The sequence below is a fragment of the Haliotis rubra genome, unplaced genomic scaffold (genome assembly GCF_003918875.1).
Source record: "Haliotis rubra isolate DU_JTF1 unplaced genomic scaffold, ASM391887v1 Scf1, whole genome shotgun sequence".
Classification (NCBI taxonomy): domain Eukaryota; kingdom Metazoa; phylum Mollusca; class Gastropoda; order Lepetellida; family Haliotidae; genus Haliotis; species Haliotis rubra.
The window spans coordinates 6,883,406-7,001,875 of record NW_025764891.1 but is presented as its reverse complement, the minus strand read 5'-3'; the positions used below and the strand labels follow the sequence as shown (position 1 = coordinate 7,001,875).

Here is a 118,470-nt window from a genome sequence, read left to right as displayed (position 1 = left end):
TCCCACTGGTATGCTGAAATTGACAAGAGGAACTGGAAGGTTTTGACAGGACACCTTTGTAGCAATCCACCTTGTAGACAGATGAGAGTATTTTGGTCGGCAATCCATTTGTACCATTCTCTTAACACCTATTCACTTCAATTATGTTTCCTAAATTTCTGCTGGGAATTATTTTCTTTCCTCTCTCAAATACTAGACAGACAAGTTAATCTCTCTGGGCAAGGAGGGCAGTTATACAGGGACTTACACTGTTACATTGGCCATCTTGTTCAACATTATATGTACAGTTTTATTATTCCAGAGTGTCTGTTACAAATACTGAACTTAGACCTGTGTATTTGTACAAAACTATGAAGGAGTTTCATGAATGTTACCAGATCTAAGTATCACATACAAAATATATTATGTTGCAAACTGTGTCATGTGTTTATGATCTAAACCAGGGCACTGGGATTGTGTAGGAATAAGAACATTGTGATATTCATGAAATTGACCATTTTGTCATTTCCCTATCAATTATCATTGATAGAAATGAATAGAATATGCCAATCAAAAGAATTATATGAACATCTATTTTCTTAAATTGTTTTTAAAAGAATAGAAACATGTTGAAATTCTTTCTTAATACATGTATCACTAGGCCAGTTCTTAAGGATAACGCATATTTCTGTCACAGGAAGTGAACAAAGGACAAAAATTCAAGCTAGATTTGCGGTATGATCACATGCACATGCACACACACACACACAAGTTGTAATATTGCCATGACAGTGCAAGAGGTGTTGGCCAAATTGTTCAGCATGTCCTACTCTATAGTTCCCATGAAGATCTGGGTAAGAATTGGTCTTCAGCAACCCATGCTTGTCGTAAGAGCCGATTAACAGGATCGGGTGGTAAGGCTCACTGACTTGGTTGACACGTCATTGTATCCCAGTTGCATAGGTCGATGTTCATACTGTTGATCACTGGATTGTCTGGTCCAGACTCAGTTATTTACAGACCGCCGCCATATAGCTGGAATATTGCTGAGTGCAGTGCTAAGCAACAAGCTGAGTAAGGCAGACAAAGAAACAACCAAAGTGGACTAGCATAACTGCCTGATACAAGGTTAATCTTCTTCCAGCTATTGATGGATACCCGAGCGTATGTGGAAGTAAATGATTTGGGCACCTGAACCCTGTGAGGAATCTGAAATAAAGTACGAGTGCTTGCAATAAAAAGATGTATTGCTTGTCAAAACAGCATAATATATATATGCTTCTGGTCCCAATGGCATTGATCTCAATATGAATCACTGGATTATGTGGTCCAGACTCAGCTGCCATCATGTGGTCAGACAACCTGACAATGTTGTTTAATGCCACACTATTGACCAATGGCTAATGGGTTCTGTCTTTCACATTGTCTTCTTTGATTATATTCGGCAATGTTCCAACTATCATGGCATCCTGTAAATAATTGATGACATTCAAGTAACCAAACCCCCCAGTCTGACCACCGATCCATATAGTGTCCTTGTATGTGACCAGGACCTGTAGTAACCTGGAATCTTCACATTGCAGACTGCCTTTGTGTAGCTGTAATGAACCTGCATTTGCATCCTACATGGCTACCGTGTAATTACCGCCTGAGCAGTGGGGTAGAATGGTGGAAGTGGTGGCTCATCATGCCAAAAGCCTGGGTTTGATTTCCCAAAAGGGTACAATGTTGGAGGCCAAGCCCAAACATGTAGAATATTGAAAGACTATCCTCAAATGGGTAGAGTGTGGGAAGTGGAATCCCAGATGTGTACAATGTTGGAATCCCATCATCATTTGGGTTCAGTGTTGCATTCCAATCCACAAATTTGCATAATGTTGGATGCCAATTTGAAAATATGTACAACTTTAGAGACCGATCAGCATTCGGGGCTGTTGCCCATTCCTGGCCTCTAACCACCCACATACTGCAGAAATAATTCTAAAAACGATGTATTATCCAATTCATTATAATTATTGAAAATGATTAAATTCTGTCAGACCAAACAATCTAAAAGCAATAAAAGTAAATCAAAGCAGTATAAAACACAAAACGTGTTGGAATTTATACTTCAGACGACAATTTTGATTTTAACTATGGAGTTGGGCTTTAAATTTACGACTGTTTTAGGTAAACATGTTTTTGATTATAATGATTTTTGATATTCATTATAATGATTTTTGCATGAATATTCCCAAGTTAAGTGAACACAGCAATTGGAGGGAAATAATTTTGATACATTGCAATTGCGATTTACTTTGGCAGCGCCACCTTCAGTACATTATGTAACTTCAATCTATCATTTAAGCTCAAGTGGCTTGATCAATAGGAGGACAATAAACCTTCATTTGCCATAACAGACTTTACTAAAAATTAGGAGAAATGGCTGTTGCTCAACTTGGTGACATTGGAAATCAATACACAAATTTGAGTTGTTGCTCGTAAATGCCAGCAGTGTATCTGAGGGACAACGACTCGAGCTTAATTGAAGAACGAAATGTCCCAGACTTGACTTGGGTTCTGTCAAGTTTTTGAAAACTTTAACCATACTTGAATATGACAAGTGAAGATTGGCTGCCTTTCTTTTCAACGATTTCATCACAGTTTTGGCATGTCAATTCCATGTATGGACCATGTCGAGATGTTTGTCACAAATCGAAGTTATAAAATCAATATGAAGTAGATAAGACATTCCGGTTTGGCTTACAACCCCTGAGTGGCCTTTTATTGATTGCGGGTTTCAAACAAATTTAATTTTGTATCTCAAAATAATTATTTAAGAGTTTCAGCAGGGTGATTTCTGTAGAAGATCGATGGAAAGGGCAGAAGAAGTGTCCACAAGTACCTTGATACTGTGGTGAAGTGATGAACTTATGCCCTGATCGCTGTATAAGTGGTAGAATAGCCGTTTCTAACCCTTTCACTTTGTGACCACAATATTAATGGCCGAGTCCTGAAATGGGGCAATGCTGTTATCATGACAGGCCCCTTTTCAGCATAGAGAGGAAGAAATGGACACTTTCTTTGAAAGAGCATATTGCACCAGATCCTCATTCAGGGCTCTTGCAACAATGCAGGCCCTCAATGGGCATACTGAATTTTAACATGATGGACATGCTTAGGATGTGGGAAGCTTTTGATCAAGAAAACTGTGATCACAGCCGGGTTGAAAAAAGATTTAAATGCCTTTGGCAAAAAAGGGAAGAAATTTGACAGGATGGGGATGGTTTAGATGAAAGAAGTGTATTACAAATGACAGTGTGACTCAGATTTAATGAAATATAATCTTGATGGAGTTAACCACTGTCAGAGCTGCTGTCGGCAACGTTGTCACCACAATTACATTTGGGTGCAGGAATATATGCTAGCTGTAGTTCAACCTTTTCCTCATTAGAACGCAGCGTGTTCTTTTTCAACACTTTCTTTAAGTTCTGAGCCAAGACAGTTGACTTTTTGTCACAGGGAACTATGAATACTGAAAGATGCATGGAAAACAAATATGGCAACAACTGTTGATTGCAGGTAATTACATGTTCACACCTCATAACAAATATGTCTGTAATAATGATTTTATAACAACTTGTAGATTTTCAGAGTATGGTAAATGTGAGTTTAGTTTTATGCCACAGCAATATTCCCGCTATATGGCGGCGGTCTGTAAATAATCGAATCTGGACCACACAATCCAGTGATCAACAGCATGAGCATCGATCTGCGCAACTGGGAAACGATGACATGTGTCAACCAAGTCAGCGAGCCTGACCACCCGATCCCGTTATTCGCCTCTTACGACAAGCATAGTCACCTTTTGTGGCATCATGGGTTGCTGAAGACCTATTCTACCCCGGATCTTCACGGGTAGTAAATAGTTTGTTTAGGTATCAACACTGCTATATGGCAGTTGAGAACCTGATTGGTAATGTATGATTTTCAGATGTGCTATCAACAGTTTTGATGGCCAATATGGGATTTGACAAGGACAGGAAATTACCATACTTTTTGACGAGTGCCGACACATTGAAGAATAAACCTTTCATGGCTGTCAGTCAGAATTAAATGTCTATCAATCACCCTCAAATGCACCAATTTGGAGAACTGGGATGCGCTTAGAATTTTTTTAAAAGAGAACCGATTCAGGAAACAATTTGCATTCATTTAGCCCAAAATAGTCAATCAATATATTAAATTTACTCATCAATGATTTAAAAGAGTGGGGAGACACCACTCCCCCCAACCCCTCATTTCTGTACCTCCTAATCAGGGCCTGCATTGGTCAGTTCCTGGTCAAAACATATTATTCCTAAGGTTTTGCAGAAGATTACATGACTAAAAATACCATGCTGAATATATTCAGAGCACATGAAGGAAAATACAAAGGATGAAAGAATGCCATCTGGGTTATAATTTCATCACTTCCGTCAAAACATGAAAGGATTCAATTACTACCATTGCCCCATACGATTACTTATGTATCAGGTAACTCAAGGAGATGCTGTTTACTGTGCCTTGCTTTGCCTCTAATCAACAAAGTGGCAGTGGGGTAGCCTAGTGGTTAAAGCGTTCACTCATCTTGTGCGAAGCCCTGATTTGATTCCCCACATGGGTACAATGTGTGAAGCCCATTTCTGGTGTCCCCATCCATGATGTTGCTGGAATATTGCTAAGGGTGGTGTAAAACCGTACTCACTCACTCACTATAATCAACACATGCTGATATTAAAACATATCATAATTGTTATGTTTTGGGATTCAAAACACATGATACATAAGACATGTGATAGATAGATAGATAGATAGATTGGGCTTTATTTCCTCCAGATATGAAGATTACAAGCATTTAAACATCACATGATATTTACAGACAAGTGAATATATGAATGCATCAGAAGGTTAATGAAACAGGAAATTGCATTTACTGACAAAATCAGCCACAATTAACATTATTTGGCACCAGGTATCAAAGTGAATCTCTTCTGTACAGTCTGGGAATCCACCGAGGAAGAATGAGATGATGGAGTCATCATCTTTTGACCATAAGTCAGCAACGCATTTGACATCCATCAGGTCAAATACTTTTTCATACAGTTCATCTCTCTCTGACATGTTCTTGGAACATGAACTGAAAACATGGTTCACAAGGTCATAAACAACTGTACCACATGCACATTCTCTCGATTCTAGGGGTCTACATGCAATCTGGACAATTTTAGATATAGCATTAAATTTCAGGGGAAGTCTCTTGCACATAAGCCAGAGTCTATTAGTGTTCTCATGTTGTACAGTCATGTATCTGGACAGATCTAATCTGCTTGCTATTCCGTGCATTCGAGTAGATATGTCGAGGCTTCTAACTCTATCTGTGACCAGCTGGTTCCACTGAGGCTTGCTGAGAGGATTACAGGCATAGAAGTAGTCCCTGACCTCCGTTTCAAGACTGTATTTTTGTAAAAGTCTGAACATGTTGAAAGCGGGTGAGCAGAAGCATGGTATTTCGTTGTTAAGGTCACATTTATACTGACCAAATCGACCAATGAAGACACGTTTAAAGTAGTATTTACTACTCACCCTGCAGAGCTTGCCCATGAGTAGGAGTGATTGATGCTCAATGTAAGATTGTATTGTGGAAAGGGGTAGGCTGTCCAGGGCAATATTAGAAGGAGTATGCTTACGACCAGACAATGCAGTGATCAACAGCATGAGCATCGATCTACGCAACTGGCAACGATGGCATGTGTCAACCAAGTCAGTGAGCCTGACCACCCGATCCCGTTAATTGCCTCTTACGACAAGCATGGGTTACTGAAGATCAATATTCTAACCCGGATCTTCACGGGTGGCTCTACCTTTGAAGGATTAGAAATAGGAAGATTAATTAACTTAATATTTAAAATCATAATTGATTAAATGCATTGTATGTATATTCTTTCCAATGAAACACCTCTTAAACAGAAGCCTACTCTTACAGCTGTGTTAAATAAACAGTGACAATAGAAAAGAAAGAAATCTCTACATAAAGTACAGTCTATTGCATGGTTCTGACTGTCTCATAACTGTGTATTTATGAAGCACTGCTAAATAATTATGATACCAGGTGTTTTGTTTCCATGAACACCCATCATAAACACATGCAAGGCTAGTCAATAGTTCATCTGACAAATTCAGGAAAGTATGATACAAGTCAAAATAAGGAATTGCATTGGACATAATTTTGTCACTGATAAAAGGTGAGCATATCCAGCCATACCTTGTGGCATAAAACTAAACTCACTCACTCACTCAGGGACACCTGTCACAAACACATGCAAAGGCAAGTCAATTGCTGCCTGAGAAATGACAGGAACAATAATAAAAATAGGGAATTGCATTGGACACTTTCTTTATCAGGGATGAGTAAAATTTGGATATGTTCTCCACATGTCTTAAGGATTAGGCACCAATAATTTTGTACTTTTAGTTTTGATTTGTATTCATGTTTTTTTCAATATACTTACCAGCCAAGCTGACAACTTATCCAAATACAAAGAATATTGAGACAAATATATTTATATTTTAACTCACCCAAGGCATGAATACGTACTGCCATTAAGAAAGAAGTCAAATGTAACATGTATTTTGGACCTTCATCTGAGTAAAATATAAATTCAAGCACTGTTGGGTGTTGAATTCCTTCTTTCATTTGAACCCACTCTCTCAGAGTGAGGTACCTAATTGCAAGCACAAAAAATGGAAGTCTGACAACTGGTAGGCAAGATCACATACTTTCTGTATCCCTCTGACAAGTGTAACTTGGCAAGTATAATCCCAAATACAACATACATTACATTTACCCAAAGTAATCAGTAAGCAAAACATCTAGTCTCCACAAATAATTTGGCCAAAGCATTCTGTGTGAGTGACTATTATTGAGACAAAGAGTAATAGCTTTATTGACAAGAAATACTGATATTTATTCACAGTCTAAAGCATTACCTGATAATGTTAGGGACAGACTCTGTTCTCAAGAAGTTGTTTGTTTATTAATGAATGAGTATATTTTTATGCCGCTTTATACAGCATTCCAATAATATGGCCATGAGCTTTACCCATTGTACCATTTTGAATATCAAACTAAACGCTCCACCATGATAACCAGCATGTTCTGCTACCCAACTGTCTCTGTAGGGGGCGGTGGGGTAGCCTAGTGGTTAAAGTGTTCACTAGTTACTAGTCGGTGGGAATACCGAAGACCCCGGTTCATTTCCCCCCCTGGGGTACAATGTGTGAAGATCATTTCTGGTGTCCCCAGCTGTGATATTACTGGAATGTTACTATAAGCAGGATAAAACTCACTCACTCACTCATGTTCAGAGACATTTAGACGTAAGGTGACATGCTGGTTTTTACCACAGTTTGGCATACAGGAAGTCTTGTCTTCACAAGGAACTGATTTCGCATACAGGGAAATGAACCCATGGTACTGTGTTCTGGTTCTGATTGGGTACATTTACAAAAGTACCTGGAGTATGTATCTGTTGTATCCCCGCTGACAACAACTCCTTCACCCCGAGTACAAGGCTACGCGTGTGATGAACCGAGGACTGAATCTCACGCCATGAAACAAAGACCATGTTTGTGCAGTTAGATTGCATACAATAGTGAATAGAAATGAAAAACAAATAATCAGACATCGAGCCCCAGACACTTTATTTCCTTCCTTGATAAACTTGTCAGTCAAAGGTTTCCAAAGTCAAAGAAAAAAACATAATCAGGGATAAACCCCCAAAACCCCAGAGAGAGCCTGAGCGAGATGAGTATGAGTTTTGTGTGAAGTGTTTTTGCCCAGGTTAGAACTTTTTTCTGGTTTTTAATTAATATATTATGTTCAAAACATACCTGTGGGATCCTGCCCAGGGTGTCCGGAGTCTCATGTATACAATAACAACATAAGTACAGTTTGTTTTTGGTTATATTTTACTTTAACAAGTCACACAAGTACAAACACAAAAGAATCTGCTCACCAACTCATGCTTTGTATGTTGGTATAAAGTTAATTCTGTTTTACTCTCCCACCGTGACCCCATCAGGTTTTACTCTCCCACCCTGACCCCATCAGGTTTTACTCTTCCACATTAACCCCATCAGGTTTTACTTGCTCACCCTGACCCCATGAGGTTTTACTCTCCCACATTGACCTCATCAGGTTTTACTTGCCCACCCTGACCCCATCAGGTTTTACTCTCCCACACAGACCCCATCAGGTTTTACTTGCCCACCCTGACCCCATCAGGTTTTACTCTCCCACACAGACCCCATCAGGTTTTACTCACCCACCCTGACCCCATCAGGTTTTACTCTCCCACCCTGACCCCATCAGGTTTTACTCGCCCACACTGACCCCATCAGGTTTTACTCTCCCACACAGACCCCATCAGGTTTTACTCTCCCACACAGACCCCATCAGGTTTTACTCTCCCACACTGACCCATCAGGTTTTACTCTCCCCACACTGACCCCATCATCAGGTTTTACTCTCCCACACTGACCCCATCAGGTTTTACTCTCCCACACTGACCCCATCAGGTTTTACTCTCCCACACTGACCCCATCAGGTTTTACTCACCCACACTGACCCCATCAGATTTTACTCTCCCACACAGACTCCATCAGGTTTTACTCTCCCACCCTGACCCCATCAGGTTTTACTTGCCCACACTGACCCCATCAGGTTTTACTCTCCCACACAGACCCCATCAGGTTTTACTTGCCCACTCACACTGACCCCATCAGGACTTTACTTTTACCCACCCACACTGACCCCATCAGGTTTTACTTCCCACACTGACCCCATCAGGTTTTACTCTCCCACACTGACCCCATCAGGTTTTACTTGCCCACCCTGACCCCATCAGATTTTACTCTCCCACACAGACTCCATCAGGTTTTACTCTCCCACACTGACCTCATCAGGTTTTACTTGCCCCATCAGGTTTTACTCTCCCCACAGACCCATCAGATTTTTACTTCCCACACAGACCCCATCAGGTTTTACTCTCCCACACCTGACCCTATCAGGGTTTTACTCTCCCACACCTGACCCCATCAGGTTTTACTTGCCCACACTGACCCCATCAGGTTTTACTCTCCCACACTGACCCCATCAGGTTTTACTCTCCCACCCTGACCCCATCAGGTTTTACTCTCCCACACTGACCCCATCAGGTTTTACTCTCCCACACTGACCCCATCAGGTTTTACTTCTCCCACAGGTTTTACTGACCCCATCAGGTTTTACTTGCCCACACTGACCTGACCACAGACCATCAGGTTTTACTCTCCCACACAGACCCATCAGGTTTTACTCTCCCACACTGACCCCATCAGGTTTTACTTGCCACACTGACCCCATGAGGTTTTACTCCTTCCTGACACCATCAGGTTTTACTGACCCCATCAGGTTTTACTCTGACCCCACACTTTTACTCTCCTTCCCATCCCCATTTTTACTCTCCCACCCTGACCCCATCAGGTTTTACTCTCCCACACTGACCCCATCAGGTTTTACTCGCCCACCCTGACCCCATCAGGCCTTACTCTCCTACCCTGACCCCATCAAATTTTACTCTCAAACCAATGTACCCATCAGGTTTTACCCTCCTTCCCTGACCCCATCAGGTTTTACTCTCCCATACTGACCCCATCAGGTTTTACTCTCCTATATTGACCCCATCAGATTTTACTCTCCCACACTGACACCATCAGATTTTACTCTCCCATCCCAACTCCCAGGTTTTTCCCTCTGTTCCAACTCCCTCAAGTTTCACTATGTCCCTATGCTCCTTAGATTATACTCCCCCACTACAACCTACTAAGAATGGTTCTTTGGACTAGTAGATTATCATGAAAAAATGCCTTTTGAAAAGAAATTAAGTGTTCAGCTCCTTCAGACAGAAAGGTGTGTCTTTTGAAGCAGTGACTGATAAAAAACATATACTATCTATCACTAAATTCCCAGACCCCACTAAGAATACTAAATGGTGCGTCCCTTCCATATAAAAAGACTTAACATCTGATGACAGTTTTCTTATCAAAGAATGCTAGCCTGAATGGCAGACAATGGACATTTCAAATTTCTTAACATTTCCATTACAAAAACAAGAAGAAAATGAAATTGAATAAACCTAATCCAATAATAAAAATGATTGGCACATATGTTCACAGAATTGGCACATGTTCATCTCCATTGTCCATAGGGCAGAATCACTTCTTTCCCGTGAGAATACCGTCACCAAACTGCATGTCAAACTTTCAAAGTATTGTACTATTGTCATGACAACCATTCGAGACTTGTACCAAAAATTAAATTTTCGTTGACAGGTGTAGTTGAGGTTTGATATACGATCCCCGCACAAATCGCCATTCTTTTGTTCTTGTAATTTGCCAAAGCATGCAATATGTGAAAGTGATCACAATTTTTGGATTATTTTTGTAATGATCCATGAGACATGGAAGCATGGCTGACTGACTTTCAACCAGTTGTGCAAGTTCAGGATGACATTTTGAAAACTTGAAAGGAAAAAATAGACTTGTTTTAAGATGTACATTTTCTTTGCTCTAAATGTCAGCCCTTTTTCATAATTGGTGCCACTTAGGATTAGTCTTGCTGAAACTTTTATTTCAGATTTACAAGAATTAATCAACTTAAGGGATTTTCAGGAATCGAGTCATTGTGCCCCTTGTCATAAGGTGAGACGACGTGTCATAAGGTGAGAGAATGTTGTAATAGTCTTGAGTAAGACTCTTTAGACAATTATCCCCAGTTGCGTTATACCAAAAGGGGGCGGTGGGGTAGCCTAATGGTTAAAGCGTTGGTTCGTCACGCCGAAGACCCGGGTTCGAATCCCCACATGGGTACAATGTGTCAAGCCCATTTCTGGTGTCCCCCGCCGTGATGTTGCTGGAATATTGCTAAAAGCGGCGTAAAACCAAACTCAGTCAGTCAGTCAGTTATACCAAAAGACATTAAAATATGGTATTTGTTGGTCCCTGCCTGGCACTCAGCAATAATGGGTACAACAAGGACTGGTCGGCTCAGAGTCAGTATAATGTGTCTGAGAGGGGTATTCATGCTTAACTGCGGTATGGTACCTCAGTGAGCTAGCACTATAAAACCAGCTTAAGTCTGGACAGGTACAAGAAGCCACACATACACAAGCATGCACGTCGTCATATGAGCGAAATATTCTTATGTATGACGCTAAACCCCATTTCACCTCACCTCACCTTTACACAATTGCCAACTATGCTTCATATAAACAAAAAATAATTCCGCCTGCCCACTTTCTAAAGATGGTTTTAATAAATGAAAGGAAAATCTTGTTTTGTAATCCATTTGATAATGAAACTTCGACTACAACAGCAGTTAGAATATCACCATTATTTCTTAACAGGACAAGGAGTAGTGCATACAAACACACAAACTGTTCCTTAAGAAACTCTTCTCCCTTCACCTTGTTAAAACTGAATTTTTTGCAAGGACTGCCTCTATTTCTTGTACAGGTTCATATGTGGCCCTAAGTTTAAAAAATCGTTGGAAACCAAAAGTAATTCATTATATTTTTTTGGCTTGACATTTTCAAAAATTGAAGCAGGTGGATTCATGTTTTGAGGGATTTGAGGGTTTCGTCCAGGAACACACACCCATGTGGTGTGGGTAATATGATAAAACAAAATGTCAGCAACGGTATGTCAATGTTTATAACTCAAAAATACACCCCAACCCATGCAAAAGCAAGGATGAGATTTTATAGTAAAAAACTCTTACCAATGACTAAAATCCATGCATGTGAAAGCTGACCAGTCTGAATGGTGCAATTGTTAGGTTGAAGCTAGATTCTGCCAGAAATTTGAAAAATACCCTAGTCTGATTTGCCAGTCAGGGGACTTGAAGTTGGGTATTTTTCTAAACCTAACTTTAGAGATTATTAGCCGAGTCTGTCTCTGTGATATAAATATGATGAACATTCTATTTTTGAAAACCTTTCCTGAGTATAATGCATATTATTTCTTCCCAATATTTTATATTTAGGATACAGAAACATGTGAGGGTAATAACCTCTTTAAATAACATTTGTTTAATAGGTAATTTTGGATAATCTAGAAGCTTTTATAACTGTGCATAGGTTTTGTCTGAATCTCCCAAATTATCATGTAGTGCCAATTATTGTTAGCCTTCCTTGTCACCATTACTTGAGTGACCCTTTAGGAAACACCTATCTGAGCGTATTTGGAGTGTTGGTCAATAATGTAATGAGAAGGGATGCATTCCATTGATGTATGGAACTTGAAAGTAGTTCCTCAATCTCATTTGCATATTTATTGGATAATCATTCAAGTTTATGGTAATTGATCCTTACATCAATAACACAAGTTTATATATGATCAGACTGACAAAGTTACATTGAGTGTAAAGTGACAGTTTGCATTGTAGAACTAAATGTTGCAAGACTTGCATATTTCTTCTTAAGACCTACCAATGAAGATTTGGGTTAGAATTGGTCTTTAGCAGCCCATGTTTGTCGTACTTACTGGGATTGGGTAGTCAGGCTTGCTGACTTGGTTGACACATGTCATAATATCCCAATTGTGTAGATTGATGCTCATGCTGTTGATCACTGGCTTGCCTGGTCCAGACTCAATTATTTACAGACTGATGCCCTTACACCAGTAGCTGGAATATTGCTGAGTTTATTGTTAAACACTTAACAAGGCTAGCTGTTAAAGTATAATGAAAGTGGGAAACAATGTTTGAGCATGTACAGCAGCATGCCCATCAGAAGGTATTATTGATATTTCTTACCAAATTTCCAACACATCAAACAGAAAATAACCATCTCCTACTACATGGACCAAAGTATATCATATTCCATATGTAAATCTACAAAGGTCATGTCTTTCTGGTCACTTTGTCACTATTTAGTAACCCACAGTCATATACAGTTCTATCATGTTCATAGCATCCTGAGATAAGTTTTGTTTGTTGGTATTCACAGACATAAATACATAATGCCATTTAGAAAGTGGTCATATTTAACAATTTGGTGGCTGAGTGGGTTAGATGGCTGACTTTGTGTGCGGAAGATTAGGTGCCTGACTCTGAGAGTGTGGGTTCGAATCCCAGATGGGACTCAACCTAACCAAACTATGAATCTGTATTTGAGTGAGAAACTGCAATCCTAATATAACATATGTTCCAGGCTCCAATTGTATGCAAACTATATTCTAAAGTATTGTCAGTGTATTCCAAAAGCAAAATAAGATTTAAAAGGATTTTTTTCCTAAATTCAGGGGGACAACACATTCAAATGTTTCATTAAAACCATGCTCCACTGCTCAATATGATGTTTTAAAGTCAATATGATGCATTGTGTTGATTTTGCCATACTAGAATGATGAACAAAATGTGTTTTCTATGTAAATACATTACCTTAGATTTAAGTGGCTGAATTCAGATTTTGAAACCTGGCACTGAGTGTTTAGCTCCAAATAGGACTAAATCTGCAGGAATGGTAATCTAGCTCTATTTTGAAAACACCCTACCCTTATCTCCTAATTACTTGGAAGCTTTGTATATATCTAAATGTCAGAGTGTTCATGCTGTATCTCTGTTATCTGATAACATAATGAAAGTGGAATCACTAGACTTGTATAGGTGTTGAAATAGAGACATCAGTATTTTACATTTTTAGGTATGGCATTCAAGTGGCATTCAATTTATCAATAAGTTTAGCAGCAATTTGACAATAAAATATCATGTTCATGTAGATCTAGAACTGAGATTGGCTTTCTGTTCTGTCCTTGGATGCACTATATGAGATGAAATTGGGTTGCTGCATCCAAGACTATAGTACCTATGTAGCGATGTGCATGCATTTGTCTGTCTGACTGTCTGTGTGTCTTTATATGTACATGTTCATCCATCCATCTGTCTGTCTGTCTTCCTGCATATGTCTGTCAATCTGTCCATCCATCCATTGGTCCATCCATCTGTACATCTCTCTTTCTGCATATATGTGTCTGGCTGTATGTGTTCCTGTGACTGTGAGGGGCGGTGGTTAAAGCGTTGGCTTGTCCCGCCGAAGACCCGGGTTCGATTCCCCACATGGGCACAATGTGTTAAGCCCATTTCTGGTGTCCCCTGCCTCGATATTGCTGGAATATTGCTAAAAGTGGTGTAAAACTAAACTCAGTCAGTCAGTCAGTCAGTCAGTCCTGTGACTGTGACCCGTGAAGGTCTGGGTTAGAATATTGAGCTTCAGTAACCCATGCTTGTCATAAGAGGTGACTAACGGGGTTGGGTGGTCAGACTTGCTGACTTGGTTGACACATGTCATTGGTTCCCAATTGCGCAGATCGATGCTCATGCTGTTGATCACTGGATTGTGTGGTCCAGACTCGATTATTTACAGACCGCCACCATATAGCTGGAATATTGCTGAGTGCAGCGTAAAACTCAACTCATTCACTCCTGTGACTGTTTGATTCTGTTTATCTGTCAGTCTGTCTGAGTGTTTATATTATGCCACATGCCATGCCATGCCATTATTTGGCACAGATACCCCATTCTGATTCATATGGGTGGTGGGGTAGCCTAGCAGTGAAAGTGTGTGAAGCTCATTTCTCGTGTCCCCCACCATGATATTGCTGGAATATTGCAAAAAGCACCATAAAACTAAACTCACTCACTCACTCACCCATACCCAGTCAGGGTCCTTATATAATCTGTATAGCTATCCAAAGGTGAGGAGGGGTGTGGTGGCCAAGCCTAATGCCACAGAATACTGTGTAGAGTTTAGATGTGCCAGAAACCATTAGATCATATCCCTGTTTGTCCTGATTTATTGTCCTTGGTAAATATAGGTTTATATTACCTCAGGCTTTCCTCAGAGGAAGTGCTGAACCTTATATGTTTTTGCTCATTAAAAATTCCAGGTATATAACTGCAGGTGTAAATAATTAAGCTTGGTCCAGACAAACCAATGATTGGCATCAATGGCACACTATTAACAAAGTCTCTGAACCAGAATAACCGATCTATTTACTTGCCGTCAGACTAATGCTTAGTTTCTGAATGTATACAGTTTTGACGAAAACAGTAAACTCCATTCAAATTGAAAAGGAGCTCCAGTTAGCTGGAAGATTGAGGAACATCTAGAATCAATCAGCTACAGGCTTCCATGATGCAGCTGTGTCTTTGTTGTTTGAGGCCACCCAAATGGGCCACAATGTCTCCTGAAGATATATATACTTGGGTAGATTTCTGCCTTGGGAGAACAGATGTTTGACTGGTTTAAGGTGAGGTGAGGTGAAATGGGGTTTAACGTCGCACTTAAGAATATTTCGCTCATGTGACGACATGCATGTATGTACATGTGTATGTGTGGCTGCTTGTACTAGCCCAGACTGAAACTGGTTTTATAGTGCCCCAGACTGAAGCTGGTTTTATAGTGCTAGCCCACTGAGATACCATGCTGCAGTGAAGCATGAATACCCCACTCAGACACATTATACTGACTCCGAGCTGACCAGTCCTTGTTGTACTCATTAATGCTGAGTGCCAGGCAGGGACCAACAAGTACCATATTTTAACGTCTTTTTGGACTTGCTTCATTAATGCTTTTGCAGTGCAGAAAGGCTTGATGGAAGGGAAAATATTGTAGTTTAGGGAATGTGACTCAGACCAACTTGCCCTACTCAACACACCAATGTTTCTGGGGCCTATTCTTACCTGGAATTTAATCAGGACTTCATCAGCATGTAACGAGAAAAAACAGGACAAGTAATAGGATAATATGGATAATAGGATGGAATGGTATATTGAGATAAAGAACATTAATATAAAGCCATTATACTGTGTTTTTAGAGGGGAACAGTTAATCATGTCATGACCAACAACGATATGCAATTAGAACATTACAGCAGAAAGTTGGGCTTCGTGATTAAGCAGTGATGTGTAGGGTAGTCCTTGTGATCTGAATCAATTTGCTATCCACAACTAATATGTCCCACAGGCTCATTTAGACTTTCTCAGGGGTGGTGGGGTAGCCTAATGGTTAAAGTGTTGGCTCGTCACGCCGAGACCTGGGTTCGAATCCCCACATTGGCACAATTTGTGAAGCCCATTTCTGGTGTCCCCGCCGTGATGTTGCTGGAATATTGCTAAAAGCGGCATAAAACCAAAGTCAGTCAGTCAGTCAGTTAGACTTTCTCAGATTTGTGTATTTGGTCTAGTATACAGCAATTGTCAATGAATGTTCCCAAACTGAGATGAAATGGTTATTATTTAAGCTGTCTTAGGTGATTTGTATTGATATATTTAACAACATTTAAAATCAGTTTAATCTTTAATCTTAAATATAGAGCATCAATTCAAAAGAATACCCAGTATTGACTATCAAATCACTTGACCCGTGAAAATCCGGGTTAGAATATTGAGCTTCAGTAACCCATGCTTTTCGTAAGAGGCGACTAACGCGATCGGGTGGTCAGGCTCGCTGACTTGGTTGACACATGTCATCGGTTCCCAGTTGCGCAGAATGATGCTCATGCTGTTGATCACTGGATTGTGTGGTCCAGCCTTGATCATTTACAGACTGCCACCATATAGCTGGAATATTGCTGAGAGCAGCGTAAAACTAAACTCACTCACTCAATAAGTCACTTCTGTTGATGTCACGAACCTGGCTATTATATCATCAGCATAAGTTTACAAATCACTCTCAAATAGTGATGACACCAGGTGTTCATGAGAAGGTGAGCAGATCCTGAACCTCTAGCAACACCCATCTCAAGCTATTATCATGCTTAAGTTTGTCAGCACCAGTGTGCCCAAGTATGCCTCAGTGGGGAAGAAAAGGGGGCACATTTCAACATGCTGCATACACTAGACTGTGCTGGTGGTACCGGTATGTGCCATCCATACAAAATTCTGACTACAGACAGTTTAAATCCAAAGATCCTTTAAATGGGTAGGGTTAAATTTTACTAGTTCTGCATACAACTTTTTAAATCCTTCCTTTGTAATTTTGTATCACTTATACCTGACAACACTTTTTATTTACAGTTCCAAGATGTTAGATAACATATTATATTTTATTTTACAGATTAAAAATCCCACAAAAAGGACTAAGAAATAATCTCAATGTATCTTGGTGTCGTGTGTTGTATGATACACCATTTGTACAGTATGGACTTAGTACAGACACCCCATCTTCTCTGACAGAGGTAAAGGGGCGGTGGGGTAGCCTAATGGTCAAAGCGTCAGCTCATCACACTGATGACCTGGTTTCAATTCCTCACATGGGTACAATATGTGAAGATTATTTTCTGGTTTCCCCAACTGTGCTATTGCTGGATTATTGCTAAAAACAGCATAAAACCCTTCTCACTCATCCAGGTAAATACGTGTCACTCCGTCTTGACCTTGGTTAGTGAGGCTCCATACCTTGTTGATGGTATGTCATCATATCGGGATCCCGAAAGATACATGTTAATAGATAACAGCTTCTTGCATATTTCATGGAACCATGTTTCAATGTAGACTCTTACACCATTTATGCAATAAACAATAAGTTGTTATCCATAAAGTTGTGTGAATTCTTATTCACTCACCAACTTCTAAAACACACATCTAATGATATCAGGATCATATTGGCAACAAACAGTCAGCTTGGACCAGAATCAATCAGTTACCGGCGTCCGTGGTGCAGCTGTGTCTTTGTTGGTTGAGGCAACCCAAATAGGGATCTACTGGCCACAATGTCTTCTGAAATACATGTACTTGGTTAGATTACTGCCTTGGAAGACCAGGTGTTTCCTTGGTTTAGGTACCACATAGCTGTAGGTTTATGCTCATCCTATTGACCACTGGTTTGTCTATTCCTGACTTACTCACTCACTCATCTCTCTATATGAATCACAACGGATTAATCTTTATCATACAGCTGTTATCTGCAGAAAATCTGCAAAGTTCTTTTGTTGTAGGCAAAGGATATGATGTGTAGTATTTAGATTTTGCTATATTATTTGAGATAATATACATACTGGAAATCTGCATAAAGATCAAAACAGGAATGTTAATACTCATCATGAATAAACTGCCAAGTTTGAACCCCAGCATCTTTGTCCCATTTCCAAAATTCCAAATAGATGATAGATGTAAAGCTGTGCTTGTTATAAGTGTGGGCTCAAATCAAGATCAGGTGAGGTGAGGTGAAATTGGGTTTAATGTCATGCTTGAGAATATTTCGCTCATATGATGCTCATATGCATGCGGGTATGTGTGGCTGCTTGTACCAGCCCAGACTTCAGCTGGTTTTATAGTGCTAGCTCACTGAGATACCATACCGCAGTGAAGCATGAATACCCCACTCAGACACATTATACTGACTCCAAGCCGACCAGTCCTTGTTGTACCCATTAATGCCGAGTGCCAGGCAGGGACCAACAAGTACCATATTTTAACGTCTTTTGGTATGACGCGGTCGGGGATCGAATCAAGATCAGGACATTAATCTGGCCTATTTGAACAATGTTAACCTGGCTTATTGTAACAATGTAAAGTGGGCTTATTGTAACAATGTAAACTGGCTTATTGTAACTATGTTAACCTGACTTATTGTAACAATGTAAACTGGGCTTATTGTAAAAAATTACAACATTGTTAACTGGACTTATTGTAACAGTTGTAATTGGGCTTATTGTAACAATTTTCAATTTTCCTATTGCAACAATTATACCTGACTTATTGTAATGATGTTATGCTTTGTATCAATGATAAGATGGCTTATACTAATGCCAACTGTAACAATTTTACTTGTCCTATTATAACAATGTTATTTTTGGTAAGAATATTAACACAGCTCATGCCAACACTGATAATTTGGCCTACTGTAATAAAACTATCTTTTCCAATTGTAACAATGAGGGAGTATGGCTTTTTAGCTGCGTTTAACAATATTCCAGCAACATAATGGCAGGGGACATCAGAAATGGGCTTCATTAGTTTCCATGTTGATAATGTTAAGCATGGCTTATTGTGTTTCACAGTACACAATTTGTCTGGATCTTGGCTCATGCTGTCAATCACTGGTTTGGCTGGCCCAACTCATATTTATACAGGTGATCTACTGTGACAATTACTGACTGGTAAGGTAGTGGGGTAGCCTTGTGGTTAAAGAGTTAGTTCATCATGTCAACGACCTGGGTTCAATTCTCCACATGGGTACAATGTGTGAAGCCCATTTCTGGTGTCCCCCCCTGATATTGCATGAATATTGCTAAAAGTGTCATAAAACTAAACTCACTCACTCACTCACTTTGACTGCAGTAAAAAGCAATGTGCACTCAGTGAATATGACATTAAGATTACCAACAACTGAAGTTTTTGACATTGTGGCTAATGTATAGTCAAAATACCAAAATGTGGGATACAATAGGCTGATTTTCTGATCCTTAGGTTTGGGTCTGTCTGGCACTGACATTGTGGTGCCAGAGGTTGATACCAAATTAGGCACCATTATACCATGCCTACAGTAGCATACTGCCCTATGTGTGATGATGTCCCGGGTAGACAAATTGGTGCCTGGATGCATCAACCCACAACATGGGGCCTGTACTGGTATGACATCCACTCCTTGTAGATGACAGTAAGATTACTGAACACACAAGTCCTACATATCTCTCGCTATTACCACCAAGCTTCTTGTACTTCCAAGACACCTAGAATTATTCTCGGTGAGAACAAACACAAATTTCTTCAAAGAAGTGAAAATGAGACCCTATTCAAGTTGTGTCAAAAGTGTTGAAATAGGATGAAGCAGAGAACCCACAGACCCCTCCCTCGGTACATAAATCTCCCCTCCACATCTAGGCATTTTAGTCTAAAAAAATGAAAATCAATGAAAAAACGGTTCCTGGCTTAGATGTCTGTTAGACAGACTATTGAGTGTATTTATAGGTGGGGTTTGGTTGGTGCATGGTAATACGACTGCATCAATATTTCAATAGACATGATAGGCCTGTGGAGATCCCTTTAGCTTCCAAATCGAGACAATGACTTGAACACACAATCAAAGCTTTAATTTTCCTGAGTCTGCTAATACCAGGTGTTGCTCCCCATAGGGTGGTGTGATTGGAATGTGCTTATTAAGAGAATTGGCATCGGTGGTTCCAGATATTACAAAGAGTAATGTAGAGATTATTTGTTGATAAAAGTTGCTAATCTGTTCATATTCAGATGAAATCTCTCTTATAAGAGTCAATGGTGCAATTCTGACTATATTATAAGCATGTGTTTATGAATCACTATCAAATAGTGATAATAGTAGGTGTTTGTGAAAAGATAGTGAATCCTGTATCACAAATACATGCAAAGGCAAGTCAACTATTTACCTGAATTAACACAGGATCATATGGCACAAGTTGAAATAGGGATTTGCATCTGGCATCATGTTCATCACTGATGTGTCAAAGTTTGATAGCCTTCCATATGTCTACAAAAAAACACACACAAAGAACATGGTTATTTCATGGACTGAAATAAGACCTTTTTAAGTCATCAGAATAGATTGACAGGACATGTTATTTGACAAGAAGAAAATATCTGCATATTATGTATTTCCATACTGATTGTCATGATCATACTCTAAAACTTCAGTATCACTGAGCCAAATTAAATGTAGTTATTTTTTTTAAATGAATAATTCATTTTTATCTTTTAGATAAATGTGGTATTTAAACCCTGAATAATGAATGCAAATAAATCAATTATAAAAAAACTATTCTACCCCCCAAGCAGTTTTAATTTCATGGTGTTGATGACATTTGCATTTATTTGCATTTTGTTTTTTTGTATGTCCTAATTTCTCCATTGTCACAGACAATTGACATATTTCATATAATACACACCACAGTACACTCTTCTGTTTGCACTCATTTCATGCACCATGGATCTTGAGGAGTTTACATATACCAATATCTAATTCCCACATGAGATAAAAATGTGACAAATATCTACAAGGACATTTGCTTTGAATCATCATGGAGTATTTTTCCAATATATTTACTTGGATTTGTTTGCAACCAACAGTTCAAAAAGGATTTTGTGTCTCTTATCAGACATAACAGTGCAGAGAAATACGATAAATGTCAGCTATTGGATCTGTTTTCTCCTGAGCGTTCTAATCTTATAGGAAAATGTCATTTGAAAAGAACACAGGCTGCCCATTTGTCTAAGGCTGCAATTTGCTTTGCAGAGTTACATCCCTTTGCAAGTTGCAATGCAGAGTTACATACATGGGACTGCAAGTTCAAAGTCACCTTTATTATGTTTTCGGGGGTTTCACAGGTGTGGACCTGTATCACTGAAACTTTCTTTAATATGGTCGAAGTACTGTTCAAAGCAGCATAAAGCCCATTCTCTCACTTCCTCAAAAACTTTCTCCTAGACCAAACTGGAATCTGATGTTATCCCTTTAATACTATGGCTAATGTGTTGTCAAAATACCAAAATGTGGGATACAATAAGTTGATTTTCCGATCCTTAGATTTGGGTTTATCTGGTATTGACATTGTGGTGCCAAAGGTTGATGCCAAATTAGACAGCATTATTCCATGCCCATGTAGGCAGACTGCAATATGTGTGATGATGTCCGGTATAGACAAATTGGTGCCTTGTCCCATCAACCCACACCATGGGGCTTGGACATATGGATAGGTCACGGCTGAGATTGGTATTCCCATAAGGTCACCAATCACAACATACTAAATCAAGGAGTCTACATATAGACTAGCCAACCAAACACAGTGTTGAGGACAATAGTATATTTGGTTCATCAGGTACTGGTGACAATTAAGGCATGTATGCCCCAGAGTGGATCAGAATCCATTGTTCAATCAGGGCTACTCAGGGCAAGACTTGATGTTGTATTTAAAGATTCATCATGGAATCAGTTGGGCCATTGAAGTACAAGTTAACTCCCAGAATGAATGTAATTGCTTACTGAGGAATAATTACTCTTGTTAAACTGATCCAAGCAAGGATGGTACCAAACCAGAGTGTTCTAAAAAAACACAATGTCAAGAAGTTTACAAATAATCAACGTTTTACAGCTATTTAATAAGATGAAAGTAATGAAATGGGTTTTGACAGTATACCACTGAAGTATAAATGGTAACATGACATTTTCAATGCAAAGGAATTTGATCAGTAATCCTAGTTGGAGATTTTTTCTGAATGCTCTAAATAAACTTCAACTGCTTTGAAGTGAATCTTACCTAATGTTCTGCAACTTTTTGCGTTAATCATTTCTAAAATTGTAGACAGCTTCCAACAAAGGCCATCACTGTTTTCTTCCAGAAAGGTCAAGTCAGACTTACCACACTCTCCAGACCTCTAATCAAATATAGCATGAATGCTTGGATACTTCAGTGACACATGATTACAAAAGTAATCATGAAACTCAAGTACAGCAATTAAACAGACAGTAAACACACATCAGGTATTTGTTTACTGTCGTATAACTCTGTCTGTAGATACTGCATCATATCCACAAGGGAATTAATCAAACATGCTATTAACGTTGTTCCTTGGATGCAGAGAGCTAGAGGCCATGGAGGTCAGTCAGAGCCAGATATGATGTTCCACTGAAGTCGTAATTGTGTTTGTATCATGGAAGATGATCTGTCAAATGTGATGTTCCGCTGAAGTCGTAATTGTGGTTGTATCATGGAGGATGATCTCTGTCAGATGTGATGTACCATTGAAGTCAGTCATGGTATGGGTGGTTGTATCATGGAAGATGATCTCTGTCAGTTGTGATGTACCATTGAAGTCAGTCATGGTAAGGATGGTTGTATCATGGGAGATAATCTGTCAGATGTGATGTAGCATTGAAGTCAGTCATGGTAAGGGTGGTTGTATCATGGAGGATAATCTCTGTCAGATGTGATGTACCATTGAAGTCAGTCATGGTAAGGGTGGTTGTATCATGGAGGATAATCTCTGTCAGATGTGATGTACCATTGAAGTCAGTCATGGTAAGGATGGTTGTATCATGGAAGATGATCTCTGTCAGATGTGATGTAGCATTGAAGTCAGTCATGGTATGGGTGGTTGTATCATGGAGGATGATCTCTGTCAGATGTGATTTAGCATTGAAGTCAGTCATGGTATGGGTGGTTGTATCATGGAGGATAATCTCTGTCAGATGTGATGTACCATTGAAGTCAGTCATGGTATGGGTGGTTGTATCATGGAAGATGATCTCTGTCAGATGTGATGTAGCATTGAAGTCAGTCATGGTATGGGTGGTTGTATCATGGAGGATCATCTCTGTCAGATGTGATGTACCATTGAAGTCAGTCATGGTATTGGTGGTTGTATCATGGAGGATAATCTCTCTCAGATGTCAGATGAAGTCATGTAGCATTGAAGTCAGTCATGGTATGGGTGGTTGTATCATGGAAGATAATCTCTGTCAGATGTGATGTAGCATTGAAGTCAGTCATGGTATGGGTGGTTGTATCATGGAGGATAATCTCTGTCAGATGTGATGTATCATTGAAGTCAGTCATGGTAAGGATGGTTGTATCATGGAAGATAATCTCTGTCAGATGTGATGTACCATTGAAGTCAGTCATAGTAAATGTGGTTGTAACATGGAAGATGATCTGTCAGATGTGATGTACCATTGAAGTCAGTCATAGTAATTGTGGTTGTAACATGGAAGATAATCTGTCACATGTGATGTACCATTGAAGTCAGTCATAGTAATTGTGGTGGTATCATGGGAGATAATCTATGCCAGATGTGATGTACCATTGAAGTCAGTCATGGTATGGGTGGTTTGAATCATGGAAGATAATCTCTGTCACATGTGATGTACCATTGAAGTCAGTATTGGTAAGGATGGTTGTATCATGGAAGATAATCTCTGTCAGATGTAATGTACCATTGAAGTCAGTCATAGTAATTGTGGTTGTATCATGGGAGATATTATATGCCAGATGTGATGTACCATTGAACCATGTTATTGCTGGAAAGCTGGAATGTTACTAAAAGAAGCATAAAACCAAGTCACTCACTCACTATAATTGATGACAGTCATAGCAACATTGGTTGAATCACCAAAGTCAGTCATAGCAGGTTTGGTTGTATCACTGAACTCAATCATGGCGCTGAAAGCACAGAGATCAATCAAAAAGGAGTATAGTTCTTGTAAAGACTCTCCCAATATGGTCGGCTCATATCAACATCTCACATACAGGTTCTGATGTATCACTGGCTTCCAAGAAGACATGATTGGCTGTATCACGAAATCAATCATAGCAGAATGTAGCACTATAGACTCTCACAGCAAGGTGTACAAGGTCACCCCATGTAAGCATCACACGTTCCGATGTGTACTCAGAACCGTGGCAGAGCCTCCCATCACTCGGTGCACTTCAGGCAAGGCCCCATGTAGCATTGACACCACTCATCCTGAAACCTGAAGTGCCATACACGATCCATAACAGGATATGGTTTTCCATACAGCTATTCATAAAGACTATAGACAAAACAAGTAACCCTGATTTAAGAAAACCATTATCACTGGTGCAGACAAACCGATTCTGATGCTGTATATGATCAATATTATTTTAAAGAGACAAAATCTAAGCTTTTTATGTCAGAAACGTTCAGTGTTAAAGACTCTTCATCAACTCGAATCCTATTCTCCTCTAAACTATAAAAACACATAGGTTCAGTTTTTCTCGGTATAGTTTCGCCAGTTATGGAAGGTTGGAAACATTCATTGCTGCAAATTGCTCGCTTATTTAGACCCTCTATCAATATCAAATGGACTAAAAAAGCGTTCAGTGAATGGTTGCAATGAATCATTTCATCCAATTTAAATTCATCATAGATTTTCCTTCGCATCAGAGTCTTCAATGATTTGCTCAGTATGGTGGTTGAAGTGTTCTGCCGATTCACATATGTCTCTTTTTACCTTTCAGGACAATAATTGGAATTAGGTGTCTAAAATCAATGGAGCCTGTCTGAGGGCCAGGCGCCGATTCTAAAACCATTATGTTGATCAAGAAAATATGTATTTTTGAGTAGAAATTCTGAGCATAAAGTACGTCTTATATTTTTTCTTGCAATCAATCATTAAATCAATTTTTCTGCAATCATTTTAATCCTATAGTTTTTAAGTTTTGAAAATAAAAAAAATGAAATCATGGATAAGTGTTATGTCTGGGCATTTAAAGCTGCTTGAGGTTCAACCATTGATTCTTTTCTTTCATTATATGTTTTTTGCAGCTGACTTTTTTACAATAATTTTCTAAATAACGACAATGTCTTGCCGTATGTGTTTGTACAAAAGATAGAAATCATTACGTCTCACTCTACAGGCAGCATCCTCACTCGTAAACCCACATAACAGAAAACATCCTGCATTCTTTTGATGAGGAGAGCATTATGTGTGTATGATGTTCCTATCTACTCAACAGTTAACAGGGATTTTCATTCTAGCCCAGATCATACACATTTAATGATATGTGACAGAAATCTATTTTCTTTCAGGCCTATTTAAATATTCCTCCTTAACGCTGTGATGGTCACAACTCTCATTGGGGCATGGAATGCCCAGTCATGTAAAGTCATTTACTATGCAGAGTTGAGTCCCATGGAATGCCCAGTCATGTAAAGTCATTTACTATGCAGAGTTGAGTCCCATGGAATGCCCAGTCATGTAAAGTCATTTACTATGCAGAGTTGAGTCCCTTTGGAATGCCCAGTCATGTAAAGTCAGTTTACTATGCAGAGTTGAGTCCCATGGAATGCCCAGTCATGTAAAGTCATTTACTATGCAGAGTTGAGTCCCATGGAATGCCCAGTCATGTAAAGTCATTTACTATGCAGAGTTGAGTCCCATGGGATGCCCAGTCATGTAAAGTCATTTACTATGCAGAGTTGAGTCCCATGGAATGCCCAGTCATGTAAAGTCATTTACTATGCAGAGTTGAGTCCCTTGGAATGCCCAGTCATGTAAAGTCATTTACTATGCAGAGTTGAGTCCCATGGAATGCCCAGTCATGTAAAGTCATTTACTATGCAGAGTTGAGTCCCATGGGATGCCCAGTCATGTAAAGTCATTTGCTATGCAGAGTTGAGTCCCATGGAATGCCCATGCAGCAGAGTTGAGTCCCTTGGAATGCCCAGTCATGTAAAGTCATTTACTATGCAGAGTTGAGTCCCATGGAATGCCCAGTCATGTAAAGTCATTTGCTATGCAGAGTTGAGTCACTTGGAATGCCCAGTCACGTAAAGTCATTTACTATGCAGAGTTGAGTCCCTTGGGTACCATGAACTTGGGTTGTAATCCTGGATCACTCAGATTGTACATGTGCTTGTTGGTTTTACAAAACTGGTAAACATCTGAGATCCACATCACTTGGGTCTTTCCTCCACAAAAGGTGTCATGATACACTTGGAATACTGATGAAAGCCGTGTTAAACCCAACTCACTCACTCACTGACTCACTCACCCTGAAGACCCGAAGACCTGGGTTCGATTCCCCACATGGGTACAATGTGTGAAGCTCATTTCTGGTGTCCCCAGCCGTGATGTTGCTGGACTATTGCTAAAAGCGGTGTAAAAACTTACCCACTCACTCACTCACTCACTCACTCACTCACTCACTCACTCACTCACTCACTCACTCACTCACTCACTCACTCACTCACTCACTCACTCACTCACTCACTCACTCACCCTTTGTTGTTAAACACCACTCCATGTAATATTATATCAATAATTTATTTTGTTATCATTAAGTTATCAAGTGTGAACCAGGCAATCCAGTGATTAACATCATGACCCATCATGACTGGGATGCCATGCAAACACAGATATATGCTTCATAAGCATGCTAGTTCCTGCACTGAAGGGTTGAAACAAACAGTAAACACACATCCATACAGCTACTTGTTATCAATATACTGGATGCTCATACCAAATGTTGAATAGCATGTCCTATGTCAACTTAGGAAATATTTTGACATTGGCATGTTACCTTAAACTTGCTCATGAATCCCTTTCATGTCATTTTTAGAGAGTAGATATTTTACTGTTCCAATCTATCCTCAAACTCTATACCTTAAAGGTTCCATGTTACAGGATGCAACGTAAGAGCATATGGTCTTGTAAGCAGGTTAGCTGGCGATATGTTATCAACAATTACTGTCACTACAAAAGGTTTGACTAAACCAATGGCTTCTTCAGTGTCATTGAGAAAAACCTTATGTGTGGACCACCTTGGAGCCTTTGTTTTCAGTAAAGAATATGCACAAAAAATTCTCAACCCTCAAAAATTTAAAAACAAAATATGCTTGAGAAAACAGTAGTGAATTTCATGAATTCTGACATGGAATTTATTAATTATTTATTTTCTTCCAAATGTTGATGTAAAAGTTTCATTTTAGTTTATTAAAAACTGAATTATTCCCCTGTCCCCAGCCACTGTCCAAGGATGGGTCTCACGTGAAGCCTGGTTATGAGGTAGGACTGCCATTATGGTAACATGAAATAAAGAAAACATGGAACAAACAAACAGATTTCATCTGACTGAACTTAGGGATGATACAGTGATGCCAGCCAATCTGTTTGGCTGTGAGTGAACCGTAAGGGATGAACAAAGACCTAATAAATGTATATATAGGTATATATAAACCTTTTCACCCAAGTGGTAAATGTCTAGAACCTGCATAACGTTGATCTCTGCTCCCACACTAAGCTGATACTATGACACTGAAATACCTTTTAAAGGCACTATATCACACTACACTTCTCTAACAATACATAATGCAGTTCTCCCAATAATACTATCAGGGGGGCAGTGGGGTAGCCTAGTGGTTAAAGCGTGCGCTCGTCACGCCAGAAGATCCGGGTTCGATTCCCCACATGGGTACAATGTGAGAAACCCATTTCTGGTGTGCCCCACCATGATATTGCTGGAATTTTGCTAAAAGCGGCGTAAAACTAAATTCACTCACTCACTAACTAACTATCAGCCCTCAGGGAAGCTACCATATAATTTGTTAAAAACATATTACATATTTAGATTACAATCTTAGATTAAAATGTTTGAATGAATCAATGCAACATTGCATTAAATCAGCTCTTGTGCCCTCTACCGGCCAAACAGTACTTCAAGTGAACCCTATAGAGTTATGTCCCTTGGAGCACTCTTTACAAATATCCTATAACCCAACCTGTGGTTGAAACCAGTTCAGCAAACACTGCAACAGTCTTGTTTACATTCCATATATGGCAATTGTTCTCTGTTTGGAAGCTGTTAAAGTCGAAGTTTCAATTATCAATTTCAGGCAAGTCATGAGAGATCATAAGTGCTTTATTGCAGCAATAGGAAGCTAAAGTGAATGCATATGCCCCAATATATAATATAGGCCAAAATATTGTCGAAAATGTGTGAAATTGGGACTTTAAGCAAGCTTTAAACTTCTTTGTATGATAGCGTGTTCTTGTACCTCTTGTTCACTTGAAGGGTGAATCACTGGATTGTCTGGTCCAGACTTGACTTTTTGCAGCCACCATCATGTATTGGAGTATTATTGAAATTTTACCTTCAGCAATAAAACATATGTACAACCAATTTTACTTTTATATTGAACGATGCTGTTTTTTCCCACAAGCATTTCTTTCTTCTTATGAAGCTAAATAAAGCAATTATAGAAACATAAATAAAATATTATCCTGCTGCATGCATCTACATCTCAGTGGTATTTGTTGGGTTTTTTCAGTAAAAGCAGCAATCTGGTACTTCTTGGTAAAGAGGTTTTTTTATTCAATTAGGAAAATGGCACTGTAGATGCATTATTTTTGATCATGCAATGTATCTGCATGAGTGCTATAATCCAGTTTGCAATCCCTCGGATTAATCATTCATAAAACAGTTGTCGTGTTTTCTCTCCCCAGCAGCTAAGGTTATTATAAAATGGATTTTAAATAAATGTGGAAAAAAACGCTTTCCTCCCAAAATTCATGCTTTATTTAACCCCCATTCCAGCAGCTGGTGATAGCTGATTGTATTTTGTACTTAAAAATATTGTGAAATAAACACAAATCAATGTTTTTATCAGCGTCTGTGTAGTGTTCAGTCTCCAGTGTGGAGATATATGTTATAAAGTTGTACATGTAAATGCTATGTTTCACAGCATGTGTTATTGGTAATATCTATGTTTTATGTTGTGGACCTTTTCTTGGCTGAAAGTTAAGGGTTTCACTGTTTTTATTTCTTCATATGTCAAGGATGAAGAAAATTATCAGCAGTTAGTTTTTAATCAACAAAGATCCATGAATCTCCAGGTTAGAATTGATCTTCAGCAACTCATGCTTGTCGTAAGTGGCGACTAACGGGATCGGGTTGTCAGGCTCGCTGACTTGGTTGACACATCATCATATCCCAATTGTGTAGATCAATGCTCATGCTGTTGATCACTGGATTGTCTGGTCCAGAATCATATCTTATTTGCAGACCACCGCCATATAGCGGGAATATTGCTGAGTGCGGTTAAACTAAAGTCACTCACTTTAACCCACAAAGTTATCTGTAAAAGTTTCAGCTCTGAAATATTATACTGTTGTACCATTGGGGTATCATGGGAAGATCTCCCCAGGGGGAAGGAGAAAGGATGGGAATGGTTTCAAGCCCCTCCTTTAAAACTACTGGTGGGGGGTTTGAACCCCGTCTTTGACTATGCCTGGAACTGCCTATGATTCATAAAAACATGATATGAAACATGATATCAGTATATCCCATGCTGAAACAAGTTTAATATATTCATTATGACACACATCACAATGTTAAAATTTCCTTCATTTCAACCATAATGAAAGGGTACAGTTGAGTATATTGAGAGACTGAACTGGCCAAATGTCAGAGAATGCTGTAGAGAAGATGAAATATACCATGCTGTAGAGAAGATGAAATATACCATGCTGTAGAGAAGATGAAATATACCATGCTGTGGAGAAGATGAAATATACCATGCTGTAGAGAAGATGAAATATACCATGCTGTAGAGAAGATGAAATATACCATGCTGTAGAGAAGATGAAATATACCATGCTGTAGAGAAGATGAAATATACCATGCTGTGGAGAAGATGAAATATACCATGCTGTAGAGAAGATGAAATATACCATGCTGTGGAGATGAAATATACCATGATGAAATATACCATGCTGTGGAGAAGATGAAATATACCATGCTGTGGAGAAGATGAAATATACCATGCTGTGGAGAAGATGAAATATACCATGCTGTAGAGAAGATGAAATATACCATGCTGTAGAGAAGATGAAATATACCATGCTGTAGAGAAGATGAAATATACCATGCTGTGGAGAAGATGAAATATACCATGCTGTAGAGAAGATGAAATATACCATGCTGTAGAGAAGATGAAATATACCATGCTGTGGAGAAGATGAAATATACCATGCTGTAGAGATGAAATATACCATGCTGTGAAATATACCATGCTGTGGAAGATGAGATGAAATATACCATGCTGTAGAGAGAAGATGAAATATACCATGCTGTAGAGAAGATGAAATATACCATGCTGTAGAGAAGGTGAAATATACCATGCTGTAGAGAAGATGAAATATACCATGCTGTAGAGAAGATGAAATATACCATGCTGTGGAGAAGATGAAATCATTATTACTACCTACTGGTAGTATGTGTTTGTTGTGGGTTTTATAAACCAGTTTAAAATAGATCTTTGACCACATGGATAAAACTTAAGACTCATAGCATTTGACACAATATCTACCATTAACAAAGTTAAATACTCTAGCAAGAATGGTTGACTCAATATAAATCACTTGGATCTTGTACTTCTTACTGCATTAGATATCTTACATAAACCCGTGAAGATCCGGGTCAGAATCGGTCTTCAGCAACCCATGCTTGTCGTAAGAGGCCACTAATTGGATCAGGTGGTCAGGTTTGCTGGCTTGGTTGACAAATGTCATCGGTTCCCAATTGTGTAGATCAATGCTCGTGATGTTGATCACTAGATTGTCTGGTCTAGACTCGATTATTTACAGACTGCCACCATATAGCTGGAATATTGCTGAGTGTGGCGTTAAACAACGAACCAACCAACAAATGGCCACAGGAGGAATGAAGGGTGGAGTAAGTCCCCATCATCTCAACACCCTGCTGCAAGAGGCGCCTTAATGAGAGGGGTTGTCAGGGTGAGTAACTTGTAATTGCTTGCCATCGTACCCTGAAGTATGTTGTTCATAATATCAACCACTGGTTTGTCTGGTTCATCAAGTTGCTGGAATATTGCTGAGTAAGGGGTTAAGCAACAAACAAGGAAACCAAAAAAAACAGAAGCCAGGATAAATCCCTGATGACTGTTTGTAGTTTCACCATAGTGATGTTAATCTTCTTCCAGCCATTGATGGGTACCTGGGAGTATGTGAGGATATGTACTGACTCTGTGGATATTCTGAGGTAATGTATTGGTGCCTGCAACAAAAAAGTGCATTATTTGTCGAACCAGCTAAATACGAACATGCTAAATATAATATGTTCATCTATGTAATTTTCATCAGAAGAAATACAATATTTTGGAGTTCTATGAACTTACTTCAATCCAATTCAATGAAATATCTACTTTTTAATGTAAAGTTTGGAAGCAATTTGAAAATTGTCTTTCAACTATAAATGGAAAACTCAAATTTTTCAACAGTTGCAAAGCTTAATTTTTTCTCAATTTTGATAATAAAAGGTTGCACTTTAGTTAATGTATGGAGTTTGTGCTTCAGCACAGAGATATTGATGTGAGAATTTGTGGCTGTAGAAATCTTTCAGCTGTAAGATCCATTGTAATAACAGCGTGCTGCTGACAATGCACACACTGTCATATTCTATGTTATTTTGATAGTTCAGGTGATTTAATATGTGACCATTATTGCAAAAATTCTCTTGGCACACCTTCCACCATCAGACATGTATCGCATGTCATGCTTATGTCCATTCTCCATTTTCTCAGTCATGCTTATCTTCATGTCTCTATTTTCTCGTAGACGGTATTTTTCTTGTCATTAGTCCTTGAAATGACCTCTTTCCATTTCTCAAGTTCTCAAATTGTTATTTTCTTCTTCAGCTCTCTTATCATGGTATGGCTCATTCTGTAGCCATAGTCCTCGAGTTCTAATTGTCTGCAGTTCTTCTAGTCCCTTCCTCTCATATGGTATTGTCAGCGGTTTTTATACAATATAAAATACCTGTGACACTTGTAGTGCCATGTTGCAAGAACAGACTATTATAGGTTTGGCTCAGGCAGGCTTGTGGAATGGATTGCTGGAGCCTTGGAGCTAGGTGGGCTGACGTTTGGGTCTGAAGAAGGTCTTAGAAGGATATGGTGTTGAAAATGGTTGGGGGATGGTAGTGGAGGGCTAGGAGGAATAGAGAGATGGTGTTTGGTGGGCTAAGGTTTGGGGCTGAAAGGGGGCTGTTCTTAGAGGGATAGGGTCTTAGAGGGATATATGATGGGATGAAGGGGAGGGAGGGTTGAGGGCTAGGATGGTGAGATGGAGGGATGGATGGATAAGGTGGTTTGGGTAACTAAAGGCGGGGTGTACTCAGGTGGGTAGAGTGGTTGGGGTGGAGGGTTGTAGGGCTAGGGCGCTGGGTTTGAGGGATATAGGGGTGGAGGGATAGATGGTGCTTGGTGGGCTGAAGTTCTATTGTCCTGGGATGAGAGATAGGGAGTTTGGGCTAGGTGGTTTGGGTAACTAGGAGGCTGAGTTTACTTTTTGGGTAGGGTGGTTGGGGTGGGGGGTTGTAGAGCTAGGGTGATGGGATGAGGGACAGCCAGTTTGGGCTAGGTGGTTTGGGTAACTAGGAGGCTGTTTACTTTTTGGGTAGGGTGGTTGGGGTGGGGGTCTGTAGAGCTAGGGTGATGGGATGAGGGACAGCCAGTTTGGGCTAGGTGGTTTGGGTAACTAGGAGGCTAAGTTTACTTTTTGGGTAGGGTGGTTGGGGTGGGGGTCTGTAGGGCAAGGGTGATGGGATGAGGGACAGCCAGTTTGGGCTAGGTGGTTTGGGTAACTAGGAGGCTAAGTTTACTTTTTGGGTAGGGTGGCTGTAGGGCAAGGGTGATGGGATGAGGGACAGCCAGTTTGGGCTAGGTGGTTTGGGTAACTAGGAGGCTAAGTTTACTTTTTTGGTAGGGTGGTTGGGGTGGGGGGCTGTAGGGCAAGGGTGATGGGATGAGGGACAGCCAGTTTGTACTGGGTACCTCTGAGGCCTGGTTGTCTAAGTGTGAAGTGTGCGTGCGTATGTGCGTGCGTACGTGTGAGGGTAACGGGCTGATACTACGTGATCTTAGGTTGGGGGCTGGTGAGCTAGGAAGCTGAATGCTTTCAGCATGATGGGGTGTCTGGTGGTAGAATGCTACAGACCTGGAACCCGTTTCACAAAGCTATCGTAGCTCTATGACTGTCATAACTCCCATTCTTTAACATAGAGTTACGACAGTCGTAGCTCTACGATAGCTTTGTGAAACGGGGCCCTAGTGAGCGACAAGGATGGGTGGTCTTAGGGTGCTAGAGGTTGAGCGTTGGGGCCCGAGGATGAGTTGACTGAGGTGACTGAGAGCTAGGATGTTCTCTGGGTGCTGTGTTAAGGGGCTGAGAATGGTATTGTGTATTCATTAAAATGGCTTGGCAGAGGTTTGAGGGGTAGGGAATATGGGGTGTTTGTGTTTGGGGTAGGGGATGGAAGACTTGGGTTTTCCATGGAGGACAAGACCTTTTAAATGTATCCTTAACTTGTTTGCAACATCAGTGCAGACTATTTGGTTCAATCAATACTAGCTTCTGAACATTTGCTTATTAGGTCTGAAAGTGGCGAAAATAAAAAAGTCCCCATCCCCTTGCTGAAGATTAAAATCATCTGATGCACCTGGGAATTTTATGGCTGAAAGGACAGCTGATGCTCTGGAGAGAGTAATGGAGGTTTTATGCCGTGTCAGCTATATTTCAGCTGTACAAAGAATTTAATGTTCACATCGAGATCCTTGAGCTGTATCACAGGCCAGGTAATGTTCCGTCAGGGCTGAAACAGGCAATCATTAATCCACTGGGGTCGCAGCACGGTGCTTCATGGTAGTCATAGCACCTGCTCTGCCTCCTGCCATATTATGAGTGAGTGAGTTGACTTTGACCATATTCCAGTTATATATCATGTAACAACTCACTTGAAACCCTCTGTCCAATGCACACACACACATCTGGCACCCAACCATCCACCCACCTAAAACATTCATTCACTCACTTTGCATTACCATGTTTTGCATGAAAATCATACAAAGTTCAATTTCATGTCTTTCATGCTTTCTCAACTTACCTGGGTATGGGGTGTCTTTCTGTTTGCTATTCTTGTCAAACCCTTTCATCACTCACTCACTCACTCAACCACGCACTCATTCAACCACTTACTCACTCACTCAATCACCTACCAACCCACTCATCTATCAACCCACTCGTTCACCTAGCAACCCACTCACTCACTTACCAACCCACTGACTCACCTACCAACCCACTCACTCACTCACCAACCAACCAACCAACCCACTCACCTTCCAACCCACTCTCACCTACCAACCCACTCTCTCACCTACCAACCCACTCACTCACTCACTCACCAACCAACCCACTCACTCACCTTCCAACCCACTCTCACCTACCAACCCACCCACCTGGTGAATGTGGTGCAAGTTAAACTTTCAGTTCCATTTTAATCAAATTGTTGTTCTTTTCCATTTATAGAAACTGTTCCCAGCAGATGTCAACTGAAAACAGATGATCCTCCATCAGTAGTGGATATAACACCTTTGTTATCTATCTACAGATTCCATTCTTGTTTTGAGTTCTATCAAGTCTTGGCTTCAAAGACAGGAAGTGGTGTCAGCAGAGTGGAAGTGCATCCCCATCTTATGTTACTAACAAGTAGCGAAGGTATTCCTCTTTGAAGTGTTACAACTCCAGACTGGAGCTTCAAGAACTAGAAGTGAGGTCATCAGACCAGCATTGCATGAATCTTTCTAATGAAGTCCGCAATAGACATGGCACTTCCTACAGCCAATTTGTAGCACCAGCAAGTGTGATTCAAGTCAGTCAGTCATCACAGAATATATTGTATTCTAACACCTTATTGCATTAAATGCTGATCAGTCAGCAGAACCCATATTTCAAAGAGACAAGGTCTCAATTTGACAAGAGACACTAATTTTAACATCTAGAACAGGACCGGATAGTGGTTCCATCTTGAAAGTTTTATTGTGGTAAATGCAAGAGTTTTCCAAACTGAAGTGACTTCACCACTTGAAAATGACTTTAGTGCTTAAGTTCTGATCAAATTGAAACAAAATGACCAGTGAAGATCCGGATTAGAACTGATCTTCAGTAACCCATGCTTGTCATATGAGGTGACTAATGGGATGGGGTGGTCAGGCTCGCTGACTTGGTTGACACATGTCATCGTATCCCAGTTGTGCATATCGATGCTCATGTTGTTGATCACTGGATTGTCTGATCCAGACTTGATTATTTACAGACCGTTGCCATATAACTGGAATATTGCTGAGTGCAGTGTAAAACTAAACTCACTCACTGAAACAAAAACTTCAAAATGTACATTTTGGGATATGTAAACAATTAGTAATAAGGTGTTGTGTTGTTACAACAAGGTGTTTCATGAAGATTATATAGTAAGAAAACATCTGTCATTTTTCATATTTGGGCATTGGGGGAAAGCTACAGTTTCAGAAACAGTTTTATAATTTTAGTATCTAAGTAAATAAGATAGTAAACTATTAAAAATTATTTCAGTAAGTATAAGTCACAAAGGAAGTAACAGTTATCTGTAGCATGTCATTGGATGAAAAAGTTATGTAATACAATAAAAACAAGTATGGATGTATATGGTTGTGAGAACTGTGATGCAGTTCTCTTGATCCATGTCAAAATATTTTTTTTAACATGTGAAAATGACTTGAGATTATAGAGGGAGTTTGTTGCACTGGGGCCTCCCTTATGGCACTGGGGTAGCTTAGTTCCAGTTTCACACATACCTGACGTGTGGCAGGTGGTGGGGTAGCCTAGTGGTTAAAGTGTTCAACTCATCACGCTGAAGACCTGGGTTTGATTCCCCACATGGGTACCATGTGTGAAGCAGATTTCTGGCGTCCTCTGCAATTATATTGTTGTGATATTGCTAACAGTGGCGTAAAAATAAAAACTCACTACCTCATTGACCTGACGCTGGTTTTACAAAGATATGTCAGGTCACAACTATTGTGTTACAATATTTGTTGTGCTATGATCACATTCGGAAACAAGGCAGAGATCTATCAAAATATGTAATGTAGACACCAGTAAATAATCTGTCAGATATCCAGATTCAATTTTTTGTAAAAGGTAAAATAGTTGTGAGGTTTATTCAAATCAATCATTTAAAATTATGTCACCAGGCCTTTGCAAAAAGGGTAAGCATGTTTTGTTCAACCTGAAGCACCAGCCACTTAAATAATTTGCATTCAAATGTATGAGTTTATTTGTTGCCTGATGCTGCATAGCAATGTTCAGGCAACGAGTGACGAGTATATTGTTATGTTGCTCTTAGCAAACAACAGAAATGGTGGGGAACAACAGAAATGCTCATCACACTTTTTACCCATGTTGGGAATCGAACCCAAGTCTTCAGTATGACAAGCTGAACACTTTAACCACTGGGCCACCCTACCACCCGCCACAGGTCAGAAATGTGTCTGAAACTATGTATTTACTCATTAACTCCTCAAATAATCATCATAATAATAATTGAATTCTTGAATTAACAAAGATGAGTTTACATCACTTCAGTTAAAGTCCCCTTTAACATTTCAAATTTACAGTATCATCACTTATGTACACTTTTAGCCACAAAGACCTTGTACACCAGACATGAGACTAAGGCGATGATAAAGAGTATCTATAGGCTTAATGTTCAAAACATTTATTTAACCTTTGGCAAAATTAAGCATAAAATGAACATGAAGTATGATACCGTTTTGGTTGTTGATTACATGCACAACGCATTAACTGAATCTTTTACCGGCGATATTTAAAGTTCAAGGTAAATGTCTACTCAGAAAAGGGTATATTTGCTCCATCTATCTATATGTTCACAAACATATAATTAGATATGTATATGTTGTTTCAATAGGTGACAAAAAGAGATGTTTTCTTTTCGAAACAGAAGTGCATAGAAATTGTCGATCTGAGGAACTTTATCAAACCTACTGGAAAACATTTCATGTGTGAAAGTCATACTCTCTCCTTTACTTCTTTTCATCCCTTTCTCTTCTGTTTTTTGCCTGATCTTATTTTATCCTGCACATTATCCCTCTTCCAGGGGCGGTGGGGTAGCCTAGTGGTTAAAGTGTTAAATTCGTCATTAAGACCGGGTTCAATTCCCACATGGGTACAATGTTCAACCACTCTTCCATCATTCTTCATTCTCTCCCCTCTCTTTATTGCCATACTTATTGTTCTGTATCTTCTTCAATCCCTTCTACACATCTCCCTCTTATCCTACCCTTTACTCTCTTCTCTCTTCCTCTCCCTCTCTCTCTCTCACTCTCTGATCTATTCTCTCCTCTCTCTCTCTCTCTCTCTCTCCCTCTGGATTCTCCTCTCTCTCCCTCTCTCTTTATTGCCATACTTAGGTTTATTCTGTATCTTCTTCAATCCCTTCTACACATCTCCCTCTTATCCTCTACCCTTTACTCTCTTCTTTCTCCCTCTCTCTCTCTCTCTCTCTCTCTCTCTCTATTCTCCATTTCTCTCTCTCTCTCTCCTCTCTCTCCTCTCTATTCTCACTTTCTCTCTCTCCCTCTCTTCTTCTCTCCTCTTCTTCTTTCTTCTCTCCTCCCTTCTCTCTCTCCCTCTCTCTCTTCCTTCCTCCTTTTCTCCCTTCCTCCTCTATCCTCTCTCTCAGCTCTCTCTTCTCTCTTCACTCTCTCCTCTCTCTCTTCCATTCACTCTGTATTCCCCTCCCTTTCTGTGTCCTCTCTCCCTACTGGTTAATATTGCTCTCCTTGAAGACATATTTCCATGGAGGGCACAATCTCCCAGTCCTGGAATATTGCTAAAAGCAGCGTTAAACTAACCAGTCTCAGCCTACCCTCTCCCCTCTCTCTCTCCCTCCCCTTTGTCTCTCTCTCCTCTCTCTATTCTCCTCTCTCTCTCTCTCTCTCTATTCTCCCTCTCTCTCTCTCTCTCTCTCTTTATTTTCATACTTATTGTTCTGTATCTTCTTCAATCCCTTCTACATGGAGCATCTCTTATCCTACCTTAAACTCTCCTCCCCTCTACTCTCCTTCCTCTCCCTCCTCTCTCTCTTCTCTCTCTCCCTCTCTCCCCTCTCCTGTGTTCTCTCTCTTCTTCCTCTCCTTATCCACCTTTACTTTCTCTCCTTCTCTCTCCTCTCCCTCTTTCTCTCTCTCTCTCCCCTCTCTTCTCTCTCTCCTCTCTCTTTCCGTCTCTTCTTTTATACTTCTCTCTTCCTCCTCTTCCTCTCTCTCTTCCTCTCTCTCCTCCTCTCTTCTCTCTCTATTTTCTTTGTCTCTCCATTCCTTCTTTCTTATTCTTCCTTCCTTCTCATCCTCTCCTCCCATCTCCTCCTTTTCTCTGTCTTCCTCTCACCACCACCTTCCCTCATTCTCTTCCCATCCTTTTCTTTCTCTCCATTGTCTCTGCATTCTCTTCATCTCTCCTAACATTCTTCTCTCTCACCATCATCTCTCTCTCCGTCCTCTCTTGTTCCTCTCACTCCTTTGCTCTCAGCTCATCACTGATCAATACTCTCCTCCATTGTATGAATCACCCCCGTCTTGAGACCTGCTGACTCCTCTGGTGTCTGGCAGCCCACCCTCCTTTTATAGTCTCTCTGTCCTCTCTCTCAAATTCTACTGTTCTGTATCTTCTTCAATCCCTTCTTCCATCTCCTCTCTTTCTGTCACATCCCTTTCCTTTCTCTCTCTCTCTCCTCTCTCTCTCTCTCTCTCTCCCTCTCTCTCTCCCCTCTCTCTTTATTGCCATACTTACTGTTCTGTATCTTCTTCAATCCCTTCTACACATCTCCCTCTTATCCCTACCCTTTACTGTCTCTTCCTCTCCCCTCTTCTCTCTCTCTCCTCTCTCTCTCTCCTCTCTCTTTTATTGCCATACTTACTGTTCTGTATCTTCTTCAATCCCTTCTATATCTCCCTCTTATCCCTACCCTTTACTGTCTCTTCCTCTCCCTTCTCTCTCTCTCTCTCTCCCTCCCTCTCTCTCTCCCTCTCTCTTTATTGCCATACTTACTGTTCTGTATCTTCTTCAATCCCTTCTACACATCTCCCTCTTATCCCTACCCTTTACTGTCTCTTCCTCCTCCCTCTCTCTCTCTCTCTCTCCTCTCTCTATTCTCCTTTCTCTCTCTCTCTCTCTCCCTCCCTCCCTCTCTCTCTCTCCTCCCTCTCTCTCCCCTCCCTCTCTCTTGCCTTTCCGTACTTATTATTCTCTCTTCTCCAATCCCTTCTACACATCTCTCTTCCTCCCTTCTCTAGTTTCTTTGTCTCTCAATACCTTCTTCTTATTCTTCCCTTCCTCACTTCTCATTCTCTCACTTAGTCCTCCCTTTCTTAATCTACCATCTCTCAAACCTTCCCTCATTCCCTTACCCATCACTTTTCTTTCTCTCCTAATACCCATCTCTTCACCATTTCTAACATTCCTCTCTCTCACCATCATCTACCACCATACTCTCTCCGTCTCTCTTGTTCCTCACTCACTTGCTCTCTAGCTCATCACTGATCAATACGACTCCTCCATTGTATGAATCACCCCCGTCTTGAGACCTGCTGACAGAAGCTGGCCACTGGCAGCCCATCCTCATGTGTCTGGGGGTCAAATTCGTGTCACATAGCACTATACAGACATGACCAATAGAACACATCAACCAGAAGGAATGATTTCAATGACTACCAAATGTCCCCCTGAGTATAAAAATCCCAAAACGTGAAGTACAGCATGGTTCATTTGTCACTTTTTAAAGGAAATCGTTTATGACTCCTCCTAAAATGTTCGAAACATTTATAAACAATTAATTGATACATATTAATGGTTGTCCTGCAATTAGCATATCTGGATATTATTTTTGGTGAATGCCTTTGAATGTCAACTGTTTAGAAATGGAACGATTCTCGGACCTTCTGGTAATTATCTTCAATGGAATCCGCCACATGAGCATGTCAATTGTATTAATGACTCTTTGATGTGTCTCAGTCTGCTGGGACATTCAATAAAAAGCATGGGCTGAAATAAAAACCTGTAACACGTCTCCTCAGATATGCACAGTCTGGTCTCTGCATGACTCACAGTTTCAATAGATAATTACGTTACTAAAAAAGCATGATTACAAAAATAAATAATATATTAATACATAAGAAACTCAAGAAACAAAGAAATGGTGGGAAGGGCAGATGAGCAAGAAAGAATACACAATTACTGTTAGGAATCAGGAAAATAGTATTCGAAAAACACAAGGAAATGTATCAAACAAATGAGTGTGTCAGTTTAGTTTTGCACCATTTTAGCAATATTCCAGCAATATCATGGTGGGGGACACCAGAAATGGGCTTCACACATTGTACCCATGTACGGAATAAAAACTGCGTGACGAGTGAACGCTTTAACCACTAGGCTACCCCACCACCCCTCAAACAAATAAAATACATCCATTATGAAAAACAATAAATACAATGAACAAATTCATTTCTTGATGTGTGTTTTATGAATCGACCAAACAATTCAAAATTAATTCTTGAAAAAAAAGACTTTATTTAAAACATACAATTAAGAAACTACATGTGTTAATTGTAAATATGTAAAAAGAAGCATCTACATTGTGACTACTACCCATGAAGACCATTTGTAAACAAGTAGGCTAATGCTTAGTCTCTGAATATATATAATTTTGATAGTAACACACAAGCACATTTAAATTGAAAAGGAGCCCCAGGGAGACCAGAACCTGAGGAAATCTAGACTTGCTTTATTTAGGGCTTTAGCACTGCAGAGAGAGCTTGGCAGTGGGGAAAATAATGTGGTTCAGGGACTGTGAGACAGACTAGTAAACAAGCTGTGTGTGCTCTAGTGACAGCCTTACTCCTGTGTTCAAGTGCTGTACTCTGCTCGATCCCCATCTCTCCAAGCCAGCTCCTTCTGCAGATGCTCAGTTTGGCAGCTGATTTATTATGACTTCAGGGCTAAAGTGACAAACTGTTGATGAGATACATTCTAGAAGTTGTGAGCAATAGGAATGACAAGTCTGTATGGATGATCAGCTTCTTTATTGTACAACAGTGACATTTCGGTATAGATACTTATACAGTTTTCAAGATGGAAACGGTATATATATCTATACCGAAACATGGCTATTGTACAATACAGAAGTTGATCATCCATAAAGACCTGTCATTCCAAAAAGTGACAAATATGTTTCAATAAATTTAGGATCTGAACACAATATTTTCACAAAATATTTTTGTAGTAGGTTTTTCTTTACTTTGGGTAGATGTATAGATAGATAAATGCTGTTGAGGTTGAGGATATCATTGATGTTGTTTAAGATATTAGGGTGGGGCGTTACTTAGAGAATTTTTGGTAAGTTAGTAGTAATATATTGCCACACCATTGCAACAGTTCACACACGAATAGCATATTGCCATACTACAGGAGTAGTGAAATCACAAAGATGTAACAGTTAAAACTCTAATATTACATTGCCATACTACAATTGCTTGATGGGGCGGTGGGGTAGCCTAGTGGTTAAAGCGTTGGCTCGTCACGCCGAAGACCCGGGTTCGAATCCCCACATGGGTACAATGTGTGAAGCCCATTTCTGGTGTACCCCGCCGTGATGTTGCTGGAATATTGCTAAAAGCAGCGTAAAACCATACTCAGTCAGTCAGACAATTGCTTGATAATAGTGTTAAAAAACACCCCAAAATGTCACTCTCACTGTAATAAAGAAGTTGTTCAGCCATATATTGTTATCCTTCCTTACTGCTCCAACTGCTAAACGAAGTACAGTATTGAAATCACAATCATGCAATAGTTAAAACACTAATAATATATTGCCCTACTACAGCAGTGTTGAGTTTGTGATTTGGGATGAAATCCAAATTGAAAAACTCTTCTTTGCCTGGAAGTTTATATGGATGATGAGCTTTAAAATGTCATGGTAAATATAGTTATTTTACAACTTTTCAAACTACCACAAATTTATGTTTTCCTCACATTTATGCTCCATCATTCTAATGTCGCACACAAACCCTTTGAAGTTGATCAAGTTACCTGGAGCACACTGAACACTCTAGAGTGATTTTAAGGCACTTCATACACTTCTTTGCCAGTTATATCTATATAACAGCACACCTGGGTACTAAAACAATCCTTGCTACAAGTCATCAGGCTGATTGGTGGGAAAGGGGAGACAACTGCTTGTATGTACATCTGAGATTATATATCCTATAGTGTTTCAGTGAGTGTCGGGCTGTGCAGTGTTTTTAATGTTAGAGGTTGCATTTTCACCAAAGAAATCATGTAGACACACTTTTCTTTTATAATATGGAGTTTAAATAATTTTTGGTTCTCCATAGAGAAATAAAGATTTCATAAAAAGTCTTTATTTGACATGGTGTATTTTTCATGGTACCTAAGTTGAGGTGATAATTTAATTTTGGAACAGTTTAATCTTGTTTGAAACTGAAGTGAAATTTCATCAAATAAAGCGATAGATTTATTTTTATATCATTTTTAGCAAATCTTGAAAAATTTCATAATATTTTTGTCAGAAGTTTGGTTAGTATTTTAGACATGAGATATCTATATTAAAAGTTTGACATTTACACCTGAAAGTTCAGTTAACATTTCTTTTGCCTTATAGGAAGTTGTATAATTGTTATTATGTTTAGCACTTTCACAGAACATCATGATTCACCATTTTATCTGAATTACATCCAAATGACACCAATTTGTTACAAATCCCTTAATCACAGGTGATTAGACTCACCATAAGACCTATGAAATCCCAAAATAATTCTGCACCTATTCTAATCACAAATCTATCATTAAACTATCAAAATCTGCTTATCTACTATTCCCTAGCCATTTACCAAACAAAACATTTCTACTATTTTTCAATGAGGGAATGGAATTGAAAAACTGCCACTACTCGTTCTCAACAAATAACCACCATTTACGCCCATGTTTAGCCTCAGGTGTATCAACAGAAGTTGGAGTTTCTACCTGGTCGCTAATTACAATTTACATCTAACCTTTGAAAGGTCACATTACGCTGCACTCAGGCATGCTGCCCCCCCCAAACAAGACATCAAATGAGATTGAATAAACCTTTTATGGGCCAAATATCTAATGGGTCAGGTTTCTGTCTAGCTTGTGGGTGTGGGAGGGGTTTTAATGTGTTTGGGGCCTAAAAATTACAGCCCTTATTTGAAAAATGTTTCAGCCCAAGTTGACTCAGTCTCAAGAGAAAATATCGGAAACTTGTACTTAAAGTGTTGAGTTTGAGCCTTGTTTGTTTGTCTATTGTTCTACTGAGTGCTTGCTGTCACAAGTTAAGTGTGTTGCATATATGGTGGATTTGAATGTGTAAATAAATTAATTTAGTTGGATTAAAGATAACCCTTCTTTACAAATGTTGTTTTTGGAAGGAATTTAGTGTTTGCTTTGAGTGATTTTTATCTAAAGAAACAGAAAGTTATTTTTATAAGGGTGAAGTTAGAATAATGTTGTGTAAGTTGATCTAATGTTTGAGAGAACACTGGTGCAAGGTCTCTATACTTTAGAGCACAGGGAAATACTTGTGATCCAGGAAATATACATCACACAAACAACATCATTCACATTTATAGCAGACTTCATGATTTCTTCTATGCTTTTGGTTCTATGCAAAAATTCTGATTCTGTTTTACACTGGCCTGCCTGAATAGGAAGAATGTTCATCCGAATTATGACTAACACTATAGAATAATAGGCAGATCGTTGTTTGGAATATTGAAGAAATTCAATTACAACGATGAACATCATGACAAACATTTTGTACAATGCTCTTCTACAAAAATTATACAGGAGGAATTATACACTTGATTTAGTGTTCATTTAATAAAGGAATGAAACAATATGTGAGTCATGCTGTATATATAATTGTACCACAGATGAATAATTTAGACTTGTAAAATCAGGTAAATGGATTTCAGTTTTTGTTTTACAGATATTCCTGGCTAATATGCCCAGATTTGAGCCTAAATATTTATAAAAGTTAAATTTGAAATGAATATTAAAATCAAGTTGATAAGGATGCCTGCTTCTGTTCCTAATGGGTTTTTTAATGTGAGGATGAAACCTAGATACTATTAACCTGGCCTTTATGTTGTGAGATGGCCACATGATAAACAACGAACAATAAAGAACAAGGCATAGTCTATTTCACGATGAAATTATGTTCTATCATGACGCTGTTTATGAAGATTGGAACATACTCTTGCAGCTGGATGCCATCAAATTGTTTATTCTTTGTGGGAATATTCCAGAAATTCAAACTTAACCCCCCTGTCCATAAAATGTTTTTGTCCAACATTGCCAAGATTGGATTAGATTCAAGGAGTCATTGTTATTTAAATACGGATGAATATTTTCTGAAAACTGAGACTGAAAATAATAGCGATATCTCATATAAGAAATAAATTACTTGTGGTAGTTGTTTACCAGACATTAGAAAACTGCAGGCTTTGACGCTCATGGTTTATGCTTCCTACAGAGTTTTATTGTAAGATAAACCTCTACCTTCTCGATTGTTCCTTAACTTTAATATCCTTCTAATCAGGTTTTCAGGTTGGCTTATATTTCTTATGCATAGTTTTAGTTCTTATCAGACACTGTTAATGAAAAGTTAATGGCTGAGCCGGTGTTAAATAGCATCAGTTCACTTACATATATTTATATAAAGGGGTGGAAAACAGACAATTGTGATAGACTGATTTCTAGCTATGATAAAACAGCAATCATAAAGATATTTATAGACTCGTTCCTCAATTATACAGTAAATGTACATGTTCTTCTTTACTCAAAATCTTCATTCTGCCAAGAAATAACATTAGCTTAAATCATTCATTATATATACAGAGAAGCAGGTACTTTATCTGTGTTATCACAAAACCAACAGATTTTCTCTTAATGCTTGGATAGACACATGGACCTTTAAAACAGAATCCACTAAAATAGATGTTTAAATTATCTCAGGTGTTAGTTTGAGAGCCAAAGGGAAAGAATTAAGAAGCAAGGATCATTAATCGCTGCCTGCTGTGTTGGGGATCCGGTCCTCCCGGAGAACACTATTGTAGCCTTAAGTGGGGTATAGAAAGGTGAGGTGAGGTGAAATTGGGTTTTACGTCGTGCTTGAGAATATTTCGCTCATATGACTGACGTGCATGCTTGTCTATGTGTATGTGTGGCTGCTTGTACTAGTATTAGCATGACCTAACATTTAGCATTAAGGGAGATACACACCCAATTGCAGACAGAAGGGAAAAAGTGTGGGGAAAGTGTAAAGGAACATATGGAATGAGTGACTGAAAAGAAAGAGGGAAGAATGAAGGAAGTATAAAAGAGAGATATAAAAAGTGTGTGGAAGGAGAGAGGAAAGGAGGAATGAAGGAAGTATAAAAGAGAGATGTAATAAGAGTGAGTCGAAGGAGGGAGGAAAGGAAGAGTGAAGAGTATAAAGAGGAGTAAAGGAATGTGTGGAAGGAGAGAGGAAAGGAAGCATGAAGAAAGCATAAAAGAGGTGTAGAGGAATGTGTGGAAGGAGAGAGGAAAGGAAGCATGAAAAAAGCATAAAAGAGAGGTGTAGAGGAATGTGTGGAAGGAGAGAGGAAAGGAAGCATGAAAAAAGCATAAAAGAGAGGTGTAGAGGAATGTGTGGAAGGAGAGAGGAAATGAAGGAAGTATAAAAGAGAAGGGTAAAGGAGTGTGGAAGCAGAGAAGAAAGGATGAAGGAAGGACAAGATGAGTGTGAAGAAGTTAGACTAACACTTAGCCTCTGAATATATATAATTTTGATAGTAACAAAAAATCCCATTTAAATTGAAAAGGAGACCCAATGAGATGGGACACTTGTTTAGTACTTTAGCATTGCAGGGAGGGCTAGGCATGGGAAAATAATGTGGAACAGGGGCTGTGAGGCAGACTAAGAAGAACAGTTGTAAAGGAGTGTGTGGAAGGAGAGAAGAAAGGAAGGATGAAGGAAGCAAATGGAAAGATGATTATGAAGAAGCATGTAGACAAGGTAATGTAAGGAAAGAAGGTAGAATAAAATGATAAAATAGAAAGAAGGGTGTAAAGATATGTATGGAAAGTGTGAAGGAAGGAAAGATGGATGAATGAAGTAAGAAGTTTAAAGAAGGGTGTAAAGATGTGTATGGAAAGTGTGAAGGAAGGAAATAATGTAGATGGAAATAAAATGGAAAAAAGGGTGTAAAGATGTGTACAGAAAGTGTGAAGGAAGGAAAGATGGATGAGTGAAGTAAGAAGTTTAAAGAAGGGTGTAAAGATGTGTATGGAAAGTGAAGGAAGAAAAGAATGTAGATGGAAATAAAATGGAAAGAAGGGTGTAAAGATGTGTACGGAAAGTGTGAAGGAAGGAAAGAAATTAGAATTAAATATAAAGAAGTGGAAAGAAGGGTGTTAAAGGGGTGTTAGAAAGAACTGAGGTAAGGAAAGAGGAAAAAAGTGAGTGAGTGAGTATGGTTTTATGCTGCTTTTAACAATATTCCAGCAATGTCACAGCAGGGGACACCAGAAATGGGCTTCACACATTGTACAAATATGGGGAATCGAACCCTTGTCTTCGGCATTACGTGCCAACACTTGAACCACTAGGCTACACCACTGCCTCGAAAGAGGAAAGAAATGAAAATCAGTACATATGAATCCTCAATTCAAACAACATAAGCAATAGTTTTTTATTTATGAATTTCTTAATTCTTCTTGTTTTTGTCATGAACTATCAACTGCTTCATTGAACAATGTTCTTGGCATTCAGTTACAAGTCCACCAGCCCCCACAAACCTCCCTGTGACTGAAGTGAATGTCAAGAGCATTCCACTGATGATGGTGATACCTGCCAGTTACATCCTCCCTCCCCAGTTTTAACCTGAATATACAACAGACCTTGGCCAGGGTCAGGTGAAGGGATTCAGTCCTCATCCCCAGAATTTTTGTTTTACTCAGTGTCAATAATGAAGGGCCTCACAGCTTTCTAAGTTGCTGTTAGAATAGAAAAAAAGTTCTCACACATTAAAAGTAAAGCAGCCTAGCAGGAGAGCTTTATTTATTTTGCTAGAAAGCGCCTCACTCCAAATACCTGCTTAGTATGAAAATAACAGCTGAGAGACAGCTGATTCAGCTTTATGTTAAGTTTCCATCCACAGGTAGCTTCCTTTGTGGCCGACCAATCCACAATTTGAGTGAGTTTAGCTTTATGCCGCTTTTAGCATTATTCCAGCACTATCATGGCGGGGGACACCAGAAATGTGTTTCACGCATTGTACCCATGTGGGGAATCAAACCCGGGTCTTCGGCATGATGAGCGAATGCTTAACCACTAGGCTACCCCACCGCCCCTCAATTTATTAAAAGAATGACATACGGTGATTGCTTTTTTTGACAATCAATGGAATACTGAGGCCGTGTTTATAACAAGTATGGGGTACTGAGAAAACTTTTATGGTGAGATTGTCATAATGGAGATACTTTTATGAGAAACATTGGTTACTGAGAATGCTTTTATGACAAGCATATGGTGCTGGGAATGCTTTTATGACAAGCATATGGTGCTGGGAATGCTTTTATTACAAGCATGGTGTACTGAGAAAGCTTTTATGACAAGGTTACTGAGAATGCTTTTATGACAAGCATATGGTGCTGAGAATGCTTTTATGACAAGCATATGGTGCTGGGAATGCTCTTATGACAAGCATATGGTGCTGGGAATGATTTTATGCCAAGCATATGGTGCTGGGAGTGCTTTTATGACAAGCATATGGTGCTGAGAATAGTTTCATGACAAGCATGGTGTACTGAGAATGCTTTTATGACAAGGTTAGGGTACTGAGAATGCTTTTATGGCAAGCATATGGTGCTGAGAATGCTTTTATGACAAGCATATGGTGCTGGGAATGCTCTTATGACAAGTATATGGTGCTGGGAATGCTTTTATGACAAGCATATGGTGCTGAGAATGCTTTTATGACAAGCATGGTGTACTGAGAATGCTTTTATGACAAGGTTAGGGTACTGAGAATGCTTTCATGACAAGCATGGTGTACTGAGAATGCTTTTATGACAAGCATATGGTGCTGGGAATGCTTTTATGACAAGCATATGGTACTGAGAATGCCTTCATGACAAGCATAGGGTACTGATAATGCTTTTATGACAAGCATGGTCCACTCTGAGAATGCTTTTATGACAGGCATGGTTTACTGAGAATGTTTTTATGACAAGCATATGGTACTGAGAATACTTTCATGACAAGCATGGTGTACTGAGAATGCTTTTATGACAAGCATATGGTACTGAGAATACTTTCATGACAAGCATGGTGTACTGAGAATGCTTTTATGACAAGCATATGGTGCTGGGAGTGCTTTTATGACAAGCATAGGGTACTGAGAATGCTTTTATGGCAAGCATATGGTGCTGAGAATGCGCTTATGACAAGTATATGGTGCTGGGAATGCTTTTATGACAAGCATGGTGTACTGAGAATGCTTTTATGACAAGGTTAGGGTACTGAGAATGCTTTTATGACAAGCATAGGGTGCTGAGAATGCGTTCATGACAGGCATAGGGTACTGAGAATTGGGTACAAGCATAGTTTACTGGGGTTGTTTTAGTGACAATCAATGGAATATTGTGAATGCTTTTATGGCAAGTATGTAATATTTGGAGCAACAATTGTGAATACTGTGGACACTTTTTCTAACAAGCCTGGAGTACAGCAGCAACTGGTTAATGGATTGCTTTTAATATTTCATTTCAAAATTACATTGAACAGGGATCTAAACTATTTTACAGTGTATGAACTACATCGTGAAGCCATCAGTTCTGGATACAGCAATTCTAGTAACCCCATAATCCTGCACCCCATATTCTTTAACCCATACCCGTGAAGATCTGGGTTAGAATTGATCTTCAGTAACCCATGCTTGGACGTAAGAGGCGACTAACAGGATCGGGTGGTCAGGCTCGCTGACTTGGTTAACACATGTCATCATATCCCAATTAACAGGATCGGGTGCGTAAATCATGCTGTTGACCACTCGATTTTCTGATCCAGACTCAATTATTTACAGACCACCACCATATAGCTGGAATATTGCTGAGTGCCGCGTAAAATTAAACACTCACTCACTCACTTGAGCCGATATATCCCAGTATCTCATATCACTGTAACCCAGTCAATGGGGGGTGGTTACAATGGTTGGCATTATGCTCCATTGCAGCATGTTATATTTTGGAGGTTGAGTCCTATCTGGGATTTGAGCCCACACTCTCCAATGTACTAAAATATGTACCGGTAGTACAATGTCCTGAGAAAATGGGTGAGTGAGTGAGTGAGTGAGTGAGTGAGTGAGTGAGCCTAGTTTTTACGCTGCACTCAGCAATATTCCAGCTATATGGCGGCCTCTGAGAAAGTGTAATCCCAAATATAACATATTTGACCAAGGTATTGTTTATGTATTGTGCTCCATTGGTGTAAATTATTGCTGTCAACCATTGGCTTGCTTATCCAAAACATTAATCACAGGTAACAATGATATATCCAGCTTATAGCACACGTAACAGTCATCCACACAGTCATTCTGAGTTAAACAACAAAACCCAAATATCGTTTCATTATCAATTTTAATAATATTTACAACAACATATAAACTGTACACATCTGGTAATATATATTTTAGCTGGACATAATTTATTTTGCATATCATCTTGTCATTGTCTTTTAGCTGATTATAGCGTTCATGTCTCCATCATATCATAAGTCATAATAACTATGTACTGAAAGACATGGTATATCGTCAGTTCATTATTTCAATATTAGCACCATATGAAATATGTAAGTCTTCGCTGCACCATAATACTGATAGCACAAGTTAGCTGTCTGTTCCAGCAGAATCAGATTCCTCCCTTGAATTGTCAATTCACAACACTGTTGCAAAATATAAATATATAAGAGAGATAGAGGTTGGAACATGCCCTTCAACACGGAAACACTGGCCAGTTTGAATCAACACTGTAATCTTCAGAATTATCTCCCCTTCTTGATACAAGGACTCCACCGCTGTCTGAAGAAGAAAATATCAATATTCATAAGTAATTTCTTATGCTAAACGTTTTTTAATGAAGTATGTGAAAATATTTTGAAATCAGATACTTGGTAAAAATATTATTATACAGAAAGTATTATCATATTATGTCTTACACTTTGATGTGTTATTTATAAATATCTTCTCAAATTCTTTACAATCTGAAAACTTCAACCTTTTAGTAACTATTACCTTTAAATACTGGAGCCATCAACATCAGGTTCATCAACACTGAAGCGTACAGACTTATTTCTAGCTGATGATTTCCGGGTAGGGGGCACACGCTGTGACGTTGAAGGATGATGGAGAGGGTCTGTCTCTGTGGGGTGGGGCTCCCTAACAGGGGTATAACTCCTCTCTGAAGGGACATAGGTCACTGGCAGATTAACTCTACGAGGCGTTTCAACCATCCATTCTCGTAATGAAGAGGAACTAAGAATACTAGTTTCTGGACGGAAGTCAAAGGATTCACAGGGACTCAGTTGTTGTGATGTATCTGAAAATATAAAGAATTGTTGATTTCCATGCAAAAATACAAATGAAATGGTTATGATATTTTAAAATATAAAAAATGCTTTTTTGAACTGGAAGGTGCCAGTATGTAAGTTTGTCAGTCTATATAAAGGTCAATGATTTACTTGTTAAAGTTTAAAATATCATTTTGATATTGCAGTCGTAGTCATTAATGTTTGAATATAAACTCTCTTATCTGGTCATTAAAATTTCTATTTTCAAATCTAAGAATCTTATAGTAACATGATATCCATGTATAGATGAGAATCACACATATCACACATTTTATAGAAGAGAACATTATTAAATACAAATACAACACAGAAACCGATAGAGGTTTCAAGTTACACACTCACATGTTAAGCGGTATATCAGTTAGTAGTAGATCCTACAGATTTCACAAAGTTATTAGGAAGCTCAAGTTAAATTTAAAGTAATGTTAATTTACAACATCAAAGCCCCATTACGTGGCACTGTTTTAGAATCATTAAGATAGCATAATCGAGAAACATTCTAGCATATTGGCATGCTGACACAGTAGACGGCTAGACTATAACAACTACTATTAGACAAAGCTACAAGCTATTAACACATTAAACAAGCAACAGAAAGGTTAACAACATTGAGAATTATTTTCAAAATGTTTGTTTTAAAGTGAGTGAGTGAATTGGGTTTACGCTGCTTTTAGCAATATTCCAGCAATATCACGGCAGGGAACACCAGATTTGGTTTAAAGAATCAGTAGACAGAGAAAGACTATTCACAGCAAGTAGTGATGTTTTACGCCTGGAAGCTAAATGGTTAAAGGCACAAAGCTACAGCAGCACGGCAAATGGTGAACACTGACTTACCAAAGCTGACACTATCAGCTATACATAACTTGTGTTGTGTACAACTGTAGGTGAAAGATGAGGGCATGGTGAGAAGGGTGGAGAAACAGAAATATAGACACAGACTGAGAGAAGGATGAAAGTAAAGGAACAAATATATCAACATCCTCACTAATAATGAATTATATCTTCTATAACAAGAAATATCCAAAATCCAGTTTGTTCACAATTTTTCTTATACTTGAATGTAATTTTCATGTTTTTTTGTTGGGTCAAGTTGTTGTTTTTGATCTTGTAGTGGACCTTGGCAACAAATGCGTCCATGGCATTAATGCATATGGAATAGAGTACATAATATTGTGGACTTTCGAAGATGTGATACTTGGGATTCAGAGACAGACAGTCAACAAGGGAAACAGAACAGAAACTGAAGAAAGAATAAAGGAAAGGTTTGATGAACAGCATGATTCAATTAAATTGGAAACTCTTTCTTTTCCCATTTCTAGCTATTGCTTTCCTAAGCGAGAACAATAAAGTAGAATATCTAAAGTTGAAATTTGAAATGCAACTGACAGTAAAGTGATTCTAAGTTTAAGCATTTCTATAACTATGCCTTGGAGATAGGGATTTGAAATTTTTAAATAATGTGCTTGTTACATCTACATACCAGAATCAGTGTGCAGATATACAAATCTCCCGTTGCCATTAAAGTCTTCTTCACTCCCTCCATGACCGCTGTCAGCCTCTGCGGACAGATTGCTTATGTCATCCTCGACCTTTGTTGTCACAGGATGATCAGCAAACTGGACAATCTTCTTCGGAATACCAGGTTGTGACGTTATGTCCCCTGTTTCCTTCTGAAATTAAGTATAGAATATGTCAATCAAAGTATGAAAGGATAGTTTTGTAAAAGGTCAATGCATTTTAACTCTTGTTCATTTTGGGAATTTGATCGTTGGTTGTATTTCACCTTGAAAAAGAACCAATAATCTTTTCGCCACATACATGTCCATATTTGAGGACTTCGAGTCTGACAAAGTGAAGCCCATGATAATTCTTTCACACTATTCTGCTTGACAGCGTATTATTTGTGGCCTTCCACGAATCCTTTTCTTCCTGCTAGCTCGCTTCGGAGGCAAGAATACATTCTCAGGTGTTTGCACAAGTTTTATCTTCAAACTTTGCCTGTCTCCCAAACACAGTCATGAAATTGACATTCACCCCTCTACAAATAATGGTAAAGTAAAATGCCAACACGCACACGACTTAAAACTTAGAGCCAATTAGATTTGGTTAAATGACTTAAAGAACAAAACAAGATTGTAAATATTGAGTTGTGTTGTAGGATGGCGGCCATTTCTGATGAATTTCCTAAGCTAATAAAAGGGGTGGGTATGGATTAGAGTCTCACTGTTGCAACAAGCTTGAAAGATGCCGTAAAATCTTTCAATGATTTCCCTGCATCTTTTTTTCCTTCAAATAGTTTAACGCATATTTAAAGGTCCAGTGTCAGTTCATGGCCCTTTGGAAACGGTGTGGACATCATGTTTCAACTTATCCAGGATTAAATATTTAAACTTTTCATGTGCTTGAAATGCCTCAGCATGTTTGGTTCCAATCTTAAGGCTCAAGCATAGAAATTAAATCACAAGGCATAAATCAGAATTATGTAATACCCAGTATTTCTATCTCTTATCTATTTCCATAAAACAATATAGAATTTTGAATTTGAAGGAAAAACAACTCTTATTGAAGACTTCACAATATATTAAATTGTTCCAAATACATTTTTCTTCTTATCTAAATTAGCCACTTGATATCCTGTCACTTTTAACTCTTGATTCAATTTAAATCAGTTTTACTGAAACATAAAATTGATATCAAATATCCAGCTATCAAATAAAAGTTAGAGCTTGCAAATATTCTTTAGAAGACCACCAGGGCGAATATGGATTTTGTTAACATGACATTATGTCTCCGAACAAACATGGTGTGGCATGTGGCTGTAGTACCTTAACACCCTACAGTCATATCCTTAATCTCCTCAGCTGGACAAACAGGATAACAAGGAGAAGTGACCACTAGTGACCGACCCAACCCCCTAATATGAACCTACAGGACTTGATCCCAAACATCAATATTTCTCTCCCCCTTTCAGCCTCCTATACACGACCACTGTATACAGGTAGAGAATTAATGTCAACGTAAGTAATTTGGTGTAAATTAGCAGACTGGGTTTGGGCGGGGTTAAGATGAAAAATAAATATTTTTGAACTGCTCATTTTCAAACAGTTCTTGTAGGTACTTGTGAACATAGCTTGTCCTTGTTAATTAGTGTCAGTGAGTGGGCTTGAGTAGGTGTGGGATTGGAGGGTTATGGTAAGACGGTTGTGACATATGTGTAATTATGCTTATGTAATGATCTAACTGAATTTCCTTAACAAAACACTCTACTACATAAGCATAACTCTCACACGTATGTCATAACCTTTGTTTGTAAGTATATATAAGACCTTGTACAGAATAATGCCTTTACATTACATGTCACTAAACTATTATCAGTAATTAGTATGTAATGCTATATTAACTATTCAAATCAGCTCAATGCAAAATATCTAATGACGTGATCATCTGAACAACTTATTAAGAATTAATGAAAGTTCACTGACAATATAGACTGTTACAGTAGTATCACATATTTTCAAGGAATGACATTTCCCAGTAGTAAAAATGAGCTGAAGAAACGTTTACCTAATTCAAAATCAATAAAACGTTGATAAAGCCTTGAGCAAAGATGTTGCAACTTTCAGCATAAAAATGCCAGTCAAAGATGGAAAGTGACACTGAGGTTGAATTCTTTGAAATCTTTTTGTAGTTAAGATAAATAGTATTGATAGACATTAATTTGACTTTTCTTACCTGTAACTTTTTTTGTGAAAGTTTTTCATCTCTGAAGCTAAGTTGAGGCTTTACCATGACATGAACTTTGTCATCTGAAGGTCCTGCCAGTTTTTCAATGTTGTCAACATGATACACTTTTTCTATTTCTTCTTTCTTCCTTTTTTCAGTTTCTTTTCTCTCTCTGTCTACTCGCTTCATCATGCAGATAGCCAGCAGTATGGCACCAGCAAGTACAACAGTCACGCAGACAATGATGATGACAATGACAACGTAGCTGTTGCTGTCTTCTTTCTTAACATCAGAACCAGTGACAACTATATCTACGGTTACAAAAGACTTCTGTCCTGGATTATTTTCATAATATGTTGATATCAGCAGCTTGTATAGTCCAGCATCTTTAAGTCTCATTGCCTTAACTAGAGTCAGGTTGCCGAAATTTTCATCCAGTTTGAAGAAATTTTCTTCATTTCCATGTTCAATAAGAAATCTTGCTTGCCTTGTGTTTGGCTTGGTATCAGTCTTTACAGCAAGAATCTCTTGACCAATTTCCATATCAAATGGAATCCTTATAGAGTTATTTCCCTTCATGGGATAGAGTATTGTAGGTGGCACGGCTCTGTCCTCAATGACGTAAACTGTCACATTTGCTGTGTCATTGAAAGAAATGTTTCCGCTATCCATAACCATCACACTAAAGTCATATTTGTTCTTCACAAATCGGTCAAGTTTCTTACGAGTGATGATCTCACCAGTTGTGGCACTAATACTGAAAACATCAGATACTTCGTCACCGATCAGAGAAAACAGGAATCTTGGGAAGGCATCAGCATCTGTGGCGCTAAGTGTCCCAATTGACATACTGATTGGTCGACCTTCTGGAACATCAAACTCAAAGTGAGGCCTCGTAAATTCAGGTGCCTCATCATTAACGTCATCAACCATAACCGTAACAGTTGCAAAGGAACGCTGTGGTGGTGAACCGTTATCACGTGCTTCAACTCGAAAGCTGAATTTGTTGATTTGTTCGCGATTGATTCTCCGTTTTATTCTGATTTCCCCAGTAAGGATGTTAATTTCTGCCATATCCATTGAGTCCTCGATGACGGCATAATTAACGTCATTGTTGCCTTCGCCGTCCTTGTCGGTTGCGGTCAGGGTGGTTATGATTTCTCCAGGGTTATTATTTTCAGTGATATGCGCTGTAACATTTTCTCGAGGAAACACAGGGGCATTATCATTGAAGTCTAAAACTTTCACTGTAAAAGTTGTAGAGTTAACTTTAGGAATTAGTCCACTGTCAGTACATGTAATATTGACAGAATAAGTTTTAGTTTCTTCATAATCCAGCTTTTTAGCAAGGAAAATCTTGTAGTATTCAAAACTGAATTTGCTGATGTAGAAATGGTCATCATTGGTTGAACAGTTGACCTCACGGTTTTCATTGCTATCTCTGTCTGTGACCTTGAATGATGTAACAAAAGAGTCGACATCAGCATCTTCTGAGACATCAAAGCTGCTGCGCACTGTGATATAAGGTGCATTGTCATTAACATCACCAATATTGACAACGACTTCAGCTTGTGAAGAAAATGGGGATGTGCCATTATCCTTCACCATGACAACAAACCGATATTGGCTCTCTTCTTCATAATCCAGTTTCTTTATGACCTTGACATCTCCCGATTTTTGCTCAATGGAAAAGTACTTTTTGATATTTTCATTAGTCCTTGAACTGAAGTGGAATGACAATGCACTGTTACTACCAATATCAGAATCTTCTGCTTTCAACTTCAAGATGGATGAACCCAGAGGTAAATCCTCTGGCGACAGTCACTTCAAACGTATTATTGGTAAATACAGGACGGTTGTCATTTTCATCTAAGACCTGGATATTCACAGTCATAGAACCAGTCTTTTGAGGATTACCACCATCTTTGGCCACAATGACAAACTGATAAGTCTCTCGTTCTTCACGATCGATATTGGCTTTAATGAGAATCCCTAAATCCTTGTTTCCACCGTCAGTGACTTCTCTAAGTTCAAATATACCTTCATCAGGAGTCATGATGTAACTTTGTACAGCGTTACTAGCAGTGTCAAGGTCGTATGCAGGATTGGTTAAAATCATTTCACCAATCTGTGTATTCTCTCGCAATGACAAAGATACAAAGTTCCGGGGAAACTCAGGAGGATTGTCATTGATGTCCAGAAGCATCACGGTCAGTCTTACAATTGAGTGAAGGTCATAGACTCCAGATTTCAACTTGTACACTGTCACATCAAAATTAAGGTCACAGGTCTCTTTACTGGAACATTCTGTATCTCTGTCTAGAACCTCAGCAGTCCTCAGTATACTTGAATTAGCATCAAGTTTAAACTTCGTTACTGTTTTCCCTTGTTTTGACATCTCATATTTTAGTTGTTCAGCTTCCTCCGTTGTAACCAAAGTATGCAGATCTGTATCTTTCAGAAGATCACCAACTATTGTTCCACTTTGTTGTTCCTCATTAATAGTGAACACTTTACTGATATCGGCACAGAACACTCCCAGGCTGCTCACAAGAGTCACAAATATTGCCAAATTCTTCATCTTGAAATCTTCTCAATCCCCTTCTCTAAATCATATCAAACTTTGAAAAACACCAGCAAGTGTCTCAAGATCGTGTATTTTTTGCAGCTTCTGTTTTCAGAGTGGACAGTGAGTTACTGTGTCCACGCCTACATGGACACGGGCGCACTGTGTAACAAGCTAACACTGTCGTCTGCCTCCCCACGGTCCAATCAAGGTCTCTGATGGCCAAATCTGCAAATACAAAATACAATAGTAAACAACTCACTTGACTGTTGACGCTGGACTTATAGAGAGACATTTGGAAAGAGAGCCCCCAGTCTTATGTCCGGGTTTGCCATAGGTGGCGCCGTAATTGATTACGGCTGCTTGTCAAATTTATATGTCGACTTTTCAACCTCACTGTCCATGAGACAGGTAAATAAACATGAAAAGACACTTGTGTGCAGACAAGCTGGATTCATTGTAGGAATCATGCCGATACATAGTATATTTGTATGTGAAAATATATCCAGAATATACGCTTACATTGAAATGAGTTTTAAAAGTATGTATAAATGTCCGTGGGCATGTCAGAGGCTGGTCACACACCCCTATGTCAATATTTTCCGTCTTGTATGCAAACAATCTTCTATTCAATGTATCTGACTTCAAAACTTTGCTACAACAATAGAAATAACAATCTGAATCCTATTGCTTCCAGGGAAAGTCAATATTTTCACAGTGAATAAATGATTAATCATTTTGATAGTCTGTGTGGAAATATCAGCAAAACCACAGCCTACTCAACTTAATCTTCTAGCTTATTCGAATTATTTATCAAAGCATGAAACATTTTTAACTTTAAGAAAGTTCAGATGATTAGATATAGCTGAAAAATGAGGTTACAAAAGTCAAAATTAGCCTAAACATAAAAGAAACATTAATTATAACCATTAACTATAATGATTTTCTGGTAAACAATCATAGACAATAAGCTTAGTATCTGTTTTCTGGAGAGAAAAAACAACTGTCACTTCTAGCCATATATTTGTGCACAAAGTTAACCTAAAATTAAAGTAAATATTTTAAAATTCACCAAACAAGTTCTTGTTGACTTATTTTGAAATGAATGTGCTGAAAGAATACATTTTAAATGCATAAATGAACTCAGTTCTTTACACAGAACCACAGTGTCACATAAGTTCAGTCATGTGTACCATCAATATGTGTAACTCTTACCTAATTGTCACTCAGTCCTGGTCAAATAATTATACATCGCCAGCCTGTCACAACACATCATCCTCCTCCACAGTGTGCCCTTATCCCGGGGTACCACCACTAACCAAGCGTTACCCCACAGAGGCTGACAGTGGTAATGAATGGGGCCTTGACCAACAGCAGTGAGTGATAGAGAGTGATAGCCAGGAGTAACAGAGCATCCCCTACATGACCACACTGGTCATTATCAACTGAGCTGAATCCTCTAACTGACCACTGACTGCTACACACAATGACCGCCTCCGTCCCCTTTCGACCAATCACAGGGGGAAGCCTACGATTTCCCCCAAGGCTTTTCCCTCTTAGATGAGATGGTTACTCATGCATTAGGTTGTACATTGTGGAACATAGATGCCCTAGGTCATTAAATTAACATTAGTCAAATTAATCTTAAAACTTGTTTCAAGTTCAAGTACCCACCACTTCTATCCCCACCTCTGTTCAATAGAGGGCTTTTAGATTTAATCATAAAGAGAAACAGTGGTTGGAGAACAGTATCTGTTATCTTGACCTGTGTAATGTGAAGTAATTCTTTTATTTCCATTTTCAGGTCATTATTGCTGTATTTTGCTGTTATGTTGGTTTGTTGTTGTTGTGAATTTTCTTAATTGAAAGGCAGCAGGTGTTACAATGTTGCGTTTCATCACTTGAGTTCACAAGTTCACAATTTAGTGTAATTTTGTCACATTTTGTTCAGTTTGATCCAGGTGCAGTGACAAAATCCAGACTTTGTGTAATATTTTGATGGTCGCACTTTGAAGTACTAGCAAGATTAGTATATTGTGATTGTTAACCTTTGAAGTTGGTTAGTTTTAAGTATTTTCCTTGAAATCAATTAAAAACATGAAGAGATAAAGTTTGTAGTGACCAAGTATCACTTAATTGTGCCATTGAATATAAACTTTTTGAAGTAATTGTACCAATAATACTATCGACTCTTCAATTCAATATCTAAAAGCACATGTTTAGTCAATGAAATAATATTGTTTGATCAGATACTTCAGACTAATTTATATATCAATTACATTCAGTTATTCATTGATGTAAAATGTCCACAGTCTTCAAAACTATGGGATATGACAGAAATATGTTTGTCAATAACAGCATTAAACATCAACATAGTTAACACTGCAATTTATCATATAAGGAAAAGATGAAAAGTGAAATAGAACTGATGTTTACCTCACAACTTGTTCTGAAGTGTTAGGGGTAAATAGTTGTGGATTAACATTGAACATGCTGGGAGTAAATAGATTTGACCAACACTTCACTGAGCGAGTAATCTTGTTACAAAGTTTGGCTTGACATGCTCCCAAAGCCTACTAAGCACTGACCATTATATAATGCAGATTCTATTTCATAATATATGCTTGGGGATATTGTATTTGTAAATGATTATATCACTAACTATGTCTGGTCAGAAGAATAGTTGGGGCAGAGAACCTGGAATTGAATTTTGACTATGAGCAATTATGTTACCGCACAAATGAATCCATTGAAGCCCCAACAATATTGGGTAAAACCAATATCGGCTGAATCAACATTGATCAAAATGGCTACTGGTCTTTGTCTCGATCTAGTAACAGGCTGATAATTCTGTGATCTTTGATGAACGAAAACTTAACGCGTACTTCAGTGTCTACTTCTAACACATATTTTTCTTGATGATTACAAGCTTTTGATACCAAACACCAAAATAATTTTCAATAATGGTATTTTGACATCAACATAAAACATCCACCTAGTATGTCCGGCTCACTGAATGGATGTATCTTGTATTTTTGACAAACATCTGTAACTTGAACAGGAACCAATTATCTTGTAAAATTGTGACCCGAAGGCAAATATTGTTTTGTTCCTCACACAAGCAGCCACCATCTTCCTCGTGTGACTGTGTTTGTTGTTGCACAGTGGGCTGCCTCCTCTTGAATGATCAGCCTTAAGATATGTTCTTACAAAAACTGAATGTTTCATCTAACATCGTATTGAAAATCTTAATGATGGATGAGTCAAGATATAAGAGCTGACAAGTAGGTGTGGTTTACACTGACCTTACCTTCAAATTTGTTCACGCATCGGGAATGAGGTTGTTTCGGTCTATTTTGAACTGTTTTCCTCAATAATGCTTCATAACAAAACTGACTTTCCTCTATGGCTGGTTTATATTGATGCTGGTAACTTCTTGACCTGAGGTAATCCATAAATAGGTTTCTTGGGTTTAACAACTATTCTTTAAAAAGGTGTTTGATCTTTGAAGATATTATCCAATTAAGACCAGCGAAAGGCATTTTAGACAATATAAAATAAATCTGGTATTAGAGTTGCCTATTGTGCATTTGTTTTAACTAATTTATAAACATTTGACTGGATTAAAACACATTGCTACTGTTTGATCTTGGGATAAGTACACCATTAAACCACCATCATCTATTAGTAAGAATAATGACCTCTCACAAATTTAACAAGATTTGGAGGAAATCCTTCACATTTTGCATACACACCTCAATGCTTAGTGGACATATTTTCAAAGCAACGATCTTTATCCAATTAGAATTTCAACAGATTTCTGCAGGGGATTAAATCTGACATGTTAGTCGACCAGGTGGGATGTTTACCTGCCTACACCTGGGTACCCGTAACGAAGCTCATTTACAGGTAAGTGTAATTAGAGGTATTGGCACTAATCCGAACCTGGCCATTTGACCCGCTGCAGTCTTAGTCTTGTGGGCAGGATTAACTATAATTGCACCAGGAGCATGATCAAGTTGCTGCCTTGCATGACCCAGTACATTACTGGAAATGCAAGTCCAATGTTTAAACCAATTCTGAAAGTTGTGCTAACTTGATAAGACATAAAAATAAAAGATTGAATGACGATAACGTGATGCTATTCAGTTAACAAGCAACTGAATGACAATAACATGACAATATTCAGTTAACAAGCACCATTTATCCAACAACGGAACACATATTTAAAATCACATAGAGCAAACAGATATCTGTCAATCAACATTAGAGAGAGACACCATTGGTCATCAAACCCGTACACACGCTCAAGTGTTCCTCGTGTTGATTTTCATGAGTGTTAAGACCAACAGACATGTTGCTGTATCCATCCCCACCATATATTCAATACACAAAGGGAGAGACATGAAAAATAATAATTATAAATAACGAGCACTATTTTAATATTTTAAATTGACCAAAGATGACTATCGCTAACTTAGTTCATCAACCAAAGACGGACTCATTACCAAGATGTGCATACATGGAATATACAATTCTAATGTATCAATATGCAACTCTTATACATACATACATACATACATACAAATACTTCTATAGCGCCAGAATCCGATGTTATCGCCCAAAGGCACTCTGAGTCCACGCTGGAGCTAAAGGTAAGCTTTGGTAAAAAGATGAGTCTTTAACTGGCTTTTGAAAGATGCAAGTTCAGTTAGTGATCGAAGTTCTTGTGGTAGATTTTTCCAGAGTTTTGCACCATTTGAAGAGAATGCTCGGTCACCAAAAGACTTTGTTCTTGTACATTGAATTTGCAGAAGAGATTGGAGAAGATATGGAATAATGTCATAGCTGTTTACACCATATTGAACTGGTTTGGTTGATAATTGAGTTTAACTGTTCTCTGGTATTATGTGTTTGAATTCAGATGGAAACAAAAGTCTATGGTTGTTACAGCATTGGAACAGTCAATGTGCCTACTTACACCCTTGTGCCACATTCTGTAACACTTTGCTTATCTTCAGCACACTACTTCACCCTAATTTACTACTTACCATAAAGTTTCAAATGCGTTTACAACCCCAAATTGCAGGTAATGACTTAATTTCTTCTCCTCCTGTGTCCGAGTGTACTCTCCTCTGTGTTACCTGTCTACTGACTTTCAGTAGCTTCATCTGATTATATACCCAGTATATCACAGCAATACCTTTCATCATTATATTTACCTGTACCTGTTAACACACATCAAAGGGTCATCTCAGTAAACAATAGACTCAGGTGCTGATGGCCCATTGTTCTGTTAATTACAGGTATGTTTTATTGTACTTACTGGTGTTAATCCACAGGTAGGTGTCCGGCTACCTGTCTGAAGCTTGAGACAGAGAAGGATGTTGTTGTTTTAGCAATGGGTATGAGTCTGTTTTTGAGACTAGCAGACAGACCTTGTTGTTTTAAGAATTTCAGATTAATCCCATCAAGGTATATTGTTGTTTGGTTTACAATCGGGTTTGTGTTGTTGTTTAAACGATGTGTTGTTTCACTGATCAGATTAGTGTTGGAGTCTCTCCTGAATGTGATAGGATTTTACAATGTGATATTTAATGTGTTGATATTTGTTTTGATGTAGACTTTGTTGTTTTTACGATGTGATTTGTCGTGACTTTTTAATGATGTTAAGACTACTGTTTACAATGCAATAAATAATTGACTAAGTAAGTCTGCCCATAATCTGATAACTGATCATTCTATTTTTTAAACGTCTTTTAAAATATGTGTATTAAAGTTCCCTATCTTAACTATATGTGTGTTTAAACAGACCTAGTATGTCTTAAAAAGTTCAGAAAGATACAAAGCACAAAGTTAATGTTTAAATTTTAAAAATAAGAATTTAAGCATATATACTACCCATCAAAAGTTTAGACTCACTCACATATAGTGAGTGCTTTAAGTGAGTCTAAACTTTTGATGGGTAGTATATTTTCAATAGCCTTTTCAATAACTGCTATAATGTTCGTACAAAAATATATAAAACCAAAACTGCATTGCACCATAGTTCATTATCTGTGACAACATCTGTTATATCTGAGATTACACTTTCTCAGTAAAGTGCAGATTCTACTACTTTTGTGGGTTCAGTCCCACCTGGGATTAGAACCCATACTCTCAGAGACAGGGACCTAATCTGGTGTATTTTATGTGTAAATTCATTAACAAAATTGAATACAGTAACTTTACTATACTCCAAGGCAACTGAGTGCCTACTGGAAGATATAATGGTGTTTAAGCAGACAATCAGCATTTGTGGAAGGAGGGATATAATGGCGGACTTCTGTCTGGAACCTTCATAACCCTAAGACTATATTTTGGTAAAAATGTTAAAACCTGTCATCTGGAAATGTACCCCCCACGTGCGCAACACCTATTAGCATCACTAATGTGTTCCTTTAAGCTGTCTGAAAAATCTTGACATCTTTTATTGATATAATCCTTGGGGCATGGCAACAGGGGCAGGGCTATCATCAAGAGAATTTATAAAGAAAATCGGAATTTTTGGACTTCATAGATATGCGGTAAAGGTCTTGTCAGGCTGACATGAACCAACCACCCCTGTACACCATAGGGACACATTACACATCCTAGATCATTGCGTCTTAAGAAAATGAACAATGTATCTTTCAAACATGATTTTCTTAAACAGAAATGAATGATATTTGCCCCTTCTTAATAATGAAAGGCCACATTTAGCATTAGTCACCCAGGGATCCAAAGCCATGTTGTGAAGCATGGTCGATTTTCAAAAGCATCCTTCATCCTGGTCTTAGATTGCTTTTTAGATATTCTAGACAACAATTACAAAGCAAGAAATATTTGGAGATAATTTGTCAATTCTGTATGCACTTTGTCAAGTTCCAACATTATTCTATGGTGTTTATGAAAAGGTGGCGTTGTAATGTACTTTTTATGACTCAATGTTTGTTTAAAAGGGCTCCAGTAGTTTACCATTTACAAAAAAGTAGGTCACAATTTAAAAAGCTTTTATGAAATTATATACTTCTCAACATCAAGATATATAATTGAGATAACAGTAGAGTCTTTTACAAACATACTTTTTCTATTTTAGAACATAAAGTTATAGTTAAAGTATGTAGTTAATTTCTAAGCAAGCTACAAAGGTTTTAATGTAGTCTTCAATTCAATAAAAGAAAGTGTTTAGTCATGTTAGTGCCCAGTGATGTGATACAACATCGTCCTCAATTTAGGGCTTCCATCTTGCTGTAGTGCATATCATGCTTTGTGTCCTAAATGATGTTTGTTTGTAGTTTGATATTTTATTCAGCAAATTTCTTACATCAGTCAAGTCACAGTGTCTGACCACCCTATCCATTAAACCACCCTCAGTAACAAGAAAAGGTTGCTTTGGACCATTCTAACCCAGAATCACTTCATTTTTCTTCTAAATAAATAAATATTAATGCCATAAAGTAAAGTTCCAAAAAGTATTATTGTCAAATCTAGAACCTACATGTATTTTTAATTTCAATATCATTACAAATTGATGGATTTCCTTTTCCCAATGCCTACTGAAAGGCTTAATCATGCCCTAACCCAGAATCCCCACATTTTTTTAATTGAAAAGATATTAATGCTCTAATGGAAAGTTTAAAAAAGTATCATTGTCAAATCTAGAACCTACATATGTTTTTATTTTCATAACCACTACAAACTGATGGATTTCCTTGTTCCACACACCTACTAAAAAAGCTTAATCACGCCCTAGCTGTCAATGTCAATATCATACCAAGGGAGATAACTCAAGCAAGATTATAATATCCGTCTATCACAATAACTTAATCAGCTCAACAGGTTCAGCCATAAAACCTAGCAATTGTAGACACCTGTCTGTCACCTTCAACCTAGTAGCCAATAATGTTTACATGTTAAACACATATACCACCTATACCATATAGCAAATGCATTATCTATAAGGAATTATACACAGTTGGGGCAAATGTAAGCTATCAGTAAATCCTGGTTACCTAAAAAGATAATGATTACTATACATAGGTAAAATGCAGCTGCCAAATGTCTATATTATTGCCTAATCTACCTGAAAGGTTGTTAATTATGAAGATAATAAGAATAATGATAATGAAGGTGAAAAGAGATTATTTTGGAGGCTGTAGATCATTGATAATTCATGAAATTTCAAAGATACATAGGATGGGATAAAGTATTAATGCATATAAAGGCTGCAACAATAGGCTGAACCTTTTTCTGTAACACTGAACACTGAATAGCCTGGCTTATCAGGATAGTTAATCACCTGAGCTGCAGCAGCCATAAGATGAAATGAATTTTGTCTCTTCAAGATTGTGATCTTTTCTTTAATAGGTCTAAACTTCTACTGTTTATAGTAGGTATTTCAAAGTAATATTTCAATATTAGGTTGAAATAACTTATTATTTAGATTATTCTAACCAGATTTTGCTAACTTATTGAAATTTTCACACTCATTATTGAATAATTTCCCAAGGCATACAATGATAACATTGCTAAGGAAGGATTACAATATATGGATGAACATTGCATCTTATAACAATATATGGATATAACATTGCTATCTTATTAAATGATTTTATAAAACTTACACAGTTATTATATAGTAGGTATTTCAATGTCAATTTTTAATCAAATTCATTTGAGAAATAATGTTTCATGGGGGCATAAATATCTGAAACCTCAGGAAAAAAATCTAAACATTAATTTAGTTTTCTATTTTATGTTTCTCAGTGAGATATTTGAAACTTGTTAACCATTCTTTATAAAGTCACTCAGTACACTTTCAAGTAGGTGTATTTTCTGTTCACAGGCGCCCACAGTTAATGAAGCCATTTATTCAGTATGTCTCAAGGTCATGTTTTCCATGACTTACATTTCATTCATTCGATCAAGATTAAATTTCATAAACAATACAGTTTACCTTCTGTGGGGAGTTTTATAGTTTAATGGATTGGTAATTGTATAAAGAAATTTGGGAACAGAGTGGTATTGTATTTCACATGTTACTACATTCCTGTAGCAAGAGACCAATCTTGTAGACTTGAAGGAAACTTGATGCAAGTGGTTTATAATACCTTCTGTAATGGAAACTATTTAGGCTTGAATTACACAATGGGGTTTTACACGCTACATAACCGTTTTGTCCAAATAAACACATTACACTTTGCACAGGACATCTTTTGATAGTTTCGATTATATATTTCTGTTCCCATTTTATTTGTTACCTGGATGAATCAGATTTGATTTCTAAAAGGTAAACTGTATTTATTTGTCTGACCGTGTTTGTTTTTGTCCCATGTCAACAATTTGTCTGTTTGAATTTGTTTGTTTTTCTCAGTAACATGCAGCAATATTTAGAGTTTTAATCATGCTTAGCGATGTTAATCAACTTAATGGCAAGCACTCTTACTGTAACCTATTGAAATGACAAATGAATATTGTACCATAGTTGAATGTTTTTGTCCTCTTCATGGGTTATTCAATGAAACTCATAATGAACTTATTCGCTTTAAGACATCTTTGATGCCCTCCTACGAGATGAACTGGAGGATTTATTTTCCAAATCTCTGACCTATTCAGCTAAACTGTTACAATGACTGAATTAATTAAATCAATAGAATTAATCAATCAATCACAAGAGAGTTGTAAAAAGCAAATGTACCAATAAATAAATCAATTTAATCACTTTAGTCATATTTACATCCTCTATTTACGTAAGTGAATATAATTGATTTTCTAAAACCCAATGGTGCCACCCAGTGCTCATAAAAGAAAAAAGATGTGAATATACATGTATTTATCAATATCACAGCACTACCAGGCTTGAACTAGAATATCGTCATTTCTTCAAAGGGATAATGAAATCAATTACACATCTAATATATGTTTAGCAAAGACATTCTAATCAATAATTCACAAGATCAGTCTCTGCATGATTAATTATATAGGACATTTGATATGGACAAGCTGTTAATTGGAGCTGACACACAGTTTTCATTATGTCGACATATAAAGTATAACATTTAATTTAATATTTAAATAGATTCAGGATACTTTTGTAGACAGTTTGTTAATGCATCTCAGGTTTGGGCATTTTGTGTCCTCTTACAAATTTGTGTAATGTACTGTCCAATATTGACCGAAATGTACAATGATGATTTGGAAATTAATTAGCTATTGATTACTGCTTGGATATGCAAGTAAAAGAGATTGATTTGTCACATAAGACGAGATTTACTAATTTCTGAAGTTATTAAGACAACTGGGAGTTAGTTATTGGGAATGTAACATTACTTAGAGCTACCAGGTGAAGTCACCCTATAGAATCAATGAAAGACCATGAAAAATGCATATAAAATTAACGCTTGACAAATATTGAACTGTTCCACAAAGATGAACATAAGACAAAGAGGGTTATCCAGTACTTTAGGCATTGATACTCCAAGACTCTCTGAAATTAACATTCTTATTCATGAAAATGATTTGCAAATCTCATCTCGTATCCTAGCTAACAAATATAATGGATGTTTCTCTCATATAGGAATATTTTGAAAATTGTATGAAATATTGCTGCAAGTTGTAGGAGAATAGTATTGATTGCAATTCCCACATTTGTCCTTGGACAGCTGTCATTATTAAGTGAATTATGAAATTACACACTGACATGGATAAAATGGGGTTATGATATTAACGAGCTAATGATGAACAGCATGATGAGTTGATGAGCAATTGATATCATGCATGAAATGCAATCATTACTTCAAATGACCATCATGACCACGACATTGCTTATCTCAAAGGATTGTGACTATTTCAGGATAATAAATGACCAACAATCCTTTGCTTGTGTCCTTTGAGCATTCAGATAAACATATAATCAGTTATTGTTTGGTAATTATACAGATATTTGATAATTTTATTAACATGTCTAGAAGGTTATTGATAGAATAAAAGTGAATTTATCTATGAATAATGTTTACACATGTTTAAAATCTGCATGTTATTATTCATGTATTCATCTATGTCTTGTGTGACCTTCCACAATGTCCCCTCATGGATATAATGGGTAAGGACATTACTTGTGTCCCCTGTGGTGATACTGACGGAATATTGTTAAAAGCTGGGTAAAACCATACTCACTCACTGTAAAATGTCTCTCAGTCAAGCATGATAAATAATCACAATATAAACAAATATCTCTCTAATAATAAACACTTACCAAATCACCTGTTGCTGTGTCACAAGAACAACATCCAACTGTTGAATAATATATCCATTAAAGTCACAATAAATCCTTGCAGACAGTTGATTGAGTCTGGTTGAAACAATATTATCCTTCACAAAATAGTCTGCCCATTCCTCAACAAGACACCTATCTCTGGACATCAATGCCTCTCTTCATAACAATCACATGGCATGCTAATCCATTGCAGGACACACCCACTTTCCCATTCACTCATGCAAAACAATACCTTTCACCTGCCAATCACACCTTTCGGCCAATCAAAATGCAGGTCTTGCACCTGGCGGCAGTAAGCTGTTCTCTAAACATGTGGCTGGTAGAGGCTTAGGCAATTAAGACAGGACATAGAATGATTCGGACAATTAGTTTATCTGGAAAATAAACATTATGGGTTCCGTATAGTTTTTCTAGGCGCGTGACACCAGGGCATGCCATGTGCTAGAGGGAGGGTGATATGATCTTCGATACCATTTTCTCTGTTTGGTTTTGAAGTTTTAGAAATTCAGGTTCATTTGACTTAAGGATTTTTGGAAATGCCATGCTTTGTTCCTTGAAGGATGAACATAATCTCTACAAGAAGGTGGAGTCAAGTTGTAGTGTCAGAATGTTGGCAGATAGAGTTACAAGACTTGATGGCATTTGTGTTTCACATAGTTTTAATTTTGAATTACTTGTTCAGTTTCATGTCAGACAAATAAAGGCAATATTACAGCATTTCATTTGCAAGACATCATCTAGCTCAAGGCTACAGTATAATTTCCAACACAGTATTGTGTTATGATATTTCATTATGGACAGACTTCAAGCTAACAGTACAAGCAGTTCCATGTGTTAATAAGTAGTCATTTACCATATATGTATAATCCTGATGGTAGAATCATGCTGATGGTGTTTGAATTTGATTTCAAATGTCATTTATTGTGGTTTTGTGATGACGATGATGAACTAATATTAAACCAGAGACCATATATATCGGTATATGGTCTGTGTGTAAACCTTATTCAAATATCAATACATTTCAGTCATTTCCTTAAAAACCTGAAACCTGTACACTATCTATAGTTTTTAACTTACTTTCCACCATTCATATACTTGTCACCATTTGTTTTACTTTCATACTCTATGGAATCTGTTTTAAAGGATAATCAAGACTGGCTATTCCCAGGCATTGGCATTGTATGTATATATGTTTGTTCATTTTCTTTATTTTGAACACAGAGACAAAATTAAACTATTTCAATACCTATTAAATTTCTGGAATTGTCAAAAATCCTGAAATGTTCCCTTATAGTTTTATGGTCCGTGCAACATCATGGATGACAGAAATACAGGTTTGGCAGTTAACCTGCATACTACACAGATGGCCATTGTATATCATACTGTAGCATCCTTGAACTTCACCAACAGTAACAACAGGCAAACAACAACCCCAGCAATCATCCCTCCATCACATACTCCTCAATCTCTTCACAGCTTTATCAGTAGCAGGAGTGATATATGATCGCCTGGTCTGTGCCCACAAAGTGACTTGTGTTAATTAGTCTAATTAGTGTGCCCGTGGTCACATGGCCAATTACCCAGTATGTACAGCAGTCTGGTAGAGCACTAACCCTGACATGCTCCTATCTAAAGACAATAAACATGTCAGGGGCCACTGTGGTATATTGGGACCATATGCTTGAGTCAGAACAAGGAGGGAACATGGAGAATGGTCAGATAAAATGAACATAACTGGAATTGGAAGATCAGAAACAAATACGATGGCAGTTTAATTGTTCGATGAGTTTGGGATTTTGTGTAATTATGAATTTAGCAATTGTTTTCTAATAACAATAATAATAATAATTGGCTTGTATAGCGCCTAGTTTCCATCATAGATGCTCAACGTTTAATAGATATAGTTTGTAGAAACAAATGGGCATAACTGGAATTGAAAGACCAGGAACAAATGTATTGGCAGTTTAATCGCTGGCTGGGTCTTGGTATTTTGTGTTACTATGACATTAGTGATTGTGTTTTAATAATAGATGTGGGTTGTAGAACATATATTTAGGAAAAAGGAATTGTCAGTGGGTGACTTTATGACCCTACAGTACAATTTAGACAATGTCATGTATGCTGTAATTACAGCAGATAAGTCGATGACAACTGCTTGGTATCAGTATCTTGTATTCCACTAGATGTAAAGGGCAAAATAACAGGAAAAGTTGTTTGAATGGATCACTGACAATCAGCAATGACACCAGGTGTTGAATTCATGACACGTTTTATGGATATCAACTTCTTTTTATTCGTTATACAGTGTTTCAGAGCTAATACTTGCTCTTTCGTCAGGTGGACTAGTAAGAATTAGCTCTGAAACATCATATAAAGAAACATGTCATGTATTCATGTTCGTCCAACTTCTAAATGCCTTTCAAGAATGACACCAGGTGTTTGCAAACAAAATACAGAATGTGAATATGACATTTTGATATCCCTTTCTCTTCTATTTGGTTATCATTTCCCATGTAAACACCAATGACAAACCACATGTATCAACATATGAAACAACATATGTGTCCTTTGTATGAGAAATCAAGAATTCTACCAATAATTTATGTCATCATAAATGACAAACAACAGAAATTACTTAACACACACATATTATTTGATTGATAGGGAGGCAACAAGTTTGAATAATACAAAAGAAACTATGCTTTATATTCATGGAATAGATTGCAACATGAAATATACATAAAATACTAGTATGTCAAACTTGATGTACATGTTGAACTACTGAAATATACACAGTATGTATGACACCTTGAAGTTTATTGTCATAGTTTACTGGAAGCAGGACAAGTGCTACCACTTTAATTTCAATTAACCGTCACATGCCAGTCTCATATTTTTTGTGAATGAAGACATACACTCTCTCTAATGATGACAGGTAGAAGTCAATTAGACAGGCATCACCCTCCCTTCAGGGCTTCTGTTGGCCCTACCCAGGGGATTACTCCCTACCCCAGGGCATAGACATATATTTAATCATAACACCCTTGCCAGGCTGCTGATCCCAGACACAGGTAACAATTGACAGGTAAGATACTGGTTAATTACAGGTGTGCCTTAATCAGCCATTGTCATCTTGTCTATCTGGAAGATGTCACATTGTGGCATGTATGTACCAGAGGCACATTACTGGCTAACAGTAGTGCTTCAGCCTTCACCTTTTAATTCCAAATCTGTTAAAATCCTTTAACACTTCCAGCAGGATAAGGACCTCAAGTGGCCATCATGGGATTTGTAGTAATACTTTAACATGCCTATGACATGTAATAATTAATTTGATATTAATTGTAGCTTACAGGTCTTACAAAGACCAGCAATGGGTTATCATGTTGTGCAGGATGATTTCCAACATTGATCATTTGGGGGTTTTCACATTTCACCATTGTGTCATGTTTAATAATCAGTACAATTATATTGATAATAGAACACTCGACACTGGTATGTGGCCATGGAGGGAATGTAAGGTAGGTACTAGTTAGTACTAGCTGTAAATAATACATAAAGCAGTGGCACATACTTGATGGATATGTCATACAATCTTTTGTTAAATTAGATAAAAGTTTGGGTTAAAGTCTACAGGTGCTTATAATAAAACATGAGAATTATTTATTGTAGATTTTGTCTGACATAATATGGTATGAGCAACCAATTCAGTAGACTAATGCTTAGTCCGTGAATATATATCATTTTGAAATAAACCCATTTGAATTGAAAAGGAGCCCTAGGGAGACCAGAGATTCAGAACCTGAGGAAATCTAGGCTTGTTTCATGTAGGGCTTTAGCATTGCAGGGAGGGCAAGGTAGTAGAAGAAATAATGTGGCTCAGGGACTGTGAGACAGACTACCAATTCAGTATTATCCAGGGATTCAACTAGATCTGCTCAGAGGCTGGTATTCAGCCCCAATCTTCAGCAAATTTCAGTACAAATTCGTATATTGGAATTATAACCTTCTATTTTCTGTTAATAGCTGATTGTGTTATATCTGATGTGATGGCTTGGTATGCTTGACTTGTATCTCACCAGTATCAGGAGCAATACAGAGGAAGAGACTTTGAGTGAGTGAGTGAGTGAGTGAGTGAGTGAGTGAGTGAGTGAGTGAGTGAGTGAGTGAGTGAGTGAGTGAGTGAGTGAGTGAGTGAGTGAGTGAGTGAGTGAGTGAGTGAGTTGGGTTTTATGCCACTTTCAGCAATATTCCAGCAATAACACGGCAGGGGCCACCAGAAATGGGCTTCACATATTGTACCCTTGTGGGGAATCGAACATGGGTCTTCAGCATGACGAATGAACACTTTAACCACTAGGACACCCCACCACCCTAAGAGACTTTAAGACAAAGTTTTGCATTATTAAATGTAATGTTGATATAAAGTTAATAGGCTTCTGAAGAACTTGTAAATATCCAAATTTTGCCCAACAAAACATTCTTCTCCCAGTTTGCTTTGTAAGTGCTGTTAATTTGGAATCCTAGGTAAATCTTACATCATGGTACACTAGCAGAAGAGGGGTTTAGTGGAATATCAACAGGGTGAATATAAGTCTTCAGCAAAATCAAGGAATCAAACTCATCTTATCCATACGCATTGCCTTACAGAAACTGGTCATATGTAACATACTTATACTTATGATTAAAATTTCTTTGTGAAGTACAAATTCTATTACTATTGGGGATTTAGTCCCAGCTGGGTTTCTCAGTGTCAGGTGCCAGCACTCAGAACATGTGAGTGAGTGAGTTAAGTTTTACGCCAGTTTTAGCAATATTCCAGCAATATCACGGCGGGGGACACACATTGTACCCATGTGGGGAATCGAACCCGGGTCCTCGGCATGACGAGCGAATGCTTTTCACCACTAGGGTACCCCACTGCCCCCGGAACATGTGAGTTCGAGTCCCATTAAGGACTCAACCCCAAAAAGTGATAGAAATTGTACTTCAATGTGAATGAATGATCCTAAATATAACATATGTTACAAATTCCTCCTGTTTGACAGAACATCAATACATGTCTTCCACATGAAGCATATTTTATAAAAATACAACACATTTGTGAGGCAATAAATTTACCCATTCATCATTATTAAAAACATTATTTTCATAAGCTGTTTCCTGAATTTAATAATAATTATTCACAAATAATGTTTGATGTTTTATGACATGCACTGATGTTTGATAGAAATGACATTCAATAGGAGCACAGGAAGTATTTAATTTAGAGTTTTACACAGGGTTAGTTTTAACAAAAAGTCTGTGTAATAGAGGTCAGCTTGAAGCTTCTGGCGACATACGTGATAGGGTATCATACAAATATTGTAATAAAATATTCAACGAAACACCATTAACATGAAGAAGTTGAACTGACTCCAATTAGTGAAACCACTTCCCATGACAGCATCCAGCTTTCATTGCGACACAAATGCAGAGAGAGGGCAAACAGTGCACTTTCCATGCATGTGGTGTTTGTGCACATGACCCATGCCACTACACAACCCACCACCCCTTTGGCACCACATAAACTCTTCCTTAACACAATCACATTATTATATTATTCAAAATTAGGGGCTAAGTTTTGTCTTTTTATACGCCTCTTTCACCAGCCTCCTGTTTGAAGATATTGTCTAGATTTTATCAGTGGTAAAATAATTTCACCAATTCTAAGTGTCTTTGTATGTGCATACGTGATAATGGCCAGTGACTTCTAGGCTCATTTTCACCTCTAATGGCTTAAAGAAGTGAAAGGTGTTCCACATGAATACATAATTTTGCAGATAACTTTCCCGAAATGTTTTGACACATTCTCCCGATATAGCATTTCCCTGTTTCAAAAACTGTGCAGGGAGATGAGGCAGAGAATTTGATGACAGATAGTGTTTTATGTCTATTTTAATATTTTAAAATGTTCCTTACAAAAGCAACAGTAACCGAATAGCTTAGTGTCAAAGCTAATCTTATGAGCAGGAATCCTGCTGCTATCAAAAACTGACTTGATGAAATGGATACATTTTTACATGTCATATTTGAAATTGTATATTTAGATTAATATCAGTTCATTTTTGCAAAAATTGTAATAGATCATCTCAGTGTCAAAAATACCCTAGTGAGTAATAATGTTGCTTCAATCAAAAACAGACATTTTGAAAGGATCACTAGTATATTTTTAGCATGTCATATTTGAAACTGTTTGTGTTGACTGACAGCAATTGTTACAATTCCATTTTCAGTTGTATCTTTGTTGTACACGTATATTGAAGATGGCTACAGTCAACTATCTGATCACTCTGGTATAGAGCTTTGTCTCGGCTTGAGTTGAGTTGGTGTGAAACAGGGTTTAATTCTTTTCTATGATGATATGCATGATAATGTGTGAGTGAGTGAGTGAGTGAGTGGAGTTCCATTGAGTGAGCCCATTTCTGGCTGAGATCATGTATATCTAGGGATAAGTGAGTGAGAAGGTGAGTGAAGAGAAAGGAGAGAGAGAAAGGGAGAGAGAGTGGGGTGGGAAGGCAAAGAGAAGGAATAGGTGGGGACGAGAGAGAGAGAGAGGGAGAGAGAGAGAGAGACAGAGAGAAAGAGAGACAGAGAGAGAGAGGGAGAGAGAGAGAGATTACATGTATTTCCCATAGTTCCTTCCAGTGCTGCCTAGGAGTGTCATGATGATGGAACCTTGAGTTCAGAATCTGCATCACCTGGTTCATGTTACTATGTATTGTTACATTATGATATGTGAGGAACTTCATGGCTCTGTTTCAAGTTCATACCTGTGTGGAAGTGCCAATTAAAGATATGTTGTGGTGTATGTTAGCAAAAAATTTAGAAACTGTGATTCTGATCTTGTACCTTTACATAAAAATAGAATTTAACACCTCAAAATAAACACATTTTCTTCTCTAAACAAACACAGAAGATTCTCACCCAAGAAGCTAAATTTGTTATCATCTAACACATTGCAACTGTCCATACTGACACTACCTGTGTTGAGACCAGAATAGATCTTCCTTTGTTTATCTTACCAATCATAAGCTATGCACAACACTCAGCGGATGCCATATGTGATACTGTCCAATTCAATGATACTGTTTTTCTAAATGCTTACAAACTGTGTGAGTTCAATAGATTGTCTGTTGATAGGCGATATCCCCACTGGTCGGGGCCAGGATGATAAGACATAAAGCAAACATTCACTGGTCAGATTCATCCATTGATCTGGCTAATGAAGCTGGACAGGTGAAATAGACTTACCTGATGGCTGACCACGCCTGATGGACACAGACTGACAGTTAACGTTGTGGATACATTGGTGGGCGAGGTGTTTTACTAACATGTCACGTAAGGGGGTGGAAGGGAATACTGGGTCAGAAAGTGGGTAGGTCTGATGGAGGGCACGATGGTGGAAGTATGTTAGAGGGGTGTGGGTGGTGTCCTGACCCCCAAGCAAAGAGGGGATATGTTAGATGGGTGTGGGTGGTGTCCTGACCCCCAAGCAAAGAGGGGATACGTTAGATGGATGTGGGTGGTGTCCTGACCCCCAAGCAAAGAGGGGATATGTTAGATGGGTGTTGGTGGTGTCCTGACCCCCAAGCAAAGAGGGGATATGTTAGATGGGTGTGGGTGGTGTCCTGACCCCCAAGCAAAGAGGGGATACGTTAGATGGATGTGGGTGGTGTCCTGACCCCCAAGCAAAGAGGGGATATGTTAGATGGGTGTGGGTGGTGTCCTGACCCCCAAGCAAAGAGGGGATATGTTAGATGGATGTGGGTGGTGTCCTGACCCCCAAGCAAAGAGGGGATATGTTAGATGGGTGTGGGTGGTGTCCTGACCCCCAAGCAAATAGGGGATGAGGGTTGAGGGTTGGGGTGGGGATATTCTAGAGGGCTGGAGGCCTGACCCTCAAAGCAAAGTGGGAATGTGGGTGTGGGTGGGATGCTGACCCCCAAGCAAAGAAGGGATATTTTAGAGGGGTGTAGTGGGGTCCTGATCCCCAAAGAGGGGATATGTTAGATGTTAGAGAGTTGTGGGTGCTGTGCTAACCCCCAAGCAAATAGGTGATATGTTAGAGGGGTGTCAGTGGTGTCCTGACCCCCCAAGCAAAGAGATGATATGTGTGCTGTATGTAAGTCCTGACTCCCAGGGAAAGATGATGAATGCTGGCTAGTAGTGTATTTGTGATCTGATTCCCTAGGAAGGAAAGAATATGTTTAAGGAGATAGCATAGGTGTGGCCTGTCCCTTGGCACAGAGTGAATTTCTTGGAGTTGTATCTGATAGCCTGACCACTAATAAAATGATACCTGTTCTTGTGCTCTGATCCCCTGTGTACAGATTGATGATGTTGTCATGATATGTTGGGGGCCTGGCCCCTGGGGAAAGAGGGGTCAGTATAGTTACCTCACTCTACCTAGGTAAAGAGGGTGCTTATTACAGGGGTGTTAACCTAACCCCCTGGCAAACAGTGGGTATGTTGGGGTAGTGTGGTGTTTGTGTAAACACCATGGGGAAAGAAGGGTATGTTAGAGGGATGTGTGTGTGGTCTGATGGAGTAGGTATGCTGAAGACCTACAGGTGATTATCTGATGGGGTAAGAAGTGTTTATGTTGATGTAGGTATGATCTGGGCAACAAGACTCCATTTCTTGGAAGGATGACATTGTCAACTTTTCTGACCCCATAAGCAAAGAGTGCATGAATGTATGATCATAAGTATTTACATAATTGGAGAAACATCTGCCATGTACCCACAACCTGTATTATACAACCCTTGCAATGACAAGTTGTTAACAATCTGGACATGGGTCAATTAGTGAGTGGGTTTTACATCACAACCAGCAATACCACAGACATGACAACAAGCTACATGATCTGGACCAGACATTGCTCCTGGGAGTTGATCTGGACCAGACATTGCTCCTGGGAGTTGATCTGGACCAGACATTGCTCCTGGGAGTTGATCTGGACCAGACATTGCTCCTGGGAGTTGATGTGGACCAGACATTGCTCCTGGGAGTTGATGTGGACCAGACATTGCTCCTGGGAGTTGATCTGGACCAGACATTGCTCCTGGGAGGACCAGACATAGCTCCTGTTGATGTGGACCAGACATTGCTCCTGGGAGTTGATCTGGACCAGACATTGCTCCTGGGAGTTGATGTGGACCAGACAAAGACATTGCTCCTGGGAGTTGATCTGGACCAGACATTGCTCCTGGGAGTTGATCTGGACCAGACATTGCTCCTGGGAGTTGATCTGGACCAGACATAGCTCCTGGGAGTTGATGTGGACCAGACATAGCTCCTGGGAGTTGATCTGGACCAGACATTGCTCCTGGGAGTTGATGTGGACCAGACATAGCTCCTGGGAGTTGATCTGGACCAGACATTGCTCCTGGGAGTTGATCTGGACCAGACATTGCTCCTGGGAGTTGATGTGGACCAGACATAGCTCCTGGGAGTTGATCTGGACCAGACATTGCTCCTGGGAGTTGATCTGGACCAGACATAGCTCCTGGGAGTTGATCTGGACCAGACATGACATGATGACAGAGCCATGACAACTTCATCATCAAGATCCCTTGGAGTCATGTGTCCTTGTACTGTCCTAACTCAATGTGGCCACCTGGACCCCAGTTATGATCACATGTGTGACAACCATGATACACTGATGACTAATGGCCCCTAGAATCTCCAAGGACTACAACATATAGAGATGATATCTGCCGTGAGGACAGTGATCTGAGAGTGGTTTAGCATTGTTTAACACTAATCAGCAACATTCCGGTAGGTAACGAAGTGTGGACACAGCAAACCAGTGGCTGAAAGCATGAACAACAACCTATGCAGTCAGGGTCCAATGTCATGCAAACAGCCAAGTCACAGGCACTGACATTCAGATCTCAGATTGAAATAATGATTTGTTCTGGGTAGGTGAAATGGTGATTGAGGTTGGGTTCAAGATTATTGCACTTGTGTAGTGACATGTATGCATGTGCATGTGTTTGTGTGCCTTTTTTGTGTGTGTGTGTGTGTGTGCATGTTTATGTGTGTGTCTGTTGGTCCAGATCTGTCCAAATTAATATTGTTTTTATCATGCTAACCTACAGAAATAACAGGCCATAGTTTTAACATAAATACCCCACTCAGACACGGTCTTTGTTTTATCCCCTTAATGCTGAGGGTAAGGCAGGGTAACAACAAGCATCATCTTTAAACAGTTTAGGTAAAGTATGGCATGGCCGGGGTTGAACCACAGACATGATGCCCACTGTTCTATCCATGACACCAAGGAGGCGGTCTGCTCTGGTGACAAATAAGGTGTGTTGGGGGCTAGTCACACCTGGAATCCCAACAGGGACTGAGGACACTGATCTAAGAGCATCAAATGTTGTCCTCACATGATGTACAGGCGACAAGATGGATTGCCTGAACTACATGAAAGACTAGACACTGGCACTCCTTTCACTGGGGATTAGACTGCCATCCTACGATATCTACAATTTTTATAGATATTTGAGTAACTTGAGCTATATATCACACAAAGATGTTTTTCTTGTCCTTTAAATCATCATTGTTTTTTTTGTTTTTGAAATACTATACCTATTTGAAATACATGTATGAAAAGGAAGATCTGAGTTTAGATCACATACACAAAGAGTCTCGTCATCTTGATTAGATGTGGGTGGAGATTCAGGCTAAGGTTGCATGGAAGTTTGTGAGTTTATGAATAGTTGTGTAGAATGTAGTACGTTGAAATAACACATAGTGAAAGGATGAACCTGTTACGGTGGCCTACTGCTGTGAGATGGAAGGATGATGAAAGGAATATGAAAAGTTGTGATGAAAGACCATGGGGTAGTTAGCCAACCTACATGTGTGTGAGCAGGTATGGAGCATGTCAAGGATGACACGGGGTCGTGGGAGACCTGGGAAACAGGATGTTCAGATGAAAATATATTTGTATGTACCCCTTCTGTGTGTAGACGTATCCTGATGGATGAACGCACTTCAGGAATAAAGCCTTCAACATCATTAGGCTTGAGCTTGAGGTGTTTACTGACCATGATCATTCAAACTTTGGTGTTCCTTCCCAGATAGCATTCAGACGTTGGCCCAATGTTGGCAAAACCATTGCCAACATTAGGCCAACGTCTGAATGCTATCTGGGTTGTATTGTGGTGGTTTCACCACAGTATAACATACAGAGGATCAACAAACATAATTGTAACCTTAATGTGGTCTATTAGATAGAGTGTCTGTCTGACTACAGACCAAGGTCTTTGGTTTGATCTCTGGATGTGTCCTACCAATGATATTAAAAGATGGTACTTATTGTAACATTGTTTGCAGCTTAGCATTAAAGGGATAAAGAGTGACTTGGCTCAGACTGTGTCTGAGAGGCTTATGCATGTTAAACTGCAGTATGGTATCTCAGTGGACATTAGTGGTGACTAGTACAGTTACCCCACACACATATATACTAATGATACTATGGTTTAATCTGCAGCACCTGACTATATTGTAAGTGCACTGTCTACATCTTAGCTGAATAACTACTCTCCCCTAAGACCCTCAAGCACCTCCCTCCTCGCACACACCACACACACACACACACGCACACCGATGAATTTAACTATTCTAGGTTTGTATGTAGTAAAAAGTTATGTTATCACCTCAGACATCACTGTTCAGCACCTGTGAAGTTCCGGGTTAGAATTGATCTTCAGTAACCCATGCTTGTCATAAGAGGCGACTAACGGGATCAGGTGGTCAGGCTCGCTGACTTGGTTGACACATGTCATAGTATCCCAATTCCACAGAATGATGATCATGATGTTGATCACTGGATTGTCTGGTCCAGACTCGACTATTTACAGACAGCAGCACTGTGGCACTAAACACCAAACAAACTGTTCAGCTGAGTGTGATCAGTCCATATACCCAGGCAGTGCCAGCACATGTGTTACACATAGCACTCTGTGGATGGTATGTGGGAGTGAGTGAGTTTAGTTTTACACCACTTTTAGCAATATTCCAGCGATAACACAGCAGGGGACACTGGAAATCTGCTTCACATATTGTACCAATGTGGGGAATCAAACCCAGGTCTTCAGCGTGACGAATGAACACTTTAACCACTAGGCTACCCCACCACCCCACATAGTATGTGTCCCCATTGAGATGAGAGGTTATCAGGGCACTGATGGAGTGAGTCACCAGGTACTGGGACATGGGGGTACGAGTTTCAATACCTAAAAATGGGGAAACTCAATCCACAAACATAAACACAACTAGCGCTTATTGTATCACGATCATCTCAATGAGTCATCCACAATCACACAATGAAATGTTATTCTAAGACCAAATTTTGATTAGGAATTTTATTCATTGAATAAGAACCAATTATATTGCTGGTCAGACTGAATGGTATATTTCACAATAAGAGTCGCAGAGTACGGAGACCTACTGCTGGGTGTAAAAACGTGTCCATTAATTTCCTTCCTGCACTTGCTGTCTGGGTTCTACGCTCAGCCCAACCAGCTATGAATACAGTTCCTGGATCTGTACACAATATACACCTCAAAGATTTAGTATTGATTGTGTAGGATCATGGAGTAGATTTCAAGGAGACTTCACACAAAGGGAAGAATTTTAAGAGCAGGCTTTCAGCTTTCAAGAACTCTCGATCTGAATATTGCAATGGAGGATTATTCCTGAACAGCGTTCAAATATTTCACGCCCTCCAGCTATCACAAATTGAAATTGGACATACGTATGTGAGGCTCCAGATATGATGTGTTATCGGACTCTGTTTTCAAAGAGAGGATTATTTGTAAGAGTGAAATACATGACAGAGCAATCTGATATCTGATCTGGTAATACTTCACCAACATGATCTGCATTAAATTTGATTAACATCAGAACAATATACTGAAGTGTTTATGGAACATGTTTAGTGTGCTGTGGAATCAAACTGTTTACTTTAAGATATGAGGACAATGTTCAAACATACCCTAATTTATGAACACCTGGTGTTATCTATGAGTTTTAGTGTTTCTTACATTTAATTTTCACTGTTATTTTGCCTTTACACCCAGTGGAATCAACACTGTATTTCTCTGGCATAGGCATTTATGGCATTATAAACTGATTTGGCACAAAATACCAAAATGTATAGTTATTTTGCTGATATCAAACCATTGTGTGTTATACATTTAACTGATTTGACACCAAATCCTGATATCAAACCATTGTGTGTTATACATTTAACTGATTTGACACCAAATCCTGATATCACTCCATGGTTTGTTATAAAACTGATTTGACACATAATGCCAATATATTCAATTACATTGTTGATATCAGAATATAGTTGGTTATAAACCTGATTTGAAACATAATGCCAACATGTTCAGTTATGTTGTTTATTTTCAAACCATTGTTAGTTGTATTACTGATTTAACACATGCTCCCTATGTGTTAAATTTGTTGGTAACACAAAACCATTTTTGTTATAAAGCTAATCTGACACACAATGGTATGTCATAAAATCAATATGTTTTGTTATATCCATCATATTAATTAATCCTGTATGAAAAATACCAACAAAAAGTAATCAATATTCCACACAAAATCTTTCACGAAAATTAATCTCACTGAAAAGTGACTATAAACTTGACTAAAAAACATGTGAAACTGCATTCATTATTATCTAAATAGTAATCTTGCCAGTGAAAATAGGTGATGCATTAACTCATTAAATCAGAGTAACGCATAACTTTCCCATCCATCGACACCCTCTCAGTTTAGCATCATTGAAGAGTCAGTGTAATCGTAAACAAATCCCCCCTCTTCCAAACCCCCACCCTTCCATACAAATCACACAGGCATATTACTATCGTCTGCGGCAATGTAATTCCTTACAGGTGACAAGTCAGACTTGGGAAACTTTATTTTCAATAGGTACGTCTCTCGTGAATCAATGACTCGTACGACTCCTTTGTGGAGGAAGGTTTGTAAGGTACAAGTTACACTTGCAGGCCTTAGAGTAAGTGCCGTGGTATGTCTCATACACACGGACAAATTTACCATCTATACAACGTATCAATAAACCACTTCTGATTTCTATTATAATATTCAAATTTCCAGACAGTTATCTCCACGTTTTCACAATAGTGTATGAGAGTTTCAGTGTTTCCATTTACATAACACTGAACCCTGAAATGTTAATGGAACATTTTAACTGGATAAACCACCTTCCCAGGTGTATTTATCACAATCAAAGCATTCTTAAAGGGACATTGCTTTTCGTGTCTACAATGATACTTTCCCTGGCTTTGTGTTCTGGTCTTTGCTAGGTAAGCTCAGGGGTGGTATTTGGTGAGTGGGCAGAAAGTAGCATTCAAACATTCAAGTACAACTTATATCGAGTTACAAAACTACCTTTAGTTAGTTGGTACCATGTGTGGTTGTGTCATTTGACAGCCATTTTGAACCATATCTCATAATAGTAAATAGTTATATTATATATCACAAAATTATTATTATATTATTTTTCTGTATTTTTGAAATGGTAAAATGTAATTTGATGTAATATTCTTTCATGATAACAATAGTCGAAGGAACATACCATATCTGAGACATTTATGAGTTTAATACAATTTGGAATTATATAAGATAATATATAAAGATATAAGATATTTTCTGCTCAAATTACAATTTAATGTGGAGTTGATTGAATAGTCCAAACAAAGATGCTAGCATGTTAATTTATTTATCTTTCTTCTCATAGTATTACAGACTTGAAGGAATTATCTTAAACTAAATGTTCAATAGTTTTCACAAATTACATGCTTCCAGTTCATGACAAATATGATGGAAGCATATACAAATGTTAAACATATTTAGAACTTACCTGAAATGAAATAGCCGAGACCTCAGAACTAATTATCCACTTCGAACCACAGCCAATCTCTGAAAGCAAAACGACATAGGTAAACCAGCCTGAAATTTCACATTAAAGTCAAGCAAAATTAATTGTTGGTGCTCCATGTACACTATAACAGGTCTAATGGCCAGACCCTTCCCTCTTCATGCCTGACGTCCTAGGCTCTCAAGGCATTACTATAACTCATAATGAAAGGATTATATCACAAACGCTCCCTCACGGCCTTGCTACCTACTATAGCATTTGCTACTGAATTGTCACAAACAAAGCATGCTACATTAACACATTGGATTTATTATACTGGGAGAAAGCAGAGTCTTGTCTACTCTGTGGGGACATTGTAGGTATAAATAAGCTGGCTGCTTAATGTTCTAAGTAGACCTGTATTGTCATGTAAGTTACCTCTGTACACAAATGTTTGTAAGTATTTGCCGAAAGTCTTCATGGTCTGATTAACTGTATAGCATCACATGTAGTTTATCATGATGAATACACTGTAGTATTCAAAAGTTGCAGATACAGCCACATGATAATTAATAGGATTTGTGAACAGTCTGTATTTATTGATATTGACATTTAAGATGTCCCATCAGTAAAAGATAAATCAAGAATGACTTAAGTATCATACGATATCTATCTATATATATATATGATATAAATGTGATAATATAATATATTATGATCGCTCTTATCCTTTACTGACCAAATATCATTTAAATAGTTGTATTTTTTATAGTATATATTAAAAAATGAACATAATGTCAAACTTCATGAGGTAATGATCTATAGCCAATACTTGTTTAATGGATATTTTTAAAATGAATTTCTCAGATTAGGTTAAAAGTGAAATAGTTCAGTTATAACTTCCGATTGAAGTGGTTTGTAAATGCTTTTCATGCTGTTAAATCATTTTAAGTGCAACTCAGTATTTAGAGGAAGACATGCTCACCTTTCCACAAACACCTGATGTGTCATTATTATGGTCTATTTATGCTCAATGGAATCTGTTTCAGCTGATAATTGAGGCTGATTATTCTCTCATGAAGTTTTATTATTTTCTTTCAAGATTAGATTTTGTTAATGTGCCTGAATTAAATAGGCAAAAATGTATCAATTTTAATCAAATTTACTCCTAATTACCACAAAGTGTGTCTTCAAATACATTTTATAATGATTTCTCACCATAGTGTGAAAATTATGCTGTGAAAATGGTGATGTGTGAATATCATATTTCACAGTGGTTACGCCCTTACCTGTGTGAATGCTATATCCCTGTAAATACTGAATATGGAAAATATCATTCAGCGAATTCCAAAACCTCAGAATCTATGGCAGCAAGTTATCTGCTCCTTGTATCCTGATTGTATTGATGTGACAGTTAACAGAACTAATTAGGACATGACAGACACGTGGGTGATACAGCCCCACATGTACAGAAGTAGCCTGATACTTGCCGCTAATTTGAGAATATCAGGAATAATGTATCCTAGATATTTCTTTGTGTAAAACCTCAAATACAACACCCATGTTCAAACGTACTTCTATAAAGATACTGGATCATCAGCTATAAAGTCAGTCAATTATATCCTTTATGACAAGAAATAGCATCAATACGATAGGACCTAACAATGCTCCTTGCTGTACACCTTGCTCATTACCTGAAAGGTAAACTTAACACCTGTAATTAGCTGAACTCAGGTGTGGCTGAGATTTGTCAAATGAGATGAATAATTAAAGGGCAAGCGCAGAAATAACATTACAGATATCGATGCGGGAAGACATGAACCAATCGAACGATGGAGCCAGATAAAGCAGCCACGAAAGAATAGAAGTCAGCTAATATTTGCCTTTCTCAGATTTGCCATGCATTGATCAATATTTCAGTTTTTGCCAGGAAGCGAGTGTGACAGAGGCATGTCAATAAATTTCACAAAAGCCATGTTTGGTGTTTGCGGGAAGGTACAGAAGAGATTCATGCTTATGATGATAAGATATGAGAAGGCCGAGCCATAAAGGAAGCAGTCTATCTAACAGAAATGCTCACGCTTATCTTCGTTATATCCTGCGACTCCATAACTCAGCATAAAGTTGTCCGATAAACTTAAAAAATGTTCATGTTTGTATCTTGTCTGCATGTATTGATCACAAAATGGAAGACTATTGTAGTCTACACATATGCATCAGAATCCTGCATGCATCAATACAAGGCTGTATATTTTATTGTGAAATCTTCCAAAGTGCATATAAGGTTCAGATTCATTGTGGCCTGTTCTGGTGTCATGTTTTATGATTTAGATTCATCTGGGACATTCCAACACACATGAGGATTTACTGCTCAGCTTCTTTGGAGATATTCCATGTAGGAATGACGTCCCTGTGGATACAGGCTCCATTGCCTGGTCACAAAAGCTGCACTTACTTGAGTCGATTTCATATCTATCTCATTTCGGCAAGAGCTTTATTGCTTGCTTTCTGGATTTGCTGACCAAATATTGCACAAATGTCGATTAAAATCAAACTTAAAAAAATCTTTTTACCATTCTAATAAAATTTCAGTTCTGGTAATATGTATACTGACACCAAAAAGAAAGTGAACTGATGAAATGATAGCCGTATTGATGATAAATATCTGTAAAATTAGTTTCTGCCTTGAAGATCAATATATGGTGTGTCCACCATATTTGGAAATACATGCACAACACCTAATTGCATATGATTGTCCTTGGTAATGCCTGGCATTCTGTCAGAAGAGATACCCTAAGCTGGGCCACAGTTGTGCCTGCTTAGTCACTGATAAACACTCTCCTGCTCAGAAAATCCCACAGTCCAATGTCTGTATACCTTCTCATGAGAGATATTCATGATGATCTGGGCAAGATGTGGTCTGGCATTGTCATATAGCTATTCCCTGATAATTCTGGCGAATGAAACTATGACAGAAGGCAAATATTTTGGCAGCATATCTCTTGTGAGTCAAATGTCCATTCACTATAACTGTCCCTACACCATGACACTGCTACCCCAATACTGATCATGTTCAAGCATTGTTGCCTTCTCATACAACATGTCATTACATTGCCAACAATATTTTCGGTGTTCTGTTAATCAGAGGCAAAAACTTGATTCAGCTCTGAAAAATGTAAAATACCATTGGTTGTTGTCACTATGTCCTTTCCATCAGCGCCTATGGTAAGATGTAAGACTCATAGGGTACCTTGCTCTCCATTTTGGTAGGGCAGGACATGCTCACCCTTTCTGTGAACACCTGGTGTCATCACTGATTTTCAGTAATCAGTTCAATGCAGTGCCACCAAATCTGCACCTCCATGATAGTTACATTCAGTTTATTACCATTGTAGTTATGTTGTTGTTGGTAACATGTATACCTAAAATGTGAAGTGGGTCAATCTGAAAAGAATCTAATTCTTGAACTGATTACTAGCACATATATTTCATGAGTGCTTTACTTTCATTATACCAACGGGGCGGTGGGGTAGCCTAATGGTTAAAGCGTTGGCTCGTCACGCCGAAGACCCAGGTTCGAATCCCCACATGGGCACAATGTGTGAAGCCCATTTCTGGTGTCCCCCGCCGTGATGTTGCTGGAATATTGCTAAAAGCGGCGTAAAACCAAACTCAGTCAGTCAGTCAGTCATTATACCAACACATCTTAGAAGAATTTCAATAGTGTACAAAAAAAGTAAAATGAAATGCATTGTATTTCCTATAAAAAACAACAACCATGCAAATAGATTTGAACCCCAAAAAGATCTCTCCTTCATCTGCAGCGTACTTTCAAGGATCCAAACAAAATATTGTCTGCTTATTCACAAGAGATGAGATTTATATGTGTACATAGCATTTCTGCATGTCTAGCATCAGGTACAACACTGCTTGATTCAATAAATTCACTCTCTTTAAGAATGATGATATCAAATGAAATTAGTTGTTAGTCCAATATGACAAAAATTGTAAAGGTTTATTAATGAGTTAATGTTGGAGACTGGACGGTGGTCAGGAATGATGGTCAGTAATCTGTGGGACATTGAGAAAATCACATGGCAGTATTGATAGTCATGACGCATTCTCCAGGACTACAGGGTTATCCCTGAAACACAAGCTTGGCTCTATCTGTCCAACCACTACCAGCTGAATACCTCCAGTTATCATCTCTATTTGCTTTGGATGTTGCAAAATGAAGCAATTAATTCTGTTTCATATCATCTGATCAATAATAACATAAATATATTTAGGTAGACATTCTCTACAAATCTGCCAACATACTGGGACAGTGGCATGTCCTAATGGATAAAGTTCAAGTGTCCCACCTTGAACAAAGTCAGAGTTTGATAACACACATGGCTACAGTAGGTGAAACCATTTCTACATTTCAAATCATTCCTATGGCTGTGATATCCTTTAATCTAGCTAGCTCACTCACTCACTCACTCACAATATTAATTTTATCAGGGCTGTGTCTTGTCTTTTCAAAAGTTGCAAAGAAAATATAGAACATAAGATGTGAAAAATCCATATTTGTAAAAAGAGTAGAGCCTCTTTATCATTAACATTCAGGATAATGAATTTGAAGGATATTTAGGTCTATAATAACTGATCATAAGCAGGCAACCATTCAGCTACCTTTTTCTGTCTTACTTCATTCAAACAATAATGGAATGCCAAATTTGTGAAAATATAATCAATATATCAAACTCATTATTCACAAAATCCCTGTCTGTTTACTTGTGTTAGCTTTGGTTCCATTCTTATTTGTGATGAATCTAAGTTTGATTTAATGAGGTTTTACTCCATCTGTGCTTTTAGAAGACATGCAAGCCATTGTGGAACCCTAGACTGACTTTATCGGGTACAGGTCTGGGTTCATCATCATCAGTCTTCACATAAATCACAGTCAACAGGTGAGAAACTCACTGGTGAGAACATTATCTGAAGTTTAGAGAGTGTGACCATTTTCACTGCTTCAGAGGACAAGGCAGAGCAACAGCAACAGAAGGACACAGTAGCAAATGGCAACAAAATGACAGTGTTTGTACAATGAAAAGACCATTAAATAGCTCTTAGCTGGACTAAACAACAGTTACATTTTCAAGAGGAATAGGAAATTGAAACGTCTGACAATTCAAGAACAGCAGGTAAAGACCCACTGGTCAGTGACCCTGAACCTGAACTAAATATGGGGTGGACGGAGGGCTGGGTAGGTTGATGGGCATTGTGTCCACCCTGTCTAACCTGATTGGGACTCATCTAAGGATAACAATGATTGTCTACCATGTCAGGATTTTGACTAATGGCACTTTGATATGTATGTCCGTGAGTCTAATTAAAAAGGAGGGAGGAAACAATCAGCCTTGTAGTGACCCAGTAATGGCATGTATTCTCGTGTCAGGTTGCCACTAACATATGCTTCATTTTCTTTAAAGATTCGAAGGGTAGTTGTTACTTTCATGGTGGTCTGTGGAATAACTGGATGAAAGATGAATAAAAAATGTTTATGGCTTCTGTTAAAATATGAGGAAATTTCTCAAACATTCAATCTGTTTACCATAAATTAAAATTCTAAATCTTTAGGGTGGGCCAGGTGGAAAGGCATGGCTATATGACTATCCATATTTCAATAGCTGAAAACTTCACTAAGATGAAAATCTATTATTCTTACATAACCTGAGAAAACTGATGATTAGTCCTGATAAAACAGACAGTTTGTGAAAACATCTAAAAAATATAAGATATTCATCATTTTATATTTTTCTTCATTCACATTTTTTTCATTTTGTGTCTAATCCATTCCACCATATACCAATATTTTAAAATTGTCAGTACCAAAAACGACCAGCCTCCAATGTTGCATTACTTTTATCATTGAGTATAGTCACATCTGCCCTTCCTCAATCCTAATCCAATAACATGGCTGGCTGGTTATCTCTGTGATCTCATAGTTGGACAATGGTCATCATCATTACAGTATTGACTGACCAGTCCACCAGTGGACACAACAGCCCTGTGGTCATTAGGACATCAAAGATTGCTGCCTCCTATTCAGCAACCATGATGGATTCGCTCCCTTTCATACCAACATCACATAAAATGTTTTAAAAGGTTGTGAACTTGTTGCGAACTGGTTTTAATTGTCTGATTATTGGTGAAGAGGTTGTAGGACAAATTTGGTTCAGGTGCAAGCAGGGGTTATAAAATTGTTTCTTTTGTGATTTTTGTAATTTATGGACTGAAACTTTGTGAAAATGCTACTGATCAAGATAGGAGTTGAAAATCAAATTGTCAATGGCTTGACGGCAAAATATTTTACAATGGCATAATTACATAGTGTTAAATCCAGCTTTTGCACTCTTCCCACAATGTTTAACACCCAAATAGGATTTCTATTTATACATTTTTCAAATCTGTAATTTATAAGTAAAAAACAATTAATAAAAAGACATTTAATTGATTTGATCCTTGTCCAAAGAATTTTTTATTTATAAAAGTGCAAATGCAAGAACGAATCGCAACAACAACTCTTCACTTGATTAATGTGTTGCAGTGCATATACTGCCAAGAACCAGTCTGTGTAAGAAGGACTCCATGGCAGCGTGTGACACATTCATTAAGCTCCCTGTAAGGAATGATATATCACTGTAAGGAGTCTGGGAAATATTCTGCATACACACGCAATCGATGGAGTCACAATCAGAGCACTGCATCAATATATAGCATGTGTATTTAAGTGTTAGATTAAATGTTCATTGCAATTGTAATATGATGCAAAACAGTTGAGAGAACTGAGAGTCTTTTTCTCTTTAAGAAACAGTAAAACAAATAGCCCATAAAGAAGTAATAAAAATTGAAAGTTTCACCTTAATGACAAAACATGTGAAAATGTTTTAATTCACATACATTGCAATCATAATATTATCTAAAAGAATTGCAAGAACAGAGAAAATATTTCTCTTTAAGAAAATGTAACACAGGCCATAAAAAAACTACAAATTGGAAGTTGCATCTTTAAGGCATTAGAGACAAGTTATTCAATAACTCTGTCACACACAATATATAATGCTATCCATCTCTCTGATGTAAAAGCTTTAAGTGACAGTATTTGAATTTACATTCTGATAGATAGTACCTAGCCATTACATTTGACATGGATGTGTTTTATGTCCATACAGATGTAACAGTTCTTATTTGAATTCTCACTTTTACTATCAAATTTAATCAAATAAATGTGAAATCTAGATTCTCATGGGCTGACAAAATATGATTCCCTCTCCATCAAATATAAAAAATCTTTCAACTGAATGTGATGCAGTTCAGCCTAATATCCTGAAGTACAAACTTCCTTACACCCTTAAAGTTTTTCAGCAAGATTTCTTAAAGTAAATATTTACACAGCATTATATAAGGCTGACAACCATTATATGCTGGACCATGCTTTAACCTGGGTATTCCCACGGCCCATTTTATTCAATACATATATGTTTTTAGGTACATCTCTATTAATAATTTTTTCCAGAGGTCGTTAGTGCTTTCCTAACTGTTCAGAGTGATAGAATGTTTCCCACGCTATCACAATCAATAAACTGGTTAAGCATAACACAACCTATCAATTGATCATCACTTCAGCGTGATGTAAGTCTATTAACTCATATAGCTTCATATCTTTGGTATGTGTGGATTATCCTTGACATTTCAATGTGCAGACATATTTTCAAATTTTATACCTCTCACAGAAGACCTACTTCAAAACTGAATTTTGAAAAATAAAGAAAAATCTTTTGGTGAAGGATTTATGTGATAAATGTAAAGTAAATGTCCGAAATAGTAATAAAGTTACCAAGCCAAGGGAATTAAAAAATATTAAATAATAATTTACACATTTAGTGTCACAGTTGCAATGAAAAACCACTCAATCCAAATAGCTACATTCTATATATCTTAAAAAGCAAACGGTCTGAACAAATTTTCCCTCATATGACTTTGCTCCAGGAATGCTTGTATGATAAGTTTATGAATTTGCACCTTCAAGACACCAGCAACTAACAAATGGAAAACCAATATCGTCAATATTAATATCTTACCTTACACAATAAAAACAACTTTGATATTGTGCAGTTCAAATCTATATTATGAGATTCTTGTACAGGTGGGAGGGAAAAGACCTGCCTTAAAGGATCTTTATAAGAGATGTCTTTGCACTGGATGTCGCAGTAATAAAAGATGTAGAAATGCTGCATGACGTTACAAGATTTGAGTTTCCTAAATGGCATATTGTCTGGCATGATTGGTGCCATGTTTATGCCCCCCTTGACCTTTTGACCAATGTGTACAGAGGAACCTGCACCAAACACTAACCATCAAAACACCCATTGTATATGCCCTGCTTGTTTAACCACCGCCACTCAGTCACGACACTGTCTATTTAATAGTTTACTTTCTCTCCATCTACGTAATTTCACGGCACAAGAATGTCCTGGGTACATCTGACAACAAAAAAATCCTCACAAGTGCGTTCTTGAAAGTTTCCCTTGGTGTTGTCTCTGCGGTGAAAGTGTGACTCTTGTTTAAAGTATGTCCAAGCATTTGTCAAGGTGGTCACTTTAATGGCATCTTTGTGAGTCAAGTAGGTGGTTCAAGGGACAATATTTATAGTACTTAATCCTACTCTAAAACATGAATAGCTCACCTAGCTACATTGTTGGTCCAGAGTTTGCTCACATAAGTCAGTCATTTGCATGTCAACTGGTGCCTGAACGTTCATATTCCAGAATCACTGATTAACCAGCTTTGGCTGTAATTTATACGATATGTTTGATAATGGATATTTTACTGGTGTAAGTGAGGTAAAGCATCAATTCTGGATCACATAAGCAATACTCCCATGGGGATTAGCTAAGTTTGATTTCAAAAGGGATGGTTTTGGTGACATTATATGATCTTGGTGCTTAAGACATACGTCATTTTCTGTTATTGTTAATTCCAGAAAATGTTTAAAAATGACTATTGCCCTCTTTTATGTATTCTTGTATAGTTTTTTACTTATCAAATTTCTCAAATGATTAATAAATATTTTTTATGACTATTTCTTCTTTTGAAATTAATGATTTGACAATATATTCTTTGGATTGCTAATTTCATTGGGAACAGTATAATAAAGTCAAAAATAATTTGAATCATGTCAGTATAATATTTTGTATGAAACTTCACAAAATAATATGCTAATTACAAGTTAAATGTACCTAAATTCTACTTTAAACAAAACATAACACACTGCTGTCATGGCAACAGTTTATTAGTAAATGTATTTGAGCTAACATGTGAACTAAAATGCATTTCATTAGAAGAATTTGTTAGCATTATTAGTTAAAAAGGAGTTGACATAAGAAGAAAGAAGATAAATTTACGATTGTCTTTGTCTCGTTAAATTGTTCTTTTTATTTAATTATCTGTTTAGCAGACCTGGACCTCAAAATCCTTCTACAAATATTACTGTGTTACAGCTGAGACAATCATTAGCTGGGGATTATGTCGTAAGAAAATTGGTTCCATTATTCCTTCAGCCCACAGAAATGTCTTTGAAACTTTTTGTTCCCTATATCCTTTAATAATGTAGCATTACGCTGAAATGACACCAATATCCCCCAATTTATTCCAGTTAACTTTTTGGTCACATATTACAATCCCCATAAGTTTCAATTTCAAAGACCCCCATGATGCTAGTAAAAAAGTGTGTCACTTGTGAAAAAAATACATCAAAACGTCCAACAACAAAAACAGCAAGTCATTCCAGTCCCACAATGCATCATCATTGTGCCGATTTTGACAGAAAAGAATGGCAGGAAATAATTCTAGCTTATCGCCTACAGTGGAACTCAAGATAACCCAACAGGCTCGGGCATCCAGCCTGATCCCTTCCTTGATAACAAAACCCATAATCAGAGACAGTTATTTACTCAGCTTTGAGCTTCAATAATTGTTCCTGAATCAGAGCCGAGGTCCTGTTTCATGACTTGCATTTCAATTTTTCACACCCTAAAATTACAATATCTTTCAAATTTTGATTAAGGAGTCCTACTTTTGTGGCAACCATCTTGTCTACTGAGGTGATTATATACCCTTTAGTACTGTAAGGAATGTGATCATGGGGAAGGCTTGGTGCACGGCCATCTTGAAATTGTTACAGAAACATATTTAGATGATCATTTAGTCTTCATAACCAAATTTTCTAATAACAATCATCAAGACAATGATATATGAGCTGCATCATTGAGAGATCAAATAGATAATTTGAATACTTATTGTGATGTTTCATTCTTCATTTAATGTAGTTGTCAGTTTTTGGCATAGGGAGGTCAGATATGACTGATAGTTTCCTGAGAGTCGTGAAGACTATGTATTGTATTTTGTACAACTACTTCAACACTAAACCGACCACTGAGAGTTACAGCTGCAGTATCATGAATGATATATAATACTGAGACACACTGACTTAATAATAAGAAGGCTATCTGCAAGGAAACTGGTGTCCCTGTGGCTTGCTGTAAATGTTATAGATAAACTATCAGGAGCACTACCAGATCTAGTACACTACACTGAACACCACCCATGCCCAAGACACTACACTGAACATCGCCCATGCCAAGGATACTACCCTGAACACCACCCATGCCCAGGACACTACCCTGAACACCACCCATGCCCAGGACTCTACCCTGAACACCACCCATGCCCAGGACTCCACCCTGAACACCACACCATGCCCATGGATACTACCCTGAACCCATGCCCAGGACTCTAGGGACACTACCCTGAACACCACCCATGCCCAGGACTCTACCCTGAACACCACCCATGCCCAGGACTCTACCCTGAACACCACCCATGCCCAGGACACTACCCTGAACACCACCCATGCCCAGGACACTACCCCAAACTCTACCCACTACCCCAAACTTTCTACCCCGAACTTTGCCCATGCCCAAGACACAACCCTCAACACTACCAATGCCCAAGACTCTAACTTAAACACTATCAATACCCAAGACACTACTCTCAACACTACCACTGCCTAGGACACTACCCTTAACACTACCAAATATAGGAGTATGCTATCCTTATCTCTACCAAATGAAGAACACTACCCTGCACTCATGCCCACTAACTCAGGACACTCACTTGACTCTAACAGATCAAGGACACTATCCTGAATATCATCCATGGCAAGGTCGATATCCTGAGCAACACCATCCTGAACTAACATTTTGTATACTGTATTAGCATCCTGAACTGTTCAAGGTCAAGGAGACTACCCTGCACACCACCCACACCCAGGGCTGGGACCACAAGGCTAAAGGCACTACCCAGGACACTGCCATGAACACTACCAAGGGTACTACACTGGATACTACCCCAAACTTTACCCACATCACTACCCTGAACACTACCTAGCTGACTACCCTGAACACTTCCCAGGGGCAGAACACTGCCAAGGACATCCATCTATTCAGATTTGGTGTCATTCTACCCAAAGACATTGATCAGATAGCCTCTATCAGCTATTAGTTTGTGTTTTGCAATGGATGGTTAAATTCTAGCAAAGCCAGACACATCCATTTATATTCTCTTTAATACTTATAATCATAATGGAACATTAACTGTACAAATCAGAACACACACACACACACATATATATATATATATACCATGCTTATATTACCTTATTACTCATTGCTGTCAAATCTAAATCATAATCAGAATTACTGCAGAGTAATTTAGATAAGGTTTGTGGCAAATATTGTGGAGAAAATAACTATGAAAGATAACAAGTTTATACCGATAATTCTGTATACACCAGGAACACTTATGATAGTGAAACACACACATACAACAACAACACAAACACAACACATTTTTGGGGTGTGTGTTTTATTTTGTGAGAGAGAGAGAGAGAGAGAGAGAGAGGAAGCGAGGTGTAGTCACATGATGAACACATGCAATCACATTGTTAACACATGAAATCACATGATGAGAGAGAGATACATGAGAGAGGAAATCGAGGGCACAGATACATGAAGTCACATGATGAACACATGAAAGTCACATGATGAACATACATGAAGTCACATGATGAACACACATGAAGTCACATGATGAACACATACATGAATCACATGATGAACACATACATGAAGTCACATGATGAACAGATACATGAAGTACATGATGAACAAATCACATGATGAACAGATATCACATGAAGTCATGAAGTCACATGATGAACACATACATGCATTTGCATAATGAATGAACTAAGTCACATGATGAATGCATTAAGTCACATGATGAACACATGATGAACAGTCATGCGATGGACAGATACATGCTGTCACATGTTAGAGGAACACATGTGACCATGCATTCATGCAAATTATCTAACATACAGTCTCCTCTAAACTATTGTCACGATATGGCTGAAATATTGCCGATGTGACGTTAAATAATAACTCACTCACTCCTCTACACTATTACAGACTCCGTTGTAGATATTAGAGTGTCCTTTTAACACCTGGTATCAATGACCTGGTAATGACCTAACCCTCTCCTAATGTGACCATTCTTATTAGCTGGATAAAAGATCAGTGTAAGTAAAGGACAGAACGAATATAGAGTCTGAGCTTTTCATTTCTTGTGATGGAAAGTTCTTTCTAAATGTAAATGGTGTGAAAGCATGGTCAGGCTTATTTGAGTATTTGAAGAAATGTAGCTATCTACACTTGGCGCCGGATGAAGAAAGTCTTTTTCTGAAGGAATTTAATGTTTTTCTTAAGAATGCTCTCTGTCCAGACAGTAAACATTTGAATGTTTTCACATTTCAAGGACTTTTTTGATACATTCTCTATCTGGAGGATGGAATTGAACTGGTCCTAGTTTAAAAACACAAAATACAAAAATGTGGCTTAAAGATGATGCCAAGTTCTCACCTGTATCTTACACTTGTTGACAGTAACTATAAAATATAAATTTCTGGTGTCCCCATGCATTGATATGCAAATAACACAGAAAAAAACTAGTTTTCTTACTCATAAGAAATCGCTGTTCTAATTGAGTCATTCTATGATTATGGCTGTATTATGAGTTACACAAAAATTCACAAGAAAACATGGCCTTAACGTTATGCCAAGTTCTTGAGATTAAAACAGTTCCTATTCCTGTATTCTACATTAGCAGGCTTTAAGTATAGAATCTGTAAATAAAAGTAACAAAATCATTTCCATATTCATAAGAAATCTTTTTACAAGCAGAGATGATTGTACAATTCCAACTATACCATGAGTAAGTTAATAAAATGGAAAAACATGACTTAAAGATAGTGCCAAATTCTTGACAAGAAGACTGTTGCTACTTTTTCATACATTAGCTGACAATACTGTATGGAATCAGTAAACCCTAGATTATGAAAACATTACCCAAAGATGGTGCCAAGTTCTTGACAAGAAGAACGTTCTTACCTTTCTAGAGCAGTCAATATAATCCAGAGAGATGTTTACGCCCTGACAGTGTTCACAACATCTGTATGGGTGGTTCAGAACACAAACAAGACTTAATCTCTACCTGCTATTCAAGACTAAAACAGCCCCAATCCTCATAACACCAACTTTCACTTCTTTGTAATGGTGTTCGAGGTAATAAAGGATATCATTGCCAACTTAAAAATTTATGAAACATGATAGATGATAGAGATCCTGCTCTGCTGGAATTCATAACATTTAGGTTATTAAAATTTCCTGGTTGAATCTGCAATTTATACTTTAATTCCTCCAAAATGAACACAGTTGATGTGTTTTATATCCATTGATGTAACTATGGTGACATTAAAATGTAGAATGCTGGTACCCAAAACTCCAAAGTTCGGATACATGCTCTCATAACGATTTTATGGAAACGGGACATTCTAAATTCTGATCTTCTGATTATTATAAAATCAATATTTTTCATACAATATTTAGTATAACCGAGGAAGGAAATAATATATCAAATAAATTGTTTGACATTTTGACATTTTGTTTTTCTTATTTCTCCCGTTTTCTAGATATGAGCTGACAAAGGTTTGAGCATGGCCATAGATAACTTGTGGGGACACAGACCACACAAAACAGCTGAAATATGACATAGTTAAGAATCCAAAATGTATGTATATTAGGCACATAGTGCATTTGTTATACAAGCAAAAGAATGAGTATTACATTTTATTGTAACTTTTGTGGTGTCAACATCCAGAAATATGTCATTTAGATTTTCACTATTTCAGATAAAGAAATTCAAGTACCAGTATATTTTTGGAAAAACAACCCATTATAACAAGGCTAGATCTTTTCTGTAGTTATTTGTGTGTATAACACAGAGCAAAGAAGATTAAACATTATAAGGAGGAAATAAATTCTTAAAGAGCCAGGACACTGCCTTTTTCTTTTAAAGTTTAATGTATCCCCTCTGATATAACATTCCTTTTAAAGCCTACTTATGTCTCCTTTTAATAGTTTCATTGAACATATATCATGCTTATTACCTATAATGGATCTCACCATATCATTGTGTTCTTATCTTAAAAATCATACAGAAATACGACTGGTTCCCTTTAATGTGTGAAACATATAAACTTAGGATTTCAAGCTAAAAAATAAACTTTTGATAATGTTCCTATTTCACTGCGCTTGTATTTAGTTCCTTTTATCCCTGTGTTGGATTATTCATGTTATTTATTTTCTCATAGAAAGGCGACAAAGGCTGTCATTTCATTGCTTGCCAGGCATCCACAATAACACTTTAAGTTCATACATTTAAACTTTGAAATATTTCCAGAGTGAATCAGACTAGCTGTTGGTCAAGCATCAGTGCCTCTATGTGTAGATACCAACAATTATTTGATGTGTGAGTTGCTGAAGAGCTATTATCTGAGGACATATGACATAGTTTTCCCTGTCCTCATCTCACTGCAATGATACTTGTAAACTGAAGTTAACAGAGCATATGACATTTACATGATACTGCTTGTAATATTATGATGTTTGAACCTTGAATCATGCAAGAAGAATCACTGAGTGTACATTGTGTGAAATGGTATTAATCCATCTGTGGCAAGGATATACATCAAAGGGCATAATGGTAGAGTTATGTCCCTTAGTCCAGGCAGGATCTAAGGATTTCAATCCCTTCAGCCTGATTATAGTCCTTGGTCTGTCAATATCCATGTTTGAGTTTTAATCAAATTTGTAGACATTGTCAACTGTAACCACTACAGCTTTCCTCTCGTATTGACTGATCTGTGAAGATCCAGGTTAGAACTGATCTTCAGTAACCCATCTTTGTCGTAAGAGGCAACTAACGGGATCAGGTAGTCAGGCTCGCTGACTTGGTTGACACATGTCTACGTGTCCCAGTAACATAGATTGATGCTCATGCTGTTGATCACTGGATTGTCTGGTACAGACTTGATTATTTCCATATACCTGGAATATTGCTGAGTGCAGCATTAAACAACCAACCAACCGATCTTGTATCAACTGGAACACTGGGACATAACCTCTATACTTCACTGACAGCATTAAACAACCAACCAAACAATCTTGTATCAACTGGAACACTGGGACATAACCTCTATACTTCACTGACAGCATTAAACAACCAACCAAACAATCTTGTATCAACTGGAACACTGGGACATAACCTCTATACTTCACTGACAGCATTAAACAACCAACCAACCTATCTTGCATCAACTGGAACACCGGGACATAACCTCTATACTTCACTGACAGCATTAAACAACCAACCAAACAATCTTGCATCAACTGGAACACTGGGACATAACCTCTATACTTCACTGACAGCATTAAACTCAGTTCACTTACTATTCTATTAAACTGCAGGATACCATTATATTTGTTTAATATCTGATATCTGATAACTTTATATAATTGCATGTGAAATATGTATGAATTTATCTTTAATATACAATTTACATTTCACCTTGTTTTAACTTAGACCTGTGTAATCTGGAACTCTCTACCACACCTATCAGAGGGTCCAAAGCAGCACCTCTATAATCCTTCACTCTGTTTTAACCAGTAACCATTTTTGCTATATGCAAACTTCGCTTCCATAACAATGGCTTCTTGGCCTGGGTTTAAATATAGGAGGTGTTATTTCTTCAAAACAGATAATCTGAAAGTCATTATACATTCTATCAAAATCACCTTATGACACATGCTCACTCACTCACTCACTCACTCACGATGTATCATGATGTATATAGTGAGTTGTCTAATGGTTCAGACACGCCGAAGACCCGGGTTGGATTCCCCACATGGGTACATTGTGTGAAGCCCATTTCTGGTGTCCCCCGCCGTGATATTGCTGGAATATTGCTAAAAGCGGTGTAAAACCAAACTCACTCACTCACTCTAATGGTTCAGAAATACCTTATTTGATATGGTCTTAGACAAATTCGGAGTCAGTTTAAGATTTCAACCGATGATTTCCCTACATAATTGTACCTATATGTAGATATCAAAGCATGTGGATAATCAATACGTTACTGTGTTTTGAGGTGCTGTCGGGTTTATCTGATCAGGTATATCTAAGGGAGTAGATAACTTCAGGAGTGAGTGAGTGAGTGAGTGAGTCACCAGAAATGGGATTCACACATTGTACTCATGTTTGGAATGGAACCCGGGTCTTCAGCGTGACGAGCAAATGCTTTAACCACTAGGCCACTCCACCACCCTGATAACTGGGATCACAGCTGATATACCACAAGCCTAGGCAGCAATCAGTCATGGTTTAGATAATGGTTAGGCCTCAAATCGTTACAGCATCAGAAAGTGATGTTCCAAAGTATGGTTATAATACGAGAATTGATTTGTTACCTCGAACCATGGCAACAATCTGTATGTACGAGACTATAATTGATTGTGGAGATAAATGCTATATGATCTCAAATTTTAATATTCTAAATGTTCAACCTTTTCTTAGATGCACAAATATTTATGAAAAACATTAAAAAACATGAAACCCTTTCTGTATTCATAAGGAATCTCTGAAAAGTAGACTAAACTGTATGATTTCAAACACATAAATGTATTCATCTTCAATAGCCTCAATAGAAAGTATTTTCATTAAGGATAAAAAATCTCCAAATATCAAATCACGGAAGTTTTTTCGATTACAATTTTGTAAAAATACAGTGAAAAATGATCCTGTTTGTAATCCATGATTGATTGGTTGGGGCAAACCAATCATGATCAATGATCAATGATCACTGACAAAATTGCAACCATTTCCTATCACTAGCTTTAGATCATTCAAGGAATCACCTCACAGTGTAACTAGGAGTAGGACTGTTCAGGTCTACTGTACCCTGTATCTGATACAAGATGGATGTTGCCTAGACTTCTCTATTACCTTATCAATCATAACAATAGTTCATTACATAATACAGATACTGATATTATAATTTATAAATTTGCATATAACACGATATAACAGTAGCTGAAATATATGTTGCTGAATGCATGATGTAGACTTAGGCTGTCCCAACGACTCCTCTATTGGCAATAAGTGGTCAAGACCAACCTACTCAATCATGATGCTACTTTAGTAAGAATTAAATACCTTTTTGAAGAATTGAATTGGAGAAGAGGACAATTTACTTATGGAAATACGGTTTCTGAGATGAGGAGTGACATGGTATATAAAGAAATGAGGACACTGTCACTTTGAGGAAAGCTGAACCTAGTCAAACACTACAGCCTGTTCATGAAAGATAAACATGGACTATGATCAGTGATGCATTGGAATCCATGTGATCTAACTCCTGTGTCATCCCAGTGTATAGTCATTGTGTGTTTAAGTGAAATAAGGAAGTATTTCAATTTTTTGCTACATAAAGTGATCAAAGTTTAAAGTTTTGATATGCTGTATAGAAAAACTTCTTAGCAGACATGTTTATTGGTTAGTTTATCAATTCTGGGTATTGTTCTAGAAGCAGAGACCATATCGGTATGTGGTCTCTGAACAAAGAGTACATTATAATTATTGTTACTTCATCATTAAATATAGGCTTATGAATGCTTAAATGCTTGAAAATAAAGAACTCCATCTAGACTGAATAGGAGCCCCATTGTGATAGGATGTTCAGATGATGACAGACCCTGATAATGTGGACTTGTGCTTCAACTAGGACTAAAGCATTGCAGGGAGTAGAGGGCATGAGGGAAAATATTGTAGTTCAGAGACCGTTAGACAGACTTGATGGTTGTAGTGATAGTATTTCTCTGTAGGGGTGATCTGGGACGCGGTGGGCGAGCTGGCTAAGGCGCCAGGCTAGTGATCCAGCGAGGTTGAGGTGCCGGGATCGAGCCCACCTGTGACCAGGTGTAAAAACCTTGGAGTCAACTTTGTGTGCAGACTCTTTCCGTGTTGTCACAACCCCTAGTGTACAGTGTACAACTCTGTGCACTTAAAAGAACCCACGAATCCGTTGGTATATGGCCAGATGGTGGCCACATGAATACGTGCAAACACCTAGTTGCGGGTACAGCAACGTGCAGTGAAGTTGGACAAAGTGCTGTGACTATGTGTCCCAGTCCACCCAGCTGTGAATGGGTACCTCGTTAGGATGAGAAAGCCACAATAACTCGGTGCGCCTAGTGGCAGCAAGAGTTGTATACTCCCCAGGGAGTTGAGATTGCTAATACGATGTGCAGTTGATATTGACATCCAATGATCGAGGGAAAAACTACCAGCGCCTTGAGCATGCACTAGTGTGTGGATATGTGCACTATATAAATATCCTATAATAATAAATAAATACAAAAATATATTAGAGCAGAGTCCAAACTGACTAAGAACCCTGAATTTTTATGCAGAACAAGATTCAGATCTAGTATGGATCTTGAATTTCTTTGAGAAATGCATAGTCCCACTGACATATGTCATCATGACAGAGAGGACATTATAGAAAATCCTACTGGGATGCCCTGTCGATTCGATGCCATCAGAGGATGATGCACAGTTTATGCATGGTGGTGTTCTGTCTTGTATCTCCCTCTATATTCAAAGCATCAATAAGTTTGTTTGCATGTTTGTTGTTTGTTTAACGCTACATTCAGCAATATTCCAGCTATATTATGGCAATCTGTCAATAGAAAAAGTCTGGACCAGACAATCCAGTGACTGACATATTGAGCATCGATCTGTGTTGTTGGGATACAATGATATGCAACAACCAACATACACTGACATTCTTGTGAACACCTGATATCATTACTGTTTAATTGAAATTTATGAACACATACTTATCATATACTTGGAATTTCACAATTGTTACAGTTTCCTTTTAGTTATGGAAATGGTTTTTGGGGTGTTTTTTTTGCTTATCTTTAAAAGTACAACGTTTTAAAAATAATTGTTACATATGTATTCAAAATAATAATTATTAACTTAATCAGTGATGTATTAGTGTGTGAGTGAGTGGGTTTAGTATTACGTGCTTTTAGCAATATTTCAGCAACATCATGGCAGGGGAAACCAGAAATGGGCTTCACACATTGTACCCATGTGGGGAATCGAACCTGGGTCTTTGGCGTGACAAGCAAGTGCTTTAACCGCTAGGCTACCCCACTGCTGATGATACATTAGTGAAGCACACGAGCATGGGTATGGCACTAGTAACCCTAGAAACATAATCAGGGTAATCTGGGATTGGAACCTACTTTTATACATTCCTGGCACTCCTGAGCAAAGCTACTGGTAAATCACAGTGTCTTAGACCACAGGGCCATCTGTGTACCAAACAGGAACTTTGTCACAGATCTTTTACAGCATTGGTCTGAAGTCTGTTGTATCCAGACCACTTCACATATCCTGATGTCAAATGTCTTGATGGGGCTGTTGGTTGACATACCCTCTTGGTTAGTTTATAATCTCGGAGCCCAAAGGAAGAAGTGAACATAACCTAACGGGGAGAGTAAATCAACGCTTGTCACCTTAGGGACCAGTGGACAATGAATTTATCTTACCACTCACATAATTATTTTGATGGTATGCATGCTGATGTCTTGATCCGTAAAAATACCACAGTTAGGCATTTATATATTTCATTTGCAGATGCCAGAAGAAATACTTAGAGTTAGCCCCCCTGAATATAATTTGTTCAGAACATATTGTATGTATTTGGAGAACTACATCTTGTGTTATTAATTCAAGATACAAAATGGCAGTTGGTATGTTGCAAATGTAATGCCAACAGTTTGGCAAATTGGGCAGGGGATATAAAGAAGTTTCTTATATGGAGTGGGGATACATTGAAAATAATAGAATTGGTCTCAGTCAATCGAAATCTGACAAGTAACATGGTGCTCATTACATCAATCATTAGTTTATCCAATGTGAGGAATCAACATTCACTTGTTTATTATCCACTGAGTCCTGATCTTGATGACATAGTTAATAAAACATTTTCAATAATTTGGGAATCCTTTTTAAATTTTTAATGATAAGCATTATTTGTGCAAGACTCTTCATCGTAACTTTCAAAACAGAAAAATATAATGAGCTGTTATTAGATGCTTTACGACAATGTGGATAACATTGGACTCTTCATCCTAACTTTCAAAATCTGAATATCATAGTAAGCTGTTATTAGATGCTTTACGACAATGTGGATAACATTGGACTCTTCATCTTAACTTTCAAAATCCAAAAATATAATGAGCTGTTATTAGATCCTTTCTGACAATGTGGATTACATTTGACTCTTCATCTTAACTTTCAAAATATAAAAATACGATATGTTTTTAAAAGATGCTTTACGACAATGTGTATGACATTGCACTCTTGATCTTAACTTTCAAAATCCAAAAATATAATGAGCTGTTATTAGATACTTTCCGACAATGTGGATAACATTTGAATAAGATATGGTGCAGTCCCCAAACAATACCTAATCCAGCAGGCGGCCCTTGGAGCACATCCCACATTCGGTGGCTTCATATCATCATGTGTGACATTACATGAACGGCCATTACCACTGGCTGCAGCAGAGTATCACATACATCCTATCAAACTGCTTTGAAACTTGAGTCATGGAGACATCTTCCAAAAAGACTTGCTTCAAGTGGAAGAATGTTTTCTATAGCTAACTGCGTTCATTCTCAAGTTACAATATAACGCATCAACATTCAGTTATGGAAACCTTTTCAAGTGAAAACTACCATTTTCAGTAACATTTGAAAAAATATTGCAAAAAATGTCATGAAAAGATTTCTTCATGCCAGAAATTCCTTGACAAATTATTTCTGATCTTTCAAAATGGAAGATGACACTATGCATGCCTTGTGAGCATTTTCAATTAAAATGTAATTTTAAATGTCCTGACACACCTACACAGGTTTTACTCATAAACAATACAAATTGAATTTTTTTTTTAATAATAATGTAAAATGCTTATATGTCATGCAGTTGTCTTACCTCTGAAATGTAAACATTGTAATACATAATAACCAAAACCAGCCATGATGGTCCATTATTTTCACAACCTCTCAGGTAGGTTTTAATTTATAAACAATATAGATGGTATGTATAATCTTTATCACCAATAACCCTTTGAACACTGAGACTTGCATTCTCTTAAATTTCCTTCCACTCTATCCGCTTTCATACTATATTGTTCATTTCATATCAAATACAACCCTTTTTACATTGGTGACAGAGTTACATGAGTAGATACAAAATGAAAAACACCGAAAATTGAAAACTGAATATATTCAGAACACAATTTACAAGTGTGCTAACCAAATAATTTGAAATTATACTTTATACCTAAAAACTTACCTGAATATTTTATACACAAATAATATATGTGTTCTGACAACATACCTGTATTACAACACACTTCTGTACCTGTTTTATCCCAGCCTTCCTGGTGATACCTGACAGGTAACTAACACAGGTAACAACATCCCATATTAAAATATTCCATCTTACCTGTACACGAAACTTTTAGATAATCCCAATCCAATAAACATGTGCTCTGGAATGTTCACAAACACTTCTATCTTGTCCGAACTTCACATCACACCTGCAGCATCCTAACGACAGGTAGCACAGGTGAGACAGGTAAAGAAGCTTTCCGCAGGTAAAAGCGTTCAGTCACTCGGCCCCTTTAAGTGACAGTTATCTGTCTATGGTAGTAATGAGGCCACGGCTACACAATGCTGCACGCTACAATGGCTTCAATCCCCATGGGTTCTTAAACAAACCTTGTAAAATTGTGCGCATCCATCACTTAACACAACACTAATGCAACAGTATCGTCCTATTGTATTAGCATTAACTTGAAACTAATGATCAAGGGAGGTTATTAAACTCTCCCTTCACACAACATACAACGTGACATAATTTGGTCAGTTTGACTCGGAATTAACTCAGGCTAGCAGTTCCCATGCTACAACTGGCAAATTAGGTCTTGATGCTCATCACAATATTCGTATGCGTTGTACAATATGACGGAAATTGCAAATAGTTTTGACAAATGTGAAGCGTGACTGAACATGAAAAGGCGTAGATATTCATGTACGCTAACCCACATGGTCACAATCAAACTACTAGGCTTTATTATCACTCCAGCAAGAGCGTTCCCATCGCATGTGAAAGTCTTTTCGCTATTCAGGATTGCACATTGGTCTTGAAAGGTCCTTTATTGAACAATCGTTCCATTTGGGTGGTGTTTATCCAAGTAAAAATGGTGAGGGACAACAGAGTATAGTTGCGATCTATAACTTGTCTCGTGGAGCCGATTGCACGGTCACATGGTACGAGACAGCGATCGCGACATGGGAAAACGTGTATGGTCTTTCAGGCTGATTTACTTGACAGCAGGTACAAATGATGATGGCCATTTGACGATATTTATCAACAACACTTGTGACTGTTTGTAGTAAACATCTTCACATCATGTGGTCGTGACACGGTGAAGCCAAAAGCAGTTTTGTACAGGTTAATATTTGACCTGTTTAATGCATCAATAAAATCTTATTCCTCCTCAGAAATATTTACCATTTTTGCTGGACAGTTTCTAGTGACAAAGTTTGATGATGATTAGCCTTGCTCCAAGGCTGTACTGAATGCTAAGCCCATGCATTTATAGTAATTCTATCATTTAAAGAGGCAAGTCTAGATAAGGAGAACAGTCTGTTATTTATATATTTTTTTTAGAAATTATCATTAAAACTATTAATTATTACCTTAGAGACTTGTGCAAGTTTAGATGATGATAAACAAAGCAAATTGATGAAGAAACTGGGATGGGAAAATAGATTATGAAAATAATGTAAATGGATGGTTTTCCTGAAGGACTTTATTTCCTAATGGAGGATCCATCATGTACCAAATGCACTTTCAACTTTTGTGTACATCAATTGGTAAAAGATAGATGGCATATTTTACATTATTGATGACAGAGGTCAGTGAGGAGGGTGTATGATAAATGTGTATTTCAGCTGAGCTGCATGAAAAATGAGATAAATATCTAGATCGTATCACTCCATTCCAGAAAAACCATCATGCTGAACACTGACACGGACCTTAACAATAATGTTAACAGATAACTTTCATATCTTTTGATTTTTCAAACAAATGTCGAAACATTTAGCATTTTCAGCAAATTGTATTTTTTCTCACATGAAGAATAGCTTCAGTTTAAGGATATGGCTAATAAACCCTCAGATATGAGGTAAAAAGGGTTGCTGTTATGTATCCAGCCATGAAGCATTATTACTCAATTAAAATCTTCAAGAGATCATATTTCTCAAGGGAAAATGAGCTTTGAGTCACATCATCTGCCCCTAGGGTTCCCCTTGTTCAAATTTCTACAGAAATGTAAATACATTCAGTGTAGGAGAGATCATGTTTTATTCATTAACGTTCACAATTCATGCAGAAGAAGACGAAGATGTATAAATTCTTACAAATGTACACCAATAATTCAGACTTTCAAAAGATTATTTACTTCATATTTGCTAAATGTAGGCGTACATTGTGAATTAGACATATATGACTTTGTGCGAATGGTTCCACCTGACTGCTTATATGTTTGAAATTGAATTATTCACCTGTAACCTTACACAAGTTGTTGTAGCTGCATTTGGATAGGAGCACCAAAACAACATCTGTACACACAGGTATTTATGAGAAACAATCACAAAACACAGTGTGTGAAAATGAAAATCCAATTTCTGATTTAATTAGATCCAACATTTACATATTTATTACCTGTACTTAACCACTGGTATCCCCAACTTTAATCAGGCAGAAAGACGATAAAATTCTAGATGAAAGCACTTAGCACAACGCTATTACCATTACTGTAAGCGCCTTCGACCAACTTTTAATGCACTATTGAGCAGGTGGGGTACAACAATGTTCAGTAATATTTCAGCAACATTTCAGCCATGTGATGTCAGCCTGAAATATTCACTCCTTGGTCAGGGAAACCGATGACTGAAATTATGAGCAGTGATTCACTGTGAGCTGTTGAGGATATTCATACATTTAGCTCTTGTGATTTGTTTGTTTGTTGTTTAATGCAACACTCAGCAGTTTTCTAGCTATATCAAGGCTGTCTGTAGATAATCAAATCTTGACCAGACAGTGATCAATGTCATGAGCATCAATCTACACAATTGGGATGTGATGACACATGTCAACCAAGTCAGCGAGCCTGACCACCCAACCCTGTTAGTCACCTTTTATGCCAAGCATGGGTTGCTGAAGACCAATTCTTACCCAGATCTTCACGGGTTTGCTCTTATAAAAAACAGGTCCAGGGCAGGACAAACAACATACTGTAGTAATCATAGAGTAGTAATCATATTCCATTGGGCATAAAAGACAAGATAGCAGTGAAAAATATATGACCGAACCATTTAAATTGACTCCAGTTGTTCACAAAGAGCTATGAAAAAAAATAAAAAATATCAGTTATATATTATTTTGGATTTGGGAGAATGGTATTTGTATGTCAATGATGAGGGCTCTTTTATATATATAAAACAATGACATTTCAGCCTTTCATTGTTTGTAAGCCTCAATGAAAGTTGCAACTTTTCTTATCACAGATTCATTTTTTAAATTTTCATGCCTTTAAATAAAAAATGGAGTAGCAATCAATGTTTGAACACTGAGGTCACAGGCACAGCCTTGGGACATCATGGGACACCTTGTACACATGGCCCATACGTTGAGAAAGAAGGGACCACACATGTTAGCAAATAGCTACAATAAGTTGTTCTACTATCACATTATTTACATATTTACATAAGGACATACAGGTCATGACAGTATTGATACATCGAGTATCCTGTTATCACCGTGCCAATCTGTGACACTAGCATACACTATATGCTTGCATTAATCTTATTTTGAATTTTATTGTTTATTTTCTTAATGTCATCTGAATGTACATTCGGGTTTATTAGCATAATTTGTCAATACAAAAAATGAAACATGTTGTCTTGACTTGACATAGGCTCACTTGTAAAATAAATTCTTGAAAAAAAGTTTCAACAAAAATACAATGGCATATCTTATATAAAACACTTTTAAAGTTCCTTTAAGAAGAAAAAATTAGTCTGGCTTAATATCCTGTTAAGGAATAATTTGTAGCCTTTTTTGAGGTTATCAACATAAAACCTGAGGGCATGTTATTCAGAGTAGTTTTAATACATACCCTTGGATATTTTAGTAGAACTATGTTGATGATACAAACAGCACAATGGTCAGGGATGTATTTGTTTTTAGCAACATTCCATACCCAGATAAACACAAAAGGGACAATGAAGTGCCCCTGGATACCATTGTTTCATTTGTTTGTTTGTTTGTTTGTCTGTATGTGGCATCATTGATTGTGGGCATCATTTAGTTCTTACTTGATGGGGGCGGTGGGGTAGCCTTGTGGTTAAAGCGTTCGCTTGTCACACCAAAGATCCGGGTTCGATTCACCACATGGGTACAATGTGTGAAACCCATTTCTGGTGTCGCCCACCATGATATTGCTGGAATATTGCTAAAAGTGGTGTAAAACAAAAATCGCTCACTCACTCACTCACTCACTCACTCTTATTTGATGCATTTTTGTGTGAATAATAAGTCAGTTCATATTGCGCCATGTTTAATTCATCCAGTGAATGCTAAAAAAGTGAGCCCATTATTACCCTGGTCAAAAGGATCAGTATGCACTTGATAATCATTCTCAGCTCCCTGTGGAGTATACAGCCCAGTCTACCTGTAGGTTTATGTCACATTACCAACTCATCCACAGGATCCCACCCATTTCAATGCTGAGGAGACACAGAATGTAACATGTGCTTCAGTAAGGGAAAGGATTGAAGCCCCAGAAAATCTCAGTGATGCAGACAAACACGACATCCTTCTAATCCTGATTTGTGAATGTGATTGAATGAACAGATTCATTGGCTTGGTTGATGCATGTCATTATATTCCAAATGATCCATGCTCATGATATCAGCCCTTGGATTGCCTGGCTCTGACTGTCATATGGCTTCAATATGGCTGAGTGCAATGTTAAACAAAATGTGTCAAACAGTATGGTACGCCTACAGAATACCGGATACCTACCACCCATATTGTTTATTGTCATGTCACCCTAACCCTAACCCTAACCCCAATGCTAACCCTAAACCTTACCCTAACCCTAACCATAATGCTAACCCTAAACCTTACCCTAACCCTAACCCTAAACCTTACCCTTACCAATGCCCTAAACCTAACCCTAAACCTTACCCTAACCCTAACCAACAAAATCTTTAACTGAAACTCACAACCTGCAGATCCTGGCAGAACAAGGGCAACAACTCTGCACAATGATTTGCAGCACCCTATACAGCTTGGATGTCAGTCTCCAAGCATCCTCTACAACAAAACTAACATGTTTACATTATCCTAAGGATCACCTCACAAAATAATCAAACTAATCCTTTGAGATCCTCCAGGAATCAAGAAAATATATTTTATAGTAAGTAAAATGTCACATGTCTATCCAGTCTTATAGTGACATCTCTTTAGGTACATCAAGGATGAGCTTCACACTTATTACCCATATAGGAAATCAAACCTAGGACTTCAGCATGGTAAGCAGATAGTTTCACCACTCGGCCATCCCACTGCTCCTTGTGTTACCAAAATACTGGAATAGATTATTCTTGAAAAAAAATAGTTTAAGATATAATTTTCTGATCATTGCTTCAAAATAGCTATCACCAGTAGACTAGGAGGAAATATGTGCACAGCAGATTGCTATTCTTAATCTCTGCATATAAAACAACACCTAGAATCTAGGAGATATAATGTGAATGGCAAATCATTGTGTCTAGTGAATGTTTTATCTCAAATTTCAAATAATGACCAAGTTTGTTATATGTAATTGTTGATACCTGAATTCACAGAAGGGTGTTGAATATGCTTGTTAAAAAAATTTTCCTTTTTTTTTTACCTTTGTGACATATATATTCTGTGGATAATTTCATTTTATACATGGACTAAAAAATATACTGGAGCTTCCATACAAAATTAGATTAACTGTAATAGATGCACAATGTTATTTACAGAGTGAACAATATGTAATAAAATGGTAACACGGCAAGTGTAAATCCTGATCATGACCTTTCATACCATTTGCATATTTATAAGACAAGATTAAATCATCCAGGACACTGAATAATTAAAATGTTCTGTTGAAGATGACCGGAATGGCTCAAAGAGTTCTTTGGAATCAGTAAAATCAGGGAGGACCAAATATTCATTATGCATTCTTGAAACATGTGGATCCAATCTTTGCTAATATTCTTCAAGGTTCAACCTTTGACCTGAAGATAATACTCCCCTGGAGGCATAGACACTGGTATGGGTTGTAATTTTGTCAAATCATTGATGTGCACTCAAGAATGAAATTGACCATGCTTCACTAATTACAACAACAAAAATGAAAAACTTGACAGAAAACTTCAGGAACAATCGACAAATTATCTGCACTCCGATCCTCTGTGTGGCTGACATTTTCCGGCATTTCTTCAACCGATGTCGCCATCGAAGATTTTCAACCCGTACCTGTATTTACCTGTAACGAGATTTCTAGATCACCTGGTAAAGTAAACAGATGAAATTACACCTATGATCTTTTGATTATCAAATCTGGATGGCCCATATGTATTGCACGAACATCGTGAAAGTTAATGGAATTCTTGACCGCTTGAGGATTATTCACTTCATGCAAGGTAAATTGACCACTTTTTGTGAGATCAGGTAATTTTGGCCAGAGATCCCCTTACGAGGGCTGGACACCTCCTGGGGAGATGTCCCGTTCATGCTTTGTTTTCTTTACAACCTGTCACTATAAGAGACAGTTTATTGACATAGCATTCTCATTCACTGTGGATAAACATGTCATTGGATAGTTGATGAAGATGCACTGACAAGATGGCTAAAAATATCCATTTTTATTATATTATATTTGAGTGATGATCTCATCTGTCAGAAAACAGTCACTATTTTGGATTTTCTTCAAAACATTTTTTAGAATTTGAAACAATAATATCTTTGTATGCACATTTATACATCACAATAAATAAATGATATATAAAATCTGAAAAAAGTTATTATTATTAGAATAATTCATGATAGAATTTTATAGAAATATGTGTACTTTGAATCCATTTTTATTCCTGCTGTGTGATGGTTTCTGTATATAACTCAATGTCAAATTCCATAAATTCCATAACAAGCCTGGAAAATGTCATCGATCAAAGTGTTTTCCTGCTGATGAACAGAACACATCTCCAGGCACAAATATTCTTTGAGATAATGTGTGTTTGAAGAAATATTTTTGGAGCTTATCAATATATAATTACATTAAGTAATCTAACACATTGACAAAAGAGACAAAATCGTAAAATATTTAAGCAATGAGTATGTTCATTTAACATGGAAAATAAGGATAAAAAGAATCAGAACTGAAACTGTAAAGTTTGTTTATTGTTTAACGCCATACTCAACAATATTCCAGCTGTAGGAGAGCAGTCTGTAAATAATTTGATCTGGACCAGACAATCTAGTGATAGTCACTCATACTCACTCACCCACACTCACTCATACATCAATGTACTCACCTACACACCCACATACTCACCCACTCACTCATACATCCATGTACTCACCTACACACCCACATACTCACTCACCCACTCACTCATACATCCATGTACTCACCTACACACCCACATACTCACTCACCCACTCACTCATACATCCATGTTCTCACCTACACACCCACATACTCACACCCACTCTCACTACTACATCCATGTACCAACTCATACACCCACATACTCACCTCACACACACCCATACATACATGTACTCACCTACACACACTCATACTCATCCATGTACATCCATGTACTTCACCTCCACACGCACACACTACTCACTCACTATCACTCATACATCCATGTACTACTCACCCATCATACACACCCACATACTCACTCATCCCACTCACATACATGTATGTACTCTACCTACACACCCACATACTCACTCACCCACTCACTCATACATCCATGTACTCACCTACACACCCACATACTCACTCACCCACTCCACTCACTCATACATCCATGTACTCACCTACACACCCACATACTCACTCACCCACTCACTCATACATCCATGTACTCACCTACACACCCACATACTCACTCACCCACTCACTCATACATCCATGTACTCACCTACACACCCACATACTCACTCACCCACTCACTCATACATCCATGTACTCACCTACACACCCACATACTCACTCATACACTCACTCATACATCCATGTACCCTTACACACACATACTACTCACCCACTCACTCATACATCCATGTACTCACCCACATATACCCTCACCCATACACTCATGTACTCACCAACACAACTACCTTTGTACTCACCAATACACCACATACCACCCCACACACATACTCCCCATATACTCATGTACATATACCTCATGTACTCATACCCATGTACTCACACACCCCTGAACACACACACATACTAACCCATACACCCAATTATACTCAATTGACTACACTACTACAGTACACATACCCCATGTACTCACCACCATACTCACCACATACGCATATTTTATCACACACCCATGCACTCACCCCCAACACACATACCAGTACTCACCCATGTACTCTACCACCACCACCCCACACACCCATGTACTCACCCCTCCACACACACACTCTAAGTATTCACCCATACACTCATGTACTCACCCACACACCCACATATACTCACTTACACACCCATGTACTCACCCACACATCCACACATACTCACCCATACATTCATGTACTCACCCCCACACACATATACCCCCCCACATACTAGTATTCACCCATACACCATGTACTTTCCACTTACCCTCCCACACACATACTAGTACTCTCCACACTAGTACTCACCCATACATACACCCACCCATGTACTTCTCCACACATACTAGTACCCCCCACATACTAGTACTCACAAATACACCCACCCATGTACTCACCCCACACATACTAGTACTCACCCATACACCCACCCATGTACTCACCCCCACACATACTAGTACTCACCCATGTACTCACCCCACACACATACTAGTACTCACCCATACACCCATGTACTCACCCCCCACATACTTCTACTCACTCATACACCCATGTACTCACCCCACCCATACACATACTTGTACTCACCCATATGCCCATGTACTCACCCACACACCCACACATACTCACCCATACACTCATGTACTCACCCATATACCCATGTACTCACCCACACACACTAGTACTCACCCATGTACTCACCCCCCCACACACTAGTACTCACCCATGTACTCCCCCCACACACACACTAGTACTCACCCATACACCCATGTACTCACACACACACACATACTAGCACTTACCCATACACTCATGTACTCACCCACACACCCATGTACCCACTCCCCACAACACATAGACATACTAGTACTCACCTATACACCCACATGTACTCACCCATACACTCATGTACTCTAACATACACCCATGTACTCCACACACACACATACTAGTAATCACCACCCTTACACCCATCTACTCACCCACACACCCACATATACTCACCCACATACCCATGTACCCACCCTCCACACACACACACACATACACACCCACACACCCCACCCATACACCCATGTACTCACCCCCACCCCTTCCCCACACCCACATACTCACCTATACCTATGTACTCACCCACCCACCCACCCACCACCACACACTACCCCCACCCCACACACCCCATACACCCATACTCACACCACACACCCATACTCACCCATACACCCATGTACTCACCACCCACCCCACACACACACACACACCACCCCCCCACACATACTCACCCATACACCCATGTACTCACCACCCCCCATACTCACCCATGCACCCATGTACTCACCACCCCACCCCCACACACCCAACCTATCACATACTCACCCATACACCCATGTACTCACAACCCCACCACCACACACACCCAACCTAACACATACTCACCCATACACCCATGTACTCACCCATACACCCATGTACTCACAACCCCACCCCCACACACCCAACCCAACACATACTCACCCATACACCCATGTACTCACAACCCAACCCCCACACACCCAACCTAACACATACTCACCCATACACCCATGTACTCACCACCCCACCCCCACACACCACCCATACCCCCACATACTCACCCATACACCCATGTACTCACCCGCACCCCACTTTGTCACCGATGCACTCTTAGTACCCACCCATCAACATAAGCAATTCCCAATATGTAGTGTCTCCAAGACCCTAGAGAAAAATGATAAAGGAGTCCAACTCAAGTCTAGAATGATCGCGCAAGTTTAGATTATTCAGAAATTATGAATTGCTATCGTCTCCTTTTAGATTTAATTACTAGTATGTTTTGGTAGATAAATATTTTTATATAAGGTAATTATATCTCTAGGACTAAATACCAGTTTCATGTCCAACCACCCACTCACACAACTTATAAACTCCGCCACTGACATGGATGATGTCCTGATGTATGTACTATATGTCTACTACTGAGCCTGCCTCCCACACACACACACACTGTCTACCTGCACAGTCCCAAGTCCTGAGTTGCCGAAACCTTATCTGATCAACAGCACCCATTATATAGAGGACATCAAACAGTGAATTTGAAACTTTTAATGGATGTGAAATAACAATTTATGACTTACCTGAAAGTAGTACACAATTCTGCAAAATCATGTCTCTTTTACATAAATTAAACCCACAAAACCGGTTCATATTGTACGCAGCACAATGAATTACAGATTCATGTCAGGTTTCGAGGTTGTACAGGCTCACAAGAGGTAAAATATATAATGCAAAATCTGACACCAAAACGCATCCTGCTTTCAAGCACCTTGGTGTAGAAAAACACCTTGAAAATCTATACTGTATTACGAAGGCCTGCTTTGTCATTCACACACACCTGTTTAGTTCCCTTCTTAAAAAAGTTGAAAGATTTCTTAAAGAAATTTTAGAGGGTGATTTAAAAACGTTAATAGAAACTGCTTCCCCATTTGCTGGGACTTCAACAAAAGAAGAGATGGATGTAGATTTATAGCTATGATATCCAAATATATATCACATGGTTCGGAGATCAAACTCCAGGAGGATAGTCTTATGGGAAGTTTATGTTCCACGTGCCACTCAACATCCGTGTGACGTTCGTGTGACAACTGAGAATGTCAGTCGTGACATCAAATTCGACAGTTTGGGGTAAAAAAAGTGCGTTGTAAGGATTGATGGTTAAAATATCAAAGAATAACTTTGTCATGTGATGTGATTCTTAAACAAATCGAAAATACTGTCTCATTATGTCACAGTTTGAGTACTAATGGCTATGAAAATTTGATGATAAATACTGAAATATTTTGACTGCTATTCTCCACTCGCCTGCTACAATAACTATAGCTATCATCGATACTACAACTGTCACAACTACTCTTACCATCAATACTTTTACCATAAATACTTCTATTATCAGTCATTACCATCGCAACTACTTCTACCATCGATACCATTATCACAACAAACATTTCTACCATCAGTACTATTACCAGCACAGCTACTTCTACCAATGATACCATTATCACCACAAACAGTTCTACCATCAGTACTATTACCAGTACAACTACTTCTACCATCGATACCATTATCACAACAAACATTTCTACCCTCAGTACTATTACCAGTACAACTACTTCTACCATCGATACCATTATCACAACAAACATTTCTACCATCAACTACTTCTACCATCGATACCATTATCACAACAAACATTTCTACCATCAGTACTATTACCAGTACAACTACTTCTACCATCAATACCATTATCACCACAAACATTTCTACCATCAGTACTATTACCAGCACAACTACTTCTGCCATCGATACCATTATCACCACAAACATTTCTACCATCAGTACTATTACCAGCACAACTACTTCTACCATCGATATCATCACTGCCACATCTATTTCTACCATTATTACCATAACTCTACTTCTGTTTCTACCATTAATACCATAACTGTCACAACTACTTCTACCATTAATACTATTACCCTCGCAAATACTACCATGAACACTATTACCATCACAAGTACTCCTACCATGAAAACTATTACCATCACAACTACTTCCAGCATCAATACTATCACTACCACAACTACTTCTACCATCAACACTTTAACAGTCACAACTACTTCCACCATCAATACTATTACCATCAAAACTACTTCTACCTTCAACAACTACTTTTACCATCAATACTACTATCATAACAACTACTTCTACCATCATGACAGTTACTGCTTTTGCTGCTATATTTTCCCTGCTACATGAAGATGAATGTGAAATACACCTGAAACACACTTTTCTAATTCTTCAACTTTTTTACTTTCACGTGTCTAAAAGAAATATTCTACAGATATCCCCCATGTAGTATGAACTCAATACACCATAAGAAATTATTGTTATGATAAAGGGAGTGCTTATTAGTCTTGCTTGAAGATCTTGTGTAGACACAGATGTAACAGATATTTGCCAACTTTGCCAGATTAACTTTTTCAAAACGGTTTCAACATTTGTGGAGTCGAAACAGATCCACAAACTTGGAATAGCTTTCAGGTTGGATAAAAACTATTCAAAAACATTTAGACCTGGAAGACAGAACTATCTGGAATGGTGCTACTCCGTAACATCCCACAACTGGCAGGAAGGAATGCTCCTGTTATGCAATGTGACTCATGCTGCTATTGTGATGGAATGGACTGACAGTAGAAAAGCTTTCAACATTTGTGGAGTTGAATAGTAACTAGTAGCAGTTTCTGCTACTAATACTGACAATGATGCTTTTTTTTAATTTCTGCATCTTTGACTGCTGCTATTTTTTTGGTACAGTTTTCTTTTAATATAAAAAAGAAAGAATCCCACACAATCTGGTTCTTG

At 38.1% G+C, this 118,470-nt stretch overlaps 1 pseudogene; it reads right to left on the bottom strand.

The window, feature by feature from the left end:
* Nucleotides 1-50,151: 50,151 nt before the first annotated feature.
* LOC124276174 lies at nucleotides 50,152-106,287 on the bottom strand (annotated as a pseudogene).
* Nucleotides 106,288-118,470: the final 12,183 nt, after the last annotated feature.